This window comes from Erinaceus europaeus, chromosome X (genome assembly GCF_950295315.1).
Source record: "Erinaceus europaeus chromosome X, mEriEur2.1, whole genome shotgun sequence".
NCBI classification, from domain to species: Eukaryota; Metazoa; Chordata; class Mammalia; order Eulipotyphla; family Erinaceidae; genus Erinaceus; species Erinaceus europaeus.
Window position 1 is genome coordinate 123945441 of NC_080185.1, and position 143559 is coordinate 124088999.

A 143559-nucleotide genomic window follows, 5' to 3' on the forward strand; every position below is an offset into this window, starting at 1 on the left:
TGTATATCTCTTCTTTAGAAAACTGTCTGTTCCTGGGCTTAAGCCCCCGATCCCTACCTGCAGGGGGATGCCGTGAAGCAGGTCTGGAGGTATGTCTTTCTTTCTCTCTCTCCCTCTATTTAAAATATTGTATGTATTTATGTTGGATAGAAAAGAAAGAAATTGAGAGGGAGGGAGACAGAGAGACACCTGCAGCACTGCTTCTCCTTTTGTGAAGCTTCCCCCTGCAGGTGGGGGCTGGGGGCTTGAACCTGGGTCCTAGTGCATTGTAGCATGCTGCTCTACTGGGTGCACCACTACTTGGCCCCTACTCTCTCCCTCTCTCTCTCCCTCTTCCTTCTCAATTTCTGTCCTCTAAACTAAAATCGAAGGGGGAAAGGGGTGGTGGTGGTTGCCAGTAGCAGTGGAGTTGCAGTGCTGGCACCAACCACCAGCAATAACCTGGAGGCAATAAAAGTTAAAAACCTGTCTTTTCATATCCTTTTGGGCTCATATGCTTGTAAACTTACTGCATCAGTAAGCAAAGTCCCGTACTGGAAATGTCTTTCTGATTTTTTTAGCACATTATACTTGACAAGCTTTAATCATGCCATGGATATAAGAATACAGTACATAGTGCATGGAGCAGACAATACAGGCATTGGTGCTGCTTGCTGACTTTCTGTTGCAGATGACGCTTCCTTCCAAGTAGTACAGCTTTGGGGAGTCAGAAGTTAAAGGGGCTTTTTTACTGCAAGAGGGGGTGAACACCCAACCCCTGTGTTGTTCAGGAGTCTACTGAATATTTTTTAAATTTATTTATTAGGGGATTAATGGTTTACATTCAACAATAAAATACAACAGTTTGTACATGCATAACATTTCCACACAACAATACAGCCTCCACTACATCCTCCTCTGCCATCCTGTCCCAGGACCTGAACCCTCCCCCCAGCCACCCCAGAGTCTTTGACTTTGGTGCAATACACCAACTCCAGTCCAAGTTCTGCTTAGTGTTTTCACTTCTGATCTTGTTTTTCAACTTCTGCCTCTGAGTGAGATCATCCCATATTCATCCTTCTGTTTCGGATTTATCTCACTTCACATAATGTCTTTGAGCTCCATCCAAGATGGGGTAAAGGTGAATTCACTATAAGTCTGGGACTTTGGGGCCTCAGAAATAGGAGTATCTTTGCATAACCATTATACCATCTACCCCTGTTCACATTTCTCTGTTTTCCACACAACAAGTCAACCCCTCTGTAGGTCTTCCTCTGCCATCATATTCCAGGACCGGAACCCTCCCCTCCTACCCCAGAGTCCTTTACTTTGGTGCAATACACCAAACCCAGTCCAAGTTTTTCTTTGTGTTTATTGTTCAACTTCTTCTTTTTGTTTGTTTGTTTGTAATGGGATTCACTTCATTGAAGGTGCCTTCAAAATTTAGATGGAAAAGAGTTCTGCCAATATTTTCCTTTAAGTATTTAATAGTTTCTGGTCTAACATCCAAGGGGTACTATTGCTGTGTTGCTGTTAATATATTGCTGAAGCCTTTCAGTAGATGTTTGATGTATTTAGATGGCCTCACATTGCGTGCATAGATGTTAATAATCTTTAAGACCTCTTGATTGCTCCTCTGAGCATTAAGTAATGTCCACCCCTATTTTTTAAAAAAAATTTATTTATTTTAATGTCTATCGTGTCAGATTGAGAATAGCTGTTCCTACCGTTTTTTGTGATCTGTTGGCTTGTATGGTAGTTTTCCATCCTTGCGCTTTGAATCTGTGTTTGTCTTGTTGAGTTAGGTAGGATTCCTACAGACAACATATGGTTGGGTTGTGTTTTCTGATCCATCTTCCTACTCTGTGCCTTTTAATAGGGGAATTCAGGCCCCTGCCATTTACTGATATTATAGACTAAAGATATTTTAATGTCATTATTCTAAACTTTTAGAGTGTTCTGATATATGGCATGATTATGAGGCTGTGATTGTTTATAAGTGACCTTTCAGAACTTCTTTCAGGAATCATTGATTCCTTCAACCGTTGCTTGTCTGAGAAGGTTTTTATGCCTCCATGTAGTCTGAATGACAGTCTAGCAGGATACAGTAGTCTTGGTTGAAAGCCTTCCTCATTGGGCACTCAATAGATATCTTGCCATTCTCTTCTGGCCAGTAGTATTTGTGTGGAGAAATCTGCTACTAATCTTATGGGGTTTCCTCTGTAAGTGACTCTTTATCTCTTGCAGCATTCAAGATCCTTTCTTTATCCTTATCCCTTTTCATGCTAAATGTGATGTGTCTTGGTGTCTTTAAGTCTGGGTTAATTCTGGACCCTCTGAGCTTCTTGAACCTTTATGTCTTTTATGTCGTCTAGACTAGAGAAGTTCTCAACTATTATGTCCTGTAGAATGTTTTCTTCCCCTTCCTCTTTTTCTTCCTCTGGCAAGCCAATAATGCATATATTACATCTTTTGAAGTCATCCCATATGTCTCTGTTGTTGTTTTCAGCATCACTTAAAATCCTTTTGAGATCTCTTACTTCTTTCTTAGTTTTCACTAATTCATCCTCAATCTTGCTAATTTTGATTTCTGCAGTGCTCTCTCATTAAAATAAATGTTTAAAAAAAATAACTCGGGAATCGGGCAGTAGCACAGCAGGTTAAGTGCACTCGCACAAAGCCCAAGGACTGGTATACAGAACCCGGTTCAAGCCCCACCCGCAGGGGAGTTGCTTCAGAGGAGGTGAAGCAGGTCTGCAGGTGTCTATCTTTCTCTCCCCCTCTGTCTTCCCCTCCTCTCTCCATCTCTCTCTGTCCTATCTAACAATGACAACACCAATAACAACAACAATAATTACAACAACAATGAAAAACAAGGGCAACAAACGGAAAATAAAAATAAATAAATATTAAAAATAATAAATAAATAACTCAATGAGAGGCCGAGGTCGCGCAGTTGGCACCGTTGTCGCCCGCAGCCTCCCGGCCCGGACGGAGTGGGCCTATTGACTGAACCCTCGAGGTGCCCAGCTGCCCAGTCGCCGTCAGCCACACCGTCAGGATGGGGGTGACGGGGGGGGGGGGGCGCCTCGTCAGGCTGAGGGTCCTGAGGGTGACGGCTGTGCACGGACCCTCACGCTTCACCTGTGCTTCCGGGGCTCCGGGGAGTCGAGTGGTCCCTGGGGTTGGGGCAGACGGAGCTTTGCCAACAGAGGTGGTCAGTCTGTCTGTCTGTTGTCCTCAAGTATGCCTTGTTCCACAGGCCTGTGCCAGCTGACCTTTGTGCCTTTCAGTGTTTACAGAGGGACACAGGAACCACCTGACCAGGGCTGTGCCAGCAACTGTCTTAATTCTGCGCATAGTTCAGCACACTTGAGAGAGGAGAGAATGAGGCGTCGGGTGTCTGACAGAATCCCCCTCATACTCCTGAGCCCCCCGGCCCCCTGACGTGACCTCCTGGAGCAGAGGCCCAGCCTGCAGAAGCCTTCCTTGGAGCCCAAGGCCACTCCCTGGCTTTGCTTCCGCAGGACCTGGGGGCGGGTGAAGGCTCAGCGAGTTGAAGATGCTCCCTGTCTATTCCTTCCGTCTGTTTTCTTAATGTTTGATTTATTTAGGACAGAGACAGAAATGGAGAGGGAAGGCAACACTGTGTCACCGCCAGTGAAGTTCCCCCGTGCAGGTGGGGACTCAGGGCTTGAAGCCAGGACCTCGTGCACTGGAATGTGCTTCCTGTGTAATCTCACGTGCTTGTCAGAACAGTGTCTGCAAATGTGCATTTTCTTTTTTTTTTTAATTTTCCCTTTTGTTGCCCTTGTTTTTTTATTGTTGTAGTTATTATCGTCGTTGTTGTTGGATAGGACAGAGAGATATGGAGAGAGGAGGGGAAGACAGAGAGGGAGAGAAAGACAGACGCCTGCAGACCTGCTTCACCGCCTGTGAAGCGACTCCCCTGCAGGTGGGGAGCCGGGGGCTGGAACCGGGATCCTTACGCCGGTCCTTGCGCTTTGTGTGGCGTGTGCTTAACCGCCCAACTCCCAATGTGCATTTTCTAAGGGGGAGAGGAATCCAAAGCCCGAGTGCCCGTGGAGGAGGGGTGGTGGCACTCTGGCGGTGGGGTGCAGTGCCCACATGTGGGTGTCACTCTACCCCTGAACGGCTGGTTTGCTATTTTGGATGCTTTTTTTCGTTTCTGTTTTTCTTCTTATTTATTTACTTATTATTTTTACCAGAGCACTGGTCAGCTCTGGCTTACTGTGGCGCAGGGGACGGAATCTGTGACTTTGGAACCTCAGGCATGAGAGTCTCTTTGTACAATCATTCTGCTTTCTCCCCCTCCCTGAATCGGTTGTCTTGTAAATCTCTCTTCGGCTTATAGGAAGAAGCCCAGCCAACCTGTGTTTGGAGCCTGGGCCGGGCAGAACCTGTTGACATGTGGGTCTGTGTGCCCACAGGTCTTACCTCTCCAGCCTGAGCAGAGCCTCAGGGTCGGTAGGTGGCACAAGTGACAAGGAACAGAGGGCCGGACCTCAGGCTGCAGGGGGCACCCTTCCCCAGGCTGCAGTGAGCACAGGGGACACCCCCCCTGCAGTGAGCACAGAGGGCGCCCCCAGGCCGTGGAGCCCAAGCTCTGCCCTCCTGCAGCCCCAGCTCCGCAGGGCGGGCTTTCTGGAAGCAGAGGCTGGGAACTGAGCTCACACTGGGTGGGAGTCAGGAAGGAAGGTGGGGGTTGGGGGAGGGTCTGGAGGTGGGACCAGGGGACTGAGGGGCCACGCCCACCTGGGCTGGCTGGGGCCCAGGGCATCTGCATCTGCCTCCCCGGCTGTGCGCCGGCTGATGTTGGGGTCCTTCCCGCCTCTCTGCTCCCAGGCCCCACACAGCAGATCTGGCCCTGGGTCCCCGACCCCTGTTCCCGGCCCGGGTGGTGATCGGGCAGAAAGCCGGTGTGGGGTCTGGGCAGGGCGGCACGCCCTGAGTCCGCTGTGCGCATGTGCGGCAGGTGGCGGGAACCAGCTGGGGCGCAGGTGGGGAGCTCGCTGCCTGGGCATCAGTGGTGCACAGGCGTCCTGGACGCACTTGGCCTGGGAAAGAGGATCAGTGATGGCAGAGTGCCTGGTGTCTTGTGAGCATGCTCCATGTGGGGGGGGGGCGGGGTCTGCAGCCACTCTGTGCCTAGGCGGGAGGCTGGGCTTTTTTTTTTTTTTTTTAAGTTTTATTTATAAAATGGAAACACTGACAAAACCATAGGATAAGGGGTACAGTTCCACACAGTGCCCACGACCAGAACTCCGTGCCCCATCCCACCCCCTCCCCTGATAGCTTTCCTATTCTTCATCCCTCTGGGAGTATGGACCTCAGGTCATTGTGGGATGCAGAAGGTGGAAGGTCTGGCTTCTGTCATTGCTTTCCTGTTAAATGTGGGCGTTGGCAGGTGGATCCATACTCCCAGCCTGTCTCTCTCTTTCCCTAATGTGGCAGAGCTCTGGGGAGGCAGGGCTCCAGGACACATGGCGGGTTCGTCTGCCCAATAAGGTCCGGTTGGCATCATGGTAGTGTCTGGAACCTGGTGGCCGAGTAATGAGGCTGAAATGCTGACATTCCACACCTGCAGTCCCTGGACACAGTCCGAAGTGATTTGTGCCAAGGTGGTTCTCATTGTATTGATTAGGTTGGGATCAGCAGATGCAGTTATCAGTTGGTATGAACTGAGAGAAGCATGCGGGAAAGTGAGTCCCACCCTAGAGGTTCCAGGATTGGGAGAAATACGGGCTTTACAGAGGAAGCAGGAGGTTCCTGCTGTTTTAGGGTTAAAGAAGGCAATAGATAGTTATTGCTCTAATCACATTATTTAGCAATTGGGTTAACTTTGAAAAGTCCCATTGTTAGGATTTGCTGTATCATACACGACCTCACCCTAATTTGTGTCCTTTGATGTTATTTATATATAGCTGTATCTTATTAAAAGTAACACCACTGGTTGCTTCTGTTCTCCTTGGTCTAAGCTTTTAGGAGGGTCAACATTTCAAAGACCAAGTCATTGTCAGAAATGTATTAACAATTTGAGCCCACTGTTAAAATTCAGTCTGATTACCAATTTGAAGTCTTTAGATTGAAGGAACTTATACTTAGCCTATGGTCTGTGCATCAGAAAGTTGGAGACATTCAATCAATTTTTCCAGGAGGCTGGGCTAAGGTCACAGGGCTGCTGAAAAGGACCCCTGTGCTTGGTGTCGGGCCGCAGGCTCCAGCCATGTGACTTTCTGGGGTTCGTCTCAGCCCCCTGGAGTCCTGAGCTCACTGAATGGCTTTTCTGAATTTCCCTCCATCTGGAAATGGCATAGTTACCTGGCCAGCTGGTAGTGTGCACAGGTGCGAGTCCCGGGCACCGTGTGGGGGAGCATGGAGGAGCCGAGGAGGGATCGGTGATGCTGTCATCTCCCCCTGTACAGAAAGAAGAGGGGGAAGAGGGCCAACGGGAGTGGCAGAGTTGTACTCGCATGGAGTCCCAGGGAGAAAACAAACAAACAAAAAACAGCTCTCCAGAGACAGTCAGACTGGTCATCAACTTGTGTGTCTCCGAATTGGGTTGTTGGGAGGAGTTCTCCTTGTGCTTATCCTCCTGTCTGTCTGCTCTAATCCTTACAGTTCTTGTTGCAAAGCTAGGACAGCCACTTGGGACTTAGCTGCATATATGTTTCCGTCCAGCAGGTGGTGCTATGACATAGCGGTTATCCCTGCTCTGGCGCAGGTACCGGGGTGGGGGGCGCGGCTCCAGGGTCCTGGAGTTCTGTGTGCTGTTGCTACCCTTCAGGACACCTGCCTAGATGCCAAGGCGTGTCGTCCAGTGTGCTCTGGACCAGGAGAACCACTGCCTATGCCTCTGCTTTCTAGACATTCCAGTCTTCCTGTGAAACATTTCTTTAGGGGGCAGATGGTGGTGTACCTGGTTAAGCGCACACATCACAGTGCGCAAGGACCCAGGTTCAAGCCCCCGTACCCACCTGCAAAGGAGAAGCTTCACAAGTGGTGAAGTAGGACTGCAGGTGTCAATCTGTCTCTCTTCCTCTCTATCTCCCCGTCTCCTCTCAATTTCTTCCGTCTGTAAAAATAAATAAAATATTTTTTAAAATTTCCATAAAAACAGCTATGGGGGGGCAGAGGTAGATAGCATAATGTTTATGCAAAGAGACTCTCATCCCTGAGGCTCCAAAGTCACATCTTTAACCCCCTACACCACCATAACCAGAACTGGGGAGTGCTCTGGTAAAAAAAAGAAAAAAGAAAAGAAAGGGAATGGGGTGGTAGCGCAGCGGGTTAAGCGCAGGTGGTGCAAAGCACAAGGACCCACACAAGGATCCCGGTTCAAGCCCCCAGGACCCCACCTGCAGGGGAGTTGCTTCACAGGCAATGAAGCAGGTGTGCAGGTGTCTGTCTTTCTCTCCCCCTCTCTGTCTTCCCCTCCTCTCTCCATTTCTCTCTGTCCTATCTAACAATGATGACATCAATAACAACAACAATAAGAACTACAACAACAATTAAAAAAAAGGGGCAGGGAGTCGGGTGGTAGCACAGAGGGTTAAGCGCAGGTGGCGCAAAACACAAGGACCAGCATAAGGATCCTGGTTCGAGCCCCCGGCTCCCCACCTTCAGGGGAGTCGCTTCACAGGCGGTGAAGCAGGTCTGCAGGTGTCTATCTTCCCCTCCTCTCTCCATTTCTCTGCCCTACCCAACAACAACGACAACAATAATAACTCCAACAATAAAACAACAAGGGCAACAAAAGGGAATAAAGAAATAATTTTTTTAAAAAAAACAAGGGCAACAAAAGGGAAAATAAATAAAATATTGAAAAAAGAGAATTAAAAATTAATTAATTTAAAAAAACAGCTAACTGGGAAGTCTGGCCATGTAGCTATGATCACATACCAGGAGAGTAATCTTAATTGGATTAAAGAGAAGCCTCCCTTTCCTCAGATTTCTCTCTTACCTATCCCGTAAGACCTAAAGGTGCTCCTCCCCCCCACCCCCAGCACTGACCAGATGTGGCTTATGGTGGTGTGGGCCAGTGAACCTGGGACCTAGGAGCCTCAGGCAGGAGAGTCTCTTTGTATAACCATTATGCTATCTACTCACCCCACAACCTCCCATCCCTGCCCAAATCTTAAATCATTTTAAAAAATCACATGTGGGCAACAGATGAGTGGCTGAGCAAGCTGTGGTCTAGATACACAATGGAATACTACTCACCTGTAAAAAAAAATGGTGACTTCACCGTTTTCAGCCGATCTTGGATGGACCTTGAAAAATTCATGTTAAATGAAATAAGTCAGAAACAGAAGCATGAATATGGGATGATCTCACTCTCAGTCAGAAGTTGAAAAACAAGATCAGAAGAGAAAACACAAGCAGAACCTGAACTGGAATTGGCTATTGCACCAAAGTAAAAAGACTGTGGGGTTTGGGGGGGGGATACAGGTCCAAAAAGGATGATAAAGGACCTAGTGGGGGTTATCTTCTTACATGGAAAACTGGCAGATGGTATGCATGTAGAAACTATTATATTTACTGTCGAATGTAAAACATTAATTCCCCAATAAAGAAATTTTTTTTAAAAAATCACATGTGGGGGGGCTGGGTGGTAGCACAGCAGGTTAAGCTCAGGTGACACAAAGCGCGGGGGGCTGGCTTAAGGATCCCGGATCGAGCTCCTGGCTCCCCACCTGCAGGGGAGTCGCTTCACAGGCAGTGAAGCAGGTCTGCAGGTGTCTGTCTTTCTCACCCCTCTCTGTCTTCCCCTTCTCTCCAGTTCTCTCTGTCCGATCCAACAACAGCTATGATAACCATAACAATAATAACAACAAAACAGAAAACAAAGGCAACAAAATGGCAAAAATAGCCTCCAGGAGCAGTGGATTCATAGTGCAAGCACTGAGCACTGAGCGATAACCCTAGAAGCAAAAAATAAATAAATAGGGAGTTGGGTGGTAGCACAGCGGGTTAAGCGCACGTGGCACAAAGCGCAAGGACCGGAGTAAGAATCCGGGTTCAAGCCCCCGGCTCCCCACAGGCGGTGAAGCAGGTCTGCAGGTGTCTGTCTTTCCCTCCCCTGTCTTCCTCTCCTCTCTCCATTTCTCTCTGTCCTATCCAACAACATGAATAACAACTACAACATGAATAACAACTATAGCAATAAAACAAGGGCAACAAATGGGGAAACAATTAAATAAATAAATAAATCACATGTGATGGGGGCACACTCTGGCACGTCCAGCTAAACACAGATCTGCAAGCAGCGCTACGAGGACCCGGGTTCAAGCCCCCGGTCTCCACCTGCAGGGGGCAGGCTCACCAGTGCTGAAGCAGTGGTTCACGTAGCTTTTGCTCTCACTCTGTTTCCCCGTCCCTCTGTTTCTCTGTCTCTAGCTAATAAACAAGTGGGGAAAAAGAGGTAAGGAGGCCAGTCCAACAGGGCAGAGCGTTTACACATAGGTTTGGCCACTGCATAAGGACGCCTGGACATGGAAAGGCACCGTGGACAGGGCTGAGCAGAAAGCAGACGGCTCGTAATAGTGGGGGGCTTCAAGCCCCCTCCCACGACACATCGAGGCAAAAGTCAAACGGCAAGCACTGACCAAACTGCACACTGAGCCGTGCAATCAGAACATTCCAGAGTAGCAGAAAGCAAGTTTTAAAATGTTGTAAATAGAGAGTCGGGGACGGTAGCGCAGCGGGATGAGTGCACTTGTCGCAAAGCGCAAGGACCGGCATAAGGATCCCGGTTTGAGCCCCCGGCCCCCCACCTGCAGGGGAGTCCCTTCACAGGCGGTGAAGCAGGTCTGCAGGTGTCTTTCTCCACCCTCTGTCTTCCCTTCCTCTCTCCATTTCTCTCTGTCCTATCCAACAAAAATGACGTCAATGATGATACAACAATAAAACAAGGGCAACAAAGGGGAAATAATAATAAATATTTTTAAAATGTTGGAAATCATGTCCAATTAAAATGACTTATCAAGGCAAAAACGAAGGAGTCGAAGCAAGGCATTTATTCTTTTGCAAAAGGGTGTGCCGCCAACAGTGGCCTTCAGGCGGCAGCGCGCCCCCTCCACCCTTCTCCCATCTTTCATACCTGGCGCAGAGCTGTCTCCTTCACCCCTGGGCTGGGCTTCAGAGCTCACAGTCTCCCCACTGCCTAAATAAGGAAAGGAGGGAGAGAGTCTGAGGGTCGCTGCTGGGGGATTAGCAAGCACTGCAAGGAGCTGACCTAGAGAAGACAAAACTCCTGGCCACGGGTGGTCACAGATTAACAATTTATCAAAAGAATTTTTGTACTAAACAGTTGCAGTTTAGTACATGTTCCTTTGAAGAGAAGACCTAACCCTCTCTCACAAAAATTATTTATTTTTATAGAGACAGAGAGAACTTGAGAGGGAAATGGGAGAGAGGGAGAGAAAGAGCAGTCTAGTGGATAAAGCACTGGACTCTGAAGCATAAGGTCCTCAGTTCAGTCCTCAGGAGCACATGTAACAGAGTGATGTCCGATTCTTTCTCTCTCCTATCTTTCTCATTAATAAATAAATAAAATCTAATAAGAAAAAAAAAGAGGGAAAGACACCTATAGCACAGCTTCACTGCTCGTGAAGCCTCCCCCTGCAAGTGGGGAGCTGGGAGCCTGAACAACATGTGCGCTCTACAGGATGTGCCCACCACCCCAAACACAGTCTTAAGTGCACATGGAATATTCTTAGTTATAGGGCATGTTAGACCATGAGAAAAAGTCTCAATAAGAAAACTCAAAGCAGGGGCCAGGCAGTGGCGCACCTGGTTGAGTGCATGTTAGAATGTGCAAGGACCTGGGTTCAAGCCCCCGGTCTCCACCTGCAGGGGAAAGCTTTGCGAGTGGTGAAGCAGGGCTGCAGGTGTTTCTCTGTCTCCCTCCTCCTGCCCTCTAGATTTCTGATTCTCTCCCTCTAAAATAATTTATTTATTTACTCATGAGAAAGATAGGAGGAGAGAGAAAGAACCAGACATCACTCTGATACATGTGCTGCCAGAGATTGAACTCAGGACCTCATGGTTGAGAATCCATTGCACAACCGCCCAGACCACGATTTCTGACCATCTCTAGCCAATCAATAAATAAAGATAATAAAAATATTAAGAGATATTCTAAAAAAAAAAAAGCTAAAATCCCGTCAAGCATAAACTGAAAAATTAACACAATGAAACATAAACATTAATCCCCCAATTAAAAAAATAAAATAAAAAATACCCTCCCAAAAAAAGAAAGAAAGAAACCGTAGGAGGAACACACAGACCTGAACCCCCCCGCCCCCCAGGACTGACCAGCTCTGGCTTATGGTGGTGTGAGGCAGTGAACCTGAGAACTTGGAGCCTCAAGCAGGAGAGTCTCTTTGCATAACCATTATGCACCACCCACTCTCCCCACACCACCCCAAATCTTAAATGATGTTAAAAATCACATGTGGGTGGTCGGGCGGCAGCACAGCGGGTTAAGCGCGCACACACTTGGCCGTGAAGCGCAATGACCTGTATAAGGGTCCCGGTTCGAGCCCCGGGCTCCCCACCTGCAGGGGGGTCGCTTCACAGGTGGTGAAGCAGGTCTGCAGGTGTCTTCTCTTCTCATGTCTGTCTTCCCCTCCTCTCTCCATTTCTCTGTCCTATCCAACAACAACGACAGACATTAATAACAACAATAATCGCAACAATAAAACAAGGACAACAAAAGTGGATAAATATAAAAAAGAATTTTAAAAAATCACGTAGCGGGGGCATGCTGTGGCACATCCAGCTAAACACAGATAGACAGTACTATGTGCAAACACCCCTACAAGGACCTGGGTTCGAGACCCTGCTCCCCACCTGCAGTACGACTCTTCACAAGAACTGAAGTAGGTCTGCAGGTGTCTATCTTTCTGTCTTTATCTCCCGTTCCCTTCTCAATTTCTCTCTGTACTATTAATAATGGGGGGGGGGGGTAGGAAAAAAATGGCCAGCAGGAGCGGTGAATTCCTGGTGTTGACACCAAGCCCGGTGACTGGCGGCCAAATATATAGTCGCGCAGGTACAATGGATGGCGCAGAGAGTGGCAGTGTGACTCCTGTCCACTCCTAGAGGGAAACATCTCACATTCTGGTTATTCCCTGGGTGTCTGAGTTCCGGATGGCCCATGCTAGTCGGATTACGTTTAAAAACTGCTTGTGTCTGTTCCTTTCTTGGATAGGCCGCCTGTGGCACTGCTTGTGGAGCTTCCTTGTGCAGGTGGGGCCAGGCCCAGTACCGTGATAAGAGCAGTCCAGCCCTGGGTGAGAGCTGACAGCAGCACCTCATCCAGCTTCACACCCAGACCTGGAGGTGCAGCTCTGCGGGCTTCACCCCTCCTCCCCTTGGAGACGGTCCTGAGCCTCTTACCAGCTGGACTGGAGTCCACAGAGACAGCTAATCTCAGGGGAAACTTTCCTTTTCTCAGCCACGGAGACCTGAAATCCAGTCTCAGTCATCCTGCATCCTTGATGCGACTTCTGGTCTGGCCAGTCACCAAGTCCATAAACATCTCTGCTGAGTTAAGTAGAGAAGGAACTAAAATAACTCCCAGTCTTTTTTTTTTTTACTCAAACTAGAAAGAAGAAAAGGAATTTTGAATATACTTGTGAAGCGACTCCCCTGAAGGTGAGGAGCCAGGAGCTCAAATCAGGATCCTTATGCTGGCCCTTGCGCTTCGCTCTGCCTGCACTTAACCTGCTGTGCTACCGCCTGACTCCCTATTTGTTGTTTTAATGAGGGATACAGAAAGAAAGAACAGAACATTGCTCAGCTCTGATATATATACTTTAAAATCAGAACACTGCTCAGCTCTGGCTTCTGGTGGTGCAGGGAATTGAACCTGGGACATTAGAGCCTCAGGCATGAAAGTCTCTGCATATCCATTATGCTATATAGCCCACCTACATGTATATGTATTAAATATTTTTATCCATTTATTACTGGATAGACAGAAATTAAGGATGGGGAGATAGAGACGGAAAGAGGCCAAGATACCTGCAGCCCTGCTTCACAACTTGTGGAGCTTCCCCTTTGGGGGACTGAACCTGGGACCTTGTGCACTGTAATGTGTGCACTTACCAGGTGTGTCACTGCCTGGCCCTGGCTATCTTCCTCATCCTAATTTTTTTTTTTTTTGCCTCCAGGGTTATTCCTGGGACTGAGTGCCTGCATCATGAATCCACTGCTCCTGGAGGCCATTCCCCCCCTTTTGTTGACCTTGTTGTAGCCTTGTCAAGGTTATTGTTGTTGATGTCGTTCGTTGTTAGATAGGACAGAGAGAAATGGAGAGAGGAGGGGAAGTCAGAGAGGGGGAGAAAAAGGCAGACACCTGCAGACCTGCTTCACCACCTGTGAAGCGACTCCCCTGCAAGTGGGGAGCTGGCGGCTCGAACCGGGATCCCTACACCGGTCCTTTCGCTTAACCCGCTGCGCTACCGCCCGATCCCCCCTTTTTTTAAAAGATAGAAACAGATAAGCAGAGAAGGAGAGAGTGACATAGACCACAGCACTAAAGCTTTTTTCCATGCAGTGGGGCTGGACTTAAAGTAGCTGAACACACGGCAAAGCAGCGTGCTACTCAAGGGAACTGCGTTCCTTTCAGATAGAGTTAACTGGGCATGCCCAAAGCAGTCTCCTTACAACCTTTTCCGGGGAGCTGCAGATTTCCAATTCTTTGGGACCCCCTACTGGAAGACTGGGTGTGTTATGCCACTCAGACTATTTTTTAAATATCTTTATTATTGGATAGAGACAGAAATTGAGAGGGGCGGGGGAGATAGAGAGGGAAAGAGACAAGAAACACCTGCTTCACCACTTGTGAAGCTTTCTCCCTGCAGGTAGAGACCAGAGGCTTGAACCTGGGCCTTTGCGCACTGTAACCAGGTGCGCCGCCACCTGGCCCCGCCACTCAGACTCTTTATGTCCCTTGCCGATTGGCACTGCTGTCCTCACTCTGGGTGTAGCAGTCACCTACTTCGATCTCGATTTACTGCATTTAGGAATTTAGAAATGCCTTCTGGGCCAGAGAGAGCAGAGTGCTCAGTGGGGCAGGGGGCAGGAGGCAGAGTGCAGAGTGCTGAGTGCAGAGTGCAGGCCTTACCTTGAAAGCAGCCCAGACCCGAGCCCCAGCACCACATGGGAGGTGCTAGGCCACCGGGGGAAACTCTAGTCTCTTTACCTAAATGAAAAAGCTGCTCAGAGTGAAATCACACGTGCTAGGCCCCCAGTGCCACACACGTGAGACAGAGAGGGAGAGAGAACACAGCCCTGGTAGGCCGAGATATTTTGAGCATCAGCACATAGACCAGCTTTGAGTTTCATGGTCCCTACTTGTCTGACTGCTTTGAGCTTGGATTCCGGTGAGCCGGCAGCAGCACAGGCTGGGTGCTGCGAAGCGCCCTGTGCCGTCCGCAGTGAGTTCTTTCTCCATCTGGAGTGGCACTAAAGCTGGGGCGCCTGCTGCACCTCTGCTCTGTGCATGTGGGCCAGCTTGCTTTCTGCTCACGGGCCACCGGTCCGGTCACACACACTCTCATCATCTCTGTCGGGAAGCACGCAGTAGCCTGGGCACCAGGCAGGCTGGTGTTGGTGAGCTGTGCGGAGCATGGATGGTGCCCCCTGGCCGGCTGGAGGGATTATGAGAGTGCAGCCTTAAAGTAGCGCCTGGCTACCACAGCGGCACCTTTGTTATTGGAACGGCCTCTGTTATTGGGGGACTGATGGAGATCTTATTTAGGCCTCATGACTAATTTAGCTTCTCACTGAAACAAATCAAAGGCAAGCAGAACAAACTGATGGTGCACCATGTGTTAGGATCTGGGTTCAAGCCCCCGCTTCCGAATAGATGAAGCAGTGCAGCAGGTGTATCTCCCTCTGTCCTATCGGATTCAATCATTTTCTTTCTTCCCTTTATTAGGGATTGATAGTTTACAGTCAACAGTAAATACAATAGTTTGTACATACATAATATTTCTCAGTTTTCCACATAATACAACCCCCACTAGGTCCCCTGTCACCATGTTCCAGGACCTGTACTCCCGCCCCCACCCTGGAGTCTTTTACTTTGGTGCAATACACTAATTCCGGTCCAGGTTCTGCTTAGTGTTTTCTCTGATCTTGTTTTTCAACTTCTGCCGGTGAGATCATCCCATATTCATCCTTCTATTTCTGATTTATCTCACGTAACGTTTCTTCAAGTTCCATCTAAGATAGGCTGAAAACGGTGAAGTCACTGTTTTTAATAACTGAGTAGTATCCCATTATGTATATATACCACAACTTGCTCAGCCACTCATCTGTTGTTGGACACCTGGGTTGCTTCCAGGTTTTGGCTATTACAAATTGTGCTGCTAAGAACATATGAACAGACAGATATTTTTGGATGGGTGTGCTGGGTTCCTTAGGATCTATTCCCAGGAGAGGGATTACAGGGTCATAGGGTAGGTCCATTTCTAGTTTTCTGAGAGTTCTCCAGACTGCTCTCCACAGGGATTGGACCCATTGACATTCCCACTGGCAGTGCAGGAGGATTCCTTTTTTTTTTCTTTTTTTTTTTTTCCTCCTCCAGGGTTATTGCTGGGCTCGGTGCCTGCACCATGAATCCACCGCTCCTGGAGGCCATTTTTTCCCCCTTTTGTTGCCCTTGTTGTAGCTTCGTTGTGGTTATTATTATTGCCCTTGTTGATGCAATTCGTTGTTGGATAGGACAGAGAGAAATGGAGAGAGGAGGGGAAGACAGAGAAGGGGAGAGAAAGATAGACACCTGCAGACCTGCTTCACTACCTGTGAAGCGACTCCCCTGCAGGTGGGGAGCCGGGGGCTCGAACCGGGATCCTTACGCCGGTCCCTGCGCTTTGCGCCACATGCGCTTAACCCACTGCGCCACCGCCCGACCCCCAAGGAGGATTCCTTTGACCCCACAACCTCTCCAGCATTTGTTGCTGCTTTTTTTAAAATTTATTATCTTTATTTATTTATTGGATAGAGACAGTCAGAAGTCCAGAGGGAAGGGAAGAATAGTGAGGGAGAGAGACAGAGAGACACCTGCAGTCCTGCTTTACCACTTGTAAAGCTTTCCCCCTGAAGGTGGGGACCGGGTGCTCGAACTTGGGTCCTTGCGCATTGTAATGTGTGCGTTCAACCAGGTGCGCCACCACCTGGCCCCTTGCTGCTACTTTTTACCTCATTGTCTTTATTTGCATCTCTCTGACATTCAGTGACTTGGAGCATTTTTACATGTTCCTCAACCTTTCGGATCTCTTCTGTGGTGAATATTCTGTCCGTGTCCTCCCCCCATTTTTGGATGGGGTCATTTGTTTTCTTCTTGAGTTTGGCAAGCTCTTTATATATTTTGGTTATTAGCCTCTTGTCTGATGCATGGTATGTAAAGATCTTCTCCCATTCCACGAGGGGTCTCTCTTGGTTTGGGTGTTACAGAGCGAGAATTAACCACCATCCACTGTAAAGAGGCAAAGATGTTTATTCACGAATTGCAATCCGGGCCGAGTGGTGACTGATGTTAGTCTACCAAGCTCGACCCTGAACAAGGCTCAAACCACACAATTTATAGGAATTCAGACTACACTCAGGGAGGAGTAACACATCACCTTATCAACCTACATCCAATAACAGGCTATAGCAAACACAAAATCCAATCATTTCAAACTTAACAAAAGCATGATCCATTCAAAGCAAAGCGCGGGCTAGTTTCAAACACTGCAAAATCACACAACCAATAGAATCTAGCCAGGTTGGGTCACATCCCCCCGCCATCAGCTGCCCCTTCCTAGAAAATAATTTCCTAGTGCAAAGGCCCTGATAAGCTCTGCCTGTTTGCAGGGTCTTGGTAAACAACCAGTGGCTTACTGATTAGGTCCTGTTCTTCAAGGGGGAAAGGGCAAGGAATTTTCCATCTCACACTACAAGCAACTTATACTAAAAGGAACTTAAAAACTTCTGCATAAAAAGGGAACATCAAGGCTACTGCCTTTTACCTTGGGTAGTGGTTTCTTTTGCTGTACAGAAGCTTTTTAATTTGATGTAATCCCATAGGTTTATACTTGCCTTAGTCTTCTTTGTAATTGGATTTGTTTCATTGAAGATGGCTTTAAAATTTATGCGGAAAAGAGTTCTGCCAATATTTTCCTCTAAGTATCTGATAGTTTCTGGTCTAACATCCAAGTCCTCAATCCACTTAGATTCAAACATTTTTCTTTTTAATTGCACCATCATCAGGGATGAAAGATGAGTCAGTTTCTATGCATTGGTCAGTGTGCTTTACCACCTTCGGTTGGCAGCACCATCTACTCTCAATACATGGGAGAAAATGGCGTGTGCTCATGCAAGAGCTGCTAAAAGGCCTGTGTGGTGGCATCCCTGATTGAGCGCGCCTGTTACAGTGCTGTTACAGTGCACAACGACCTGGGTTTGAGCCCCCAGTCTCTACCTGCCAGGGGAAAACTTCGCAAGTGGTGAAGCAGTGTTGCATATCTCTCTCCCCCCTCCGTGTTGACATCTGGCTGCCTCTACCCAATAAATAAATAAATTGAAGCGCATCACACTAAACGAGCCCCGTTATACTGGTGGTCTGTTTGGTAATGTGAAGAAAAAATTCTTGGCATTCCTGTTGAAGATATATTTTGACTTCTTATTTATTTGTGATGTAATAATGACCGACAAGATTGTGAGACAAGAGTTCCACATACCCTCCCCTCCATTGGAAGCTTCCCTATTCTTTGTCCCTCTGGGAATATGGATCAAAGATTTATTTATTTATTTATTTATTTATTTATTTATTCCCTTTTGTTGACCTTGTTTTATTGCTGTAGTTATTAATGATGTCATTGTTGGATAGGACAGAGAGAAATAGAGAGGGTAAGATAGAGGGGGAGAGAAAGCTAGACACCTGCAGACCTGCTTCACCGCCTGCAGGTGGAGAACCGGGGCTCAAACCGGGATCCTTAAGCCAGTCCTTGTGCCACCTGCACTTAACCTGCTGCGCTATCGCCTGTCTCTCGGATCAGTGATTTTTATGGGGTGCAGAAGGTGGGAGTTTCGGCTTGTCTTCTGTAATTGTTTCTCCACTGGACATATTGGTGGGGTCCTCTGCCCAGTCAGATTGGCGGCATGTTCTGGTGGGGATGCCCGCGGAGTCTAGGAAACCCAATAAGCAAGCAAGCAGCTGCAAAGTTAAAAGAACTAATTTCCTGCCCTTCAGCCACCACCCCCCAAGGGAAACTGGCCCTGCTACACAATGGCCCCATTCTATGCCAATGGTAAGTGCACTTTGCAAATGTCCTAAGCCTGGAGGGTTTACTGGCCTTTGTCGGCCTGACTGATGAAATTATGACAATATTTCCCACTCAGGGATTACATTGGAAATCTCTGAATATGGCCATGGGTGCATGGACTTGCAGTGCTGACACCTGAGCAGTGGAGATGCCCTAGCCCTAGCCTATCAGATTGACGTGGGGGGGGGGGCGAGGAGGGGTGTTCCGGAAAAAAACGTCAGGTCATGATATTCCCAGGGACTTATTTGGAAGTGGAGAATGTTAACAGATGGGGTAAACATTGGGAAGGCAAAACATTGCTGGGGGCACCAGAAGCTTCTCCTCCAGGTCCCTGGGTGAGCTGAGGCCGGCAATGATGGTTCCCTGTTTTCTGAAGCAGGGAGGAGTCAGTTTACTAAAGGCACACTCACGTTCCTCCCCTTTAAGACCTTTTAAGTTTTGAAAGCTACAAAAAGATCCTACAAAGCTGGAAATCAGGAAGAATGCTGATAAGTTTCAGTCTGGATGGAGGTTGAGTGATGAATTCTACAATAGGAAATGCATTTCAAACAAACGCAACTAAAGCCATTCAATTCAGAGGGACGTTCCTAAGGATCTGGCTTCCCAGTGCCCCAGGCATATACGCCTGACCAAGCATAGTCTTACCCTGAGAAGTGACAGACTGCTGCTAATAAAAAAATTATAGTGGTGAGACAAAGAACAAACAGAAAAGAAAGAAGTTGCCCCTTGGCCTTTTCGGGGCAGGGTGGGGCAGGGGTATACCATTTTTGCAAGCCTGAAGATCACAAAGACGGTATCACTTGAGAAAACCCCAAGAGGCTTTATGTGAAAACAGGCAGCTTTCAGCCATTCTGAATATCAAGACACAGCCTCCCACCTGAAAACTAAATATTTAATGGAGCAAGATGGCAGAGGAAGACCCACAGGGGAAAACTGAGAAAGGTTACACATGTGCCAGTGACTGTATTTTACTGTCCACTGCAAACCATTAATCCCCTCAGTAAAGAAAAAAACAGTACACACCAATGGTTCAGATAAATGACAACGACTATGACATCTTGACACCTCAGGATATTGAAGAAATGGTGAGCTCAAGGTATGCAAAATTCCAAAACCTGGGCGGGCCAAGGACTGGACGATTTTCCTGTGAGCCAGCTGGGGGGGGGGGTCTTACCTCTCTGGCAGACCCACCCAAAGGACCTGGTTTTGGTGGACAAGCAGGCCTTTAATTTTTTTTAAAAAAATTATTTATTAATGAGGAAGATAGGAGAGAGAAAGAACCAGACATCACTCTGGTACATGTGCTGCCGGGGATCGAACTCAGGACATCATGCTTGAGAGTCCAAAGCTTTATCACTGCGCCACCTCCTGGACCACAGGCAGGCCTTTAATTTATATTCAACTGGAAATATGTTCTTGGAAATATGAGCTATCTCTAAAGAAAATGTCAGGGAGAAAAGTAATTTTTAAAGACACTCAGCTTCACACCTGACAATTAAATATCTAAGGTGCCAGCCCACCTTTTTTTTTTTACCTGTTTCCCCATCACATTCAAATAAATGTTTCTAGAGTAAATGTTACACGTAATTGTATTAATAAAATGTAAACTAGACAAGTTCCAAATATGCTGAGATGTTCCATATATATTATTTTAAAAAGATGAGAGCAGGGAGATAGGATAATTCACAGGGCTCTGGTAAAAAAAAAAAAAAAAGATATGAGAGAATCAAGCTGGATTCTGGCGAGTGCGATGCTGGTGACTGAACTCAGAACCTGCCTGCTGTGTGTTGTTTTCTTACTATGAGCACCCAACTCAGTGCATCGTCACCCCTCCACCCCCACTGTTTTCAACATAGAATACGGAAGATCCTGCCCCTACTGCGTAGGGGTGTGTTGCCCCTAGGCCTGGATGGGAAGCCCAACCCTCAGCCGCATGCGCGGCTATGAAGACGGGGGTCCCTCCAGTTGCCTCCACACCGCTTGCTGTGCTGTTGAGTTCCTTTGTTCGAGGCGCAGATCCCAGGAGCAAACTCGCCTCCACAACTGCACCCGGCAGGTAGGCACCCCCTCCCTCTCCGTGTCACCAGCGCACCTGTGGGACCCCTCAGCACTTGTTGAGCTTAGGATCCCTTGCGCAAGTATCTTTCTTGACCTGGCCACCCCTACTACAGGCAGGCTGCACTTCTTGGCACGCCATGGACCGCCACTCTGCCAACGAGATGGGATGCGGCAGGCTTGGGGTCCCGCAGGAGCAGGAGCCCGAGGACATGAAGATAGATACCCAGGAGGAGGAGGAGGAGGCAATGGGGCAGGAGGAGCAGCAACCAGGCGGCGCCTCCCCGGGACCCCTGGTGAGAGGGGCTGCCTACCCTCTGCCTGCAGTGGCCGACCACAGAGATCCCCCCTGGCCAGAGGGGCCAGGTGGCTCTGCCCAACTTCGCTCAGCCCGCTGTGGATGCATCTGCGGGCCCCACCAGGCCACCTCCAAACCAGAAGGCGCTCTACCGTTATTTCAAAGCCAGGGGTCGAAGGACCTGGTTACTGGGTTGGCATTTCAACAAGCGGTTCCAGGGTACTGGGCTCCGGAGTAGCAGACGCAGTACCTGGAGGACCCTGGCCCCGTCCCTGCACCCCCGCTCGGGCCCCTCTTCGGTGTAGAGCAGCAGAGCCCAGACAGCCCGACAGCGTGCCCCAAACTCCTGCCTCCAGCACGGTCGCGGGAACCCTCTGCGGGAACCCCTTGCGCTCTGCCCAGTTTTAAAGTTCCTACTTAGTCCTTTGACTTGTTAATAAACAAATCGTCTGCATGGCTCTGCTCGCTATGTTCTTGGCTCGCTCACCCTACAGGTACCGGTGCAGTCTCTGTGCAAAGTAGGGAGCGGGGAGTGTGGATCTGTCCGTCCAGCCCAGGGAGCGCCCGTTACGATCTTAGCAGGTTGACTCGGGATCAGATGGATCAGATGTCCCGTCCAGAGAGAGGGGTCCATGGTCACTTACTCCTGGAGAGGTGGCGTGGCTGCTCGTTCACCTCCATTCTGGGGGTCAGACAGATGCACTGAGGAGACTCCAACCCTATTCTTGGGGTGGGGAGCCGGGACAGGGAAAGGACAGCGCAGGGAAGAGGGATGCTGTGGTAGGGTGTTGGTGGTGGCACGGAAAGTGTGTGTGTGGGGGTTGAAGGTGCGCGGGTAGTGGGGTGAGGGGCGCGGCAGCGAGCGGAGCATCGGAAAGTGGGGGGAGTTGGCGCTGCGCGGAAAGTGTGTGGGGGGACTGAAGGTGCAGGGATAGTGGGGTGAGGGGCGCGGTGGCAGCAGGGCATCAGCGGTGGCGTGGAAAGCGGGGGAGAGTTGGCAATGCACGGAAAATGTGTGGGGGGCTTGAAGGGGTGCAGATAGTGGGGTGAGGGGCGCGGCAGCGAGCGGGGAGTCGGCCGTGGCGCGGAAAATGTGGGGGGGCTTGAAGGTGCCCCCGATAGTGGGGTGAGGGGCGCGGCAGCGAGTGGGTGGGGCGGAAAGTGGGGGGGAGTTGGCAGTTCGCGGAAAGTGTGTGTGTGGGGGGGGGCTTGAAGGTGTGCTGCATGTTAGGGAGCAAAATCAAACCACCATCCACTGGAAGGAAGCAAAAGATGTTTATTCACAAATCTGGGCCAAGAGGTGACCTGACAGCAGTCCACCAGCTCAAACCCAACAGGGCTCAAACCACACAATTTATAGGATTTCTGAATACACTCAAGGAGGGGGAACACATCACCTTATCAATCTATATCCAATAACACGCTATAGAAAACGCAGAATCCAATCATTTCAAACCTAGCAAAAAGTGGGATCCACTCAAAGCAAAGCATGGGCTGATTTCAAACACTGTAAAACTACACAACCAATAGACCCTAGCCAGAGTAGGGTCACCTCATCCTCTCGCCATCAGTTGCAACCATCCCGTAAACAATGGCTTACTGATTAAGTCCTCTTGTCTATGGAAATGCAAGGAATTTTCCACCTTACACTGCAGACCTCCCTGCAGGTGGGGAGCTGGGGGCTCGAACCCGGATTCTTATGCTTGTCCATTTGCTTTGCCGGGCCCTGTGCGCTTTGTGCCACATGCACTTAACCCACTGCTACTGGCCCGCCCCCCTGTTTTGTTGTTGTTTTTGTTTCACTTTGAATGCAGGCTGTCTGCTCTCCCTCTTCTGGGTCCTAAAAACCATCCATTATGCTCCCAGAGACTTGTCAAGCACTCACTTCTCTTCTCTTCCTAATACAAAACCCTTTTCAAGAGCTCTTTTGAGGGTTGTCTGGGTGGGTGGAAGGGGGTCGTTGCTGTCCACAATGTGGAAACCTTTCCCTCACCTCCAGCCCCTCCCTCTGAGGCCACAGTCACCTTTGGTCTCAAAATTGGGTTGGGCCTACCTTCTCCCACTCCTACAATAATTCTCCCAGTTCCTTCTCTCTGCCACAACTATTCCCAAACTGCTTAATCTTGACACTTTCTTCTCTGACTTATGTGTACCTGACCACTGAGGTCATGATAATAACATATGAACTCTTTTTTTTTTTTAATTTTATTTATCTTCCCTTTTGTTGCCCTTGTTGTCTTTTTTTTATTGTTGTTGTAGTTGATGTCGTCGTTGTTGGATAGAACAGAGAGAAATGGAGAGAGGAGGGGAAGACAGAGAGGGGGAGAGAAAGATAGACACCTGCAGACCTGCTTCACCGCCTGTGAAGCGACTCCCCTGCAGGTGGGGAGCCGGGGACTCAAACCGGGATCCTCATGCCGTTCCTTGCGCTTAGCGCCACCTGCGCTTAACCCGCTGCGCTACCGCCCGGCTCCCAATAACATATGAACTCTTACAGCTACAGGTAGTTCTCATTTTACCCCCTTCAGCTATTATAAAAACAGATGTTTAAGTTCCTTTAACTAGGGAATATAAAAAAAAACTTATTCATAATTTGCTCTTAGTTCCAGGGAAAATATATATTCAAAAAATGGGGGGCCAGGCGGTGCATAACCATTATGCTTCTCTCCCTCTCTCCCCTTTCCTTCTCAATGCTTGGCTGTCTCTATCCAGTAAATAAATAAAGATAATAAAAAAATGATCTGGGAAAAAATAGCAAATTTTATTGCAGCTTCAAAAGACTGTATGTGTCTAATTTGTCTGTATATATCTGTATTTTGTAAAAACAGGTAGACAAAAACTTAATATGAATAGAAACTAGCAATAACTATCAGTATGTCCCTATATTAAATCTGACTTACTTATCTACAAAACTGTAATTTTTTTCCACTTCCAGGGTTATTGCTAGGGCTTGGTTCCTGCACCACGAATCCACTGCTTCTGGAGGCCATTTTTCCCCCTTTTGTTGCCCTTGTTTTTTATCATTGTTGTGGTTATTATTATTGTTGTTGTTATTGCTGTCATTGTTGGATAGGACAGAGAGAAATGGAGAGAGGAGGGGAAGACAGAGAGGGGGAGAGAAAGACAGACACCTGCTGACCTGCTTCACCACCTGTGAAGTGACCCCCTGCAAGTGGGGAGCCGGGGACTTGAACCAGGATCGTTTACGTCAGTCGGTCCTTGTGCTTTGCCCCATGTGTGCTTAACCTGCTGGGCCACTGACTGACCCCCTGAGCATGACTTCTATGCCACCTCACAGAATTGCTTGTTTTTCCAGAAACTGTAGTTTTAAGAGTGAAAAGCTCTCTTGTGGGAGTTGGGCGGTAGCACAGTGGGTTACGTGCACGTGGCGCAAAGCTCAAGGACTGGGGTAAGGATGCCGGTTCGAGCCCCCGGCTCCCCACCTGCAGGGGAGTCATTTCACAGGCGGTGAAGCAGGTCTGCAGGTGTCTTATTTTTCCTCCCTCTCTCTGTCTTCCCCTCCTCTCTCCATTTCTCTCTGTCCTATCTTACAACTATGACATCAATAACAACAACAATAATAACCACAACAATAAAAAAACAAGGGCAATAAAAAGGAAATAATAAATATTTAAAAAAATTAAAAAATGGGTTGGGCGGTAGTACAGAGAGTTAAATGCACATGGCATGAAGCACAAGGACATGCGTAAGGATCCTGGTTCAAGCCCCCGGCTCCCCATCTGCAGGGGGTTTGCCTCACAAGAAGTGAAGCAGGTCTGCAGGTGTCTATCCTTCTCTCCCCCTCCTCTCTTGATTTCTCTGTCCTATCCAACAACATCAATAACAATAATAAAAACCACAACAACGATAAAACAATAAGGACAACAAAAGGGAAAATAAATAAATATTTAAAAATAAAATAAAAATAAATAGGGACCGGGTGGTGTCACACCTGGTTGAGCGCACATGTTACAGTGCACAATGACCTGGGTTCGAGCCCCTGTCCCCACCTGCAGAAGGAAAGCTTTGCAAGTGGTGAAGCAGGGCTGCAGGTGTCTCTCTTTCTCTCTCCCTCTCTATCTCCCCTACCCTCTCGATTTCTGACTGTCTCTATCCAATAAATAAAGATAAATAAATAAATAAATAAATAAATAAGGGGCTGGGTGGTAGTGCAGAGGTTAAACGCACAGCAATAACAACAACAATGACGATAAACAACAAGGGCAACAAGGGAAAAAATAGCCTCCAGGAGCAGACGCTGTTGACTGGCTACAGAAGAAGGGCAAACGCTAGAAGAAGAAAGAAGTGCAGGCACCACGCCCCAGCGATAACCCTGAAAGCAAAAAGAAAAAATAGAAAAAAAAGAAAAAACAGTAGTGGGGAGTCGGGTAGCAGTGCATCGGGTTAAGCACAGGTGGCGCAAAGCGCAAGAACGGTCGTAAGGATCCCAGTTCGAGCCCCAGTTCCCCACCTGCAGGGGAGTCGCTTCACAAGCTATGAAGCAGGTCTGCCGGTGTCTGTCTTTCTCTCCCCCTCTCTGTCTTCTTTTCCTCTCTCCATTTCTCTCTGTCCCATCCAGCAACAACGACATCAATCATAACTACAACAATAAAACAACAAGGGCAACAAAAGGGAATTAATAAATATTTTTTTAAAAGAAATAGCTCTTACCCTATAGTCTTGCCAATATTTACATTTAAAAAAAAGGAAAAATAGTGGTCTGGGAGGCGGTGCGGTGGATAAGGCGCTGGATTCTTTTTTTTTTACCTTTTGTTGCCGTGTTTGTTTTTTTTAATCGTTGTAGTTATTGTTATTGTTTTTATCTCTTGTCGTTGGATAGGACAGAGAGAAATGGAGAGAGGAGGGGAAGACCGAGAGGGGGAGAGAAAGACAGACACCTGCAGACCTGCTTCACCACCTGTGACGGGACTCCCCTGTAGGGAGCCGGGGGCTTAAACCCGGATCCTTATGCCAGTCCTTGCGCTTTGCACCAGGTGCGCTCAACCCACTGCCGGACCCCTTAAAGCGCTGGATTCTTAAGCATTAGGTCCTGAGTTCAATCCCCAGCAATACATGTACCAGAGTGATGTCTAGTTCTTTCAGTAAAATCTTTAAAAAAGAACATTTAATTGGGAGTCGGGAGGTAGCGCAGTGGGTTAAGCCCACGTGGCACAAAGCGAAAGTACCGGCCTAAGGATCTGGGTTCAATCCCCCGGATCCCCACCTGCAAGAGAGTCGCTTCACAGGCAGTGAAGCAGGTCTGCAGGTGTCTATCTTCCCCCCCCCTCTGTTTTCCCCTCCTCTCTCCATTTCTCTGTCCTATCTAACAATGACGACATTAATAACAACAACAATAATAACTACAACAACAACAATAAAAAGGGCAACCAAAAAGGGGGAAATAAAAAAAGAACATTTAATTAAAAATAGTAGAACTATATAGGATTCGTTTTATAAACCAAATAGAGGTAAAATAATAAAAGTGTGTTTTAATGTGGGGAGGTGAGCTGTTATAGGAAGTAATGCAGTGAATAGAAGTGGAATAGATACATAATATGTTTTCTGGCTAAGAAGGTTAAATGGTAAAAAAAAAAAAAAGGTTCAAAAGGAGAATGAATGAATACAGGTTACTGAATAAAGAATGTAAGTGGGTATACATGATAGACGGAGAACAGAGTAGAATTTGTCTTGGCCAAATTTGACCTTGTCATTTAATTAATAAGATTTAAAAATTAATTTGGTTAAATTCTTATGTTACAGAATCTCTGTCCATGTCTACATGTCTTCTATAAGTTGTCCTTCGTTTCTAACTCAGTATTTTTTGGTTTTCTTATATTTTTTTTAAATAATCTTTAAAAAAAATTTTAAAAGAAAGTTTTTATTTTCCCTTTTGTTAGCCTTGTTGTTTTATTGTTGTAGTTATTGTTGTTGACATCGTCATTATTGGATAGGACAGAGGGAAATGGAGAGAGGAGGCGAAGACAGGGGAAGGAAAGATAAGACACCTGCAGACCGCCGGACCCTGTTTATTCGTTTTCAATACCGGATCAGAGGTTGGTTCTTGAAAAATTGAGGCTGAATTTTTAAATTAAAATTTAGTGGTTAATCCCCACCTGCAGGGGGAAAGCTTTGTGCTAAAGCAGTTCTGCAGGTGTCTCTGTCTCCCTCCCTCTATAGCTCCACCTTTCGTCTTGATTTCTGGCTTTCTCTATCCAATAAATAAATTAATTAAATTAAAAATAGTACCTTTTAAAAAAATCAGTGGTGGGAATCAGGCAGTAGCGCAGCGGGTTAAACGCATGTGGTGCAAAGCACAAGGGCCGGCTTAAGAATCCCGGTTCGAGTCCCCGGCTCCCCACCTGCAGGGGAGTCGCTTCACAGGCGGTGAAGCAGGTCTGCAGGTGTCTGTCTTTCTCTCCCCCTCTCTGTCTTCCCCTCCTCTCTCCATTTCTCTCTGTCCTATCTAACAACGACGACATTAATAACAACAACAACAATAAAAAGGCAAGGGCAACAAAAGGGAAAATAAATAAAATTTTAAAAAATTAGTGGTTAAATAGAAGTTAAATGTATACATTTTTGTTTTGATAAAAGACATTTGTCACATCTTCATCTTGCAAAATTTTATTTAGCTTAAAATTAAGAGAAAGATATTTTACAGTGTTATAAAATTAAAGTGTCATTTTAAAAATTTAAACAATTATAGAAGATTTGTTGTCGGGGGCCAGGTGGGGGCGCACCTGGTTAAGTGCTCACATTACAGTGCGCAAGAACCCAGGTTCAAGCCCCTGGTCCCCACCTACAGGGGGAGGGGAAAGCTTCAGAGTGGTGAAGTAGGGCTGTAGGACTCTGTCTCTTTCCCTATCTCTCCTTCCCTTCTCAATTTATATTTTACTATCCAGTAGTAAATTAAATTATTCTAATCCTTTTTATGAACTTCTCTTTTTTAAAAAAAATTTTGTAGGTTATTTATTTATTCCCTTTTGTTACCCTTGTTTTATTGTTGTTGTTACTGATGACATCGTTGTTGGATAGGACAGAGAGAAATGGAGAGGGGAGGGGAGAGAGAGACACCTGCAGACCTGCTTCACCGCCTGTGAAGCGACGTCCCTGCCGGTGGGGAGCCGGGGGCTGGAACCGGGATCCTTCAGCTGTTCCTTGCGCTTTGCACAGCCTGCGCTTAATCCGCTGCGCCACTGCCCGACTCCATTATGAATTTCTCTTAAAGCGAACCAGATCCGTTTTAAAATGTACCTCATAGCTAAAGAATCTGCCCTACCATAGTCATCTTGACTTCATAGGTGTCATGAGGTTTTCTGGCTGAAGGAAATAAAAGAATAGGGAGTTGGGCGGTAGCGCAGCAGGTTAAGCGCAGGTCGTGCAAAGCACAAGGACCAGCCTAAGGGTCCCGGTTCGAGCCCCCGGCTCCCCACTTACAGGGGTGTCACTTCACAAGTGGTGAATTCACGCAGGTCTGCAGGTGTTTTTCCTTCGCCCTCTGTCTTCCACTACTCTCTCCACTTCTCGCTGTCCTATGCAACATCGACAACAATAATAACTACAACGATAAAACAAGGGCAACAAAAATATTTTTAAAATATTTTTAAAAAGAACATAAATACATGATAGAGAGAATACATATAAATAGGGGCCAGGTAGTGGCGCATCTGGTTAAGTGGACACACTACAGTGCGCGAGGACCCAGGTTCAAGCCCTGGTCCCCACCTGCAGGGGTAGAAGCAGGTGTCTGTAGGTGTCTGTTTCTCTCCCTCTCTATCTCTCCCTCCCCCCTCAATTTCTCTATCTCTATTCCCCAAAAAAGTTAAGGGGCCGGTTGGTGGTGCACCTGGTTAAGCGCTCACATTACAGTGCACAAGGACCCAGGTTCAAGGCCCTGGCCCCCAGCTACAGGGGGAAGCTTGATGAGTGGTGAAGCAGGGCTACAGGTGTCTGTCTCTCTCCCTCTCTATCCAATAATAATAATAATAGTTAATTGGAAAAAAATGGCCACCAGAATCAATGTATTTGTAGTGCCAGCAAGGAGCCCCAGCAATAACCCTGGGAAAAAAAAAACCAAAACTCTGGACTGGGGATAGATAGCATAATTCTGTGCAAAATTTTGTGCAAAGACACTCTTATGCCTAAGGCTCCAAAGTCCCAGGTTCAATTCCATGTACAATCATAAGCCAGGGCTAAGCAGTGCTCTAGTGTAAAAACATGCTCTAGTATTAAAAAAAAGAAAAAAAAGAAAACTCTATAGTCAGGTAAATTATCAAATTTATTTATTTTTTAATATTTATTTATATTTTGTTGCTCTTGTTTTTTATTATTGTAGTTATTATTGTTGTTATGTCATTGTTGTTAGGACAGAGAGAAATAGAGAGAGATGGGGAAGACAGAGAGGGGGAGAGAAAGACAGACACCTGCAGACCCAACCTGCTTCACCACTTGTGAAGGACTCCCCTGCAGGTAGGGAGCCAGGGGCTCAAGCTGGGATCCTTAGGCCGGTCCTTGCGCTTTGCACCATGTGTGCTTAACCCACTGCGCTACCGCCCAACTCCCAATTATCAAATTTCTATAAAGAAAAAAAACTTTAATATACATAATTATTCCTCTTGTAAAACCAACTATTAGTTTTTCTCTAATAAATGAATTGGCTTAATAGCAAATGTTAATTTCTAAATTGGTTACATTTTAATTTGACTGTAATATGAAATAAACAGTCCAAAGAATTCAGTTGCCCATAATATCAAACCTAATAGATTAGTCGTCTGGTTCTGTCCAGTGTCATTAATGAAAACTTTATTAATAAGTATCCTTCTGGTGGTGGGAAGTGTGGAATTATACCCAGTATCCCATAATTTTGTAAATCAAAATTTTACTTATGTCATATACTTTTAAATTCTTTAAAATTTTTATTTTATCATTATTATTTTTTTACCAGAGCACTGTTCAGCTCTGGGTTATGGTGGTGTGGGGGCTTGAACCTGGGACTTTGGAGCCTCAGGCATGAGAAGCTGTTTGGATAACCATAATGCCATCTACCCTCTGCCCCTAATATCATATACTTTATAGTTAATTCTAACTATCGGGTTATCAAGAATAAATAAGCTCTTAATTTGCTTGTTATAATTAATAATATCTATTGTCATTAATATGTAACTACTGTCATTTTAAGCTCCTTAGAGACAGTAACATTCTTACCTGCTAATGCTAGCGTCCATGTCCAGCTGAGAAGCAATTACAGAAGCCAGAACTCCCACTCAAAAGAAGGCTGGTCCACACCCCCAGAGGGGCCCAGTGTTAGGGAAGATGACCAGAGGGCTCTGAACCCTGATTCCATCAGGACCCGAAGACCTGGAGAAGAGGGAAAAAGGCAGGACATTGAGAAGTAGCAGTTAGGCATAAGGCGTAACTTGTTCCAGTGGAGTGAGTGGGGTCCTAGAGCTCTGGGGCTGGCAAGTTGTGCAATTATGCCCACGGCTCATAATTTTTTAAATCAATATTAAATCACTAAGAAACTTTTGCTTTTTAAAGTGCCTATTTTTCCTCATCCAAAAAAACTTAAAACTGTGCTTAATATTTCTTTTCGTTCTTTCTTCCTATCGTTCTTTTTATTTTTTATTCTTTTGCCTCCAGGGTTATTGCCAGGGTTCAGTGCTGAATCCACTGCTCCTGGAGGCCATTTTTTCCCTTTTGTTACCCTGGTTGTGTTACCATTGTTGTGGTTATTATTGTCGTTGTTATTATTGCTGTAGTGATTGTTGTTGTTGGATAGGAAGGACTCCCCTGCAGGTGGAGAGCCTGGGGCTCAAACCGGGATCCTTCCGCTGGTCCTTGAGCTTTGTGCCACCTGAGCTTAACCCACTGCACTACTGCCTGACCCTCTTTTTTATTTATTTTTTTAACCAGAGCACTGATCAGCTTTGTCGTATGGTGGTGCGGAGGCTTGAACCTGGGACTTTGGAGCCTCAGGCATGAGTCTCTTTGCAGAACCATTATGCTATCTACCCCCACCCTGCTTATATTTCTTGATTCCAACCTACACTGGTGAGATGTTCATTAAGATGAACAATATATTAGTGGTCCGGGAGGTGGTGCAGTGGATAAAGCGCTGTATTCTCAACCATGAGGTCCTGAGTTCGATCCCTGGCAGCACATGTACCGGAGTGATGCCTGATTCTTTCTCTCCTCTTCTTTCTCATAAATAAATAAATTCTAATATATATATTACCCACTCCAATTTTTTTTTTTTTGTCTCCAGGGTTGTTGCTGGGGCTCGGTGCCTGCACTAGGAATCTACTGCTCCTGGAGGCTATTTTTTTCCCTTTTGTTGCCCTGGTTGTTTATCATTGTTTTTGTTATTATCATTGTTATTGCTGTCATTGTTGCTGGATAGGTCAGAGAAAAATCAAGAGAGGAGGAGGAAGCTAGAGAGGGGGAGAGAAAGACAGAGACCTGTAGACCTGCTTCACAGCCCGAGAAGCGACGCCCCCTGCAGGTGGGGAGCCGGAGGCTCGAAAAGGGATCCTTACGCCTGTCCATGCACTTTGCTCCACGTGCGCTTAACCCGCTGCGCTACCCCCCAGCCCCCTACCCACTGCAATTTGTACTGTCCCATGAGTAGTTATTTATCTAAATTTTTAAAATAATAGTCTGTGATTAGACTAGGCCAAATACAATTGTCAGGTTAATAAAATCGCCTAAAGAGGACACTTCTGATTCTTTTTTTTTTTTTTGCCTCCAGGGTTATCCACTGCTCCTGGAGGCTCTGTTTCCCATTTTGTTTCCATTGTTGTGGTTGTTATAGCTGTTTTTGTTGTTGTTGGATAGGACAGAGAGGGTGAGAGAAAGACACCTGCAGACCTGCTTCACCGCCTGTGAAGCGACTTGCCTGCAGGTGGTGAGTCGGGGGCTCGAACCGGGATCCTGAGGCAGTCCTTGCACTTTGCGCCACATGCGCTTAGCCTGCTTCGCTACCGCCTGACCCCCCAAATGCTACCTTTTCTGATATATGGCATTCTCATGGGTGTGAAGTGGTATCTCATTGTTTTTATTTGCATTTCTCTGACAAGCAAAGACTTGGAGCGTTTTTTCATGTGTCTCTCGGCCTTTTGGATCTCTTCTGTGGTGATTATTTATTCTGTCCATGTCCTCTCCCCCATTTTTGGATGGGGTCATTTGTTTTGTTGTTGAGTTTGGCAAGCTCTTTATATATTTTGGTTATTAAACTCTTGTCTGATGTATGGCATGTGAAGATCTTCTCCCATTCGGTGAGGGGTCTCTTGGTTTGGCTAGTGGTTTCTTTTGCTGTAAAGAAGCTTTTTAATTTGATGTAGTCCCATAAATTCAACTTGCCTTTAGTCTTCTTTGTAATGAGATTCATTTCATTGAAGATGTCTTTAAAATTTATGCGGAAAAAGGTTATGCCAATATTTTCCTCTAAGTATTTGATAGTTTCTGGTCTAACATCCAAGTCCTTGATCCACTTAGAATTTACTTTTGTGGGGGAGTCGGGCTGTAGCGCAGCGGGTTAAGTGCAGGGGGCGCAAAGCACAAGGACCGGCATAAGGATCCTGGTTCGAACCCTGGCTCCCCACCTGCAGGGGAGTCGCTTCACAGGCGGTGAAGCAGGTCTGCAGGTGTCTATCTTTCTCTCCTCCTCTCTGTCTTCCCCTCCTCTCTGTCTTCCCCTCCTCTCTCCATTTCTCTCTGTCCTATCCAACAACGACAACAACAGTAATAACTACAACAATAAAACAACAAGGGCAACAAAAGGGAATAAATAAAATAAATATTTTTTTAAAAAAAGAATTTACTTTTGTGTTTGGTGAAATATAGTGGTTGTTTCTTTTGTTTTTAATTTTTTTTTATCTTTATTTGAGGGAAGGGGGTGATAGAGAGGGAGAAAGACAGAGAGACACCTGCAGCACTGCTTCACCACTTGTGAAGCTTTCCCCCTGCAGGTGGGGACCGGGGGCTCAAATCTGGGTCCTTGCACACTGTAACATGTGCGCTCAACCAGGTACACCACCACCTGGCCCCTCCAGTGGTTCAGTTTCATTCTTCTGCGTGCTTCAACCCATTTTTTCCGACACCAATTGTTGAAGAGACTCATCCTTACCCATTTAATAGTCTGGGCACCTTCGTCAAAGATTAGATGTCCACAGGTGTGGGAGCTTACTTCTGGGCTCTCAATTCTATTCCACTGGTCAGTGTGTCTATTCATGTTCCAGTACCAAGCAGTTTTGATGACAGTGGCCCTATAATACAATTTGAGATCCAGGAGTGTGATGCCTCCAGTTCTGTTCTTTCTTTTCCAGATTGTTTTGTCAATTCTAGGTCTTTTCTGGTTCCAGATAAACAATTGTAGCATTTGTTCTATTCTCCTAAAAAAAATGTGGTTGGAATCTTGATGGGGATAGCGTTAAATTTGTAGATGGCTCTGGGTGGTATATTCATTTTGATGATGCTAATTCTTCCAACCCGTGAACATGGACTAGTTTTCCACTTGACACTTTTAATTCTTTAACTAAAGATTTCATCTCAGACATCCTCTATTCCACAACAGGAATTAAACCCCACGGCCATACTGTAAATGGGGAATTGATGAAACCGGGATGAAACCGGGGATGCAGGAAAACAGATTTTTAAAAAATATTTATTTATTTCCTTTTTGTCGACCTTGCTTTTTATTGTTGTAGTTATTATTATTGATGTCGTTGTTGTTGGGTAAGACAGAGAGAAATGGAGAGAGATGGGCAAGACAGAGGGGGAGAGAAAGACAGACACCTGCAGACCTGCTTCACCGCTTGTGAATCGACTCGCCTGCAGGTGGGGAGCCAGGGGCTCGAACCGGGATCCTTACACCGGTCCTTGCACTTTGCGCCACCTGCGCTTAACCCGCTGGGCTACTGCCGGACTCCCAGGAAAAACAGATTTTATTGGCGCTGAGCCAGAATTAGCTCAAGTTACAAGTTCTGGGCCCCAGGGCCAGGCGGTGGCACACCTGACTAAGCGTACACACTACAAGTTCTGGGCCCCGAATCTCAGCAGAACTTTTCTTTTTATTGTTGGTCATTCTTTCTAGTAAAACAGTCCACAAAGAACAGTTGGCTGATGATTCACAGTTGGGTGTGCGAGGACCAGGAGATGGGCCGAGGTAGTGAGAGGCTTAAGGCTCTCAGGGCCATACAACCACCAGAAGATGGAGGGCGGTTAAGCTTTTTATATACTATTTAAACATGACAAATAGATGCCACTCATATTTACCCATTCAACTTTTTAAAAACAAATTTGGTACCTATTTGGCTTTATTCAGGTTATTTGTCAAACCAAGAATCCACAAGACATGTTAAAAATAAATATTCTGAGGGCCAGAAGGTAGCTCATGGTGCGAAGCTCAAGGCCTGGAGGAAGGATCCAGGTTGGAGCCCTAGACTCCCCACCTGCAGGTGTCGTACCCCCCACCCGTCTTCCCCTCCTGTCTCCATTTCTCTTTGTCTTATCCATCAACGACAGCTATAACAACAATAACAACAACAACAAGGGTGACAACAAGGGCAAGGACAACAAAAGGGAAAAAAATAGGATTCGTAGTGCAGGCACCGAGCCCCAGCGATAACCCTGGAAGCAGAATAATTATATGTGTATGTGTGTATTCTAATACGTAGCTTCTATTAGATGCCCTAAACAAATCCAGGCTAATCAATCTAGGAAGATTTCCTGGGGTACTTACTAGTGATCCAATTCAAGAAGTTATGATCTGTACTGGTTGACCATAGACCTTTGCTATGGTTAAAGGAACTACTGATGTTTCTTTTTTATTTTTTTTTATAATCTTTATTTATTTATTGGATAGGGACAGACAGAAATTAAGAGGAAGGTGAGGATAGAAAGGGAGAGAGACACCTGTAGCCCTGCTTCACCACTTGCAAAGCTTTCCCCCTGTAGGTGGGGACTGGGGGCTTGAACCTGGGTCCTTGTGCACTGTAACATGTGCCCTCAGCCAGGTGCACCATCGCCCAGCCCCCTGTATTTCTCTGTTTAATTTCTGCTCTCTTAATAAACTAATCCTACGTTCAGTGCCATGCTTCCTGTGAAGTATACTGGGCTAGTTCCTTGTGTCACATAAGATTACACATCTGCATATCTTACTTATTTGTACACAGGGCGCTGAGGCTTGGTTACCTGTCAGTTTAACCCATGGATTGTCAGGTGACAGAGGGGGAGAGAAAGACAGACACCTGGAGACCTGCTTCACCACCTGTGAAGCGACTCCCCTGCAGGTGGGGAGCCGGGGGCTCGAAGCAGGATCCTTACCCTACTCCTTGTGCTTTGGGCCACGTGGGTTTAACCCGCTGTGCTACCGCCAACCCCGTGTGTGTGTGTGTGTGTGTGTGTGTGTGTGTGTGTGTGTGTGTGTGTGTAATAAAAAGAACTCTCAGCAGGGGCTCCTGGTACTTGGGATTCCAGCACCCCCTTTTCCGTTCCTGGCCGGATCCACAGGCGGTTCAGAAACCCCTCCAGAAGCAGCGTCAGTGACTCAGTAGAGGGCTGGAGTCAGCTATGCTGTCTGGGGAGAAAGGACACAAGGGGAGGCCAGGTCATTTTCCTTTTAGGATATCAGAAAACAGCAACAAGGGACTCACTCATTCTGAATGCCGGTGGGTTAGAACCATCAGTTCTGGTTCTAATAAAGCCACAGGAAGGTTTAAGCATGGCTGGCCCAGCGCTGTGTGTGCCCTGTGCTCGCCCACCCACTGCTCTCCTCCACTCTGGCCTCAGGCCCCAGAGGCCTAGCTGGAAGTCTGCCTGTGTACAGTGGGTGCCCCCCACATGGGGTGTCCATGTGCCCCCCAGGGTGCAGGTGGTGAGGCCCATTGACCGGGATACCTGCACTTCCATGGGGGTTCACAGTGTTTGTATGGCGTGGACATAGGCCCGGGACTGGGGTCCCCCAACTCAGGAAGATGAAGCTCCTCTGGAGAACAGAGTGCCCAGCCCTGGCTCCCCCCAATTCCCTGCCCTCCAGCCTGAGGTGGGAGCTGGCGGTGGGGAGGGGAGTGCTCACAAGGCCGAGGATCACCCCAGATGCCAGCTGTTGGGGGTTCTCAGGTCATACGCTCCTACATTCATTGCTGCTGCATACGAAGCTTCCAGTTGCCACAGCTACCACCTCATACATACTCAATCATAAATGCTATTTTAAATCATCGGTTGTGTGTACTTTATGTGGCATAGAAAATAAACACGTGGTCCAGGAGGTGGCACAGTGGCTACGCATTGGATGCTCGGACACGAGGTCCCAAGCTTGATAACCCAGGTACTGCCTGTGCCAAAGCTATGCTCTGGCTCACTCCTCCCCGGTCCACTCCTCCATAAGTAAATGTCTAAACTATACAACGTACCAGTATCTACAGGTATGCTATGCTTTGTCTTCGGAAGGTGACTCAGAGGTGGAGCATGCATGTGACTCCGGGTTCAGTCTCCACCATCTCGTTAAAATCTGTATATTGGGGGTCGGGCGGTGGTGCACGTGGCACGAAGCACAAGGACCGGCGGAAGGATCCCGGTTCGAGCCCCCGGCTCCCCACCCGCAGGAGAGTCGCTTCCCAGGCGGTGAAGCAGGTCTGCAGGTGTCTGTCTTTCTCTCCCCCTCTCTGTCTTCCCCTCCTCTCTCCATTTCTCTCTGTCCTGTCCAACAAGGAACGGCATCAACAATAACAATAATGGCCACAACAAGGCTATAGCAACGAGGACAACAAAAGGGGGAAAAAATGGCCTCCAGGAGCAGTGGATTCACCGTGCGGACACTGAGCCCCAGCAATGACCCTGGAGGCAAAAAAAAAAAATCTGTATATAATCTATGAGATGGGGTGGGCAGTGGTACATCTGGTTGCCTGCACATGTTACCATGTACAAGCACCCGGGTTCGAGCCCCTGGTCCCCACCTATAGGGCAGGATCTTCATGAGCAGTGAAACAGGGCTGCAGGAGTCTTTCTCTCCCCTTCGCTCTCTATTTCTGTTTCTATCCAAAATGAATAAAATATATATTAATAATATTATAGAACATGCAGAGTTGATTGTGGCATAATTATCATCAAGTTCATCTGAAATACAGTATTACATATATGTCTGTGGTGTGTGCGTGTGTGTGTGTGTGTGTGTGTTTGTGCGCGCGCGCTTCAAATTTAAAGCCTAAAAGTGGGAACTGAGTGAAAACTAACTATTTTAGCTCCAAGTCGGCAAGGATTTCTCATCTCTATTCGTTTCCATAACCAGCCCGTCAATTTTGAAATCGGTTCTTCCCGAGGAGGAGGCCACGGGCCGTGGGGCGCGAAGTGCTTCCGGGTCGCGCCGGGGCTCCGCGTTGCCGGGCACCGGCCTGGCACTTCGGGGGCACAGCCAGGGGGAACCCCGCCACCAGGCGCCCGCGCGTGCGCAGTCGCAGCGCCGGCCCGGGCCCCTCGCACCTTCCCGGTCTGGCAAGTTCCCGGCCAGGCGCTCCTGGCACCACCGCGCGGCCCGCCCGGGGGCGCCGTTTCCGGGAGTCGAGCCGCCCCACAGGCTGCGCCCCTGCGGGCCCCCTGTGTGGCGACGCCAGGAGTGCGGGTGCCCGGCCGCCCTCGCCGCCGTCAAACTGCAGCCCGACCGCCTCGACGGGTAGGCAGGCGCCCCCGCCCTCCCGCCCTCCCTCCCCCCTCCCACCCCTCGCGGTGCCACCCCGCGGCCGCCCCCTTCCCCGGGCCGCCGCCCCTCGGGCGCGTCTCGACCGGCTCCCTCCGTCCGGGTCCCGCAGGCAGGCCGCGTTTCTGGCGCAGCTGAACCTCCGAGCCGTGCCTACGGGGTCTCCCGGCCGGCCGCCGAGCGCCATGGAGCCGCCCAACCAGAAGCTGGCGCACCGCTGCGCCAAGGAGAAGGGGCGCGAGGCCCGCGGTCTGAGGCTGGCGCCCGCCCCGCCGCCGCCGCCGGCGCCCCGGCAGGAGCTGCTGCTGAGAGCGGCCCGCCGCCCCCGCGACGGCGACGGCGACCACGACCGTGACCGCGACCGCTACCGCGGCGCGTCTCCGGGCGAGTCTCCGGGCCCGCGGCGCCGGGCGGCGGCCGACGCCTTCCCGCAGCCGCCCAACCAGAAGCTGCTGCACCGCTGCGCCAAGGCCAGGGGCCGCCGAGCCCGGGCGCTGGGCCGCCGAGGCCACAAGCCGTGCCCGGCCGACGCCGACGCCTCCGCCAGCCCCGAGCTCAAGAGGAAGAAGCGCGGCCCGGGGCCCGGCCGCCCGCCCGCCGCCCCCAGCCGCCGGGGAGTCTGCGCCCCGCCTCCGAGCCCCGGCCCCCAGCACAGCCCCGGCCCCTCCGCGCAGGGCGCCCCCGCAGCGCCGGCCGTGTAGGGCAGCCCTGGGTGGAGGGCAGCGCGGCCCGGTTCCCGAGTTCCTAGTCGGCCGAAAAGCCCTTGTTGCCGGCAGTGTCGTTGTCAATAAACCACATTCGGGATCGGACGGGTCTGCCCTCCGGCTTCTGTTTGCTTGTAGGTCGCAGTCGCAGTCGCGGGTGGCGGTGGCGGTGGCGGTGGCGGTGGCGGTGGCGGGGGGGGAGGACGGGCCCGCTGGCTCCTTGCATGAAACCGCGGGCCCAGCTCGAACACGGCAGACACCCCTCCCCGGCGCCTCCAACTATCTTCTGCGGCTCAGCTTGCTGGGGAGGAAGCACCGAGACCCTCCGAGCTTGTGTCTGTCGCAGCTCACGCGACGTACACTGGCCACCTGAAATACCGGGGCCATCTAATGACATTCGGACACACGAAGCTCATCTCTACGGCCCAGCGCCCACACAGCCCCACCATTCCTAGCAGCCTTTGGTGTGTTTCTGTGCTCCTATCTTTTTGATAGAGGGTGACACACACACACACACACACACACACACACACACACACACACACACACACACACACACACACACACACTGCCTGTAGCACTGCTGCACTTCCACCAAGCTTTCCCCCTGCAGATGTGCCCTGGAGGCTTGAACCCAGGTAACTAAGGTCCATGGGAACGTGCACTCAACTGTCAGCCGCTACGGGCCCGCTATACCTTTACTCCTTTATTACTAGGAAGGGACAGTCAAAAGGCACACTGGTGGAAAGGTACATTTGAAGAGTAGCTCTAGCCTTGCGATTAGAAACTCAGAAAAGCTGCATTCCATGAAAGGGAAATAAATACATAAATAAATAAATAAATAAATAATAAATAAATAACGAACGGTAGCACCTAGGAAAGTCTGAAAACTGGCCTTTGCCTCATCACTTCAGCATTTTGTCCAATCCTCAGTGTTACTAGTCTGAGAATGAAGTGTCCTTCTGTGTTTGGGCCCAGCATCCAAAGGGTGTGGGGGGCCTAGCGGTCAGCAGGAGGACCAGCTTGAGAACTGAGGAATGCCCATGTGAGCCCACAAAAAGCGGGTGGGAGCTGGGTCTTTGGCAAAGGAAAAACTGAAGGCTTTGGGTTGGGGGACTCTCAACATGAGGCTCACGGTAGCTATAAATAGAAACGACAGTTTCCTGGGAAGTGTGCACTTGGTGTGCGTGTGCGTGTGCGTGTGCTCGAGCACGCAGCAGTCAAACAGCAGCAGCACGACACCGGCAACCTGGGGACTAGCTCGGAGGCTTGGTGTAACTGGTGAGAAGACTGGTACAAATGCAGGAGACTCCAATCTTACGCCGCTCATGAAAATTAACTTGAAGTGGACGGGGACGTCAGTGTAAGACCCAAAGCTGTAAAACGTGAGATGAGAGCGTGTATGACTGGACCGGTGGCCCGTGAGCACAAAGCAAGCTGGCCCACATGCACAGAGCAGAGGCGCAGCAGGCGCCCCAGCTTTAGCGCCACTCCAGATGGAGAAAGAACTCACTGCGGACGGCACAGGACGCTTCGCAGCACCCAGCCTGTGCTGCTGCCGGCTCACCGGAATCCAAGCTCAAAGCAGTCAGACAAGTAGGGACCATGAAACTCAAAGCTGGTCTATGCGCTGATGCTCAAAATATCTTGGCCTACCAGGGCTGTGTTCTCTCTCCCTCTCCGTCTCACGTGTGTTGCACTGGGGGCCTAGCACGTGTGATTTCACTCTGAGCAGCTTTTTCATTTAGGTAAAGAGACTAGAGTTTCCCCCGGTGGCCTAGCACCTCCCATGTGGTGCTGGGGCTCGGGTCTGGGCTGCTTTCAAGGTAAGGCCTGCACTCTGCACTCGGCACTCTGCACTCTGCCTCCTGCCCCCTGCCCCACTGAGCGCTCTGCTCTCTCTGGCCCAGAAGGCATTTCTAAATTCCTAAATGCAGTAAATCGAGATCGAAGTAGGTGACTGCTACACCCATAGTGAGGACAGCAGTGCCAATTGGCAAGGGACATAAAGAGTCTGAGTGGCAGGGCCAGGCGGCGGCGCACCTGGTTACAGTGCGCAAAGGCCCAGGTTCAAGCCCCTGGTCTCCCCTGCAGGGAGAGAGCTTCACAAGTGGTGAAGCAGGTGTCTCTCTTGTCTCTTTCCCTCTCTATCTCCCCCGCCCCTCTCAATTTCTGTCTCTATCCAATAATAAATAAACAAATAGGGTCTGAAAAACTAGACAATCAGCATAGTGGTTACTCAAAGATTATGCCTGAGGTTCCTAAGTCCCAAGTTCAATCCCCTGGGACCACCATAAAGCTGAGCAGTACTCTGTTTTGTGTGTGTGTGTGTGTGTGTGTGTGTGTGTGTGTGTGTGTGTGTGTGTGAGAGAGAGAGAGAGAGAGAGAGAGAGAGAGAGATAGATATCCTGGAACATGATGGCATAGGAGGACCTAGTGGGGGTTGTCCTGTTATGTGGAAAAATGGGAAATGTTATGCATGTACAAACTATTGTATTTACTGTTAACCATAAAACATTAAACCCCCCCAATAAAAAATTTTAAAAGGAGAGGAGAAAAGAAGACAATCACATAGAGAAGGAAATTGGAACCCATCTTCCAGCCCCCACCAAAATTAATTCAGAATGGACAAATGGAGTAAACCTGACACCTGAAATTATAAAGTAAGAAAATAGCTTCTTGAGGTTGGTACAGGTAATGATTTTTAAATCATTCTGGGGGGCACGGGGGCTAATGGTTACAGTAAAGCTGTGGACCCAAGGGCGGCTTCTCATCTCCCTGTGACAGGTCCCTGCAAACCCCCTTTTCCACCATCATGCACCAGGACCCCCAAGCCCACGCAGCCCCCTCCGCAGAGTCCTGTAACGCCACACGCATGTAATACAACTAAACGGGTATACAAACCAACACTCTACACCGTGAAAGAAACAGGCAAACTGAAAAGGTGTTTTGTGTAAAGGAAAATAGACTCATTTAAAATGTGATGGTACCCAAACAGCTCAAAACCAAACAGTTTGGTAAAAGATAGGTATTGGAACTGAACAGACAAGTCTTACTGAGCGCGCGCGTGCGCACACACACACACACACACACACACACACAGGACCATGAGGAAGGATCCCCGTTCAAGCCCTTAGCCCCCACCTGCAGGGTGGGAGAGTCACAAGCAATGAACCAGCACTGCAGGTGTCTTGCTCCCACTCCTCTCTCCATGAATCTAGGCAGGCAGGCAGGCAGGCAGGCAAGAGTGGATTCTTCTGAGGACAGTGGATTCATCATGCAAGCACCAAGCCCCTGGGATAACCCTGGTGGCAGTGATGGTGATGTGTAAGGCGGGCCAGAAAATAACCCACCTGGATAGCATGCCTACTTTGTCACGCGCACAGCCTCGCCTCAAGCCTGGCCCCCCACTGCACTGCGGCAAGCTTCAGTGCTCTCCTGTCTTTCCCTTTCTCTGGTTTTCTGTCTGCATCTGGAAAACGTTGGCTTGGAGTCATAAAGCCCCAGCGGTGACAAGGACTGCAAGTTGCCAAGTGGCCCAAGTAAAGATACTCGTTCAACAGATGAAATGAGGCTCCAGACAGAAGCCACCAGGAAAATGCCAATCAAAGCTACAATAAGGCAGTTCGCACAAGTCAGTATGATTAGCTTCCAACCAGACAAGCAAGGCTTGAGGACGTCAGAGCGTGGAGAAAAGGGACGCCGGTAGCCACAATGGAAAACAAGATGACGGATTCGGTCATTCTGCCTTTTACTTTGGAGGAAAGAAGGAATCCTGACACCCAAAACCACAAGGGCAGCATGAAAGGCAGTCTGTTAAAAACCTCTAGAAACAACTGACCAGAGTGTGTGCCGGGGCTGGGGGCGAGTGGGGAGATCTTGGTCGGCCTTCCAGGTACACAAGTATTTTGGGCCCGAGAGACAGCGCGTTGGGAAGTGTGCACTCCAGGTTGGAGCCCTGGCAGGATAGGGGAGGCAGTATGGCCCTCTCTCTCTTTCTCTCTCTCTCTCTCTCTCTCTCTCTGTGTGTGTGTGTGTGTGTGTGTGTGTGTGTGTGTGTGTGTGTGTGTGTGTCTATTTCCTTATCTGAATAAAAAAAGCAGTCTTGGGAGAGGTGAAATCACACATTCATGAGGCTGTAGCTCTACAAACGAAAGATGGATGCGGGGAGTCCAGCGGTAGCGCAAGGACCGAGTAAGGATCCAGGTTTGAACCCCTGCTTCCCACCTGCAGGGGAGTTGCTTCACAGGCGGTGAAGCAGGTCTGCAAGTATCTATCTATCTCTCCCCCTCTCTGTCTTACCCCCTCTATCCATTTCTTTTTTTTTAATTTTTAAAAAAAATTTTATTTATTTTATTTATTTTTAAAGAGATGCAGAGAGAGAGACACACACACAGAGAAACACCAGAGCACTGCTCAGCTCTGCCTTATGGTGATGCTGGGGGTTGAACCTGGGACTTAGGAGCCTCAGGCATGAGAGTCTGTTTGCATAACCATTATGCTGTTTCCCCCATCCTCCATTTCTCTCTGTCCTATCTAACAACGACATCAATAACAACAATAATAACTACAACAATAAAGCAACAAGGGCAGCAAGAGGGAATAAATAAATATTAACAAAAAAAAAATGGATGCGGTGGCTTGGCGGGCAGCCCACGGGGCTTGCAAACTTGAGGCCTCCGGTTAGATTCCTGCCACTGCGAGCACTGCAGTGCAATGCCTGTCTCACTTGTAATGTAAACAATCAAAATTTTAAATGAAGACCACGTGTTCTGGGATCGCTTCAGTGTCAGAGGACCACAACTACGTCCGCAGCGTCAGGGCTCAAGTCTGGGGCGTCACACACAGCAGTCCTGCACTCTACCTGCTTACCTCCCTACCTCCCAGGCTGCAAGACCTACTGCAACTTTAAGAACACACACAGAGCAAACACATAAATCGAAATCAAAAGCAAGTGCTGCAGTGAACATACCAGATAGAACAGATTTCATGTGAGGACCATAAAAGGAGACTCAGCGGGTTATTAGAAAGTAAACCGGCCGGGAGTCAGGCGGTAGCGCAGTGGGTTAAGCGCAGGTGGCGTAAAGTGCAAGGACCGGTGTAAGGTTCCCGGTTCAAGCCTCCGGCTCCCCACCTGCAGGGGCGTCGCTTCACAAGCGGTGAAGCAGGTCTGCAGGTGTCTATCTTTCTCTCCCCCTCTCTGTCTTCCCCTCCTCTCTCCATTTCTCTCTGTCCTAGCCAACAACGACGATATCAATAACAATAGCAACTACAATTTAACAAGGGCAACAAAAGGGAATAAATAAATATTAAAGAGGAAGAAAGAAAGAAAGAAAGAAAGAAAGAAAGAAAGAAAGAAAGAAGAAGAAAGAGGAAGGAAGGAAGGAAGGAAGGAAGGAAGGAAGGAAGGAAGGAAGGAAGAAAGAAAACAGGTCAGGGGCTAGGCAGTAGAGCGCACATGTTAAAATGCCCAAGAACCCGGGTTCAAGCCCCCAGTCTCCACCTGCAGGGGGCAGGCTCACCAGTGCTGAAGCAGTGGTTCACGTAGCTTTTGCTCTCACTCTGTTTCCCCGTCCCTCTGTTTCTCTGTCTCTAGCTAATAAACAAGTGGGGAAAAAGAGGTAAGGAGGCCAGTCCAACAGGGCAGAGCGTTTACACATAGGTTTGGCCACTGCATAAGGACGCCTGGACATGGAAAGGCACCGTGGACAGGGCTGAGCAGAAAGCAGACGGCTCGTAATAGTGGGGGGCTTCAAGCCCCCTCCCACGACACATCGAGGCAAAAGTCAAACGGCAAGCACTGACCAAACTGCACACTGAGCCGTGCAATCAGAACATTCCAGAAAGCACGTTTTTTAAAATGATTTATTTTTATAGACAGAGACATTGAGAGGGAAATGGGAGGTCTCTCTCTCTCTGTGTCTCTCTCTCTGTGTCTCTCTCTCTGTGTCTCTCTCTGTGTCTCTGTCTCTCTGTGTCTCTCTCTCTGTCTCTCTGTGTCTCTCTCTGTCTCTCTCTGTGTCTCTATTTCTGTGTCTCTCTCTCTGTCTCTCCAACAACAACAACAATAATAACTACAACAATAAAACAAGGGCAACAAAAGGGAAAATAAATAAATATATTAAAAAAACATCTAACTATAGAAATGAGACCCGGGGGTCAGGCTGTAGTGCAGCAGATTAAGTGCACATGGTGTGAAACTTGAGCACAGGCTTAAGGATCCGGGTTTAAGCCCCCGGCTCCCCCCCCACCTGCAGGGAGTCACTTCACAAGCAGTGAAGCAGATCTAGATCTGCAGGTGTCTCTCTTTCTCTCCCCATCTCTGTCTTCCTCTTCTTTCTCCATTTCTCTCTGTCCTATTGAGCAACAACAATAATAATAACCACAACAATGATGAAAACAACAAGGGCAACAGAAAAAGGGTAAATAAATAAATAAAATATTAAGAAAGAAAGAAAGAAAGAAAGAAAGAAAGAAAGAAAGAAAGAAAGAAAGGAGACCCAACGGGGCCAGATGGTGGCGCACCTGGTTAAGCGCACACATTACAGTGCGCAAGGATCCAGGTTCTAGTCCCTGGTCCCCACCTGCAGGGGGGAAGCGTCACAAACAATGAAGCAGGTCCACACGTGTTTCTTTATCTACTCCCCCTCAATTTCTCTCTGTTTCTAGCCAATAATAGTATAGATAAAGAAAGGAGACCTAGTAATTGATCCAGAAAGCGGCGCAATGGATGAGGCCTTGGACTCTCAAGCATGAGGTCGAGTTCAGGTCCTGGCAGTGCATGTACCAGAGTGATGTCTGGTTCTTTCCCTTTCTCCTATCATTTCTCATGAATAAATAAATAAAATCTTTAAAAGAAAGAAAGAAATGAGACCTAACTATTTGATGCTTATAAAACAGTCAAATAGGTTTGAAGGGCAGAAAGCAGGGTGGCTGTAGTTGGTCAGGGAAGACTCGTTCCCATGCTATAAAAAAAGGACGAAGAAGGGCTTTAGAATGGCAGCGCGGTGCAGTGGGATGTGGGAGAGACCGGTGTGTGTGGGGGAGGGCTGCCTGTGCTGGGGGCACCTCTGGGGTTCCTAGAGCAAGTGCTGTCAGGGCCTCAGTACCCCACTCTCAACCATGAAGCACCAGAAAGCAGTCTGTGAACAGGGACTTTACCTGGCCTAAAGTGTTTACTGGTGATTTGCTGAGCCATGACAAATACAATGATTGAAAGAAGAGTCATCATGAAGGCAAGCTGGGATACTCACAACAGGTGAGAATTCAACCCACAGGCCAGAGAAGTGGCACAGCAGTTCCCACAACAGACTTTTGTGCCCTGTGTTAATCCCTGTGCTCTCAAAAAACAAATAAAGTGCTTGGCAGTCGATTACCACCGAGTTATGTGCGCACAAAGCCTGCAGGCTCTGACCTGGGTGACGCTTCAGTAAAATCTTCCAGCCTTCTGGCATTTCCAAGGCAAAACAGCCAGTTGATGGTCGTGCTGAATATCAAAGAGAGTTAGCTTTCTACCTGAATAGGCCGAAGACTTGGTTACTACAGGGTGCCACATTCCTTGCCCTGGACTCCCCGCCTCCCCAATAGCACAGTTTAAGAGGAAGCTGTTGTCTCTGCTTTTGTTCCTTATTTGTAAAGTTCTGCTGTTGCCTCTTTGTGTATTGCAGTGTTTGTGTGAGACTTGTGGCATGCCTGCTGTCACAGTGAAATAAATCATGTTTATAGAATATATATCATAGGCGATCGTTTGATTATAAATCACATGTGTTTCTTTGCAGAGCAGGCCGGCTAGGCCAGTTCCAAATATGCTGAGATGTTCCTTATCTTTCTTTCTTTCTTTCTTTTTTAAGACAGAGAGTAGGGGGATTGCATGATGGTTCTACAAACACACCTTCGTGCCGTGCCATCAGCTCAGCATCTTCTCGTGCTTTTTATATCCATCATCTCTCAAGTCTGCTCTGTGCCCTTTGGATCCTGTACCCCCATCTCGGACCCTTGACCCTTTCTTTGGGGCACGCTGTGGTAGGTAGGAGTGAGTGGTCTGAATATTCTGGATAGAAGCCAGCAGGAGGGTTGGCCTCCCCCAGTCCTACCTCAGTATTGCAGCCTCTCCTTGGGGGCTCCCCACCCCATCCCCAATGTTTGTCTGAGACACTAACGGCCTCTTTAGAATTGTATGACTTACAAGATCGTTGTTTTCAATCCTTAGCAAGTGGGAGATTATCTCCAGGAATAATACTCACTCTCCTCTGGCTGCGGCCTCTGGCACCTTCACCCCTGTGGCCAGGGTTCGATGTTGTTATACCCGCAACACCACACTCTAACTAGGTCAGGCTATTTCTTCACAAGGTTTTGAAGGCTTGCTTTTGAGTCAGGTTAGTAGTGTAGAGATGTTACCAAGACTCAGGGAACAGCCATCCTCTCCCCGAGCAATCCAAATGTCATAAACAGCCCATAACCACCGCCCCTGGCACCGCATGGGAGCACCATCATGATACCAAGTGATGTGGTTCCCCCTCCCTGGTCTCCACCCTACCATCTACCCTAAGACAGGCAGGGGGGAAAATCCACCTGGAACAGTGGGGTCGTGCAGGTGCAAAGCTGTGGCAGGAACAATAATCACCGAAGGAGGGTTTGGTGCTGTGGTCTCTTTCACTGTCCTTCTGTCTCTATCTAAAAGTAAATACAAAATTTAAAAAGTCGTAAGTCTTGGGGGCTTTGCGGTGGCGCACCGGGTTAAGTGCCCGTAGTAGGAAGCTTAAGGATCTGGGTTCCAGCCTTCACTCCCCACCTTCAGCGGGACGCTTCACCAGTGGTGAAGCAGGTCTGCAGGCGTCTGTCTATCTCCTTCTCTTCTCTCAATTTCTCACTGTCTTATCCAATAAATATAGCCAAAAATAGCCACCAGGAGCAGTGAATTCGTAGAGCTGGCACTGAGCCCCAGCAATAACCCTGGGAGCAGTAAATACATAAATAAACAATCACGAGTCTTTAAAAATCAGCTTGCATTAGTACTTGGACTCAGTGCCAAGGGATCCTGCCAGAGGACCAGGCCTCGGTCAGGCGCACATCAGTGCTGGAACCGAAGCAGTGCAGAGCCAGGGACCAGGGGCGGACGGCCCTTCACGGCAAAGGCTGGACTTCCCCCTCCACACACACACACCCATGCTCAGGTCCAGCAGAACCGAGGCTATTCGGTCCCAGCACACACACAAGTACCTCGCCACTGGTGCGCTGAGCTTATTTCCACCTCTTGGCTGTTGGGAATAAAGCAGCTTATGGTTTCAGTTCCGCTTATTTGTATGTTTTCTTTTTATTATTATTCTTTATTTTCCCTTGTCTTTTTGTTGTTGTTGTGTGGTTATTATTGTTGTAGTTATTATTATTGCTGTCAGTGTTGTTGGATAGGACAGAGAGAAATGGAGAGAGGAGGGGAAGACAGAGAGGGGGAGAGAAAGACACCTGCAGACCTGCTTCACCGCCTGTGAAGGGACTCCCCTGCAGGTGGGGGGCCGGGGGCTCAAACCGGGATCCTTATGCCGGTCCTTGCGCTTTGCGACAAGTGCACTTATCCCGCTGCGCTACCGTCCCCGACTCTCTATTTACAACATTTTAAAACTTGCTTTCTGCTACTCTGGAATGTTCTGATTGCACGGCTCAGTGTGCAGTTTGGTCAGTGCTTGCCGTTTGACTTTTGCCTCGATGTGTCGTGGGAGGGGGCTTGAAGCCCCCCCACTATTACGAGCCGTCTGCTTTCTGCTCAGCCCTGTCCACGGTGCCTTTCCATGTCCAGGCGTCCTTATGCAGTGGCCAAACCTATGTGTAAACGCTCTGCCCTGTTGGACTGGCCTCCTTACCTCTTTTTCCCCACTTGTTTATTAGCTAGAGACAGAGAAACAGAGGGACGGGGAAACAGAGTGAGAGCAAAAGCTACGTGAACCACTGCTTCAGCACTGGTGAGCCTGCCCCCTGCAGGTGGAGACTGGGGGCTTGAACCCGGGTCCTCGTAGCGCTGCTTGCAGATCTGTGTTTAGCTGGACGTGCCAGAGTGTGCCCCCATCACATGTGATTTTTAAAATGATTTAATATTTGGGTGGGGGCGGGGGGTTGTGGAGTGAGTACATAGCATAATGGTTATGCAAAGAGACTCTACTGCCTGAGGCTCCTAGGTCCCAGGTTCACTGGCCCACACCATCATAAGCCACATCTGGTCAGTGCTGGGGGGGGAGGAGCACCTTTAGGTCCTACGGGATAGGTAAGAGAGAAATCTGAGGAAACGGAGGCTTCTCTTTAATCCAATTAAGATTACTCTCCTGGTATGTGATCATAGCTACATGGCTGGACTTCTCAGTTAGCTGGTTAATATATATATATATATATTTTTTTTTTCCCCCCCAGAACACTGCTCAGCTCTGGTTATGGTTGTGCAGGGGATTGAACCTGTGACTCTGCAGCCTCAGGGATGAGAATCTCTTTGCATAATCATTATGCTATCTATCCCTACCCCCAATCAGATATTTTTGTTTTTTAAATTTCTGGTTCTTTTTAATTTTTAAATATTTATATTTATTTTCACATTTGTCGCCTTTGTTTTTTATTATTGTTGTAGTTATTATTGCTTTTTTAATTTATTATTTTTTTGTTATTGGATAGAGACAGAGAAATTGAGAGAGAAGCGGAAGATAGAAAGGAAGAGAGACAGAGAGACACCTGCAGACCTGCTTCACCGCCTGTGAAGCGACTCCCCTGCAGGTGGGGAGCCGGGGTTGGAACCGGGATCCTTATGCCGGTCCTTGTGCTTTGCGCCACATGTGCTTAACTCGCTTCACTACCGCCCGACTCCCGGTGTAGTTATTATTGTTGTTGTAATTGACATCATTGTTGTTGGATAGGACTGAGAGAAATGGAGAGAGGAGGGGAAGACAGAGAGGGGGAGAGAAAGACACCTGCAGACCTGCTTCACCACCTGTGAAGCGACTCCCCTGAAGGTGGGGAACTGGGGGCTCGAACCAGGATCCTTATGCCGGTCCTTGTGCTTTGTACCATCTGCGCTTAACCCGCTGCGCTACCGCCCGACTCCCTTTTAATTTCTTTACTGGGGGATTAATGTTTTCCACTCAATAATAAATACACTAGTTTGTACATGCATAACATTTCTTAATTTTCCACAATACAACCCCAACTAGGTCTTCTGTCATCTTTTTCAAGGACCTGTACTCTCTCTCCCACCCCAGTTAGCTGCTTTTAAGGAAAAAATTTTAAATATTTTATTTATTATTACAGACAGAAAGAAATTGAGAGGACCTGGTTGAGTGACATGTTACAGTGTGAAAGGACCCAGGTTCGAGACCCTGGTCCCCACCTGCCGGGGGAAAGCTTTGTGAGTGGTGAAGCAGGGCTGCAGGTGTCTCTCTATCTCCTCCTTCCCTCTCGATTTCTGGCTGTTTCTAGCCAATAAATAAAAATAATTTTTAAAATGCTTAAAAAATTAAAAGAAAAAGAAATTGAGAGGAGAGGGGGAGACAGACACCTGCAGTCCTACTTCTCCACTTGTGAAGCTTCTCCTTTGCAGGTGGGTACGGGGGCTTGAACCTGGGTCCTTGCGCACTGTGATGTGTGCACTTAACCAGGTACACCACCATCTGCCCCCTAAAGAAATGTTTCACAGGAAGACTGGAATGTCTAGAAAGCAGAGGCATAGGCAGTGGTTCTCCTGGTCCAGAGCACACTGGACGACACGCCTTGGCATCTAGGCAGGTGTCCTGAAGGGTAGCAACAGCACACAGAACCCCAGGACCCTGGAGCCGCGCCCCCCACCCCGGTACCTGCGCCAGAGCAGGGATAACCGCTATGTCATAGCACCACCTGCTGGACGGAAACATATATGCAGCTAAGTCCCAAGTGGCTGTCCTAGCTTTGCAACAAGAACTGTAAGGATTAGAGCAGACAGACAGATCTTCGCCAACACCTATCATTTCCTATTTTGTTGATGTAGGCCATTCTCACAGGTGGGAGGTAGAATCTCAGTGTAGTTTTTTTTTTCCCCTCCAGGGTTATTGCCGGACGAATCCACTGCTCCTGGAGGCCATTTTTCCCCTCTTTTGTTACCCTGGTTTTTACCACTGTTGTGGTTATTATTATTGTTCTTGTTGATGTCGTTGTTGTTGGATAGGACAGACAGAAATGGAGAGAGGAGGGGAAGAAGACGACGGGGGGGGGAGAGAGACAGACACCTGCAGACCTGCTTCAACGCTTGTGAAGCAACTTCCCTGCAGGTGGGGAGCTGGGGGCTCAAACCGGGATCCTTATGCCAGTCCCTGGGCTTTGTGCCACGTGCGCTTAACCCACTGCACTACCGCCTGACTCCCGACCAAGTGATTTTTATCTTTCTTTCTGTCAATATGATGAATACATTGAATGACTTGCAGACGTTGAAGCATCCCTGTTTCCAGGGGTGAATGCCACTGGTTTGGAGAATTAGTCTCAATATGTTCCTGGATTTGATCAGCCCAGCTTTGTTCAGGGTCTTTGCATCAATGATCACCAGAGATCTAGATCTAGAGTTTTCCTTTCAGGCTGAGTCCCTTCCTGCTTTGGGTGTCAAAGTGATGTTCATCTCATAGAATGTGTTTGGTAGTGTATGCCCTCTTCAATTGTCTGGGATAGTTTGAGAAGAATAGCTGTTAGTTCTTTCAAAGTCTTCATCTTTTCTTTCTTTCTTTAACTAGAGCACTGCTCAGCTCTGTCTTATGGTGGTGCAGGGGATTGAACCCGGGACTTTGGAGCCTCAGGTATGAGAGTCTCCTGCATGCCCATTATGCTATGTACCCCTACCCTGAAAGTCTTATAGAGTTTGTTAGTAAACCCATCTGGGTCTGAGCTTTTATTTGGGGGAAGATTTTTGATGACTGGTTTTTTGGTGTGTTTTTTTTTTTTTTTTGCCTCCAGGGTTATTGCTGGGGCTCGAAATCCGCTGCTCCTGGAGGCCACTTTTCTCATTCTGTTTTCCTTGTTGTTCTATCTTACTGTGGTTATTATTGTTGTTGTTATTGATGTCATCGTCGTTGTTGTTGGACAGGACAGAGAGAAATGGAGAGAGGAGGGGAAGACAGGGAGGGGGAGACAAAGACAGACACCTGCAGACCTGCTTCACCGCCGTGATGTGACACCCCCCCCCCCCCCGGCAGGTGAGGAGCCGGGGTCCTTAAGCCGGTTCATGGTCTTTGAGCCACGTGCGCTTAACCCACCGCGCTACCGCCCTGCTCCCTGACTGATTCATTCCCGACTCTAGTGACTGGCTTGTTTAAGCTAACTACAGCCTCTCGGGTTAGGTTTGGCAGGTGGTGTGGTTCTAGAAATGCATCCGTCTGTTCTAAGGTGTCCAGTTTCTTTGCATAGACATGTTCATATTAGTCACGTATGGGTCTTTGAACCTCCCCACCCCCAGATGTAATTTCATCCCTCTCACTTCTGATTGCTTTTAATCATAGCTTTCTCTCTTTCTCAGTCTAGCCATTGTTTTATCTGTTTCATTTATCTTCTAAAGAACCAGCTCTTGGATTCATTAATCATTTGGATTATCTGTTCCATTAATTCAAAAAAGTGCTTACATACAAGCACACAGTCCCGGAAGGAGGAGGGGCATCGCACGAATGAGGTGAGAGACACGTCAGCTGCTTCAAGAGCAGGAGAGAGGCAACTCTGCTTTCTCTCTGCTGAGCTTTTGTTTTTCCTATGTTTTTCACTCGGATACAATATGCGTCAGTTCATTATTTTTGGAGAGTTTTTTGCACACCTGCTTACCATAAAATTCATTTCTTTATTTTAGCAGTTAATAATATAAACTCTTACTGTTACCTACTATCTGTAAATTATAACCTATTTTCTTGAGCAAGCTTCTTGGAATACCATGAGTTTTCTATAAAGCATCTATTGTTTCTAAAAGGTCAGTTTCTACAAAGCAAATGACCTTGTTTATAGCATTTCCATTAATATCTCTATTTATGAACTCTTCTGTCTCAGGCAAGTGGTAGATGCCACATCCCTGCCTTTGATAGTATTTATTAACCTGCCTGATGGATGGTAGCAATTTTCTGTTGCAGGAAAGCAAACACCAAGGGGGATGGGACCTTGCTAGTCTATTCATAAATGGCAGCTTATTAACCTCAACCCCTTTGCCCTTAATGTCTAACCACATGACCACAGCCTTCATCAGAGATGCCTGTGAATGGAAGAGGAGGTCGGTAGGTGGGGGTGATAGGTATGGGCCCTTATACTTTCGGGGAGACCACGATCTACCACGGCTTCTACAAGCCACCCAAGGCGGCCCTTGTGCCGTGGGAAGAACCCCTGACCTTCTGTGCCGGGGCTGTGGGTACCAGGGTGCCAATGAGGGCAAGCAACTCCCTCACAGTCAGCTTATCTGATAATCGGCCAACTGTCGTGTTTCGAACCTCTTCAGTAAAATTACATATCTTGGTACAATAATTCTCCATATCCGTACTTGGTGAGTCCCCGGGTTTTCGGTGACATCAGTCCTTCCCCAGGGAATTTTTCTCAGGGCCCCAGGTGAAATTTGGTAAGATCCAATAAATCCAGCGATTTGCAGAAGTACAAGCAAAAGGCCAAGTGGCTTCGGTTCAGTCCAGGAACACTCGCTTTGTGGAGTTCCTCACCATGCTCGGACTTTGTCAGACAGCAGGTGTGACATCACCTTCACCAGTGTCAGACTCAAAGACAAAAGTCCGGTGGAGGGTAGATAGCATAATGGTTATGCAAAGAGACTCTCATACCTGAGGCTCCAAAGTCTCAGGTTCAATCCCCCTGCACCATCAAAAGCCAGAGCTGAGCAGTGCTCTGGTTTAAAAAAAAAAAAAAAGACAAAAGTCTTCAAAACAGTTAGAGATAAGAAGCTTAAAACTTACAACACCCACAAGGTGGTCAGCAGATTCCTCAGCAGAAACATTACAGGCTTGGGGAGTGGATGATACACTGAAGCCGGTGCACACATTACAGTGCGCAAGGATCCGGGTTCGAGCCCGCGGTTCCCACCTGCAGGGGAAACTTCGCAAGCGGTGAAGCAGGGCTGCAGGTCTCTCTCTGTCTCTTTCCCTAGTTCCCTCTCCCCTCAATTTCTGGCTGATAATAACAGAAAAATTCAAAAAGGCAAAAGAAAAATCTTGGCCCATCAAGAATCCTGTGGCCAGCTAACTATCCCTGTGGACATGAAGTTCTTCGGATCAAAGCCGAGGAGGGAATTCAGCACCACCTCCTTGGCCTGTGAGAAAGGAGTTCCTTAAGTGGGTGCGAATGGTCCTTACCCGGCAAAGAAGACACGGAAATAGACAACAGGCTAGTGCAGAGTTAAAATTAAGATGACCCAGAAACGTAATGTGGTGTCACTGTACCCAGTGAACTCTACCGTAAAGGTCATTAAAACTTAACTGTCCCCGCCTACTTCATCCATACACAGCAAAGAAAGGGGTCGCTGTGACGGCATATACAAAATGCGGGTAAGGTAAAAGGGTCGATTCTAAGTCACCAACGCAAAAGTTTCATGCAAGCAACACTGGAACGCAGATCAATGGGATAGAGAGAGTTAAGAATCCAGAAATCAAACTTCATAAAGATGGACAGTTTGGGAGTCGGGTGGTAGCTCAGTGGGTTAAGTGCAGGTGGTGCAAAGCACAAGGACTGACTTAAGATCCCGGTTCGAGCCCCCCGGCTCTCCACCTGCAGGGGAGTCGCTTCACAGGTGGTGAAGCAGGTCTGCCTGCAGGTGTCTGTCTTTCTCTCCCCCTCTCTGTCTTCCCTCCTTTCTCTCTGTTCTATCCAACAGCAACGACATCAATAACAACAACAATAATAACTACAACAATAAAACAACAAGGGCAACAAAAGGGAATAAATAAATAAATGAATATTAAAAAAAAAGAGATGGACAGTTAACCTTCAATGAAGGAGTTCAGAGACTAAATTGGAGACAGTGTCTTCAGCAAATGGTGCTGAACAAACCGGACAGCTTCGTGTGAAAGAATGAGACTGGGTCGCCACCTCACACCACCAACCCCAGCTAACTTCAGATACACCAAAGACTCGGGTATAAAACCCCAAGCCACAAAATACATGGGCAAGAACAGGCAGGACACTACAGGACACTGACTTCAGGAAGAGGGATCTGGAGACTCCCTCCGCTCCAACAGCAAGGTGCAGACAGGAATGCAAAGATAAATGCATAGGTCTACATTAGATTAAAAAGCTGCTCCTCAGCAAAGGAAACCCTCTCACCAAAGCAAAAAGCACCTCCCTGAGGAGAAAACGTTCCCACAACACACACAGGGTAAAAGGCCAATGTCCAAGATACACGAAGACCTTGCCCAATCCAGTAAGAAAGCAGTGACCCTACCGGAAAACCGGGAGCGCGCTGCATGGGGGCTTCACCAAAGAGGGTACATACTAAGACCCTCAAGGCAGTATCAGAGACCGCAGTGAGAGAGCAGCTTAGGGGCCTGGCTGGCACACCAGCTTGAGGGCCTGTATTTCCAAGTGCCCGGAGCCAGGTTCCAGCCCCCTCCCCTTGCTCCCCACCTGGAAGGGGGACTTGAGGAGAGGTGAAGCCGGTCTGCAGGTGTCCCTCTTTCTCTCTCCCCCTCCCTCTCTCAATGTCTGTCTTAGCAAATAAAATAAAATACAAAGAAGGGGGAAATGGCCGCTGGGAGCAATGCCGCCGTCATAGTCTTGGTGGCAATTAAAAGAAAGAGGGAAAAGAAAGAAACCACCTCACACCTGTGAGAATGGCATGGAGAAGGCGCCGCACAGCAAATGCTGGGGAGGCTGTGGAGAAGAGGGGAGCATTATCCACAGCTGGTGGGAAAGAAAACCATTGGGGAGGCCTCAGAAAATAACAACAGGGTGTGAGGTGGGCCAGTGGGTAAAGCAGTGGGCTGGCAGGCACGGGGTCCCGAGCTCCATCCCCAGCATCCATGTGCCGGAAGGATGCCCTGCCTCTCTCCCTCTCTCTCATTAACGAATAAATCAATCTTTAAAACAAATGAGGCCATCAGGACCTTAACATCAAAGATGTATTTGGAGCAAGTAAAACTTAAAAACTGAATGAATGGGAGTACTTCAAATTGAAAAGTTTTTACACCTTGGAAGGAAATTCCACAAGGGTCAGGGCCAGGCAGTGGCGCTCTGGGTTAAGTGCACATAGTAGGGTGCGAAGGACCCACACAAGGATCTTTGACAAAGGTGCCCAGACTATTAAATGGGGAAAGGGGCGTCTCTTTAACCAGTGGTGCACTCCGGATCCACTGCTCCTGGAGCTTATTTTTTTCCCTTTTGTTGCCCTTGTTGTCGTTGTTATTGCCGTCATTGTTGTTGGATAGGACAGAGAGCAATCGAGAGAGGAGGGGAAGACAGAGGGGGAGAGAAAGACAGACACCTGCAGACCTGCTTCAGGGCTTGTGAAGCGACCTCCCGCAGGTGGGGAGCGGGGGCTCGAACTGGGATCCTTATGCAGGTCCGTACGCATCGCGCCATGTGCGCTGCTGCCTGGCCCCCTGGCCCCCTTTCTCTCTCCCTATCTTCCCCGCTCCTCTCAATCTCTCTCCGTCCTATCCAAAAGACCAAAAAAAAAAGCCACAGGAGCAGTGGATCCATAGTACAGGCACCAAGCCCCAGCGATAACCATGGAGGGGGGGAAAATGCCACAGGGCCAAAGGGCAACCCAGTAATTGGGAGAAGAAACGCGCACACCACATGACTGCCAAAGGACAACAAACATATAAAAATCATACAGCTAAAAAACTAAACTAAAATAAAATAAAGACCCATGTGACCCAATACAAGGAAAAGAAATGACTAGACAGTTTTCTGAAGAAGACACACAATTGAGTCGGCCGGTATCACAGCGGGTTATGCTCTCATGGCGCAAAGTGCTAAAGACAGGCGCAAGGATCCCGTTTGAGCACCTGCAGGGGCGTCGCTTCACAGGCGGTGAAGCAGGTCTGCAGGTGTCTGTCTTTCTCTCCCCCTCTCTGTCTTCCCCTCCTCTCTCCATTTCTCTCTGTCCTATCCAACAACGATGATATCAATAACAATAATAACTACAATAATAAAACAACAAGGGCAACAAAAGGGAATAAATATAAATAAATAAATAAATAAATATTAAAAAATTAAAAAAGAAGACACACACAATTGGCCCACAGACACGGAAACCCTCTACTTCTTATTAGAGAAATGCAGATTAAAAGGACAGTGAGACCAGGCGCACCCGGCCATGCACTCACATTACAGTGCTCAAGGACCCAAGGTCGAGCCCCCGGTCCCCAACTGCAAGGGAAACCTTCATGAGTGGTGAAGCAGGGCTCAGGTGTCTCACTGTCTCTCTCCCTCCCCCTTCTCAATTTCTCTGTCTCTATCCAATAATGAATAAACATTTTTTTTTAAAGAAAAAACAATGAGACTACCTCACGCCTGAGAGAACGGCCTATGTCAACAAAACTGGACACGTCAAGTACTGTGAGGATACGGACAAAAGGGACTCTGTCTCTGTGGATGGGAATGCAAACTGTGCCACCCTGCGGAAAGCAGGGTGCAGTCTTTCACCCCCCCAAAAAAGGACCCCCAAGCATCAAATGGAGAAAGTAGTCTCTGCAGCAAATGGTGCTGAGAAAGCTGGGTTGACAGCGCCACCTACAAATTTAACGCTATCCCCACCAAGATCCCAACCACATTGTTTAGGAGAACAGAATAAATGCCACAAATGTTTATCTGGAGCCAGAAAAGACCTAGAATTGCCAAAACAATCTTGAGAAGAAAGAACAGAACTGGAGCCATCACACTCCCAGATCTCAAATTGTACTATAGGGCCACTGTCATCAAAACTGCTTGGTACTGGAAAAAAAGAAAATAGAATAGAATAGAAAAATACAAAATATAAGATCAGAAGAGAAAACACTAAGTAGAACTTGGAATGGAGTTGGTGTGCCGCACCAAAGTAAAAGACTCTGGGGACGGGGTGAGGGTTTTTGTCCTGGAACATCATGGCAGAGGAGGACCTAGTGGGGGTTGAATTGAAACACACAGAAGAATGAAACTGAACCACTTTATTTTACCAAACACAAAAGTGAATTCCAAGTGGATCAAGGACTTGGAGGTTAGACCAGAAACTATCAGATACTTAGAGGAAAATATTGGCAGATCTCTTTTTTGCATAAATTTTAAAGACATCTTCAATGAAATGAATCCAATTACAAAGAAGACTAAGGCAAGTATAAACCTATGGGACTAGAGAGGGTGTGGGGTCAAAGGAACCCTCCTACACTGCTGGTGGGAATGTCAGTTGGTCCAACCTCTGTGGAGAGCAGTCTGGAGAATTCTCAGAAGGCTAGAAATGGACCTACCCTATGCTCCTGCAATTCCTCTCCTGGGGATAGATCCTAAGGAACCGAACACACCCATCCAAAAAGATCTGTATACACATATGTTCACAGCAGCACAATTTGTAATAACCAAAACCTGGAAGCAACCCAGGTGGCCAACAACATATGAGTGGCTGAGCAAGTTGTGGTCTAGATACACAATGGAATACTACTCAGCTATTAAAACTGGTGAATTCATCATTTTCAGCCCATCTTGAATGGAGTTTGAAGAAATCATGTTAAGTGAAATAAGTCAGAAACAGAAGGATGAATATGGGATGATCTCACTCTCAGGCAGAAGTTGAAATACAAGATCAGAAGAGAAAACACAAGTAGAACCTGAACTGGAGTTGGTGTATTGCACCAAAGTAAAGGACTCTGGGGTGGGTGGTGGGGAGAGCACAGGTCCAAAAAGATGACAGAGGACCTAGTGGGGGTTGTATTGTTATGTGGAAAACATGCATAACATTGTACATGTTATGCATGTACAATCTATTGTTATTTACTGTTCAATGTAAAACATTAATCTCCTAATAAAGAAATTTAAAAAAAAAAGCTGGGTTGAAACGTGCAGAAGAATGAAACTGGACCAGCGCAATACAGCACACAGCAAAGTAAGCTCTCCATGGATCCAAGATTTGGAGATTAGGCCAGGAACTTAAATACTTAGAGGAAACCATTGGCACAACTCTCTTCAAAGTGAGCTTTAAAAATACCTTCGACAACTCATGTTCAATTGCAAGCAAAAACAGAAACAAAAAAAGAAATTAAAAAAAGGGGGGGTCTGGGTGGTAGCACAGCCGGTTAATTGCACATGGCTTGAAGAACCAGGACCAGCTCTTAAGGATCATGGTTAAAACCCCATCTCCCCACCTACAGGGGTTGCTTCACAGGCAGTGAAGCAGGTCTGCAGGTGTCTACCTTTCTCCCTCATTGTCTTCCCCTCCTCTCTCCATCTCTCTCTATCCTATCAAAAAACATATGGAAAAAATGGTCACAGGACCAGTGGATTCATAGCACTGGCACTGAGTTCCAGTGATAACCCTGGAGGCAAACAAAAAAAGAAGAGCCAGAAACACCACGAGGTGGAGAGGCTGTGGGGAAAGGGCCCTCCCACGTCGCTGGTGGGAATAGAAACTGGCCGAGCCCTGCAGAAAACTGTCTGGGACTCATCAGAACTCTAGAAATGCACCTACCCACCCCTAGGACCTGGCAGTTTCTCTCCTGGGGACCTATTTCTCTACAGGAAAGCACCGCAGCTAGGCAGAGACAGCTCTGCACACCTGTTGGGAACGTCTAGTACCACCTGCACATGTTGATATTCGTTTTTAAAAATATTTATTTATTTATTGTCCCTTTTGTTGCCCTTATTGTGTTTTTTTTTTAATTGTTGTAGTTATTGATGTCATCGTTGATAGGACAGAGAGAAATGGAGAGAGGAGGGGAAGACAGAGAGGGGGAGAGAAAGACAGACACCCGCAGACCTGCTTCACCGCCTGTGAAGCGACGCCCCTGCAGGTGGGGAGCCGGGGGCTCGAACCCGGGTCCTTCCGCTGGTCCTTGCGCTTTGCGCCACGTGCGCTCAACCCGCTGCGCCACCGCCCGACTCCCGCATGTTGATATTCTGTGTTGACCCGAGCACAAACTAATCTGGCCTTGGGCCTTTGCTACTCTTGTACTGTCTCTTTCAGGAAACGCTGCCAGACAGACAGACAGGCAGGCAGGCAGGACACAGCAGGCAGGAGCAGCCCGGTCCACTCCCTCGCCGCGGGGCCTCTGCAACTCCGCGGGTGCGGGGTCACTGGCAGACTCCGCTCACTCACAGGGGCTCAGCACCCTGTCTCTGGTTGCCAGCAAGGGACCCGGGGGCCGTGGGCCCAGCGCTCCCTCTAGCGGTCGGGACCGGAAAGGCAGCTCACTGCACCCAGGGAAAAGCTCGGGGGCGGTTTGGGCTCCAGCCAGCCTGCTCCAGAGACAAGATCAGGCCAGCCGGGCAGCCAGGCTCAGAGGGCCCGGCCCGCCCCCGCCCTCCCTCGGTGCCCAGGCTCCAGGTGGGCACCTGCCCCCTCCCCTCGGGCCTGCCCCTGTGCAGAGCCAGGCTCGACCTGCTCGGCTGACCCACGGGCCGCGTCTTGGCCTCTCGCTCGCTTGCTCGCCCTGCAAGGCCACGAGGGCCTGCGGATACTGACCCTCAGTCTGATCCAGGGGTTGAGTCCAGGACTGAGAAACCTTTCAGAGAACGGGACAGTCTGAAGGCGGCATGTCAACAGGAAAATCTCAAGTCTTCTTTTTTTAAGGAACTCTTAGAATGTGAGATAATAATGGTTCATAAGTAGTAGAAAAAGCCTTAAATTTGTCATTTTTTAAAATATTTATTCCCTTTATTTATTTATTTATTTATTCCCTTTTGTTGCCCTAGTTGTTTTATTGTTGTAGTCATTATTGTTGTTGATGTCGTCGATGTTGGATAGGACAGAGAGAGGAGGGGAAGACAGAGAGGGAGAGAGAAAAGACAGACACCTGCAGACCTGCTTCACCGCCAGTGAAGCGACTCCCCTACTGGTGGGGAGCCGGGGGCTCGAACTGGTATCCTTCTGCCGGTCCTTGCGCTTTGCGCCACCTGCGCTTAACCCGCTGCGCTACCGCCCGACTCCCAAAAGCCTTAAATTTGAAAGAAGCTTATTGGGCGTAGTAATTGGGTGAAAAAGCTGAATTAGATAAAACTGAAGATGTATCATAATTATGAAGATTGAAAGAATATTTTTTCTTCCTTTTTATATTATCTTATTTTTGCCTCGGGGGTTATCGCTGGGGTTCGTGCCTGCATTACAAACCCACTGCTCCCGGAGGCCATTGTTCCCACTTTGTTGCCCTTGTTGGATAGGACAGAGAGAAACCAAGGGAGGAGGGGGAAAGACAGACAGCTGCAGAGCTGCTTCACTGCCTGTGAAGCGACTGTCCTGCAGGTGGGGAGCCTGGGGCTCGAACAGGGATCCTTAGGCTGGTCCTTGAGCTTTGCACCATGTATGCTTATCCCGCTGCGCTACTGCCAACCCCCTATTTATTTATTTATTTTTAAGCAGAGCACTGCTCAGCTCTGGTTTATGGTGGTGCAGGGGATTGAACCTGGGACTTTGAAGTCTCTTTGCATAACCATTATGCTATCTACCCCCTGCCGGAATATTTATTTATTTATTTAAAATTTATTAATGAGAAAGAGAGAAAGAACCAGACATCACTCTGGTACATGTGCTGCCGGGGATTGAACTTGGGACCTCATGCTTCAGAGTCCAATACTTTATCCACTGCGCCACCTCCCAAACCACTGGAATATTTATTTCTTCAAAGAAAGGCTTACGACAGGAGTCCGCAGTGCTCAAAGGACATCATTTTGTTGTAATATTAGAGAGAAAAGGAGTCCCCTCATTTAAAGTAGTAGAAATGGAACTTTTGACTATTACATATGGTTTTTTGAATGAATGGTCCACTCTATTCACTGCCACTGCTTGATAGCTTCTTAATGTTGCCTTCATAATGGATTTTAAAATTCAGAAATATTTAACAGCTCTCATTTAAAAACGAAACCAGATTTTTTGAAATTAGATGGTGACATAAATTCGATGCATTTTTATTAAAAAGAAGAAGAAAAATGCTAGTGATTTTCCGAGACCTGTAAGGGCTCAGAATCTCAGCATGGCTGCAACGATCAAGGCCTGCCAGAAGCGGGCACCACGCCGACAGTCTCAGAGCAAAGCTGCTTTTCAGTTAGGAAGCAGGTCCCGACAGAAATCAATGTCTACAATCTGGTCAAGTAGTTCGCGTTCGAAGCCAGCAGGAAGATGCTCGGCATGTCACATAGGCTTCCAGTGGCCCGCTCCATGCAGGTGTCAAGCCGCCCCGCAGAGAGAGCCAGTCCTGGGAAAGGGGCTGCGGCCACAGCTCCCCAGCCGGAGCGGACGTGGACCAGAGCCAGAACCAGAGCCAGAACCGTCACGTCGCGGGGGCCCCCTGGCGCCCCCAGGCCTCTCACTCCGTAGAAGACCTCCGGACAGCGGATTGGACTGCAGCCGCAGAGCCGGTTTCAGAGAACAAGCCGGGTGGGTAAGAAGAGAGGCCGCAACAGCTGGGCCACAGGCAGCAGGCCCTGCGGGCCTCTCTGTAGCTCCCTCCCTCCAGCTCCTGTAGGAAAGGCACCAGGTTCTTCCTGTGTGGGGAGGCCTGCGCCCAGCTACCACCCACCTCCCAGAACACTCAGCGTCAGTCTCCTGTGTCCCCAGAGACCCTCTGGACACACAGATTTCAGATTCCTTCAAGACAGACAGATGAGGGCTGTGGGTGCTGGGAACCGGGATTTCTACTAGTCCTGGGCGCGAGGCCCACACGGCTCCCTGTTGTGTCCCCTTCCCCCATGCGGCTGGTTCACAGCTCGCTCACTCCCCACCTGTTGCCCCCCCCACCTGCACTGTGCCCTCTCCCCACTCATCTGACACACCCGGACAGAAGTGTGGCAAAGGGCGGCCACCACCCTTCTTCCTGTTCACTAGTCTGATTCCCAGTGGGAACCGCCTCCTCGCGCACCTAGTGCTCTGCCGGTTGACGTCTGCCTGCCCTCCACGAGGTTCAGAAAGCCGAGGGTCACTGACTCAGGGCCCCGGCTCCGGCCCTGCACACGTGGGCTGGTTTGCACCAGACCTCTGCAGATGGCAGATGGTCCCGAGGTAGTTAGCTGCTTACAGAAATGGCATCCCGGGCGGAGGGGTAGATAGCATAATGGTTATACAAACAGACTCTCTTGCCTGAGGCTCCACAAAGTCCCAGGTTCAATCCTCCGCACCACTGTAAGCCAGAGCTGAACACTGCTCTGGTAAAAGAAAAAAGAAAGAAAGAAAGAGCATCCCCTCTTCATTTCTCTTGCTCTGCTGTTAGACTTTGCTGGCTGGACACTGACTTCTACTTGACCACACTAAGTGGGGGTTTGGATCTTTCCTAGGTGCTGTGTAGCGGGCTACATTATCTAGCTTGAGAGAACAGGAAGCAACCACAGAGTCAGGAAAACAGCGCCCACAAGTCTAGAGGGTGTGCTGCCGTCGCCCTCACTGTGCCTGCCTGCCTGCCTGTCTCGAGAAAAATGGAGACCCAACAGCATGCTTCTAAACAATTCTTGGGTCAAGGAGGAAACTCACGCGTCTGGAAACAAACGAAAGTCTAGGACGTGAGCTGCCAGAATATATATAGCATGGAGAAAAAGCAGTGCCAAGAGGGAACGTCACATCAAGACACAGAGAAAAAGGAGAAGACGTAGTATAACCTCACATCTAAAGGATCTGGAGAAAGAACAAAAGTCGGGACCAGGTGGTGGCCACCTGGCTAAGCACACACTTTACAGTGCCCGAAGACCCAGGTTCAAGTCCCCAGTCCTCCACCACACCAAGGGGTAAGCTTTGCGAGTGGTGAAGCAGTGCTGCAGGTGTCTGTCTCTCTCCTTCTCTATCATTGCCTCCCACCCTGATTTCTGGCTGTCTCTTTGGAATAAATAAAGATAATTAAAAAAAAAACCTTAAAAATATTCCAACCCCTGTGGAGAGCAATCTGGAGACCTCTCAGAAGGCTAGAAGTGGACCTACCGTATGACCCTTCAATTCCTCTCCTGGGGATAGATCCTAAGGCACCAAAGATACCCAGCCACAAAGATCTGTGTATAACTGTGTTCACAGCAGCACAATGTGTAATAGCCAAAACCTGGAGGCAACCCAGGTGTCCAACAACAGATGAGCAGCTGAGCAAGTTGTGGTCTATACACAATGGAATACGGATCACCATAAACCAGAGCTGAGCAGTGTACAGGTCCTGGAAAAGGATGACAGAGGACCTAGTGGGGATTGTATTGTTATGTGGAAAACTGAGAAATGTTATTCATGTACAAACTATTGTATTTACTGTAGACTGTAAAACATTAATCCCCCAATAAAAATAAACCTGGGGGGTCAGGCGGTAGGTAGCGCAGCAGGTTAAGCGCACGTGGCGCAAAGCGCAAGAACCAGCATAAGGGTCCGGGTTCGAGCCCCCAGCTCCCCACCTACAGGGGAGTCCCATTACAGGTGGTGAATCAGGTCTGCAGGTGTCTCTCTTTCTCTCCCCCTCTCTGTCTTCCCCTCTCTCCATTTCTCTCTGTCCTATCCAACAACGCCATCAACAACAACAATAATAATAATCACAACAACGGTAAAACAACAAGGGCAACAAAAGGGGAAAAAAAAAACCTCCAGGAGCAGTGGATTCATGGTGCAGGCACCGAGCCCCAGCAACAACCCTGGAGGCAAATAAATAAATAAACAAACAAACAAACAAACAAACCCGGGAGTCGGGGAGTAATGCAGCAGGTTAAGCGCAGGTGGCGCAAAACGCAAGGACCGGCATAAGGATCCCAGTTCGAGCCCCTGCTTCACCGCCTGCAGGGGAGTCACTTCACAGGCAGCGAAGCAGGGCTGCAGGTGTCTGTCTTTCTCTCCCCGTCTGTCTTCCCCTCCTCTCTCCATTTCTCTCTGTCCTATCCAACAACGCCATCAACAACAACAATAATAATAATCACAACAACGGTAAAACAACAAGGGCAACAAAAGGGGAAAAAAAAAACCTCCAGGAGCAGTGGATTCATGGTGCAGGCACCGAGCCCCAGCAACAACCCTGGAGGCAAATAAATAAATAAACAAACAAACAAACAAACAAACCCGGGAGTCGGGGAGTAATGCAGCAGGTTAAGCGCAGGTGGCGCAAAACGCAAGGACCGGCATAAGGATCCCAGTTCGAGCCCCTGCTTCACCGCCTGCAGGGGAGTCACTTCACAGGCAGCGAAGCAGGGCTGCAGGTGTCTGTCTTTCTCTCCCCGTCTGTCTTCCCCTCCTCTCTCCATTTCTCTCTGTCCTATCCAACAATGATGACATCAACAACAACAATGATAACTACTACAATAAAAACAAGGGCAAAAAAAGGAAATAAAAAAAATAAATAAATGAGTAAACCTAAGTCCCTGCCCTCAAAAAAAAAAAAAAAAAAAAGAAAAGAAAGAAATACTACTCAGCTATTGAAAGTGGTGAGTTCACCTTCCTCACCTCATCTTGGATGGAGCTAATAGAATCTTGTTAAATGAGCTAAGCCAGAAGAGAAGGAAGAAGATGGGATGATCTCACTCATAGACAGATGTTGAAAAACAAGATCATGTTCACAGCAGCACAATGTGTAATAGCCAAAACCTGGAAGCAACCCAGGTGTCCAACAACTGATGAGTGGCCGAGCAAGTTGTGGTCTAGATACACAATGGAATACTACTCAGCTATTAAAAATGGTGAATACACCATGTTCAGCCCATCTTGAATGGAGCTTGAAAAAAATCATGTTAAGTGAAATAAGTCAGAAACAGAAGGATGAATATGGGATGATCTCACTCGCAGGCAGAAGTTGAAAAACAAGATCAGAAGAGAAAACACAATTAAGCGCTGGACTGGAATTGGCGTATTGCATCAAAGTAAAAGACTCTGGGATGGGTGGGTGGGGGGAGAGTACGGGTCCTGGAAAAGGATGACAGAGGACCTAGTGGGGGTTGTATTGTTATGTGGAAAACTGAGAAATGTTATGCATCTACAAACTATTTTACTGGGAGTTGGGCGATAGCGCAGGGTTAAGCGCACGTGGCGCAAAGCGCAAGGACCGGTCACGATCCCAGTTCGAGCCCCTGGCTCCCCACCTGCAGGGGAGTCGCTAAACAAGCGGTGAAGCAGGTCTACAGGTGTCTCTCTGCCTCTCTTCCTCTCTATCTCCCCCTTACAGGTATCTCTCTGTCTCCCTTCCTCTCTATCTTCCCCTTCTCTCTCAAATTCTCTGTCTCTATCCAATAACAAATAAACAAAATTAAAAAAAAAAACTACTTTATTTACTGTCAACTGGAAAACATTAACCCCCCAATAAAGAAATTTTTAAAAAAAGAAAGAAAATAAATGTTGGTTCTTCGAAAGAGTGAACAAAATCGACAAACCTTTAGCCAGACTCAGAAAACAAAAAAGGGAGAAGACCCAAAAAAAAAAAAAAAATCGGATTGTAAATGAAAGAGGAGCTGTCACAACAGACACCACAGAAATTCAACATATCATGCGAGGCTTCTATGAATAACTATGCCACCAAGCTAGAGAACCTGCAAGAAATGGATGGCTTCCTAGATACCCACGAACTTCCAAAATTAAATAAACAGGAACTAGATAACATGAACAGGTCCATCACAACTAATGAAATTGAAACAGTTATCAAAAACCTCCCCAAGAATAAAAGTCCTGGACCAGATGGTTTTACAAATGAATTCTACAAAACTTTCAAGGAACAGTTAATACCTCTACTTTTATTTTATTATTCATTTATTCCCTTTTGTTGCCCTTGTTGTTTTACTGTTGTAATTATTATTGTTGTTATTGATGTTGTCGTCGTTGTTAGATAGGACAGAGAGAAATGGAGAGAGATGGGGAAGACAGAGAGGGAGAGAGACAGACAGACACCTGCAGACCTGCTTCACTGCCTGTGAAGCGACTCCCCTGTAGGTGGAGAGCCGGGAGCTCCAATCGGGATCCTTACTCAAGTCTTTGCACTTGGCGCCGCCTGCGCTTAACACTTAACAGGCTACGCTATTGCCTGACTCCCAATACTTCCACTTTTAAAACTCTTCCAGAATGGGAGACTGGTGGTAGCTGAGCAGGTTAAGCGCACATGGCGCAAAGCACAAGAACCAGCGTAAGGAACCCATTTCGAGCCCCTGCCTCCCCACCTGCAGGGAAGTCGCTTCACAGGCGGTGAAGCAGGTCTGCAGGTGTCTTTCTCTCCCCCTCTCTGTCTTCCCCTCCTCTTTCATTTCTCTCTGTCCAATCTACCAACAACAACTGCAACAAAATGGAAAATAAATAAATACTAAACAAATTAAAAAAAAACTCTTCCAAAAGATTGAAGACACAGGAATACTCCCTTCCAGTTCCTATGCAGCAAACCAGACAGAGACACAACCAAAAAAGAAGACTACAGATCAATATCTCTGATGAACACAGATGCTAAAATACTGAACAAAATTCTAGCCAACCGGATACAGCAGTATGGTAAAAAGATTGTTCATCATGACCAAGTGGGGTTTATCCCAGGCATGTAAGGTCAGTTTAATGTACGTAAATCAATCAGTGTGATACACCACATCAATAAAAGCAGGACCAAAAACCACATAATCATATCAAGAGCTGCAGAGAAAGTCCTTGACAAAAATCCAACATTCCTTTATGATCAAAACACTACAAAAAATGGGAATAGATGGAAAATTCCTGAAGATAGTGGAGTCTATAGATAGCAAGCCTACAGCCAACATCATACTCAATGGTGAGAAACTGGAAGCATTTCCCCTCAGATCAGGTACTAGACAGGGATACCCACTATCACCATTACTATTCAACATAGTGTTGGAAGTTCTTGCCATAGCAATCAGGCAGGAGCAAGGAATTAAAGGCATACAGATTGGAAGAGAAGAAGTCAAACTCTCCCTATTTGCAGACGACATGATAGTATACATAGAAAAACCTAAAGAATCCAGCAAGAAGCTTTTGGAAATCATCAGGCAATATAGTAAGGTGTCAGGCTACAAAATGAACATTCAAAAGTCAGTGGCATTCCTCTATGCAAACACTAAGAAGAAGTTGAAATTCAGAAATCAATTCCTTTTACTATAGCAACAAAAACATTAAAATACCTAGGAATATACCTAAGCAAAGAAGTGAAAGACTTGTATACTGGAAATGATGAGTCACTACTCAAGGAAATTGAAAAAGACACAAAGAAGTGGAAAGATATTCCATGTTCATGGGTTGGAAGAATTAACATCACCAAAATGAATATACTACCCAGAGCCATCTACAGAGTTAACGCTATCTCCATCATGATCCCAACCACATTTTTAGGAGAATAGAACCAATGCTACAAATGTTTATCTGGAACCAGAAAAGACCTAGAATTGACAAAACAATCTTGAGAAGAAAGAACAGAACCGGAGGCATCACACTCCCAGACCTCAAATTGTATTATAGGGCCGTTGTCATCAAAACTGCTTGGTATGGACAATGAATAGACACACTGACCAGTGAGATAGAATTGAGAGCCCAGAAGTGAGCCCCCACACCTAAGGACATCTAATCTTTGACGAAGGTGCCCAGACTATTAAATGGGGGAAGATGAGTCCCTTCAACAAATGGTGCTGGAAAAAATGGGTTGAAACACTCAGAAGAATGAAACCAAACCACTGTATTTCACCAAACATAAAAGTAAATTCTAAGTGGATCAAGGAGTTGGATGTTAGACCAGAAACTATGAGATACTTAGAGGGAAATATTGGCAGAACTCTTTCTGCATAAATTTTAAAGACATCTTCAATGAAACAAATCTAATTAAAGAAGACTAAGGCAAGTATAAACCTATGGGACTACATTAAAGTAAAAAGCTTCTGCACAGCAAAAGAAACCACTACCCAAACCAAGAGACCCCTCACAGAATGGGAGAAGATCTTCACATGCCATACATCAGACAAAAGGCTAATAACCAACAGATATAAAGAGATTGCCAAACTCAACAACAAGAAAACAAATGACCCCATCCAAAAATGGGGGGAGGACTTGGACAGAACTACAGAAGAGATCCAAAAGGCCGAGAAACACACGAAAAAATGCTCCAAGTCTCTGATAGTCAGAGAAATGCAAATAAAACAACCACGAGCTACCACTTCACTCCTGTGAAGAATGTCATATGTCAGAAAAGGTAACAGCAACAAGTGATGGAGAAGTTGTGGGGTCAAAGGAACCCACTTGCACTGCTGGTGGGAATGTCAACTGGTCCAGCCTCTGTGGAGAGCAGTCTGGAGAACTCTCAAAAGGCTAGAAATGGACCTACCCCATGATCCTGCAATTCCTCTCCTGGGGATATAGCCTAAGGAACCCAACACACCCATCCAAAAAGATCTGTGTACACATATGTTCTTGGCAGCACAATTTGTAATAGCCAAAACCTGGAAGCAACCCAGGTGTCCAACAACTGATGAGTGACTGAGCAAGTTGTGGTCTAGATACACAATGGAATACTACTCAGCTATTAAAAATGGTGACTTCACCGTTTTCAGCCCATCTTGGATGGAGCTTGAAGAAATCATGTTAAGTGAAATAAGTCAGGAACAGAAAGATGAATATGGATGATCTCACTTTCAGGAAGAATTTGAAAAACAAGATCAGAAGAGAAAACACAAGTAGAACCTGAACTGGAGTTGGTGTATTGGTGTAAAAGACTCTGGGGTGGGTGGAGGGGAGAGTACAGGTCCAAAAAGGATGACAGCGGACCTAGTGGGGGTTGTATTGTTGTGTTGAAAACTGAGAAATGGGGGCGGGTGGTGGCACACCTGGTTGAGCGCACATGTTACAATTCGCAAGGACCAAGGTTCAAGCCCCCAGTCCCCACTTGCAGGGGGAAAGCTTTGCAAGTGGTGAAGCAGGGCTGCAGGTGTCTCTCTGTCTGTCTCACTCACTATTTACCCCTACCTCCCAATTTCTGGCTGTCTCTAGCCAGTAAATTCATAAAGATAATTAAAAATTAATCATTTTAAATAGATTAAAAAGATAATAAAGATAATTTAAAAAAGAAAACTGAGAAATGTTATCCATATACAAACTATTGTATTTAAAACATGAATCCCCCCAATAAAGAAATATAAAATAAAATAAAATAAAATAAAATAAAATCTGCTTGGTACCAGAAAAAAGAAAATAGAAAGTGGAAAGACTCGGGATAGGGTGAGGGCTTATGTCCTGGAACACGGCAGAGGACGACCTAGTGGGGGTTGAACTGTTATGTGGAAAAATGGAAAATGTTGCACATGTCCAAACTACTGTATTTTACTGTCGACCATAAACCATTAATCCCGCAATAAAGAAATAAAAAAAAAAAAAACTTAGGGGGCCGGGCAGTAGCACAGCAGGCTAAGCACACATGGCGCAGAGTGCAAGGACCCGCGTAAGGATCCCGGTTCGAGCCCCCAGGCTCCCCACTTGCAGGGGGGGAGTCGCTCCACAAGCGGTGAAGCAGGTCTGCAGGTGTCTGTCTTTCTCTCTCATGCTCTGTCATTCCCTCCTCTCTCCATTTTTCTCTCTCTATTTCTCTCTGTCCTATCCAACAATGACGACATCAATGACAACAATAACGACAACAATAAAACAAGGGCAACAAAAGGGAATAAATAAATAAATAAATAAAAATACTCCCTAACACTGGTTATGATATGATGCCAACATCACTCTGATACCAAAAGCTGGCAGAGACGCTACGAGAAAGAGAGACAGAAGCACAGACTAACATTCCTGATGGACAGAAACGCTAAGATCCTCAACAAAATCTTCGCAATGAGACTCAACCCAGTACCGAAATCACTGCGCATCATGGCGCCAGGGCTTTGCTCCAGGCATACAAGGTTGATGGTGCAACACACACTGCTACCTCAGTTCATGGAACCCACCATATCAACAAGAAAACAATCAATGATTATCCCAATCGACAGGCATACAAGGTTGATGGTGCAACACACACTGCTACCTCAGTTCATGGAACCCACCATATCAACAAGAAAACAATCAATGATTATCCCAATCGACGTCAAGAAAACTTGCTGTTTTTTCCCCTTTTTTAGCAGGCCACTGATCAGCTCTGGCTTATGGTGGTGTGGGGGACAGAACCTGGGACTTCGGAGCCACAGGCATGAACCATTCTGCTATCTGTCTCTGGCCCCTCAAGAAGACATTCAACAAGTTTCAACACCTTTTATGATCAAAACATAAAAAGGAAGGGGGTTGGGGGTGGGGTGGTAGCGCAGCGGGTTAAGCGCATGTGGCAGGAAGCGCAAGGACTGGCGTGAGGATCCGGGTTCGAGCCCCGGCTCCTCACCCGCAGGGGAGTCGCTTCACAGGCGGTGAAGCAGGTCTGCAGGTGTCTGTCTTTCTCTCCCCCTCTCTGTCTTCCCCTCCTCTCTCCATTTCTCTCTATCCTATCCAGCAACGATGACATCAATAACTACAACAACAATAAAACAACAAGGGCAACAAAAGGGAAAATAAATAATTTTAAAAAAAAAGGAAGGGGGTTGAGGGCACATTCCTCAATTTAGGAAAGGCTAGATATGACAAACCCACAAGCTGCATCAGATTCAATGGTGACAACTGAAAGCTTTGCTGCGTAGATCAGAGTAAGGCTACTTTGTCCACTATCAACATTACTTTTCAACATAGTCTTGGAACTTGTGGCCAGAAGCATTCAAAAATACATTTAATGAAGCAGCGCAAAGACTGCTACACTGAAGACTATGAGTCACTACGAAAGGAAATTTTTCAAAAGGGGGTGCATAGGACCAGCATAAGGATCCCGGTTCGAGCCCCCGGCTCCCCACCTGCAGGGAATTGAGTCGCTTCACAAGCAGGTCTGCAGGTGTCTTATCTTTCTCTCCCTCTCTCTGTCTTCTCCTCCTCTCTCCATTTCTCTCTGTCCTATGCAACAAAGACATCAATAACAACAATAATAACTACGACAATAAAACAACAAGGGCAACCAAAGGGAATAAATAAATATTTTTAAAAGTATTTAAAAAAAAGAGGACACAACAGAATGAGAAGACATCCCGTACTTGTGGGTGGGAAGGATTGCTAGAATTAAGATGACCACCCCACCCAAAGCAATATACTGGGTCACTGCGACGCCTAGCAAGACTCCAACCAGCTTCTTGACAGGAAAAGAACAGACACTACAGGACTATATGGAAGCACACAGTACCCAAAACCACCACACCGATTGGAAGCAAAAGGGAGCAGGAGTGGGGTCTTCACACTCTCTCACCTCCAACCACCCTGTAGGGTGAGGGTCATCAAAACTGTTTGGTACTAGACCCCAAACTAGCAAGCCAGTAAGCAGTTAACTCATGCCAAGGGAGCCCCGATATGAAATGGAGAAAGGCGTGGCTTTTTTATTTCTTTATTGGGGGATTCATAGTTTTCAGTGGACAGTAAAATAAAATGCACTGGTTTGTACATGCATAACATTTCCACATAGCAATACACTCCCCCCACTAGGTGCTCCTCTGCCATCATGTTGCAGGACCTGAACCCTCCCCCACCCCAGAGTCTTTCACTTTGATGCAGTGCACCAAGAGAAAGTCTTTTCTTTTTTAAATATGTATTCCCTTTTTGCTGCCCTTGTTGTTTTATTGTAGTAGTTATTATTGTTGTCGTCGTTGTTGGATAGGACAGAGAGAAATGGAGAGAGGAGGGGAAGACAGAGAGAGGGGGAGAGAAAGACAGACACCCGCAGACCTGCTTCACCGCCTGGGAAGCGACTCCTCTGCAGGTGGGGAGCCGGGGCTGGAACCCGGATCCTTACGCCGATCTTTGCGCTTAGAGCCACCTGTGCTGAACAGGCTGCGCTGCCGCCCGACTCCCAAGAAAGCCTTTTCAATAGGTGCTGGGAAAACTGGCCAGCTACTCGCAGAGGAATGACACAGGACCGACCACCAATCACTGTGCACAAAGGCAAGCAGAAATGGATCCAAGATTTCGTCGATGTTGGACCAGAACCCATAAATACGTAATTTTGGAGAAAACAGCAGGGGCCGGTGGCGGTGCGCCCGGTTAGGTGCACAGAGCGTGAAGAGCAAGGACCCCAAGGACGAGCACAAGAACCTGGGCATCGGTTCCCCCTAGGACCGGGGTTCTGGCCGCAGGCTCCCCATGCAGGGGGACTCTTCGCAAGCTGGGAAGCAGGTCTCAAGTCTGTCTCTGTCCTTCTCTGTCCCCCCTCCGTCCTGTCCAACAAAACGAAAACTATGGCCTCTGGGCGCAGTGGATTCCTAGTGCTGGCACTGAGCCCCTGGAGGCCAAAACAAACAAACAAACAACCACCCGCAGAACAATACATGATGTCTGCTTCAGAAATTTCTTCAGAGACTCAAGTCTAACAGAACGGAAAGCAAAAGCAAAGGTAAACCAGTGGAACTACATCGACTTGAAAAGCTTCCATACTCCGAGTCAGGCGGTAGTGCGGCGGGCAAAACGCAAGGACCGGCGTGAGGATCCCGGTTCGAGCCCCCTGCTCCCCACCTGCAGGCGAGTCACTTCAGAAGCAGTGAAGCAGGTCTGCAGGTGTCTGTCTTTCTCTCCCCCTCTGTCTTCCCCTGCTCTCTCCATTTCTCTCTGTCCTATTTAACAAAGAAGACATCAATAACAACAATAACTACAATAACAACAATAATAACTACAACAACAATAAAAAACAAGGGCAACAAAAGGAAAAATAAATAAGTAAATATATACATACATATAAAAAAATAACACAAAATCTTCACCAAACAAGCTACTCAGAGGCAAACAGGCACATGAAAAAAATAAATGCTGAAAGCCAGTGATTACCAGAGTAAAGCAAATCAGATAAGAAAGATAGAAACAGGGAGTCTGCGGTAGCACAGTGGGTTAAGCGCACATGGCGCAAAGTGCAAGGACCAGAGTAAAGATCCCGGTTCGAGCCCCCCGCTCCCCACCTGTAGGGGAGTCGCTTCACAGTGAAGCAGGTCTGCAGGAGTCTGTCTTTCTCTCCCCCTCTCTGTCTTCCCCTCCTCTCTCCATTTCTCTCTGCCCTATCCAATAACAAAGACATCAATGACAACAACGACAACCAAAAAAAAAAAAAAAAAAAAAAAAGGAAGAGAAAGAAAAAAAGGGCAAATATATGTAAATATACATAGATGGTGACAGAAATAATAGTTGGCGGTGGGTGTGCGATAGCGCACAGGTCAAGTGCACATGGTGTGGGAGCACAAGAATCTGGGTTCACTGTCTATCTCCCCCTGTCAATTTCTCTCTGTCCTAGCCATCAACAATAACAGCAACAACAATGCAAAAAAGATGGCCTCTCTTAAATTAAAAAAAAAAAAAAATTTAAAAAAAGATGGCCTCTAGGAGCAGGGGATGTCTGGTGCAGGCACTGAGCCCCAGGGATAACCCTGGAGGCAAAAAGTGAAGGAAGGAAGGAAGGAAGGAAGGAAGGAAGGAAGGAAGGAAGGACGGGAGAGTGAACTCATCTGTAATCTTGGGAGAACTACTACAGTTTCTAATGGACAGAATGGGGACACAACTCTGGTGGTGGGAAAGGTGTGGAGTTAGACCCCTGCTATCTTATAATTTTATAAATCAATATTACTAATAAATTTTTTTTAAAAAGCTGATATCAGGATCACCAACAGAAACCACCACATCTCTATGGGAATGATCTACACCCAAAAGAACAGAGACAAGTGCCAGCAAGAATGCAGAGAGAAAAGAACACTTTTCCATAGCTGGTGGGATTCCACCACTGGTCCACCCCCGGTAGGAAACTGTAGCGTCCTCAGGCACTGGACATGAGCCCACCGTACACCTAAGCAGGTCCTCTCCTCAGCACGACCCGAGAGCACCAAGAGACCCTGCGCACACCCAGGTCGGGGCAGTGCGATGGCCGGGTGACGGCCGCAATTTTTCTCTGAATGCAATCACCGTGCCCTGGACGATGTAGGAAGCCCAAGGAAAACTCTGGCCGAGGCAGCCTGATGTCAGTGGGGAGCAAAGCCCCGTCAAGTGCACTGTAGCTGGAAACTTCATTTCACAGTCCCGGGGGCAGGCCGAGAAAGGCCCCTTCTGGCACGTGCTGAGTCTCCCCGAACGAAGGCTGGCTTTTGTAAGCTGTGGTCCTGAACCTCCATCATGTGGTCGATCTCGGCTAAACCACTAAACCACGCTTACCCGGGACACAGCACTATCCGGCACTGTGCGTTTCAACGGCTCAAGTGTTGTTTGGAAGCCGCTCGCTTGCACTGAGTGTGTCTGGTGTGATGGAGGTGTGTGCTGGCCTCACACAAGGGACTGGGCACAGCACCCACTGGAAGAGTTTGTGGAGAATGAATGGTGCGATGTGTGTGACTATGGGTCTGCGTGTGTGTGTGTGTATGTGTGACTGTGTGTCTGCAGGTGGGTGTGTTGGAAGCGTGGGTTTGAGTCCCACACCAGCCAGGGCACCGCAGGCCGCTCTCCCGACTCCACAGCAGAGCCGGGCGAAAGCATGGACCCGGCATCACGTTCAGTGAAACCGGGAAGGATGAGAAAGACAAAGACCGGGAGGCTTGGAGCACGTGAACAAAATGCCCGTCGCAAGCGGAGGGGTCACCAAGCACCAAGGCCACGTGATAAGCCAGGAGGGAAAACAACAACAACAACAACAAACAAACAAACCCAGACAGATAGGAGCTTAAGGAGTTGGTAGAACTGGTTATAGAAGAAGGGAAAAAAAAGTAGGAGGTGGGCGGTAGCGCAGCGGGATAAGCGCACGTGGGGCGAAGCACAAGGCCCAGGGCAAGGATCTGGGTTCCAGCCCCCAGCTTCCCGCCTGCAGGGGGGTCGCTTCACAATCGGTGAGGCAGGTGTGCAGGTGTGCAGGTGTCTTTCCTCCTCTGTCTTCCCCTCCTCTCTCCATTTCTCTCTGTTCTATCCAAGGACAACAGCAGTAACAACAATAACAAGGGCAACAAAAATGGGATAAAATGGCCTCCAGGAACAGTGGATTCGTAGTGCAGGCACCGAGGCACAGTGATAACCCTGGAGCAAAAAAAAAAAAAAAAAAAAGAGAAGAGAAAAAAAAAAAAGTTTGGCGCTCCGCCACCCCCACACACACACACACACACTTTTGCGATGGGTGCAGGGAGGAGCTGCTGTCCTCATCCTGTGAACCACGAGTCCCCCAGCTCCCAGGCTGAGACCCTGCACTCGCTCCTTAAAGTGCCCGAGCCACTCAGGTCACAGAAGGTGCTTCCCGCACAGGGGAGGAAGGGTGCGGGGCCACCCTTGCGGGAACCACTCACCTGGTCCGATCCAACTCCACGCGGGCACAGGAAACGCGCTCTGCCCGCAACCGGTGTGGGGGTCCCAGCAGGATCTGCAGCAGGTCTGCCCCGTCTTCAAGGGTGTTCGGTGCTAAGTGCCCCGCCAATGGGCAAAGGCCCTCTCCACACTTTGACTGCGTCCAGGGGGAGTCTCTCAGAAAAGAGGCCACTGCGCCGAATGCCTCAGTAGCCCAAGTGAGCCACCCCGACTCAGTCCGGGGTCTGAGAAAGGAACCTTCAGGCTTCCCATCGGCAAGGGCACCCTGGCATCCTGAAGGGGAGCACTGGCAGCCCTTTGCCCGGGAGAGGCAGCTCTGGCCTGAGACGACCCCAGAAAGCCACGTGGCTGGAGCCTGCGACCTTAGCCCAGCCTCCCGCCTGGGCACAGAGTGGCTGCAGACCCCGAGCCCGCCCCGCCCGCCCCGCCCCCGGCTGGAGCATGCTCACAAGACACCAGCCGCCCACCCCGACCCTCTTTCCCAGGCCGACTGCTCCCCCCACGCCTGTGCACTGCGGTACCTGCGCCCCGGCTGGTTCCCGCCACCTGCCGCACATGCGCACAGCGGACTCAGGGCGCGCCGCCCTGCCCAGACCCCACACCGGCTTTCTGCCCGATCACCACCCAGGCCGGGAGCAGGGGTCGGGGACCCAGGGCCAGATCTGCTGTGTGGGGCCTGGGAGCAGAGAGGCGGGAAGGAACCCAACATCAGCCGGCGCACAGCCGGGGAGGCAGATGCAGATGCCCTGGGCCCCAGCCAGCCCAGGTGGGCGTGGCCCCTCAGTCCCCTGGTCCCACCTCCAGACCCTCCCCCAACCCCCACCTTCCTTCCTGACTCCCACCCAGTGTGAGCTCAGTTCCTAGCCTCTGCTTCCAGAAAGCCCGCCCTGCGGAGCTGGGGCTGCAGGAGGGCAGAGCTTGGGCTCCACAGCCTGAGGGCGCCCTCTGTGCTCACTGCAGCGCGCGGTGGGGGGCGGGGGGTGTCCCCTGTGCTCACTGCAGCCTGGGGGAGCGTGCCCCCTGCAGCCTGAGGCCTGGCCCTCTGTTCCTTGTCACTTGTGCCACCTACCTACCCTGAGGCTCTGCTCAGGCTGGAGAGGTAAGACCTGTGGGCACACAGAGACCCACATGTCAACAGGTTCTGCCCAGCCCAGGCTCCAAACACAGGTTGGCTGGGCTTCTTCCTATAAGCCGAAGAGAGATTTACAAGACAACCGATTCAGGGAGGGGGAGAAAGCAGAATGATTGTACAAAGAGACTCTCATGCCTGAGGTTCCAAAGTCACAGATTCCGTCCCCTGCGCCACAGTAAGCCAGAGCTGACCAGTGCTCTGGTAAAAATAATAAGTAAATAAATAAGAAGAAAAACAGAAACGAAAAAAAGCATCCAAAATAGCAAACCAGCCGTTCAGGGGTAGAGTGACACCCACATGTGGGCACTGCACCACACTGCCAGAGTGCCACCGCCCCTCCTCCACGGGCACTCGGGCTCTGGATTCCTCTCCCCCTTAGAAAATGCACATTGGGAGTTGGGCGGTTAAGCACACGCCACACAAAGCGCAAGGACCGGCGTAAGGATCCCGGTTCGAGCCCCCGGCTCTCCACCTGCACGGGAGTCGCTTCACAGGCGGTGAAGCAGGTCTGCAGGCGTCTGTCTTTCTCTCCCTCTCTCTGTCTTCCCCTCCTCTCTCCATATCTCTCTGTCCTACCCAACAACAACGACATCAACAATAACAACGATAATAACTACAACAATAAAAAAACAAGGGCAACAAAAGGGAAAATTTTTAAAAAAAGAAAATGCACATTTGCAGACACTGTTCTGACAAGCACGTGAGATTACACAGGAAGCACATTCCAGTGCACGAGGTCCTGGCTTCAAGCCCTGAGTCCCCACCTGCACCGGGGAACTTCACTGGCGGTGACACAGTGTTGCCGTGTCTCTACCTTCCCTCTCCATTTCTGTCTCTGTCCTAAATAAATCAAACATTAAGAAAACAGACGGAAGGAATAGACAGGGAGCATCTTCAACTCGCTGAGCCTTCACCCGCCCCCAGGTCCTGCGGAAGCAAAGCCAGGGAGTGGCCTTGGGCTCCAAGGGAGGCTTCTGCAGGCTGGGCCTCTGCTCCAGGAGGTCACGTCAGGGGGCCGGGGGGCTCAGGAGTATGAGGGGGATTCTGTCAGACACCCGACGCCTCGTTCTCTCCTCTCTCAAGTGTGCTGAGCTATGCGCAGAATTAAGACAGTCGCTGGCACAGCCCTGGTCAGGTGGTTCCTGTGTCCCTCTCCGTAAACACTGAAAGGCACAAAGGGCAGCTGGCACAGGCCTGTGGAACAAGGCATACTTGAGGACAACAGACAGACAGACTGACCACCTCTGCTGGCAAAGCTCCGTCTGCCCCAACCCCAGGGACCACTCGACTTCCCGGAGCCCCGGAAGCACAGGTGAAGCGCGTGAGGGTCCGTGCACAGCCGTTACCCTCAGGACCCTCAGCCTGATGAGGCGCCCCCCCCCGTCACCCCCATCCTGACGGGGTGTGGCTGACTGCGACTGGGCAGCTGGGCACCCCGAGGGTTCAGTCAATAGGTCTGCTCCGTCCGGGCCGGGAGGCTGCGGGCGACAACGGTGCCAACTGCGTGGCAGCCTGAGCCCTTCTGGCATAGCTCCAGACACCGCCCCTGCTCTGCACCCAGCCACCCAGCCACCCAGCCTGCCCGCCTGCCCGTCTGCCTGCCTGCCCATCTGTCTGGCCCACGCCCCCACGGAGGGAGGGCCAGCCTGCCTTGCTCACCTGCCGCCGAGGTGGCCTCCCTGGCCTCTCCCGGGCCGCACCCCCACTGCTCCTCCTCTCCGGCTGAGGGGTTGCGGGCGCAGGGGGCACCTCTGGGTCCTTGTGGCAGGAGGGGGGAGCCCAGCTGAGCCCTCCTGCGCCACCCCCCACACCCCGGCTGCTGCTCTCGGCCTCCAGCACCGGGAGGGCGTGGGAAGGGGGCGGCGCAGGTGCGGCCCCTTCTGCAGGGGCTGCGGGGTGGGCGGGGAGGTGCCCTCCTCAGCCGCCTACAGTCGGGCCAGCTGTGCACACAGGGTCTGGGAGCCGAGACTGCCTTGTGTACCAGCCCCTTCCGACCCGGGCTGGGCCAGCACTCCAGCCCCAGGCAGCCTCCCCCACAGCACCCAGGACATTCCCTGGGTGCCTTCCCTCGGGAAGGGCTGTGGGTGGGAGCAAGTGTCCATCTGCAAAGGCCCAGGTCCCCATGTGCTCGCAGCCTCGAGATGGTTCTGTCAGTGGTCAGAACTGCTCACTGAGGGGCGCCCACCTCCTAAGGGGTGTGTCCTCTCCTACTTTTCTAAGCTCTTACCTTGCTGTATCGTTGACTTAAAATCTTTTTAAATCTTTATTTATTGGATAGAGACAGCCAGAAATTGAGAGAAAGGGGGATACAGAGAGACAGAGACATCTGCAGCCCTGCTTCACCACTCCTGAAGCTTTCCTCCTGCAACTGGGTGGCAGGAGATTGAACCCAGGTCCTTGTGTACTGGAACATGTGCGCCCAGCCAGGTGCGCCACCGCCAGGCCTCTGCTGAGTTGTTGTTTTTTTTAAAAATATTTATTTATTTATTTATTTTTGCCCTTGTTGCTTTATTGTTGTAGTCATTATTGTTGTTATTGATGCCTTCGTTGTTGGATAGGACAGAGAGAAATGGAGAGAGGAGGGGGAGACAGGGAGAGAGAAAGACAGACACCTGCAGACCTGCTTCACTGCTTGTGAAGCGACTCCCCTGCAGGTGGGGAGCCGGGGGCTTGAACCGAGACCCTTATGCCGGTCCTTGTGCTTTGCGCCACCTGCACTTAACCCGCTGTGCTACCGCCCGACTCCCGAGTTGTTTTTTTAAATATATTTATTTTAATGAGAGAGCGCAGCTTGGCTCTGCCTTATGGTGGTACAAGGGATTGAACCTGGGACCTTGGAACTTCAGGCATGAGAGTCTTTTGCAGAACCATGGTGCTCTCTCTCCAGCCCTGTCACTGACTTTGTAAAATACCTTGTACAGCAGGAGTTTAATGGCGATGGATGGATGGGGACAAATTGGTCAGAGCTTTGGGACGAAAGCCAAGAGAAGGAATATTAGATGAAACTGCCCTCTCCCCTAGCCCCCCATGTGCTATCACACGCCAGCAAATGACACAGACTGTACTTCTTGCTTTGTCTGGTGTGTCCGATGATTCTGAATCGAGCCAACCAAACATGGAAGTGCCTGCAGGCACAGTGGGTCAGAGCTGGGTAACGCAGCAGCAATGCCCAGGCCGGCCGTGCACCCGTGCACTCTCCCCCTGCAGAGCAGGGCACACAGTTCAGACCCGGTGAGGCTGGGGATTCCAGTCAGGGTGGAACAGAGCCCAGCCAGCAGCACCATGTCAGCACTCACACCACACAAGCTACCAAGCGAGCACCGGGGAAGCCTTGCAGGTACTCTCCCGGGGGCTGAGCACGGAAGCCCGAGTCTGCACTCGGCTGTGGGTGCAGAGCATGCCAGGGGGACACTTCACGTGGCCGGGCTTGTGCTCCAGGTCGGGGTAACAGCCCTTCCTGCCAGGAAGGCTCACAGTGGCACGAAGGAAGAACAAGGCAGGACAGGCACCTTGCAACCTCACCCATCACTGGATCAGGAGCCGAATGCCCATCACCAGGTGGCAGCTCAAACTGTGCCGAGCTACTTCACTGGAAGGTCAGACCAGTGTGAAGGAGCCGGGGCCAGCTGGATGGACCGACGAGCTCTAGAGAGCGAGTCACAGGTGGACGGAGGGCTGCCGTGGGTGCCAACTCATTTCCAATGTGCAGTCCAAGCCTCGCCCGTTTGGTAAACACTGGTATGTGTAGAGCCGTGAGTTCAAACGCACAGTGGGAGTGACCTGGGAGGGGCACAGCGCAAGGTGTGCAAAGGACCACAAGCCGCTGATGCACACAAGTGTTTTCTCAGTGCCTTTTTTGTATAAAGGAAGTACTTTTATTTTAATTTAATTTTTTATATTTATTTCCCCTTTTGTTGCCCTTGTTTCATTGTTGTAGCTATTGATGTCATCATTGTTGGATAGGACAGAGAGAAATGGAGAGAGAGGAAGACAGAGAGGGAGAGAAAGACAGACACCTGCAGACCTGCTTCACTGCCTGTGAAGCGACTCCCCTGCAGGTGGGGAGCCAGGGGCTTGAACCGGGGTCCTTACACAGGTCCTTGTGCTTTGCGCCACATGTGCTTAACCTGCAGTGCTACCGCCCCAACTCCCATAAACAAAGTACTTTAAGAAATGTTTATTTTTGTAGGATAGATAGACACCCGCAGCATTGTTTCAGGGCTCATGAAGCTTCCCTCTGCAGGTGGGGACTGGGGGCTTGGACTCAGGTCTCTGTGCACTGTAATGTGTGCGCTCTACCAGGTGCGGCACTGTCTGGCCCCAGGAAATCTTTCTTCTGGTTGACAAATCACCAAAAAGCATGCTGGGAAACAGCGGGAATGTGGTTGGGATACTGAAGACCAAGCTATGCCAAAAGCTCCCAGACTTACTGACCTGCCTGCAGTCACCTTCGCAGGACAGACACTTCCCGCTGGCTATGAGTGGCGGGTAGTAGCGATGGAAAGGACACTTGATCCAGGAGTGCGATTCTTCTAGACTGTTAAGAGACTATTCACCCTGTTTCGATGCACTTACGCAAGCTACTCAGAAAACCTTTCCTGGGGGTTCATTCTGTGGAAGTATCACCCGGAGAGTGCTCAGGAACTCTCACAGCTGGAGCTAAGGACACCCCCCCCCCACCAGGCCAGGCCTGCCCCTGACGTGGAGGAGCTGCCAGCTGGGGTGGGAACGTGGACCAAGTGTTTTTGGCCTCACCTTCCTTTTCTTCTTCCTTCCTAGCACACTCACTCTATCCTGTTATCTCAAGCTGTGCTCTCCCAGCTCGCCCTGATTTGCACTGAGACTTCAGCTGTTCAAGGAAGCAAGAAACCCTTCTCCTTGCTTGTAAAACCAAAACGCATGGAACCCTTCTTCGTGGCCTACCTTTTGTTTCTGTCCACCCCAGTCTATGGCCACTGGCAGTTCTCACTATGATGTGTACACACGGCGCCCAGTGTTCACCGTCTCTAGAGGAGACGTGTAGCTTCAGCATCGGAGACCTTCTGTGGCACAGCCGTTACGCTCTGGGCGCTGGCTGCTGGTGTGCCTGTCTTTCAAAACCCCTTCAGGGGGCCAGGTGGTGGCGCACCTGGTTGAGTGCACATGTTACAATGCACAAGGACCCAGGTTTTAGCCTCCGGTCCCCACCTGCAGGGGGAAAGCTTTGCAAGCGGTGTAGCAGGTCTGCAGGTGTCTCTGTCTCTCCTCCTATCACCTCCCTCCCTCTCAATTTCTGGCTGTCTCTCGCCAATAAATAAAGATCATCATCATCATCATCATCATCATCAAACCTTCGAATGGGGGCAGTGCTGACTTGACCTTCTGTACTCTTCTGCACTTTCCGTGTGGGCTGTAACTGTGAAGCAGAGAACATTTCCAAACCCCCCCCACCAAGACACAGCATAGCCTCAGAACAAATCACCCCATCGTCGTGAAATAAACCAGAGAGAGACAGAGAGACAGAGAGGAGCACAACTTTATTGGCATGTTTAACTACAGTGGCGGAGGATCTTAAAATCTCTGCTAAAGGAATGCAGGCCCTGCAGCGGATCTCTCCCGGAACCTAGCTGGCACCGCATCTGACAAAGCTAAATGTTAACAGGAGTAGCTGCGAGCTGACTAAGACAGTTTTTAAGTAGGAGACTGAACTTTGGTAGATTCAGTTTTATCTCATATCTCAGTATCTTAGATCGGTATTTTATTTTTTAAAAGATTTTTCTTTTTTAAAATTTTTTTTAAATCATCTTTATTTATTGGCTAGAGACAGCCAGAAATCAAGTGGGAAGAAAGAGATAGGAAGAGAGATACCTGTTGCCCTGCTTCACCACTCACAAAGCTTTCCCCCTGCAGGTGGGGACCTGGGGCTTGAACCAGGCCTGTGTGTGCTGTAACAAGTGTGCTCAACCAGGTGCGCCGCCACCCGGCCCCAGATCAGTATTTTAAAACTGAACTATATATAGTTTTAGTTTAATATTCAGTGAGCAATTGCCTTTAAATCAACTGGCCTTCGTTGTGTCGACATATCTGCACCTCAGGCCAACATGCCCACATGCCCGCACATGTATTTCTCTAAGCATCCGAATTCCAAGAATACAGCCATCCCACTTACCAGACATCAAAGTCACGTGGCACCCAAACAGGGCCTTTACACCCCAAGGCATTTTGTGCCACATAGCTGCTCTACTGGACTGCACTTAGCTTTTTTCTTCCAGGCTATTCTAAGGTACAGGAATGCGCTGGTTCCTGCAACAACTGGTACCTCCCAACGTCAGCTTCTGCAGCAGTGAAGACTACATCATCCTTAAAAAGACTGGTGTCCAAGTCATTGCTAATGTCTTAAACAGATCTGATTTCCCAGATGAAGAATTTCGGTCAGAGAATCTATTCTCTGCAAGTTTGAATATGCAGCAGAGGGGTGTAATTAGTTACTCCTACACTCTGAGTTTGAAGTCAAGTTCCGAGGGCTAAATAATTCAATTGGTTACCCACCAGTATGTAAATAAATCCACTAAGAATCAATGTTTGCCTAGAAAGATGTTGTAAAGGGTCCCCTAGTGGACGCTCTGAGGTCACAATTCAACCATCATCTTCAGGGAGCAAACGTTTGGTCATTTGCACTCCCTCTTCATGGCTCTTTACCACCTGGTTGTTCATGTAACAGTTTGTGTTAAGATAATTAGCTGTCGGGATGGCTTGCTACTTCTGATTACAAAAGACAAAGGAGTATCCCATGAAATGAACAAAACCACTTTCAAAGATACAGTGGGTGGAATGCAACTAAAACTCACCCCTTTATAGAAAAAGTGAAATCTCAGTGAGACTTTAGGGGAGCCTTTACTTTGATGCACATCTACAGCATGGAATCATCGGAAATACAGTGAAAGCTAGAGCAGAAAACAGATACAGAAGATGACAGCACAAGTGTTCAGATAGCCTTCTGGGATGGACAGAGACCATCAAGAAGAAAGTGAGCTTGGAGACCCTCTTGGGAAATGATTTCTTTCTTTCTTTCGTTACTTTTTATTTTTATTTAACCAGAGCACTGCTCAGCTCTGGCTTATGGTAGTGCGGGGGATTGAACCTGGGACTTCGGAGCCTCAGGCATGAGAGTTTCTTTGCGTAACTATTATGCTATCTACCCAGGCAGGAAAATGATTTCTAGGCCAGCTTTATCACTGAACTTAATTATGGTCTTTTTAAAACACAGCAGTCCAGTTGAAATGCTAAGTATATATTTTCAAAAGTGATAATTAAAAAAAATGAATTCTATTACCTCTGATAAGTCTAATGTTTACCAAAAGATGTTGTCACTTGCCATCTTAAGCTATCTAACATTTGGTCCAAGTTAAGCACAATAACCAAAATGGTTTATTTGAAGCCTGATTATTAGACTAATTCAAAGCTCATAGTTATATACTTGATGAAGTTCACTAGGAAATAATGAGCTCTTTCTATACAACGTTTAACCCAAATATCCATAGGCATTTTCATTATATATTTGCACAGGTGTGCATCTAAAGTCACCTTCAACCTCGATTTATATAAACTATGAACTTCCACTACATTGGAACTATGCACTTCAAAGTCGTGGCCTCAAAAGATTGAGAGAACAAAGGGACAGGAAACCTATTCAAACAAGTCAAGATGAGAAAAAACACTTCTCATTTAAGACAGCCCCCTCAGGAGATCACATCACCACAGCCCTCCCCCCCAAACAGGAAGGAGTAGTCTGGAGCTTTAGAAAGGGAAAACCATGGAGAGTACAAAGACCGAATGCACTCGCATTATCCTACCAGGGCGAGCCTTACAGCTAGCAAATCAGACAAGAAGTGAGAGACCAGAGCAGGCGGGCTCTGCTCAACCCCGACTTATAGTGGGACGTGGCTGAACAGGTAAGACACCGATTCACCGTTGTGAGTTCTTCGGATCGCCTCGGCCAAAATCATGGAAATGTCGATGACCTAGACGTTGACCAGAAAACGGGGGGGGGGGGGGGTGGGGGGGTGGGGAGGGGAGAGGAAAGTGGGCAAGCTCAGACATGTTTACGTCAACACCTGCAAGTCAGAAAACCTGGAAATGATTTCCCAGCATGCCAGCCATGCTACCGCCGTCAACCCCCTCTGTCCACCCTTTCCTTCTGAGGACAAACTAGCTATCCCTTTCTCTCGGTGCTGTTTTATTATTATTATTATCATTATTCATTGGATAGAGACAACCAGAAATCAAGAGGGAAGGGGGAGACAGAGAGGGAGAGACAGAGAGACACCTGCAGTCCTGCTTCACTACTCGCAAAGCTTTCCCCCTGCAGGTGGTGGCCAGGGGCTTGAACCTGGGTCCCTTGCATGACTGTGTGTGTGCCAATAAAAAACATATTTTATTTATTTATTTATGAGGAAGACAGGAGGAGAGAGAGAGAGAGAGACAGAGAGAGAGAACCAGACATCACTCTGGTACATGTGCTGCCGGGGATTGAACTCGGGATCTCATGCTTGAGAGTCCAATGCCTTATCCACTGCGCCACCTCCTGGACCACCCAATAAAAAACTTTATTGGTGGCACAGCAGGTCGGCTCTTATCTGTCAGCCTGAGGTCCTGGAGTTCGATCCCCAGTATGGCATGTGTCAGAATGATACTCTAGTTCTTTCTCTTACTAGTAAAGAAATAAAACTAAAAAACAATCATTGACAAATAAAGATGGTGCTAATTGAACATGAAAGTCTGAGTTAGCACAGCCATTCAGACCATTTGCAAATGTATTCGCTTATGCCAAATAAACGCAATGCTTTCATGGATTAGCAACCACAGGGTGGTGGTCCGGGAGGTGGCAGAGTGGAGAAAGCACTGGATTCCGAACCATGAGGTCCAGAGTACAATTCCCGGCAGCACATTTACAGAGTGATGTCTGGTTCTTTCTCTCTCTCTCTCCTACCTTTCTCAGAAATAAATTATTGGGAGTTAGGCGGTAGCGCAGCAGGTTAAGCACAGGTGGCACTAAGCACAAGTACCGACTAAGGATCCCAGTTCGAGACTCTGGCTCCCCACCTGCAGGGGAGTCGCGTCACAGGTGGTGAAGCAGGTCTGCAGGTGTGTATCTTTCTCTCCTCCTCTCTCCATTTCTCTCTGTCCTATCCAAAAATGACGACATCAATAATAACAACAACAACACAACAAGGGCAGCAAAAGGAAATAAAGACACCTGCAACACTGCTTCACCACTCACAAAGCTTTCCCCTTGCAGGTAGGGACTGGGGGCTCGAACCCAGGTCCTTGAGCATTGTAACATGTGCGCTCAACCAGGTGCGCCACCACACGGCCCCTCTTTCTCCCTCTCGTTATATACTTTTCTTTTTTAAAAAATGTATTATCTTTATTTACTTATTGGATAGAAACTGTCAGAAATTGAGAGGAAGGGGAGGTAGAGAGGGAGACAGACAGACAGACACCCGCAGCCCTGCTTTACCACTTGTAAAGCTTTTCCCCTGCGGGTGGAGACCAGGGGGCTTGAACCTGGGTCCTTGCGCACTGTACTGTGTGTGCTCAGCAAGGTGTGTCACCAGCCAGTCCCTCTCTCTCTCCCTATTTCTCTCTGTTCTAGCTAATTTAAAAAGGGGGGTGGGTCAGGTGGTGGCACACCTGGTTAAGTGCACACATTACAACGCCCAAGGACCCAGGTTCAAGCCCCAGGACCCCACCTGTAGAGGGAAAGCTTTACAAGTGGCGAACCAGGGCTTTAGGTCTCTCTCTCTCTCTCTCAAAGATTTTATTTACTTAGTCATGAGTAAGGAGGAGAGAAAGTGGGGGAAGAAGCAGACGTCACTGGTACATGTGCCAATGGGGACTGAATGCTGGCCCTCATGCTTGAGAGTCCACTGCTTGATCCACTGCTCCTGGAGGCTATTTTTCCCATTTTTGTTGCCCTTGTTGTGGTTGTTATTGTTGTTATAGCTACTGTTGTTGGATAGGACAGAGAGAAATGGAGAGAGGAGGGGAAGACAGAGACGAGGAGAGAAAGATAGACACCTGCAGACCTGCTTCACCACTTGTGAAGCGACCCCCCTGCAGGTGGGAAGCTGGGGGCTCAAGCCGGGATCCTTCTGCCGGTCCTTGCATTTTGCACCACGTGCCCTTAACCTGCTGCACTACCGCCCAGCCCCCGGCTTTATTCTATTGTGTATCTAACTTTTGATCTCTGCTGGCCTTGGCCTTTTTTCAGAGATCTGAAACGAGTTACCCTCACGTGAGGAGAAGCTGCAACATCTGCTCTAGCCTGGGGCCATGTACAGAAGGCTCCAAGCTGTTCCCTGGGATCTAAGGCAGCTTCATTGTGGCTTGGTCTTGCCTGCAGCTTGGAGAGTACCTGAATCTTGGAGCACTGCTTCATTTTGTCCTCTTGCGGAATTGTGTTAGTGACAACCACCGCCTCGAAGGCAGCGTTGTTTATTCTGGAGATCGCAGGCCCAGAGAAGATGCCGTGGGTAAGGATGGCGTACACTTTGGTGGCTCCGGCTGAGAGGAGCCTGGAAAACAGGAGAGAGAGAAACAGTGCGTGTATGAGTATCCTGAGAACGGTCTTCCTGGTGTGGTTTTGCAAGTATGCTCTATAACGGCAAACATGAAAGCGATTCCACTCACAAGCTAGCAACTCAGAACAGGGTCTCTGAAGAGCACCGGGCATTCCATTAAGTCAGAAACTACCTCAGTATGGGGCCTGGATGATTCTTCGCTAATTCTGGATTCTGCCAACTAGTGATAGTTCCACTTCCCTCAGCTGTGACCAGAATCGTCTCCAGACATGGTCAGATGTCCCCAGAGGACAGGAGGAGTGAATAGAGTTGTCTTTTTGAGAGTGAGAGGACAGGACGCTAGTATATTGGTGGTAGGTGCAGCAAAGCGTATCCACAGAGGGGTTGGACTGCCCTCCTGACGTTTATAATAATGGAAGCTAATGGTCAGTCAATGAAATCAGGTTTTTTAAAGTCTCTTCAGAACTCAATGTGCCCCTGACCGAGACCCACTGGTTTAAACCAGTCTGACTGGCATATTATCACTGTGATACATAACTAGTACGAAAAGCTTATTAGTGCTATCTTTTACATTCTTGATTTTGTCCTAAGGCTTTCTTTTACATTTTATTGATTGATTTATTTCATAAGACAGAGAGAAATTGAGAGGGGAAGGGGAGACAGAGAAGGAGAAACACTGGCAACACTGCTTCACCACCCAGTAGGTGGGGAGCAGGGGCTTGAACCCAGGTCCTTGTGCACTACGCTGTGTGAGCTCCACCAGGTGCGGCAGCACCTGGCCCATTCTAAGGCTTTCAGGCATGGTGTGCATCAGACCAGGTTCCTAGTGCTCCAGTGACACTGGGTTGGGCTGTGGCATCTTCTCTGGACAGCCTACGTCTAAAACCTCCAGAAGTCACTGGTTATGAAGACCAAAGAGTGGAGCTACACAGAAGGGAGTGAGGGACCCAAGAAGCCCCCAAGACAGCATCTTCCCCTTTGTGCCCAGTTTCAGGGGACCCTTTTGAAGACCCTATGAAAGCTCAATATGGAAATGAAAACTAGGGGCTGGACAGTGGCTCATCCTAGAGTTCACATCGCAGCGCACAAGGACCTGGATTCAGGTCCCTGGTCCCCACCTGCAGGGGGAAGCTTCACGAGCAGTGGGGGCAGTGCTGCAGGTCTCTCTCTCTTTCTCTCTCTCCCCCCTCTGTCTCTCCCTCCCTCTCAATTTCTCTATCCTATCAAAAAGAAAAAAGATGGGAGTCGGGCGGTAGCGCAGCGGGTTAAGCACACGTGGCGCAAAACCCAAGGACCGGAGCAAGGATCCCAGTTTGAGCCCCCGGCTCCCCACCTGCAGGTGAGTCACTTCACAGGCGGTGAAGCAGGTCTGCAGGTGTCTCTCTTTCTCTCCCACTTTCTGTCTTCCCCTCCTCTCTCTATTTCTCTCTGTCCTATGCAACAACTACAACAACAATAATAACTACAACAATAAGACAACAAAGGCAACAAAAGGGAATAAATAAATAAATTTTTTAAAAAGTCTTTTATAAAAAAAAAAAGAATGGCTGTCCAGAAGCATGGGTTAGGCATGCAGGCCCATGGTGGTTTCCTACCAAGATTAAATAAGCCTAGAATTCCCTTGGGTCTGAACACCATTGCCAATCAAGCAGCAATAATCTGGAGAAACAGGCCCCATGTTTCAAAGCTGGTGTCTTTTACTTTCCTACTGTAGTATACTAATCACTCCCTGAGCTGTCCCAAACCACCCCCCCCCGTACTTGTCCGCAGCGTGGCAGATGGTGCCACAGGTGTCGGCCATGTCGTCCACAAGGATGGCCACTCGGTCCTTCACATCCCCCACCAGAACCATCCGGTCCACTTCATTCGCCTTCTTCCTCTCCTTGTGAATCAGGGCAAATTCCACATTCAGTCTGTCGGCGATGGATGTCACCCTGAGGAAGGACATGATGGACACGCAAAAATCCAGTCAATATAGTATCGACCGATTTCTGAAGTGCAAAACAATTTATTTTTTCTTTAAAGTAGCCACTCCAGGTGAGCAAAAACTCGGCTCTCACAGATAAAAATCCCCCCTGGTTATGGTGAGACATGGACTGGGAGTGACATACCGCAGCGAAGCCAAGGACTCCGGAGAAGGAGGGAGATGGACAAGATGGAGAGACACTGGGGTCCTGGTGTCCCCTTGACACCAATCGAGTGTAGATGAGAGGCCATGTCTATGTGTTCAAGACTAGACTGTAAACTGTTAACCTCCCCCCCAATAAAATAAAATTAAAAGATAAACAAAAATCATGCCTGGTTTGGGAGCTGCTGAAGCAAGTCATGGGAACGAGGAAGCTGGGGTGCTAAGCCATGGGAGCCCACTTCCTGCAGCCTGCGCATGGACAGACAGGCAGCGGACAGAGCCGCCTGCGTGCCAGTGGATCTGAGTCTGAGGTATGAACTTTGTGGGGACAGAGGAGAGAATGGGATACGAGTGGGAAGTCTCAGCCACTTTAAGTGCCACATGGCAGTGTCACAAGAAATAAAAGAAAGGGGGCTGGGCGGTAGCACAGTGGGTTAAGCGTACGTGGCGTGAAGTGCAAGGACCGGCATGAGGATCCCGGTTCGAGCCCCCGGCTCCCCACCTGCAGGGGAGTCGCTCCAGAAGCAGTGAAGCAGGTCTGCAGGTGTCTGTCTTTCTCTCCCCCTCTCTGTCTTCCCCTCTTCTCTCCATCTCTCTGTCCTACCCAACAACAATGACAGCAATAATAATAACTACAACAATGATTTAAAAAACAAGGGCAACACAAGGGACAAACTAACTGCAGGAGCAGTGGATTCATGGTGCAGGTGCAGGCACCGAGCCTGAGCCCCAGCAATAGCCCTGGAGGCAAAAAAAAAAAAAAAAAAAAGAAAGAAAGAAAGAAAAGAAAAAGTACCCCTATAAAGAGTTCCTTGGCTACATCACATCAAATCGATGGGGTTTACAGTCAACAATATTGATACCCCTTTCCCATATTAGGGAGCTACTCTCTACCCTGACCCAGCTTTCTGGTCCTTTTCCCAGCCATGACATCATGTCCCCAGACAATAACTTGGATCCACCCGCATATCAGATTTCAGGCTGGGGGAAAAAAAGAAACAAAACAAAACAAAACAAAAAACTAGTAGAGCCACAGGCCCTTTGGAATATCACTAAAATATGCCTACTAGCTGTCTACAAAATGGAGGACCCCCCCAGCTCTTCATCTGCACTATTCCAGCCTTTAGGTCCATGATTGCTCAACAATTTGTTTGGCTTTGTGTGTTAACTCTCTTTTCAGCCACCAGGTTCCAGATGCTAGCAGGATGCCGGCCAGGCTTCCCTGGACTGAAGACCCCACCAATGTGTCCTGGAGCTCCGCTTCCCCAGAGACCCATCCTACTAGGGAAAGAGAGAGGCAGACTGCGAGTATGGACCAACCAGTCAACGCCCATGTTCAGCGGGGAAGCAATTACAGAAGCCAGACCTTCTACCTTCTGCAACCCACAACGACCCTGGGTCCATGCTCCCAGAGGGATAGAGAATGGGAAAGCTATCAGGGGAGGGGGTGGGATACGGATTTCTGGTGGTGGGAATTGTGTGGAGCTGTAGCCCTCTTATCCTACGGTTTAGTCAGTGTTTCCTTTTTATAAATAAAAATTTAAAAAAAAAAAGAGTTCCTTGGGTTGCTAGAACATTCCTGTTTCCTGAAAGCAACTCTTCTAAGTATATGTCAATAACAAAACTTGACACATGCTCCTCACAGTGGTGCTGAGACAGTGTTTCACACAGAAACCTTTGGGAGAAAAAATGCAGAACAAAGATGCAGCTTGATTTCTGCCTCTTTTGGACATGCTTAGCCCCTTTTCTCAGTGCAGGGAACCCCGCCCCCCAGGAGAAACAGAAGACCTGGGAGTGTCCCGAATGAAAGAAAGCACTAGTTAGAGATGCACCTATCTAACCTGTCTTCACTAGTGAGTCAACCCCATCAAGCTTAAAACACTATGCAAGAGTGACCTCTTACGGCGATACTAAGCTTTACCTGGTCCTGGTTGAAGTGTGAAGGTTTTTCTCTAAGGCAACACCTTCCAATTTGTCTGACAAGTAGCCCGTATAAAAAATGCAGTAAGGACAGAAACGGGCCAGACAAGTGTGTGGAACCTCTTATTCTCCTGGCTTAGTAACTGCTAGAATCATTTTTTTTTTTTCTGGTTACAAGAAAGAAATGGCCTAGACCCATTTTTTGTACTGTGGCGAATGCCCAGACTCAGCTCTATAAAGACAGACAGTGGGCTAGGAGACTGCCAGCGGCCGAGGGGAAGAGGGCTGGGTTTCCTTTTGGGCTAATTGAAAACATTCCGGAATTAGTGGTGACAGATGCAGAAGTCGAACAGCCACTGAGCTGTCCCCCCTTTAAATGGGTGACTCCTATGCCTATGTAGTCAATCTGCTAGGACACACAGCTCGCAAGTAAGCTATAAACATTCCCAACACAGAGCATTCACAGGATGGTTCCCAGTCCTCTAAGAAGACGCACTGGGCGTGCCACACCTGGGGTGCGGGAGGGTCAGGCCTAGTGAGACATGCTGGGTGACCAAGCACAGGGCTGTCACAGCTGAGCGGGGCCTTTGGAACTGAACTTCCCACTTCTCTGTGCTATATAGCGGGGCCACTTCCTGCCACCCGCCCGTCTCCAGCCAGTGTCTCTTCCTCTTCTGAGCTGGGAACCTCACCGGGGGCAGCAGTAGCCCGAGGCTGTTCTAAGGACCAGCACTTCTTGTCTCTGGGCTGCTCCCAAGTTCTCAGTGTTCCTACCTGGCAGCGGGGATAGGACCTCACACGCGTGAGGTGTGTGCTGCGCTGCTGGGCCACCTCCCACGCTCCTGAGCAAGTTCTACTCTAGCACCACAGCTGGGACGCAGCTGGATGCGGGAGACAGAGGGACAGGCACGTGCATTTGTCACCCCAGAGCTTGACCAATGTCATTTGAAGCTGAAACCCAGGGCCTCGCACATGCAGGCATGTGTCCTCTCGGCAAACACCATCCCTGACCTCTGGTATCAGGTGACTGACCACAGACCCCCATCCGTATCTAATGCAGGGGAAAGAGCAAGGCATGAGCGAGCAGAGAGCAGAGAGCTGCGCAGCCGGGCAAGTCGTGAGCCTGCTTATACCTTTTGGCTCCCCCCGCGTCAGGGGAGACAATGATGCAGTTCCTCCACTCGCTGATGTTCTCACGAATCCACTGCAGGACCGCGGGCTCCGCATACAGGTTATCCACAGGAATGTCGAAGAAGCCCTGAGGGAAGACATACATCACTGTCACACGGTAGGGGCTGTCTCCTTCCTTCCCTTCCCTTCCCTTCCCTTCCCTTCCCTTCCCTTCCCTTCCCTTCCCTTCCCTTCCCTTCCCTTCCCTTCCCTTCCCTTCCCTTCCCTTCCCTTCCCTTCCCTCTCCTTTCTTTTCTTTTGTTTCATCTTTATTGGATAGAGATAGCCAGAAATTGAGGGGGAAGGGGGAGATAGAGAGGAAGAGAGACAGAAAGATACGTGCAGCACTGTTTCACCACTTGTAAAGCTTTCCCTCTGCAGGTTGGGACTGGGGGCTCGAACCCGGGTCCTTGTGCACTGTAACATGTACGTGCAACCAGGTGTGCTACCACTGGGCCTGTTTTATTTCTCAAGATAGTCCCTTTTGTGGCCCACTGGAGGGAGCTTTGGGCTTAAAAGCACGAGGCCCAGAGTTTGATGTCTGGCTCTCTTCCTGGCGTTGTTTTATTTTTAAAAAGATTTTATTTATTTATTAATAAGAAAGATGGGGTGGGGAGAGAGAAAGAACCATCACTCTGGTACATGTGCTTCCGGGGATTGAACTTGGGACCTCATGCTTGACAGTCCAATGCTTTATCATGGTGCCACCTCCCAAACCACAATATATATTTTTTAAAGATTATCTCTTTCATTCAATAAGATCAAAACTTTTCTGTCGTTGTTGCCAGGGAACAAGCCCAGAACTCTATATAACATCTAGCTGCACCCCTGCCCAAGAAAGGGATGTCTTGCTCAAAAGAAGCCTTTCAGAGACCAGATGTTTAACAGAACTTGAAATCAAAAGATGACAATTTCTCAGGAGCGTGTTTCCGTTACTGCTGGGGCCACGCTCTATTTTGTGATGATTACCTGGGTTCTGAGACACCAAAACGACTTGGCAAGCAGCGGAGGAAAGAGGTTTGTTGCTTTTATGCCCCTTGTTATAAGCCCAGTACTGCACACTGGCTTCATATCCTGAGGTGGGCAGTGTGACCTGACCTGCTCTTCACAAGAAGGGTCTAGCTAGGCTGCCACTCTACCGATCTAACCCTCGTCCAGAAGTGGAGTCGGAATTCAGCTCTAGAGTTTACCACGGGAAGCATTCCCATTCCTCCAAGACTGGGCAGGGACAGGGTGACAGGGAAGGGCTCAACATCAACTCTGATTTTCTAGTTCAATGAAGAAGAAAATCCAAGAGAGAAGAAAGACAATTACACACTCAAACACAAGTAAGGCTACCTGCTTTGGGGATTACTTAACCTAGCAAAAGCGCCATCTCCTGCTTTGAAAGCCATTTTAACCTAAGAGGGCAAGAATTCAACCACTCTCAGGAAAGCCCCAATGTCAAGCAAGGGTGAGGGAGCGAGCGGGAGCACCTGGATCTGAGACGCATGCAGGTCCATGGTGATGATGTGATCCGCCCCAGCCACCGAGAGCATGTTGGCCACGAGTTTCGCAGAAATGGGAGCACGGCTCTGAAACAAACAAAAACACAAACATGGATTTTGTAAGAGGAAAAGAGCTGAGATATTTCGATTCCTCTTGCATGAGACTTACGTGAGGAAGATGGTTTTATAAAATGTTAGTTTAAGAATACTGAATCCTTCCAAGAAGACCGACTCAACTAGAAGCAGCAATTTTAAACGACCATAATTTACCACAGCACTGAAGCTTTCCCCCAGTGTGGTGGAAAACTGACCCCAAGCAAGAACATTTACTCTCAGTGATTCTTTTTCAGAAGCAAAGCTTTGAACGAATGTACATGGACATATTTATCTCTTTAGGCCGACTTTTGAAATGTATTTTTATGTTATTTATTTATTTTTCCTTTTGTTGCCTTTTTTATTGTTGTTGTAGTTATTTTTGCTGTTGTTGTTGATGTTGTCGTTGTTGGATAGGACAGAGAGAAATGGAGAGAGGAGGGGAAGACGGGGAGGGGAGAGAAAGACAGACACCTGCAGACCTGCTTCACCGCCTGGGAAGCGACTCCCCTGCAGGTGAGGAGCCGGGGGCTCGAACCGGGATCCTTACGTAGGTCCTTGCACTTCATGCCAGGTGCACTTAACCCGCTGCGCTACCACCCGCCTCCCTTTAGGTTGAATTCTTTTTTTTTTTTAAATATATATATTTATTTATTTTTGTTGCCCTTGTTTTATTGTTGTTTTATTATTGATGTCGTCGTTGTTGGATAGTACAGAGAAATGGAGAGAGGAGGGGAAGACGGGGAGGGGAGAGAAAGATAGACACCTGCAGACCTGCTTCACCACTTGTGAAACGAACCCCCTGCAGGTGGGGAGCTGGGGGCTCAAACAAGGATCCTTACGCCGGTCCTTTCACTTTGCGACACCTGCGCTTAACCCCCAGCGCTACCGCCTGACTCCCCAGGTCGAATTCTATAGTGCTTTATAATTAAAGTTCACAAAATCAAAAAATTCATTGATATCTCAGAACAGACCAAAAAAAAAAAAAAGATCTTAATTCCGTTTTCTTCACCATTTCCTATTTACAAAAATACTATAGTGAGTCAATGTGCTTCACACTAGCTATGGAGAACTCTGATAAAAGAAGCCAAGAGTTAACAAAACATCTATGCACGCACCATCACACTGTGCCATTCCAATTGTCGCAAGTGTGTAGAGCAGCAGGTGCAGAGAGACATGACAGTATAAAGAGCATCGGGTTTCAAGAGATGGTTGCAGGGCCAGGGAGGCGGTTCAGCAGGTAGGGACCTGACTTCCATCTAGGAGGTCCCAGGTACAAGCCCTGGCACCACAGAGAAAGCAAATGCAAACCAAGTAGACTGCATGTGATTTACTACATGACATTAAAAGGCATCAATCACAGTAAGGAAGTTAACTGTAGGGCTGGGCGGTGGTGCACCTGGTTAAGCCCCTGCTTCCCATCTTCAGGGAAAAGCTTCACAAGCAGTGAAACAGATGCCTCTCTGCTTCTCTCCCCCCCCTTTTTTTGGCTCCAGAGTTATTGCTGGGGCTCAGTGCCTGCACCACGAATCCACTGCTCCTGGAGACCATTTTTCCCCTTTTGCTGCCCTTGTTGGTTTATCATTGTTGTGGTTATTATTATTGTTGTTGTTATTGCCGTCTTGGCTAGGACAGAGAGAAATGGAGAGAGGAGGAGAAGACAGAGGGGGGAGAGAAAGATAGACACCTGCAGACCTGCTTCACTGCCTGTGAAGCGACGCCCCTGCAGGTGGGGAGCCGGGGCTTGAACTGGGATCCTTATGCCGGTCCTTGTGCTTTGCGCCACCTGCGCTTAGCCCGCTGCGCTACCACCCAACCCCCCCTTTTTAATTTCTTATTTATTTATTTAGTTCCTTTTTTGTTGTTCTTGTTGTTTTATTGTTGTAGTTATTATTGATGTTGTTGTTGTTGTTGGATAGGACAGAGAGAAATGGAGAGAGGAGGGGAAGACAGAGGGGGAGAGAAAGACACCTGCAGACCTGCTTCACCGCCTGTGAAGCGACTCCCCTGCAGGTGGGGATCCGGGGGCTCGAACCGGGATCCTTAACGCCCTTTTAATTTCTATCTCTCCTATCAAATAGAAAAAAAAAGATAAAATGGCTGCTTGGGGGCTGGGCGGTGGCGCACCTGGTTGAGCACACACGTTACAATGCGCAAGGACCCAGGATCAAGCTCCCAGTCCCCACTTGCATGGGGAAAGCTTCACAAGTGGTGAAGCAGGGCTGCAGGTGTCTCTCTGTCTCTCTCCCTCTCTATCTCCCCATGCCCTATTGATTTCTGGCTGTCTCTATCCAATAAATAAATAAAGATAATAATTTTAAAATATTTTTTTAAAAAATGGCTGCTGGGAGTGATGAATTCATCATGTAGACTGGAGAGAGCCCCAGAAGTAACCCTCGTGTCAACAGTAGAAGAAGGAAGAGGAGGAAGAGGAGGAAGAGGAGGAAGAAGAGATGGAGGAGAAGGAGAAGGAGGAGGAGGAGGAGAAAAAGAAGGAGCAGAAGAAGGAGGAGGAGGAGGAGGAAGAAATGGAGGAGAAGGAGAAGGAGGAGGAGGACGAGAAAGAGAAGGAGCAGAAGAAGGAGGAGGAGGAGGAAGAGGAGGAAGAAGAGATGGAGGAGAAAGAGAAGAAGGAGGAGGAGGAGGAGGAGGAGGGAGAGGAGGAGAAAGAGAAGGAGAAGAAGGAGGAGGAGGAGAAGCAGCAGCAGGTAATTATTATGTAATCTAGGAGGGAGTGGAAGGGAGTCTGGGGAGAGAGGGGCACAGCACAGTCTGAAGAACCCTGAAGATCAAGACTGAAAGATGAATCAAATTCTTATAAACTCAACAGAAACCCGAAGGAAGAAAGAAGGCCTTAGGGCGCCTGGAGAATTTGGGATCTAGAGAAATGGAGGCCAGGGGATTTACTGACACGGTAACCTCCTTCCAATTGCCCAGCTTTTCTCTGTAGCCAAGTTTCCGCACCATTAGCTGTGGACAATAACTGTCCACACCCCCAAAGCCAAGCAACTAAGCAGACATGAGTAAGCCAAGCAAAGATCCAGCATTTGAACCCAGTCACAAAAAGGAAAACACAAATTAAAAAAAAAATTCTTCACTCAAAATAGTAGCAAACACACACACACACACACACACACACACACACAATTTATTTGCATGAAAACAAACACAAGGAATTAATTACAATGTTAAAGATGATTTGTTTTCTCTAATACACCATTCTTTCAAACAAATATTTTTATTTTACCAGAGCACTGCTCAGCTCTGACTTATGGTGGTACAGGGGATTGAACCTGGGACTTCAGGCAGACAGATCTTTGTGTAACCACTATGCAATCTCCCAGCCCACATATTATTTCATAATACACACACATGCATATTTTCAGCACACAAAGAATGAGAGGAAATACCCAAAATATTAACAGTCAATGTTCCTAGAAGGTGAGGTTATGGGGAAATATTTCTCTAACTTCTAAAAACCTTTGCAGTCTTCACAACGAGTTCATACTGGAATGCCCGTTTCAGCACCGAACTCACCTGTTCTGTGTCGCCCCTGGAATAGAGTCTGTCTGGCTCCAGTCCCTGAGAGCTGTCAGCGCCCTTGCCTGCCCACATGGCTCTTCCAAGCAGTCAAGACTGAGCCTGCGCTTCCCGCTCCTAGAAACTCTAGTCGCGCCTTCTTCCTCTGCATTACCCCGTCTCTGTGGAGTCCGTGCAGCCAACCGCCAGGTCTGACTCAGATCTCCCTCAGCCCTCAAGCACTCTGAGGGTTTCAGAGAGAAATGACCTGTCCCTTCTAAAGGGAACCGCCTTTTTGGTTCCCCCATTTGGAAACACCCACTGCGCAGAGCCTACTGAGAGATCACCCTCAAGGACCCGACGTGGACAGATGTCAATGACTCCAGCTAGATCACAGGGCAAAGAACTGGTTCGGGAAATGTTCTCTTCACACACACACACACACACACACGCACACACGCACGCGCACGCACGCACACACACGCGCACACACACACAGCTCCGTGTGTGACTTCTGCGGGAAATATCCAGACTAGAACACAAACTTTCTACAGCCCAGTCATTATCCTCACTGACTGAGAGGATGATTTAGTTCAACAAAACTCAGGATAATTAAAAGAACAAACTGGTCTTTGTGACTTCTTTGTAATAAACTAATAAACTGACCTGCAGCGCTAACCAACTCCAGGCTCTAGCTGTAATGTAACAGCCGGTAGGAGGCTTCCTCTGCTCTCAATTCTCAGTGGCATCAAGCAGCTCTTGCTTCTGGGCTTTAAACCACACGGGTGACTTCTAGATTCAGGCTTTCTCATTCCTTTCTTCAAACATTGCTTACAAATTTGGTTTCTATGCTGTGTTTCATAATTCGACTCAAAACCTAACTGACTCTTGCAGGGATAATGATTTATAAGTTAACTGGCTTTCTAACCTATAAAGAGAAAAGGGAAGGGGGAGTCGGGCGGTAGCGCAGCAGGTTAAGCGCAGGTGGCGCAAAGCACAAGGACCAGCGTTAAGGATCCTGGTTGGAGCTTCCGGCTCCCCACCTGCAGGGGAGTCGCTTCACAGGCGGCGAAGCAGGTCTGCGGGTGTCTGTCTTTCTCTCCCCCTCTCTGTCTTCCCCTCCTCTCTCCATGTCTCTCTGTCCTATCCAACAACGATGACATCAATAATAACTACAACAAAACAAGGGCAACAAAAGGGAATAAAATAAATTTTTAGAAGATTTTTTAAAAAAAGAATGAGAAAAGGGAAGGGGCCTGGCAGTGGCACAGCTGGTAGAGTGTACAAGTCACCATGAACGAGGACCGAGGTTCAAGTCCCTGGTCCCCACCTGCAGGGGGGAAAGCTTCACAAGTGGTGAAGCAATGCTGCAGGTCTCTCTCTTTTTTCTCCCTCCCCATGTTTCTCTCTCTCCATCATCATTAAGAATAATTAAAAAAAAGAGAAAACCCCATGATGACATCGGTGCTGATATCTTAGTGCAGATGTCACCTCACTCACGAGGCAAATTTGACAGGCTCACAAGACAGACAGACAACCTTGTATCTCAGCTCAATCGCTCAAAATATTTCTGGCTAAGAAATATAGTACCAGGGGCTGGGTGGTTGCACACCTGGTTGAGCGCACATGTTACAATACACACAGACCCAGGTTCGAGTCCCTGGTCCCCACCTGTAGGAGGAAAGCTTTGTGAGTCGTGAAGCAGGCCTGCAGATGTTTTACTAGTGCCCGGGGAAGTAGCTTAGCTGTAGAGCACAGGGCTTGCACAAGAAAGGCACCAAGTTCAGCTCCCAGCAACACATATGCCAGTGATACTCTTGCTCTCTCATATCAAATCACTTTTTTTGTTTAAAGCATTGCTGAAAAGAGAACATAACCTTGACAAACACTTTTACCCCCTGCTCAGCTCTGGCTTATGGTCGTGTGGGGGGACTGAACCTAGGGCTTTGGAGCCTCAGGCATGAGAGTTTCTTTGCATAACCATTATGCCGTCTACCCCTGCCCTTGAAAAACGTTCTTTAAAAAAAAATCCAAGATTAAAGACAGAAATGAGCTAGAAAAATCATTCCCAACCTTTTACAAGCACAATGTGTACCTCAGACAGACAAAATGAAGACTATTCAACTAGCCTAGTGAAGGAATGAAACTGTCCGTCTTCTTACCATAATAAGTGTTAACTACAGATGTGTCACAAATGACAGCACCAGGACTGCAGACCCACAGATAAGGGATGAGCACGTCCCATACAGGGGGCTTTTGTCACCCAGAGCCCCCTTGCAAGCTCTCAGATTACAGCAGGATCTGTGACTTCCTTCAGGATCTCAGGTGCTGATCCCTGGAAATTGTGTGAGGGTCGTCTCTACTTGGAAGGGCCATCAAGAACAGATGTGACTGCATCAGGGATCCTGTGATAAGGAGATTCTCTGAGATTTCTGAGCCCCTGTATCCTGAAGGGGGGAGATCTGAGGAGGCCAAGTGAAGATAACAGCAGACCTGCAGCAAGGGTCTCACAGCAGTGTCCTCAGAGGCTGCAAGGTCAGACAGGGCCCTCCCAAGAGCCCCTGAGGAAGCATGCCCAGCCACACCTGTCTGTAGTGTAGTATCAATGTAGCAAGAGCCAAGGAAGCCAGCTTCCCATGAGCCTTTGCTGTCCAGCAGTGGTCTTCAAGCTGCAGGGTTTCCTAACTCAGGATCCCCTTAGCATGTGGGCACTCCTGATCTCTGTCGGGTTCTGCTCTGGTGGGGTTGACATTCAGTCTTATCTCTGTCTCTGGTTCAGCTGACAAGTGAATTTATCTGACCAGCTCATAAACAAAAAGGCGTTATGATGCTGCTCCCAAGGGATGCAAAGCCAAGTGATAAGTCCTGCACTAACTACTGAGTTCAATCCTTGGCACCACGTGTGCCAGAGAAATGCTCTGGCTTCTCTCTCTCCTTTTCTTTTTCCCATTTTGTTGCCTTTGTTGCTGCCCTTGTTGTAGTTGTTGTTGTTATAGCTGTCGTCATTGTTGGATAGGACAGAGGGAAATGGAGAGAGGAGGGGAAGACAGAGAAGGGGAGAGAAAGACAGACACCTGCAGACCTGCTTCACCACCTGTGAAGTGACCCCCCCCCTGCAGGTGGGGAGCTGGGGGCTCAAACTGGGATGCTTGTGCCGGTCCTTGCGCTTTGTGCCATGTGTGCTTAATCCACTGCGCTACCACCTAGCCATCCCGGCTTCTCTTTTTCGTTCATAAATAAACATTTTAAAGAAATACAGTCTTGGAGAGCAGAGGTAATGGCAAACAAAAGGTACAGGTAAGAGCAAAGCAGACCACTGACAAAGAGAAGGTGCAGAAACCTCAACATTCCCATCAGCCAGAAGAAGTGACGGTCACAACTCACCCTCCATGGGGAGGCGGGGAGGCGGGGAGATGGGGAGGGGCATGATAAAAGGGTTCATTCTCTACTTGGGACAGCACAGGCAGCTGAGCTGAGCAATGCTCTGGTCTCACACACACAGGATGAGAGGATGCAGCACACCTTCCAATGTTATTCAAGGTCATTCTGTTATAACACCCATGAGAAAAATGCCAATTCCCGCTCTTGTTAAACGAGGACTCGATTTGCTGATAGGTCATTTTTGCTCACAGTGGGAGTTTCCAAGAACTGAAGACTTCACTGGACACACTCTCCTGGATCTCTTGCTGCATGGGTGAATATCCGTTCCTTTCTGACATGGAGAGAGACAAAGATGCTAACCAACTCGGGGGAAGTCTGAGAGGAGAAACTAAGATAACAGAGCAGACCTCTGGCAAAAACTAACTGGTATGCTGCTTCTGAAAATGCACCGAGCTTCCAACCAAGTTTAGAATCAAAGAAGCTCCGTAAATAGCAAGTGGCGGGTCATGGACTACACAGCAGCACACATGACTCAAGGTTTGGGCCGCCCACAAGTTAAGGCGAAGTCACAAAAGTCAGATGTGCTTCCTCATAGCCAATTACATGGCGACGCTGTGGACCAAAAGCAGCCAGTTTTTCTTACCCCACCCCAAAACAGAGACTCATCTCTGGCTTTTGGTGGCACCTGGGATTGAACCTGAGACTCCAAAGTCTCAAGCTAAAAAACAACAACAACAAACAATCAGAAGTAAACCAACCGTCTCTAAGACTTTGTGAGAACTCTGGTGGTTATCACTGGGGGGCTGGGGATACAGAATCTTGGTGGCCAGTATGGTATGGAACCATCTTACAGTCTTGTAACCTACTATTAATCACAAATTAAAAAAAATGTCCTGACAAAAGGAGGAGGAGGAGGAAGAAGAGGAGGAAGAGGAGGAGAGACTATCATCACACCATTGTGCTATCGCCCTGGACAGACATAACTGTTTGGTTGGGAAAAAAAAAAACAAAGAACATTCCCTGGCTTGTGATAACTGTCTACGAAATCAGCATTGTAGTGACCACAAGTTACACTGTAGACAGCCCTGCCCATTCTCTTAGTGCCTGTCTGTTTTAAGGCATAACCAGAGTTGAACAGTTATCACAGAGACCACATAGTCCTTTACAGGAAGTTTGATAACCCCTTCCAATCTTGATAGATTAGAATGTTTATTTATTTGACAGAGACATCCAGAAATCAAGAGGAAGGGGGGATGTAGAGAGGGAGAGACAGAGAGACACCTGCAGCCCTGCTTCACCACTTGTAAAGCTTTCCCCCTGCAGGTGGGGACTGGGGGCTTGAACTCAGGTCCTTGCGCACTGTAACATATGTGCTCAACCAGGTGCGCCACCACCCGGCCCCTCTGAGGATTTGTCTGTAAGTGAGAGATTAAATTAAATCCAATTAAAAAGCCATACTCAACATGGGAGGTGATATACTGCACCTCAAGAGCTCGACATTAAAACTGAGGGAACCTTGGTATACAGACACATCTGTATATAAGAGAATCTTGGGAGCGGTTGGGACTCTGTGCTGCTATAGGTGGGCCCAGAAGTGGCCCGGCAAGCAGAGTGCGCGCCTCGCTAAGCATGGCACCCCGGGTTCAAGTCCTTGTATCACACAGGAGGCACCATGACTAGCAAACGCCAAGGGAACACCACGGGTGGCAGAACAGACAGCACTTTGGTGTCTCTCCCCTCTGTCCCTTTCTCTAAAAGTAGAGAACAGAAAGGAAGCTGGGGGCCAGCAATACAGTTCACCTGGGAGGGCCCACACCTCAGCCCCACAGACAGCAAGCACAAGCAGGGGCACTGAGGCTCTGAGGAAGGCTTTGGCATTATGGCAACTTCCCCTCTCTCCTGATGGGAAAAAGTCAACACAGGGGCCAGGTGGTGGCTCACCTGGTTGAGCACACATGTCACAATGCGCAAGGACCCAGGTTCAAGGGCCCCATCCCCACCTGCAAGGGAGGAAGCTTCATGAGTGGTGAGGCCCTAGTGCTGCAGATGTCGTCTCTCTGTCTCTCCCTTTCCTCCCAGTTTCTCTCTGTCTTTATCCAATAAATAAAACTGGATCAAGGGGTGGCAATAACAAAAAGTCTGGCTCAAGGACAGCAGCAGCTCAGCGGTATTGCACACGGATCTGGCCCTGGTCCGTTCCCCAGCAGTATGTGCGTATATACACACACTCTCTCTCCCTCTCTCTCTCTCTCTCCTCTCTCTCTCTCTCTCTCTCTCTCTCCTCTCTCTCTCTCTCTCTCTCTCTCCTCTCTCTCTCTCTCTCTCTCTCTCACTCACTCGAAAGAAAACATTACTTCAGAAAAGGAATTATAGGTAAGTAGGGGTGAATTGGAGGGGAGCCTTTGCCCTGTAAGGAGAGCAGTGGGCCTTGTGAACTGAAGGACCCATGTGGAACCTGACTCGACACCTGTTTGTCAGATGAAGAGCAACTGACAGCTTCGAAGTTGGTCTCTGCAGTGGGCTGAAGGCTGCTCCCCAGAAGTCATGTCCACCTGGAATGCAACTTCATTTGGAAGGAGGGTCTCTGGAGCTCTAACTCAGGCAGAGGTCCAGAAGGCCCCAAAGTTGATGAGTGTCCTTTCATGAGAGATGAGGACAGGACAAACAGAAACGCAGGAGGGAGGACTGAAGACAGAGGCCAGGCTGATGACAACTGTACTACCAGGAACCGCTGGAAACTGGGAGAGGCAAAAAAAAAAAAAGGCTTCCTTCCAGAACCTTCAGAGTACAGCCCCACCCACATATACCGTGTTCCCCAGCGGCCGGGTGAGCTGGTGTGGCAGCCCTAGCAAACTCGTGTCCTGACACCCAGACTGAGAACTGTCGCCCTCACATGTCAACCTCTGCGCTTTGAGAGCTGCACGGAGCCCCTATGAAGCTGGGGGTGCAAACAGGTCAGCACTGGCAAAGGCGAACAGGAGAGGGACAGCCCGCCTCTGGCTGCCTGCTCTCTGGAACGACTCACCGGCTGCCTATGCGGCCATGTGTTTACTTCCAGCTGCCAGCACAAAGGTAAGCGGTGATTTTATCACACGGAGGAGCACATTTCAATACCTCAGACCTGTTACTGCTAATGTGATGGCGAAAGACACGCCCTTGGGACCTACCGGCGCAGTGAGAAAGCAGACACACTAGAAAGCCAGAGTTCTGCAACTCTTCAGAGGAAGCACGACCCGAGAGGTAGTAAGAGACACGAATGCCAAGTCCCGCCACTAGGACACACGCGCCTCACAAACCTTGTCCTTCTTATCTTGCCGGGCGTAGGGGAAGCAGGGGATGACGGCGGTCACCCTGGAGGAGGACGCGATCTTGCAGGCGTTGATCATGATGAGCAGCTCCATGAGGTTGTCGTTGATCTCGCCACAGCCACTCTGGATGATGTAGACATCTTCCCCACGCACGCTCTCGCCGATCTCCACGCTGGGAAAGGGAAATGCTGTCGTCAGTGTGAGATCTGTATCCCAGGGCTGCCAGCACAGGGCCTGCAGCTGTGCTCTGGGGGACAATTCATGACAGGGAAAGGACACAGGGCACAGGCAGAGTCTGGGAGGAGAAAAGGCGACGGGGGGCACAGTGCAGGGGACACCGAGTACCAGCTACCAATGGTGACCCCCACCCGCTCCCTAGAGCGTGAGTTTAACTTCCCCGCAGAGCTGGGACTGCGTGATGTGCTCTCCAGCCGGGAGAGATGATGAGGGTGTGGGGGGGGGAGACACCCTCTGCCCAGCACACGCGAAAGTCCAGACCCCCAGGAGTGCGGCATTAAGCACACTGAGCCAGTCGGTCCTAGCAGGAAGTAGGGGAAGCCCTGCAGAAAACCCAAGTTCCCAACAGTCCAGGCCCACTCCTATAAGCAAGTCTGTCTCATATTTTTCCCCTCAGAAATTAATCTCGGGGGGGGGGCAGAGACAGCTCACGTCACCCACATTTAAAAAAAATTATTTATAAAATGGAAATATTGACAAGACTTTAGGCTAGGAGGGGTACAATTCCACACAATTCCCACCCCCAGAACTATGTATCCCATCCCCTCCTCTGAAAGCTTTGCTATTCTACAGTCCTCCGCTCTACCAGCTGAGCTATCGAAGGGGGCAGAAAGCTTTGCTATTCTTTATCCCTCTGGGAGCATGGACCCAGGATTGTTGCGGGGTGCAGAAGGTGAGAGGTCTGGCTTCTGTAATTGCTTCCCCGCTGAACATGGACGTTGGCAGGTCAATCCATACTCCCAGCCTGTCTCTCTCTTTCCCTAGTGGGGCAGGGCTCTGGGGAGGCGGGCTCCAGGACACATGGTGGGGCCGTCTGCCCAGGGTCACCCACGTTTAAGCCCTGGCTCCACACAGATGATGTTATGGCAATGGAGGAAGTTTCAGTGCTGTGAAACAGCTCACATTAGACAGCCCAGCACCAAAAAAGTCAAGTTAGATTAATGTTGGGCCTGTGAACTCTTCTGCAAGATGTATTCTTTTAGTCTGCATATCCAGTTTCTACTAGTGTTAAAGCTCAAAAAGATTCACATCACTCTGCAAAGCTCAATAAACAGTCCCGGAGACAACAAATGCTTAGCTCTTGGCACAGATTCTAGAGATTTAACTTCAAGTCACTAGCTGGCGTGTTCGTATTGCTCCATTTGGGGTTTCGTGTCGGGCAGCATGCGCCGACTTCTCTCTGCAGACAGAAGCTCTCACACCTCCTCCCCACACCCACCTGATCAGCAGCTTTCTCCCTCACCGTCATCCCGACACAGATCAACAGTCTGACCAAGTGTGGTACCACCGAGTCAAAGCGTCATAGTAACTCAGCTCCTTTCTCTTTCACGCACTTCCTGGTATGTTTTTCTCCGGAGGAAAATCCAGCCTCAACCCTCAGCTAATGAATACCCACAGCCCACAATGTCGGAGGTCCTGAGTCTGACCTGGGTTCTCTGTGCACAGCTGCCACTGGAAGTTCCCTTCACCTTCTCATGTGATTTCCCACTTTCTGTACCCCTCTTTCTTGGTCTGCTTCTTTATTTTCCTGCTTGGTGTCCTCCAGTTACTTCTTGAGAAAGAGCCCATGGGAACTAAAGTCTTTGCAAAAGACATATTGAAAAATGTCTAGACAGCCAGGAAGATAGCATAATGGTTTTGCCAAAAAGCCTTCTGGGCCTGAGGCATCAAAAGTCCCAAATTCAATCCCCAGCATGACCGTAAGTCAGAGCTGAGTAGCTCTGGTTAAAGAGAAACAGCACTGAGAAAAGCCGAGACATTCCTGGTGCAGACACCCTAGTGTGGAGCTAGGGGAGAATCCCGAGAGTCGACGCGAAGGTGGCCTGCACATTGCTGGTCTGCGCCTGCCAGGGAAGAAGAGAGACACTGGTGACCAGGGCTCGGGCAGGTCCTTCACAAGTGCGCACGGCTTGAGAAGCGAGAACAGCATGCTCCGCTGGTCTCAAGAAAGCGGCCTGATTCAACAAGTCATCCCCTAGGGAAAATCTACACGCTCACTTTGCTTCGGCTCAACATAACCTCTCATCTGAGGGGAGAACACAGAGGGACGCCCTGAAGAAGTCAGCTGTGCAGTCACTCTAAACACACACACCTGCACACACGGCGTCACAAGGACAACAGCCACACCCTTTCACATCTGTATCACAACTTCCTGCTAAATTTCAGGTCATGCTCTTTCAGTCTCCTGACAAGAGCTCCAAGACCCACTGCAACAAGCAACCTACAGAGCATCTTCAGTGGGCTGTACCATACTTGCAGGACTCAAGGACTGTTTCATCGTTGCTGTGGTTATTATTCCTGTTGTTGTTACTGTTGGATAGGACAGAGAGAAATGGAGAGAGGAGGGGAAGACAGAGAGGGGGAGAGAAAGACAGACACCTGCAGACCTGCTTCACCGCTTGTGAAGCGACTCCCCTGCAGGTGGGGAGCCAGGGGCTCGAACTGGGATCCTTACGCCAGCCTTTGTGCTTAGTGCCATGTGTGCCTTAATCCACTGTGCTACAACCCAGCCCCATCACTGAGCAAACTTTCTGTATTGTACCCCAAGCCCTATGAGAAGCTTCATGAGCATTATACTCTCTCCCTGATGGAGTATTTTAATTTTTTTAAAATTATTTATTTTCCCTTTTTGTTGCCCTTGTTGTTTTTCATTGTTGTTGTAGTTATCGATGTCGTCGTTGTTGGATAGGACAGAGAAAAATGGAGAGAAGAGGGGAAGACAGGGAGGGGGAGAGAAAGACAGACACCTGCAGATCTGCTTCATCGCCTGTGAAGTGACTCCCCTGCAGGTGGGGAGCCGGGGGCTCGAGCCGGGATCCTCAAGTCAGTCCTTGCACTTCACACCACATCTTGATGGAGTGTTTTAAAAGTATGGAAGTGCAGTGGGTTAAGCGCAGGTGGCACAAAGCATAAGGACCGGCTTAAGGATCCCGGTTCGAGCCCCCGGCTCCCCACCTGCAGGGGAGTCGCTTCCCAGGCGGTGAAGCAGGTCTGCAGGTGTCTCTCTTTCTCTCCCCCTCTCTATCTTCCCCTCTTTTCTCCATTTCTCTCTGTTCTACCCAACAACGACAACAACAATAATAACTACAACATAAAACAACAAGGGCAACAAAAGGGAATAAATAAATCAAAAATTTTTTAAAAATATGGAAGGAACCACCAGGCTGTGTAAAAAAAAAAAAAAAAAAAGAAAGAAAGCAAAGGAATGATTACTAGGTGACAGCAAACCAGATTTTTTTGGTCTTGGGTCAGCTGGAGATTCAGGGAGGAACCCTCATGTGATCTGAATCAACTTTCTTGTCCTTTGGTCCTTCAGTAAAAACCAGATCACTAACACCGTATCTGGGATAGGGAGGAGTGTTGGTAAAACAGAATCAAGCTCTGGCCCTAGACAGTTCATGGCAAAGAGAAAAGTCGGGGCTGGTGGGGTGAGGCAGTGGTGCACCGGATTAAGGACACAAAGTACTAAGCACAAGGACCAGCATAAGGATCCCGGTTCGAGCCCCCGGCTCCCCACCTGCGGGGGGGGGGGGGTGCTTCACAAGTGGTGAAGCAGGTCTGCAGGTGTCTTTCTTTCTCTCCCCTCTGTCTTCCCTATCTCTCTCCATCTCTCTCTGTCCTAGCCAACAGCAATGACAGCAATAACAACAATAATAACAACAACGATAAAAAAGGCAACAAAGGGAAAAAATGGCCTCCAGGAGCAGTGGATTCTTTTTTTTTTTAAATTTTTTATTTTATTTTATTTATTTATTCCCTTTTGTTGCCCTTGTTGTTTTATTGTTGTAGTTATTGGATAGGACAGAGAGAAATGGAGAGAGGAGGGGAAGACAGAGAGGGGGAGAGAAAGACAGACACCTGCAGACCTGCTTCACCACCTGTGAAGCGACTCCCCTGCAGGTGGGGAGCCGGGGTTTGAACTGGGATCCTTATGCCGGTCCTTGTGCTTTGCGCCACCTGCGCTTAACTCGCTGTGCTACAGCCCGACTCCCAAGCAGTGGATTCTTAGTGTAGGCACCAAACCCCAGCGACTAGAGGCAAAAAAAAAAAAAAAAAAGAGAGAGAGAGAGAAATCAGGAAGTTAACTTTTTTAAAAGATTTAAAAAAGTATTTATTTATTTCCTTTTTGTTGCCCTTGTTATTTTTACTGTTGTTGTAGTTATTATTGTAGTCGATGCCATTGTGGCTGGACAGGACAGAGAGAAATGGAGAGAGGAGGGGAAGATAGAGAGGAGGAAAGACACCTGCAGACCTGCTTCACTGCCTGTGAAGTGACTCCCCTGCAGGTGGGGAGCCGGGGGTTCAAACCTGGATCTTCACGCCAGTCCTTGTGCTTTGCGCCATGTGCGCTTAACCCGCTGCGCTACCGCCCGACTCCCAAGGAAGTTAATTTTCTGTGTTTAAATATGAACAATGTATAATGTCACTATATGAGTAATCCCCTGACTTTGTGTTGATAGGGCTGAGAACTCAGGATTTCTAGTTACCAAGTGTTGGTTACCAAATACTCAAAACCAAATAAAATCAAATCAGCTTTGTTATAAAGAATCATGCCAGGGTTGCCGGGCGGTAGCACAGTGGGTTAAGCGCACACCGCACTCAAGGACCGGCGCAAGGACGCTGCTTGAGCCCCCGGCTCCCCACCTGCAGGGGAGTCGCTTCCCAGGCGGTGAAGCAGGTCTGCAGGTGTCTGTCTTTCTCTCCCCCTCTCTGTCTTCCCCTCCTCTCTCCATTTCTCTCTGTCCTATCAAAAAAAAAAAAATATATATATATATATGGAAAATGGCCGCAGGAGCAGCGTAATCGTAGTGCAGGAAGTCCCAGCGATAACCCTGGAGGCAAAAAACAAAACAAACAGAATTATGCCAGGGCCAGATGGTGGTGCACCTGGTTAAGTGCACACAGTACAGTGTGCAAGGACTGGGTTCAAGCCCCTGGTCCCCATCTGGGGGCTGTCGCTTCACAAGCAGTGAAGCAGGGCTACAGGTGTCTCTCTCCCTCTTTATCTCCCCCTCCTATCTCAGTTTCTCCATCTCTATTCAAAAATAAATTAATTAATTAAAAAATTTTTTAAAGAATCATGCCTCACTGTTTTGAGTACCCGCCGCTCCCCCCATGGCACACACAGTGGTTTAAGGAGAAAGCCAATCTGGCCCGAGCTGAGATGGGGAAGGACAATCCATTTGCTTTCAAAATCTAGTCCCTCTATAAACTTCCTGACTTGTACCACACCACCTCCTAAGCAGAAACCATGACCCCATTCTCTTTCTCCTTCGTGCCACTGAAACTGGGAACAGGGCTGGAAGAAGACTTTGCCACGCTCTGGTGGCTCTGGCACTGAGTCTACCTGACTGGTACTCACAAGTGTCTCTTCACTTCCATCCTCAGGGCCATGCATACACATTATGCCACTTTCCCACCTAGAGAAAGGGATTCGCAGAGCCTAAGAAGCTGACTCAGCAACAAACAACATCTTCCTCACGAGAATCCGAGTCACATCCTAACATCCGAGCGACAATTCAGGTGCCTTTGACACTTTAGCCTCCCCCAAGGGGCATCAAGATTTTCTCCCACGTTTCTCTTGGAGGCTTTTATTAGTGTCAGGCTTCACTCACAGCGCGGCCTATAGTCCATTTCAAGTTACTTTTTGAAATGGTGGCAAGTCGGGGTGGGGGTGGGGTGCTTTCTCCTGCAGCCTGCATTAACGTCCCTGTCCCCGCACGACTCGCTGAAAATGTTGACTGAAATGGATCTCTGCCAGAGATATGAACGTGGCTGGCTAACTGCGCACCGTGCTAGACACCTAAGAGAGAAGGGAGCCGGGTTTGCAATGAGTCACAGCGCTCGCTGTCTCGTTTCTGGTCTCCTGCAGGTGGCACCGGGAGCCCTGAGCCAGCCTCCGAGGGCCTCCGAGCAGGGCGGGCAAAACCGGCCTGGAGAGACGTCTCTGCGGCAGAGAACTCAGAGGCAGCACCCGGGACCCAGCACGCGCACCGGAGCGCGGCCCGGGGGGGGGGGGGTCTACACCCGGCCGTGCGGAGGGCAACGCGGGGTTTGCGGTGCCCTGAGCGCCCAGCCCGCGGGAGCAGTCGGGGAGCCCGCGCCCAGGGGGCAGCCCAGCCCGGCGGCCACTCCCGGGACGTCCCTCCCACGTGCCCCGCGCCCGGGGGCGCCCGATGCCCGGCGCGCTGTCGCCCTTCCGCTGCCGGGCCCTTCCCGGAAGGAGCGGCGAGCCGCCGCCAAGGAGGTGCGGGCCCCGCGCTCAGCGCTCCGGGCCCGCAGCGGCGCCCACCTGGTCTCCTGGTTGCTGAATTTCTTGGTGACCACCTTGCCCAGCTCCAGGCCCAGGCGGTCGGCCACGCGCTGGGACAGGTCCTGGTGCGAGCTGCCGCTGAAGAGCACGATGTTGGGCATGGCGGAGCGCGGGGTGCCGGGGCGCGGGGTGCCGGGGCGCAAGGTGCTCGGGGCGCGGCGGCGGCGGCGGCGGCTCGAGCGGGAAAGTGCGGCTGAGGGCCGGAGGGAGGAGCCGGGCCCTAAAGAGCCGAGGGGCGGAAACGGGCGGCCCGGGGCGGGGCCTGAGGCAGACGGGGCGGGGCTGGCAGGATGAGACCCCGCAGCAAGGGGGCGGCGGTGAGGGGGGCGGCGGTGGGGGGTTTCCAGGGGCGGGGCCTGAGGGAGAGGCGGGGCCGGCAGGGGAAGCCCTTGCCCCAAAGGCGGGCGGAGAGAGCCGCGCGGCGCGGCGGGGGCGGGGCCGGGGGCGGGGCCGGGGGCGGGGGCGGGGACGGGGACGGGGACGGGGGCGGGGACGGGGCCTGGAGCGGGGCTGGCGGGGTGAGAGCCGGGCGGGGTGAGAGCGGGGCGGGCGGGCCGGCGGGCGGCGGGGGCTTAGCGTGGGAGCCGTGAGGAGCGCGGAGGGAGGGCAGCGGGCGGAGCCGGAGCGGAGCAAGGGAGGAGGAACCACAGGGCGACCGGAGCTGGAGGGTGCTGGGCGGGCTGGGGGAGAGGAAGGCCTGGCTGGTCCTCAAGAATTGGAACGTCTTGCCCTCTGCGATTGGGCCAGGTTCCAGTTTTGGCCTTTTTATCCCATCTCTCAGGGTGCGGGCCAATGAGCCACGTCAAAATGGGGACACAGTGGTGTGAGGAGGGACAGTGGAGGCACCATGAGTTAGGAACGACGCCCCAGGCCAGAACACCCCGAACCAAACAGGTTGGTTGGACCGCAGAGCCTCCTGGCAGAGAGCTGAGCGTGGCGTTCACAGCAACACCTGCGTCCATGTGACAGCAGCAGCGTGACCTTTCAACCCCACTTAAGAGGCCCCTTCAAAAAAATAATTCCTTTACTATGTACTGCAAAGCAAATAAAAGTAAATGAAACAAAAACTGCGCTCTATGACTGTGGTCTCTTTTGGTTTCATCAATAAAAACAGTGAAATGAGCCCTTGGGCTCCAGCCCCAGTGCCCACCCAAATATTACGAGAATTTCTTTTCTCTCTGGTAATTTAAGTACCTACATAATATCCTCTCCATTTCGCCTCTTGGCTGACGACGCCTAAATCATTTACCATCCCACCCTTAGTCAAAATGTGCTGAGCCCTGCCTGCGTCACAGAATGGCCCCGTGTCCATGAGAAAGCCACAATGCCAGCTTCCTCCCGAGCCCGGGTGGGGAAGGGGGAGCGAACCCACGCTCCTCGTGGGTCTGCGTTTTTATTATGGGCACAAGCCATGGTCAGCCTTGCAACCTGGCGCCACTGACTTGCTCCACCGAGGGACCCCAGGACTAACAGCAGCCCACGCACCCCCCGCTACCACTCCACACCCCTGGAGTCTGCTGCCTGCCTGCTCCTAACAGCCTGGGGCTGCAGGGAAGAAAGAGGACGTGTGACTTGGGAATGAGGAGCCCACAGGCTGCAAACACTGGTCAAAGTCGAAGGCCCCTTAGTGAAACCAGATGAAACAGACTGACACAGGGCTCGTGAAAGGACAACAGAAAAGATTCGGCCAACAGGGGAGGTCACCTGCAGGCGGCCTCAGTCAGCTGTTCCCTGGCTTCATGTTTATTGAGATTTGGAGGATTATGCGGATTATGCATTTCACTGGGCTCTGCCCTCTGCATCCTGCTGCTTGGCATAGCTGACCACCCAGCACACCCAGTGTGGTGGCCCTGCCTGCCTACCAACAAGCTCCCCAAAGTGCAAATTCTGGCAGCTTTTCTTCCCCCTTCAGTTTGCTCTGTTGGTTTTTTTTTTTTTTAAACCCGACTTGCAATGCTTTATAGCTCATTGCTATAGCAATGAGATTTAAACTCACACTCAACCATAGGTCTAGAGTTTTTACTGCACGAGTCTCTGCTGTGATTATTTTTAAGCTCTTCTAATAAAATTTACTACCCACAATCTTGCCATGGTTTTGAAGTCCTTAAAATTCTTTCATAGACAAAACATGTACATGGCCTTGTCAGGAGGAAAGCAGACCCTTGCTTGTATGGCGAGACCATGGTCCTTTAATGCTGATTAAGTCAGGGTCTTAACTCTGGTCCCTTGGTCTCCAAGTTTGGGAATGGCCAGGGACTGGGGAGGCGGAACTGAATCTTGACAAACTGTGCCTTTGCCAGAGAAGCGCCATTGGGGTTGGCTCAACACTTGCTTCAGCTTAAATGCTGAGAGTAAACAAGGGAAATGTACCATGGGGGAGGGTGCTCATCTAAAAAGCATCTTGCATAGGGCACATACCTGGCCATGCACACAACCCAGGTTTCTTATTGTCTGTAACAAGAACTCTAAAGATTGCCTGGGGGAATTTATTCATTTTAAAAGAGATTTTATTTATTTATTTGTGTGAGAAATAGGAGGAGTGAGAGAAAGAGAACCAGAGCATCACTCCAGTACATTCACTGCTGGGTATTAAACTCAAGACCTCATGCTGAGAGTCCAACACTTAATCCACCGTGCCACCTCCCAGACTGCGAATGAATTTATTCCTAACTAGCCCAGGGCCAAGAAAATGAAGGAAATGGCCCCAAACACATAGATAATGGGAGATAGCAAGGAAATTAGAATCTGGGCCGTCAAACGTAGTCCCTTTCTCTCTAGAATGGTTCTGTTTAAAAGGAACATTAAGTGGGGGCTTGGTGGTGGCACACCTGGTTGAGTGCATGTGTTACAATGCTCAAGGACCTAGCTTCAAAACCTCACTCCCTGCCTGCAGGGGGGAAGCTTTGAGAGTGGTGAGGCAGGGCTGCAGGTGTCTCTCTGTAACTCTTCCTCTCTATCTCTCCCGCCCTCTGGATTTCAGACTGTCTATCCAATAAATAAGGATTAAAAAATTTTAAAAAGAAACATTAAGTGGAGATAGAACATCTGACGACAGAAGAAATATAAAGTAAATCATATAAGTATTTTACAGTTTTTAGTAACCATATTTACACAGGGTAAAAATAAACTGGCTGCAGCTATTAGGAACAATGAACTCACCTTCTCTGGCCCATCTTGGACGGAGCTAGAAGGAATTATGTTACGTGAGCTAAGTCAGAAAGACAAAGGTGAGTATGGGATGATCCCACTCATCAACAGAAGTTGAGCAGGAAGAGCAGAAAGGGAAACTCAAACCAGGATCTGACTGAGTTTGGAGTAGGGCACCAAAGTCAAAATCTCTGTCTGGGTGGAGGTTGAGAGTAGATGTTCAGCTTCATTTGGGGGCAGGGATGCAAATAGTCCTTTGGTGGTGTTGATGTGCACTCCTGTTAACTTGTAGCCTCATAAATCACTATTTAATTAATATGAGAGGGGAAAAACTGAATGTCTCAAACCTTTCAATCCACAGACCATAAGCTGAGTATATGTTTCTTCAGTCTAAACCCTTAAAACGTCAAACATGGGGCCAGGTGGTGGTGCACCTGGTTGAGAGCACATGTTGCAATACTCAAGGACCTGGGTTCCAGCCTCCAGTCCCCACCTGCAGGGGAAAAGCTTTGCAAGTGGTGAAGCAGGGCTGCAGGTGTCTTCTTTGCCTCTTTCCCTCTCTGATGCTGTGGCCTATCTACATCATCATTGTTTTGCCTGAGATCTGCCCTGCCTGCAGGCTATTGGTTAATCCCACTGGTTAGAACCTTCTCAACAGCTGCTATGGAAACTTTCTACCTTCTCCTTCTTTTCTCCACCCCCTCTCCTAGCCATTTCCTTTTCCCACTTGCCACTTCCGGTTAAAGACATATGTTGGTATGCATGAGACCCCTTCTGTTTCATTTGGTTTAAATCTCCCCTGCTTAACACTATTCTATTTACATAACCACTTCATTCTATTTATATAACCGCTGTTAACAAGCACCTCCCTCCAGGGCATTGGTTCAATCCCCACTGTTTCATGATATGTTTTTGCTCCACCCCCCTTCCTTGTCACACCCTGATCCTCTCCTTGTCACACTCTGATTGTCACCAGTCACTTTTCTCTCCACCCTCTCTATGTCACACCCTGTTTCCACCCTACTTGGCAAGTATATATAAAGACAGCATTGTGAGTTTTAGAGTACTTTACCTTGAGTTTAGCTTAGCTCGGCTTAGATTGTGCTGAGTCCTGCATGAATAAAGAGATACTGCCTACAGCTCAACTATGAGTCCCTGGTCGTCTGTTACCCGCCCGTGCCCGTGAAGCCAGCCTGGCGAAAACAACCTAACCCTTCGAAAACGACATATGGCGCCCAACGTGGGGCCAGACCTGCGCAACTCCCAGATAAGTGAAGACTTTGCCTACCTATGCACTATGGTCTTCTCTTCTACTTACGAAGAGGTTTGCCAAAGCCTCTACTGTTTCATTATGAGACAGTTTCTCTGTCTCTGGAACATTTTACTCTGGGCCACACTTCGGTTCCCTCACCGGGAACTTTGGTTTCTTATGACCGGGATCATAGAGCTTGGGAGATGCACGGAAATTTCTCCTTGGACTTTCTGGATTCCCTCTCCCATGTTTCCTGAGGAAAAGGACTACATTTTGCTCCGGGCCACAGTTTGGTTCTTTATGACCGTGATCATAGACCTTGGGATATGCATGGGGATTTCCCCTGGAACTTTCTGGACTTCTTCTCGAATGTTTCCCATGGAGAAGGACTACTCTAATTTGAAGAACATTCTCGAGTACCCTGGCAGTTCCCAAGTATGGAGACATGTGGTTAGTTCTACTCTCCTGATTGGATTCTTTCTTCAATGGGAAGACGCTTTTAAAAATGGGTGCCTGAAGCAATCCAGCAGGAACAGTCAGAAACACCCTAAATGGAATTTCGAGGACCTTTTTGGACTAGGTCGCCCTCCGGGGATTCTTAATCCTACATGGTGAGATCTTGATAATCTGGTTCAAGTTGCGTTTCATAAGAGAATGATTTGAATGACTGAATTTTTGTTTGACATTGACTTAAAAAAAAAAATGCTGGACGCAGCCATGATTTCTAGAGACATCCAGAAACAATCCAAAAAATTGTTTTTTCCTCCTTTGATTTCTCTTTTACGTCTTGACATGAATCTGAAACGTTTAATCCTGAAAACTGTATGAGTTATGGGTGGGGCAGATAGTGCAATGATTATGTTAATTATTCTCATGCCTGAGGCTTTTAACCGTGGTTCTTCTGTTTACCTTTCCACAATTTATTGAGTTTAAACTGTTTAAACAACCTTAAAATCATACTAGAAAGGACTTCCAATTATAATAGAGTTATCAATTATAGTAAACTTCTAATCTGCTACAAGTTTTGTTTGACAAGTAAGTGAATTTCAGCTGTCAAAGTCTTCACATGAAAAAGCATCTACTCAAATAGAATTCCTGGAAATCCATTTGGATCCTGTTCTCTGACATCGCCCCTGGAAACCAATGATGAGACCTGGCACGACCTGAAGAAACAGATTCACAGACTCCAAAGATCACTCTCTACAGAAAAGCAGAATTCAGGTGGCCGACATTCCCCATCGAGACAGACGTACAGCATTTCATCCTCTGACATTTTCTTCTGTGGTCAGCTACTTTGGACTGACACCTCCATCGGACTTACTGGTACACGCTGCTGTGTTTCTCAAAGACTAACTTCAGCCAATTGCCTTGAGACTTTATAGACCATGTTCCCTCGCCTGCAGGCTCTGTCCCAGAGGCAGAAAACTCCCCCTCCTTATTAGGTTATGCCCACAGAGGCATGGAAGCGCCCCAAGAGGCAAGAGATGCCCACAGAGGCAGGAAACGCCCTTTGAGGCAAGAGATGCCCCCAGAGGCATGAAGCGTTCCCAGAGGCAAGAAATGCCCTTTTGCCTGCTAGGCCTTGCCCTTTGAGGCAAGAAAAGCTCCCCTTGGCATCACACTGGTTATTGCTGTTCGCCTATTTTGTTTTCCATGTCTTATGCCAGTTCTTTTGAAAATGCCTGTACGATATACGTTTCTGTTCACCCCACAATGGCCATTAGTTAAAAAGAAAGGGGGAATTGTTGGTATGCATGAGACCCCTTCTGTTTCATTTGGTTTAAATCTCCCCTGCTTAACACTATTCTATTTACATAACCACTTCATTCTATTTATATAACCGCTGTTAACAAGCACCTCCCTCCAGGGCATTGGTTCAATCCCCACTGTTTCATGATATGTTTTTGCTCCACCCCCCTTCCTTGTCACACCCTGATCCTCTCCTTGTCACACTCTGATTGTCACCAGTCACTTTTCTCTCCACCCTCTCTATGTCACACCCTGTTTCCACCCTACTTGGCAAGTATATATAAAGACAGCATTGTGAGTTTTAGAGTACTTTACCTTGAGTTTAGCTTAGCTCGGCTTAGATTGTGCTGAGTCCTGCATGAATAAAGAGATACTGCCTACAGCTCAACTATGAGTCCCTGGTCGTCTGTTACCCGCCCGTGCCCGTGAAGCCAGCCTGGCGAAAACAACCTAACCCTTCGAAAACGACAGACATATATGAAGGCCTTGTCTCTGATCAATAAAGGCATTGCATTCCCACTCCACCACAGTTCCTGGTCTCTCTCCCGCATTGCTGAGTAAGCAGCAGCCCAGGCTGGCTCCAGTCGAGTTCTCTCCAACCCAGAGAGCACGTGCCCGGGAAGAAACACTCTCACGCTAGTCTGGCATAAAACGACACCATAAAGTGCCCAATGAAATAGTGTCTACTTAGACTTAGACACCCTCCTCACCTACTTCCTATTATACTTCCCTCAGTCAACCCAAAGCTAACCTTAGCAAAGCAAGGACTGCAAAAGCTGAATAAGGGCAAGAGACTGGCATACTTTAAGGATGACTCTTTAGTCACTATCAGTCCACCCCATCAGCTGAGGCCCTAGTCGGGGAGTCCTGGGATTCCCAAACAGACATAACGGGCCTAGACCTCGAATAGATCCCTCTCTCCATTGTTATTGGTCGTCTCCATCAGGAACAACACAATAAACTTCTTTGTGGGCCCCTATAGGACCTTGCCTTCAATGTGGATCCACAGTGGTAGAGAATGTTCCATCCTCCAAAGGGAGGCTGGACAACATACTCTGTGCTACACCTGAGGGAGACGGGTCCTGAAATTGGGGCAGCTTGGAACGTTCCTACTCATGACCACAGAATGTGAGCTCAGAGCTACAGGGATGCAGAGGTCATACAGGCTCCTCTACCCAGACAATAACTTGGAGCCACCTGCATATCAGATGCCAGGCTCAGAAAAAAACAACAAACTAGTATAGTCACGGGCCCTTTGGAATACAACCAAAATAGGTCTACTAGCTGTTTCTAAAATGGAGACCCCAAATCTTCATCTGCAATATTCCAACCTTTGGGTTCATGATTAGTCAACTATTTGTTTGGCTTTGTATGTTAACTCTTTCTTCAGCATCAGGTTCCAGATACTACCATGATACCAGCCAGACTTCCCAGGGCAGATGACCTCACCAATGTGTCCTGGAGCTCTGCTTCCCGAGAGCCCCGCCCCACGAGGGAAAGAGAGAGACAGGCTGGGGGTATAGATCGACCAGTCAACACTCATGTTCAGTGGGGAAGCAATTACAGAAGCCGGACTCCACTTTCTGCAACCCATAATGACCTTGGGTCCATACTCCCAGAGGGATAAAGAATAGGAAAGCTATCAGGGGAGGGGATGGGATACAGAGTTCTGGTAGGAGTTGTACCCCTCTTATCCTATGGTTTTTGTCAGTGTTTCCTTTCTATAAATAAATTTAAAAAAAACTGGTGAAGCTTTTTGTTACTGATAATCCAGCATATCTCCAAATATTGCCACTTCCACAAGGAAGAAGTCAATGTAAAAAATACTAATGAGATATTTTGCAATCTTTTTTTTTTTCCTTGCTGAGTCTTTGAAATCTGCTCTTTCTTTTACACCTCTAGCACTTCTCAGTTTGAACTTGTTCCTAATATTTCAGATGCTCAGCAGCCGCCTGTCGTCACTAGTTGCAGTATTAGAGAGACAAGTTCAAGAACTCTGGTTCTTACTGGCAGGGCTACGACACCCCACCATGCCCATTCTTCATTTTTTTTTCCTTCTGCACAGCCGGGGCCTCGCACATGCGTGTTGCTGCTAGTCCTGGCATGGAGCTTACCCTGCTGTTCCCACGTGGTGCCAGGCCTCAGACCTGGGTTTTCATGCATGGCCAAGCGTGGCTCTTACCAGGTGAGCCATCGCCTATTCCTAACACTTCCATCACATTGTGTGTTTTTATCAAGAGTGTGGCAAATAATTTACAATTGATCGTAACGCACTAAAGCCTTGTGACGACAACAGTCTTATAAACCAACATTTCCACAAAAAGTGATTTGGGAAAAATTGCTAAAGTTTATAAATAATTCACTTTCAAAAAGAAGCTAAAGTCGGCCTGGTGTGCTGGAGTGACAGCATAATGGTTCTACAAAAGACTTTCCTATCCAAGGCTCTGAGCTCCTAGGCACAATCCCTAGCATCACCTAAACCAGAACTGAGCAGTGCTCTGGTCTCTTTCCCTCTGTGTCATTAAAAATAAATAAATGGGGGGCCGGGTGGCAGCGGGTTAAGTGCACATGGCACAAAGCACGAGGACGGGCGTAAGGATCCCAGTTCGAGCCCCCGGCTCCCCACCTACAGGGGAGTCGCTTCACAGGCGGTGAAGCAGGTGTGCAGGTGTCTCTCTTTCTGCCCCCTCTCTGTCTTCCCCTCCTCTCTCCATTTCTCTCTGTCCTATCCAACAATGACGACATCAATAACAACAGTAACAGTAACAACAATGATAAACAGCAAGGGCATCAAAAGGGGAAAAAAAGCCTCCAGGAGCAGTGGATTCGTAGTGCAGGCACCAAGCCCCAGCAATAACCCTGGAGGCAAAATAAATAAATAAATGAAATATTCTTAAAATAAAATAAAATAAAATAAAGTTGGCCTGGTGGTGGCACATCTCACAGACCACACATGTTCCCATGCACAGGGACCCGGGTTCAAGCCCCTGGTCCCCTCCCACCCCTGCTGCAGTGGGGAAGCTTCACAAGTGGTGAAGCAGTGCTGTGGCTGTCTCCTTCTCTCTCTCTCTCTTTTTTTTAAAAAAAATTATCATTATTTATTTATTGGACAGACGTAGCCAGAAATTGAGGGGGAATGGGGTGGCAGGGAGAGAGACAGAGAGACACCTACAGACCTACTTCACTGATTGTGAAGCTTTCCCTCTGCAGGTGACTCACAAATGCGAGCTGGAATTCTCCAGTAAAGAAGAGCTTCCCTTCATTTCCTGGGGCTATGTGGCCTTCCTGAAATGGAATTTGTACTACAGAAACGAAGTATCAGTTTCTTCCCTTTTGGAGATTCTCAGGGTAAGGAGTATGGTGTCTCTCCCACTAACAGCTCTTGGCAATTTCGAATCACAAGGTCAGAAGCAGGACAGTGTGAATCAGAACATCTTGCTTCAGCTCCATCCGAGATGGGGAGGAGTATGTGAGGAAGATAAGGGAGTCTGCTTCAAGTAGCCAGTACTGATCAGAGCTAGGACACGGTGAACATCAGAAACTCACGGAAGGATAATAGCCTGTATTATACCAGATACACAAAAACTGGTCAGCTCATAATGACACTTAAAATGAAAATCAGTACAAAGCAACAGGCAAAAGCAAACACCTCCCAAGCCCAGTGAGAGATGAAGGAGATTTTAACTCCTAGCCAGGACAACTGAGTCTCACAGAAGAAGCTTTTTTTGAGAGGCTAGGTGAGTGGGCCAGGAGGTGGTGCAGTAGATAAAGCATTGGATTCTCAAGCATGAGGTCTTGAGTTCAGTCCCTGGCAGCACATGTACCAGAGTGATGTCTGGTTCTTTCTCTCCTCTGATCTTTCTCATTAGTGAATAAATGAAATCTTTAAGAGAGAGAGAGAGAGAGAGAGAGAGAGAGAGAGAGAGAGAGGCTAGGTGAGAGTGAATTCCTCGGGCCATTAACATAATCTGATGCTGCCCTGAAAACAAATGTCCTTTCTGGAATGTCTTATCAGTCACTTCTTGAAAGAAGATCAAAGATAAACCTGGAGTCCTCACTGAGCTGAGGAGAGTCAGAGAGGCATGCAGAATTCACACGGGGCGGCCGGGCACTCGCCGCCTGGCTCTGGATGGGGGTTCGAAAACAAGTTTTTTTTCCACCAGAGCACTGCTCAGCTCTGACTTATGGTGGTGGTGGGGACTGAATCTGGGACTTTGGATCCTCAGGCATGAGAGTGTCTGCAGAACCATGATGCTATCTACCTCGGCCCCAGCTAGAAAACTTTCAGGGAGAAAACTTGGGAGAAGGTGGCATCATGCCACCTTCCTTGAGAGGAGCATCTTCTATTGAGAGGAGCAATATAAAGTCATGGAAGTCGAAGTGACCCTCACTGAAGGTCTAAAATTAAGTTAGGGCTAATAAAGGCATGTTGCCTCGAATACGTTCTAGAAAAAGGTAGCAACTGAGAAAAGAAATAATAATATCGCAAGGAGATAGAGCCCTTCCTATAGGGGGGCCTTCACAACGGCCCTGGGGGAGGGAGGTGGAGTCAGTCTTATTACTGCGTCCAGGCTCACAGGAGGAGAAACTGAAGGACAGAGGTGAAGAGACTGGCCCAAGGTCACACAGCTCCGCAGCCAGGCTGCCCTCACCAGCGCACCTACGTCCATGCTTCATTCCGCCACTGAGGGCTAGATGTGAACATTCATTCGAGGCTGGTAAACTGAGGCCAGACTCGGATGTCTGTCTGTTTCACACACCCATTCACACACATTTTGCCAGGGCCATGAGGACAGACTGTAAGCTTTTTTTAAAAATTTATTTTATTTATTTATTACCTTTTGTTGCTCTTGTTTTTTTTTATTGTTGTAGTTATTATTGTTGTTGTCGTTGTTGGATAGGACAGAGAGAAATGGAGAGAGGGAGGGGAAGACAGAGAAGAGGAGAGAAAGATAGACACCTGCAGACCTGCTTCACCGCCTGTGAAGTGACTCCCCTGCAGGTGGGGAGCCGGGGTTCGAACCGGGATCCTTATGCCGGTCCTTGTGCTTTGAGCCACCTGCGCTTAACCCGCTGCGCTACAGCCCGACTCCCAGACTGTAAGCTTTTAAGAGAAGCCCTCCAGGGCCTGGGAGGGCAGCACCTGGCTGAGAGCACACATTACTATGTGCAAAGACCTGGGTTCAAGCCCCCAGTCCCCACCTACAGAGGTGGGTGTGGGGCTAAGTTTCACAATCGGTGAAGCAGGTCTGTAGGTATCTCTCTCCTTCTCTATCTTCCCCACCCCTCTCAATTTCTCCCTGTCCTACCAAATAAAAGAAACTTAAACATTTTTTTTTTAAAGAAAGAAATCCTCCCAAGTCTAAATGTTTCCTATTTGGTCCTCTAGAGAAAAAGCTGCCCCTCTAATGAGAAGTCCCCTTCACCCCTTCACTGAGACATAACTGTCATATCATTTTCTGTAAATTCCAAGAGTACAATGTATTGATTGCAAAAACGATCACTACTACAACAAAATGTCTGCTACTCTACCTCCTGATGCATTCATCCCATCACACAACTACCACTCTTTCTTGTGCTGAGGCCATGGAAGAGCTGGTTTCCAGGTGTATCAGGCAGAATGGTCCGCCACGAGCACCATGATGTGCACTAGCTGTCCAGCCCGTCCTTGACCATCTGCTAACTTTCCCTTTTTGCATTTCCTTCCCATCCCTTCACCATCACCCACCCCTTCCCTGTGGTCATTCTCTGAGTCTGACCCTTTCTTTCTCTCTCTCTCTTTCTTTCTTTTCCTTTCTTCCTTCTTTCCTTCCCCCCTCTTTTTAAAATTATTTTTATTATCTTTATTTATTTACTAGACAGAGACAGCCAGAAATTGAGAGGAAGGGGGAGATACAGAGAGAAAGAGACAGAGAGACACCTGCAGCCCTGCTTCACCACCTGCAAAGCTTTCCCCCTGCAGGTGGGGACCAGAGGCTTGAACCCAGGCCCTTGCACATTGTAACACGTGCGCTCCACTAGGTGCGCCACCACCCAGGCCCCACCTTTTCTTTTTTTACACATGAGAGAGAGTTTCACATTAGATGGCTTCTCTCTATGCACATGTGGTGCCAGGGATCAAACTGGGAACCTCAAGCCGGCAAGTCCTGCTCTCTCCCACGTGAACCATTTGCCTAGTTGTCAATCTGACACTTTCTATATTCCACATCTATGCGCACACAGTATTTGCCTTTCTCCATCTGACTTACCTCCCTTAGCCTAGTGCCCTCACACTTTATCCACATTGTCCCAGGCAGCAGGATTTCCTCCCTTTTTCACGGCAGAGCAATGTTCCATTGTGTGTGTAGAGACTGTGTCTTTTTTTTCTTTTTCTTTCTTTTTACTAGAGCACTGCTCAGCTTTGGCTGATGGTGGTGGAGGGGATTGAACCTGGGACTTTGGAGTCTCGGGCATGACAGTCTTTTTGCAGAACCAGGCCATTTACCCCTACCCCAAGACTGCGTCTTTTTCCATCCATCCGTTGAGGAACGTCTCAGTGCTCCTCCCAACAACCCTCAGTCCACAGCGCTGCTAAGTATCTATTCACTCACATCAAAACTGTGTGGAATGTCCTTGATCACGGCCTTCCCATCGTTCTCACGTACCCATGCTGTTGCCACTGTTAGCTGGCATGATCTCAGATCTGTTCACTTCTGTCTGCCCCCGGGTCACCAGCCAGCCAGTTCTAGCACTGTCCCCTCCTAAGATCTCCGCCTCTCCTAGTCCCATTCCGTGTACTTATTTCTGTTTGCTGGACCCTGGGCTTCATTTCACCACTCTGGCTCACTTTTTACTTAGGGGGCACAGGCGCACAAGGAGGGACACCACAGCACTGAAGTTTTTCCCCTTAATCTAGCATCTCTCATGTAGTGCTGGGACTCGAACCTGGCTCAGATACATGGCAATGCAAATTCCCTACCTAGTAAGCTGCCTCTCCAGCCCTCTAATGATTGGCCTCTCTCTCTCTCTCTCTCTCTCTCTCTCTCTCTCTCTCTCTCTCTCTTTCTCTGCCTCCAGGGTTATCACTGGGGCTTGGTGCCTGCAGTATGATTCCATTGTTCCTGGCGGCCATTTTTTCCATTGTTGTTGTTGCTGTTGTGTTGTTGTTGCTGTTGGATAGGACAGAGAGAAATTGAAAGAGGAGGGGGAGACAGAGAGGGAGAGATAAAGACAGATACCAACAGACCTACTTCACCATCCCTGCTGGTGTGAGGGCTGGGGGCTCGAACTGGGATCCTTGAGCTGGTCCTTACACTTCATACTATGTGTACTTAACCCAGTACGCTACTGCCCCTCCATTTTTTTTTTTTTAACCAGAGCACTGCTCAGCTCTGGCTTATGGTAGTGCAGGGGATTGAACCTGGGATTTCAGAATCTATGGTCTCTTAAGAAGATGTATTCATTTATATGGGGTGTCAGGGATGGAGCTTAGCACCTCATGCCAGCAACTAAGGCACTGGATCTGCTGTGCCACCTTCCTGCCTCATTGTTCTAAAGATTTCTTGAGGGGGTCGGGCGGTAGCACAGCGGGTTAAGCGCACTGTTCTAAAGATTTCTTTTTTTTTTTTTTATTTAAGAAAGGATTAATTAACAAAACCATAGGGTAGGAGGAGTACAACTCCACACAATTCCCACCACCCAATCTCCATATCCCACCCCCTCCCCTGATAGCTTTCCCATTCTCCATCCCTCTGGGAGCATGGACCCAGGGTCATTGTGGGTTGCAGAAGGTAGAAGGTCTGGCTTCTGTAATTGCTTCCCCGCTGAACGTGGGCGTTGACTGGTCGGTCCATACTCCCAGTCTGCCTCTCTTTTTCCTTAGTAGGGTGTGTCTCTGGGGAAGCTGAGCTCCAGGACACATTGGAGGGGTCTTTAATCCAGGGAAACCTGGCCAGCATCCTGATGGCATCTGGAACCTGGTGACTGAAAAGAGAGTTAATATACGAAGCCAAACAAATTGTTGAGCAATCATGGACCCAAAGCTCGGAATAGTAGAGAGGAAGTGTTAGGGAGGTACTCACTGCAAACTCTAGTGTACTTCTGCTTTCAGGTATATATTTTGCAGTAGTTTATAGATATGTGTGAAGATATGCTCTCTCTCACAGAAACTGGTGTATATCTAGGTTTTGGGACTTTGTTAGAAAGTGAACCACCTGAGATGAAATTTCTAAAGATTTCTTGAGGGGGTCGGGTGGTAGCACAGTGGGTTAAGCGCACTGTTCTAAAGATTTCTTGAGGGGGTCGGGTGGTAGCGCAGCGGATTAAGCGCAGGTGGCACAAAGCGCAAGGACCGGCATAAGGATCCTGGTTCGAGCCCCCCACTCCCCACCTGCAGGGGAGTCGCTTCACAGGTGAAGCAGGTCTGCAGGTGTCTGTCTTTCTCTCCCCCTCTCTGTCTTCCCCTCCTCTCTCCATTTCTCTCTGTCTTATCCAACAACATCAGTAATACAACCAGAGCAACAAAGGAAAAATAAATAATTTTAAAAAAAGATTTCTTGAGTAACAAGAGAGAGATCTAGATGATTAAAAAAAAATCAAAGCTAATTACATGGTGTCACTCTCTTGCTTGAAACCTGCAGGATAGCTTCCTCTGGTACTTGGGATTCAGTCCTGCTTACCTCTGCAACTTCACATGCCCTTCCCATCACTGACTTCCTTTCTTTTTTATTAGATAGATAGATAGATAGACAGACAGAGAGAGAGAGAGAGAGAGAGAGGAGAGGAGAGAAGAGGAGGAGAGGAGAGGGAAAGGGAGGGGAGGTGAGAGAAAAGGAGAGGAAAGAGAGACACATGCACTACTAAGCCACTGCTCCTGAAACCTCCCCCCACAAGTGGGAACCTGGGGCTTGAACCGGGGCCCTTGTGCATGGTGACATGTCCACTCAACTGAGTGAGCCACTGACAGGCCCCTGGCTCCTTTCCAACACACACATCCTTCTGGCCACAGGACTTTGCCTGTCTGCTTCTGCTCTCTGGAAGCTCTCTCTGTCCTCTGCTGTATCAAGCCTGTGTGATCTTTTGTGTCACTTTATAGATGTCCTTCCTCTCATCTCCTGGAAACCCACAGTTCTCCTCCAGTTCCTGTCACATTGCCCTCTTTCATGGCTGCCTCAATCAGAATCTGTCAAGGGCAGTGGGTTATTTTCTTTGCATAATATCTTTCCCACTAGAGACTAGAATGTCACACATGACCAGGGACCAGGACAGTTACAGCTTTATCCTCAACATCTAGCACCAGGGGTACTTAGGGGCGAAGGGTCTCTCTTACTCAGATCTACAGTTAGAACACAGTTTAACTTGCCTCTCATTCCCATATGCCATGAAATGTTATTTTTTTGGGGGGGTGTTCTTTTTTTCTTTTCAACTCTTTATTAAAGAGTACAAAACCCATTCTGAGAATCAAGGCTGTCCAGAAACGGGGGTGGGGTGGGGGTGGGCAAGATGTGGCCTGTCAGGACCACAAAGGACTGTCAACCCCACACCTAACACGCTTCATGGAAGATTCCTAGGGATGTTTCTTTTCTTTCCTTCTTTCTCTCTCTCTTTCTTTCTCTCTCTCTATCTTTCTTTCTTTTTACTTTTTTAATAAAGGAGATAAGCAGGGAACACTGATTAGAATTGTTTCTAAATCAATACTCCTTAAATTTGCAGAAAGGATACAAGACAAGGTGAAATGAAAAGGTGATAATTTTGCAACTGACGTTATCATTGTCAAGAGCAGTCCAAACTCCCTTCAGCATCTGGGATCTTCCTCAAGGTTCGCTTCTCTTTAGGCCACGGCCCTCTTGTTGACCACTTAGTGACAAGTGAACCCTGGAAGAATCTCCCAGTGTAGATCAGTGAGCCCATGAAACATGTCTTTGTCTTGGGGGCACACTCGTGCACAGAAACACTCAGTCTTTATTGTTCTACTGTTGGCTTTTTTTCCCTCTGCATTCCGAATTGCCTCATCTTTCGTCTCCTAGAATATCATGGTGTTCCTCCTGGACCCGAGGAGAGCACACTTTAGCAGTGCACTGCTCTTTTTTTACTTTTACTTTCCATTTATTTTTTTAATGGGTAGAGACAGAGAGAAATTGAGGGGGGTATAGAGAAGAAAAGAGACAGACACTTACAGCACTGCTTCACCACTCTGCAGGTGGGGACCAGGGGCTTGAACCCGGGTCCTTGCACACTGTAGTGTGTGCGCTTAACTAGGTGAGTGCGGTGCTCTTGGTTGAGATCACTTCATTTGTGACTTGCTCCCTAGACTGCCATCACACTCAGCAATGGGGGGCAATGGCGGTGAGTTGGTCTCTCTTTGTTCAGTATCTTTTGTTCCTGGGCTCAGGTGTATGTTAGTCAAAAAGATACCAAAAAGCTTCTGTTTACCCAGATCTGGGTGGTGGCGCACCTGGTTGAGCACACATGTTACAATATACAAGGACCCAGGTTCAAGCCCCTGGTCCCCACGTGCAGGGGGAAAGCTTTGTGAGTGATGAAGCAGGGCTGCAGGTGTCTCTCTGTCTCTCTCCCTCTCTACCACCCCCTTCCCTCTCGATTTCTGGCTGTGTCTAGCCAATAAATAAATAAATAAAGAGAATACAATTTTTTTTTAAAAAAAGATTGTTTACCCCATTTCATTAGTTTAGCAAAGGCAGTGGGGAAATGTTGGGATCAGTGGATTCTTGGTGGACTATTATCATCATCATCATTGTTATTGATAGAGCGTCCCTCAGCTCTAGCTATTGGTGATCTTAGTAACCAAACTGATACAGGTCCTGTGTGATACCACTTTGCTATTTTCCCCAGTCCTATTTTTATCTATTTCTTTCTTTCTTTCTTTCTTTCTTTCTTTCTTTCTTTCTTTCTTTCTCTCTCTCTTTCTCTCTTTCTCTCTTTCTTTCTTCCTTCCTTTTTTTTTTTGCCTCCAGAGTTATTGCTGGGGCTCAGTGACTGCACTATGAGTCCACTGCTCCTGGAGGCCCTTTTTTTTTTTATTGGATAAGACAGAGAGGAATAGAGGGAGGAGAGGAGACAGAGGAAGATAAAAAGACAGATACCTGCAGGCATGCTTTGCTACTTGTGAAGTGTCCCCCACACACCGGAAGTGGGAAGCCGTGAAGCACCTGGTTGAGGGCACATGCTAGCATGTGCGAGGACCCCCCAATTGAAGCCCCTGGTCTCCACCTGCAGGGCAGGGAAAGCTTCACAAACAGTGAAGCAGTGTGACAGATCTCTCTCTTCAGTAAATAAATAAAGTCATTTAAAATGAATATTTTTTTGAAAATCTCTGAAGGAGACCAAGAGAGTCCCCCATGTGCTTTTTGAAGGCTTATCATATATTAAGATCTGCTCTACAAACACAGTGTTTTGCCAACTTCGGACAACAGTTATTGACATACCTGTTCTCAAAAGCGTGATGTGACTTTCTTGATGTCTTAGGAGAAGAATAATGTGGCCTTATTCAGGCCTTGAAAAGCTCTGGCCCCAGTGTTGCAGGTGCAGATGTCAGGCTAAGTCAATCATTAACTTGCCCAGCACTCCTTCAAGGTCACAGTAACACAGGGGAGGGAAGGCCTGCTGCAAGCCTTGGTGAGGAATTTTCCTTCGAATGCACTCTGTGGGGCTCTGCAGATGCAAAGCAGACGCGGATCAGACCGAGACAACGCAGTGCATTTAATAAGCACCCCTCTCGTATGGTATGGAATACCAAGCCTGAGGTGTTAGCTCTCCCAGTCGAATGCAGGAAAAGTTTGGTCACCACAGATAGTTCATTCACTGATGGGAACCTCAGGAGGGAATTCAGAACCCTAAGATGCCCCTCCCTCCCCAGCTTCCCCATGCAATCCTCACAGCACCCTGCTGGCTGCGGATGCCCTGGTGCAGAGAAGTTAGCTGTGGCTCAGGGGCAGGTGGGCGGCCAAGGTCACCTGGTGGGTAAGCGGTGGGCATGGATCTCAACTCTGTTTGCTATGTATTTGATTTGTTTTCACCTTCAGATATCCTTGCCCACTCTTCAGTCCTGGGTAAAGTCAGCTCTCCTTAAGAAACTCAGTGGGATTCTAGCTATTGGATGAAAAGTCACCCAAGACATAAATGTATTTTACACCTGCAATGGGGAAAAACTGATGCGAAAGTCCATACAAAAGTAAAATTACAGCTGGGGAGGCAGCACAATGGTTCTGCAAATAGCTCTCCTGTCTGAGGCTGAGGTCTCAGGTTCAATACCTAGCACCACCATCAGCCAGAGCTGAGCAGGGCACTGGTAAATAAATAAAAACAAGCAAAACAAACAAACAAAAACTAAATGAGAGATGTACTCACTGTTATTCTCTAAATAAAGCGAGCTGTTTATTTTATTATTATTATTTATATTTGTTTATTTATTTTCCCTTTTGTTGCCCTTGTTATTTTTCATTGTTGTTGTAGTTATTATTGTTGTTGATGTCGTTGTTGCTGGATAGGACAGAGAGAAATGGAGAGAGGAGGGGAAGACAAGAGATGGGGAGAGAAAGATAAGACACCTGCAGACATGCTTCACCGCCTGTGAAGCGACTCCCCTGCAGGTGGGGAGCCGGGGGCTTGAACTGAGATCCTTACGCAGGTCCTTGCATTTTGTGCCATGTGCGCTTAACCCACTGCGCTACCGCCTGACTCCCAAGTGAGCTATTTCTATCGAAAGCTTGGCTTTCTCCCTCTCTCCTCTAAGTAACTCTTTAAACAGAAAAGAAAAGGTGAGAGCTTGCTACCTTGATCTCTGTGGGAACGCAGCTATGCTCAGCTAAGTGGCGCCCTTATAGGAGCCACAGTAGCCCAAGGAACTGCGCTCCACTCACCCAATGATGATCCCTTCCAAGGATGCCACCAGGCCCATCTCGAGCTCTCGGATTTCTTGTGGTCCATGACCCACCAGACTGGGTGCTCCAAGTGCCACCTGGTGTGGGCCACAAGAACTGTGGCTCAGAAGCTGTGGACCACAGATGCCTTCGGGGACCCCTCCCCAGCGTTGAGATTTAGGGACTGACTCCCAGCCAGATGTGTCTGAGCACAATAGGCCTAACTTGAAAGGCAGTCCGGGGCATGCCTGTTGAATATACTCCCTGGTTTGCAAAAATACACTTTTCTCTTGACCAGTGTTTCTTTATCAGGGTGCTTTTCACCCCCCCCCCCCCAAGGGACATGCTGCAAAATCGGGAGACATTTCAGTGTGTCACAAATGGGAATGATAGTGGTAGAGTCCGCTAGACAGCCTTTACTGCCCAAGGCAGCTATCTTTTCAAATGTACAACACTGAAGGGAGGCCAGGGAGGGGCTCTGCCGTAGGAGGATTACCTTGCATGATCTCTGCAACTGCCAAGGATAAAGCAGTGGGACCTCTCTCTCTTTTTAATTTTTTATTATCTATATTTATTGGACAAAGACAGCCACAGATTGAGTGGAGTGGGGAGACAGGGAGAGGGACAGAGAGACACCTGCAGCCCTGCTTCACCATTCATGAAACTTTCCCCCTGCAGGTGGAGACCAGGGGCTTGAACCTGGGCCCTTGCACACTGTAGTGTATGCACTCAACCAGGTGCGCCACCGCCTGGCCCCGAAATGCTGTGCTTTATACTTAGAGCTGATGGCCCTCTGAAATTGTGAAAACTGTTATCTTTATTTATTGGATAGAAACAGCCAGAAATTGAGAGGGGAGGGGGTGATAGAGAGGGAGAGAAACAGAGAGACACCTACAGCCCTGCTTCACCACTCATAAAGCTTTCTCTCTATAGGTAGAGATCGGGGCTTGAACCCGGGTCCTTGAGCATTATAACATGTGCACTCAACCAGGTGTGCCACCACCTGAGTCTCTCTTTTAGGTAAAAGCCAGATATCTGACCCCTCTAAAAATAACAGAAAATTGGACACTCCTGGTCCAGCTCTGCACGGAGCCACAACTGTTGGGATGAAAGCTGGGCAGAGCAGTCTCCCCTTGCCATCAGCAGCTCCCAGCCTGGTCTCTCTGGTAGTCTCCCCGGGGCCAAATGTCAACAGCAATTGTTTGTCAGGCCCTGCCCACTGTCCCCACCGCCGGACCCTACCTGCACACTCCGTGTCTTGCTTGGCTCTTGCAGGGCAGGCGGCTGCTTCTACCTTTGTCCCTTGAAGCCTCAGGACCCATTTCAATTAGAGTGCAAATGGCAGCCTGGCTCCAATTATCCTGGGCCTGCCGCTCAGGATGGGCATGCGGCTAGAGAAATCTAATCATCCTTCTTGATAGGGAGGAAAGACAAAACAAAGCGTGCTGAACAGGCCTGTGTAAATGTCACCTCACCGGGGGCTGCTTTGAAGCAGGTACTCTGGGGCGGCCCTCAGCATCCTGTGAAGCCCAGCTCTGCACTGAGAGCAGGAAAGAAAAGCAGCCGGAATGAATGTCACAGCTCATGTCACAGTTACTTACACTGTCTAAATCCAGACAGTTCTAGAGACAGTGGACTTGTCCAAGGTGACGCCATTAGTTTGGCCGGACGCTGTGGCGAGCACACCCCCCCCCCCCATTTGAATTATGAGATACTGGAGTTCTAATGCTGCGGGGTTAGTTTAACTCCCTGAATAAGACTGAAAATAAGCATGAAGCTGATGTTAGAAAATGTTTCTATTGTAATCTTCTTCTAGAGGTGACTTTATTATCTTACAATTGTATTCGTAATGTTTTATTTACATTTTTCAAAAATATATTTTAAAGATTCATTTGTCTTTATGAGAGAGACCAGAGCACTGCTCAGCTGTGCCATATGCAGTGTCAGGGATGAAGAGAAACAAATGGAAGGGGAGGGCTTAGAACTTACTACTTTAGCTTTCTCTTTTTAAAATTGCTCTTTTACTTAATTTTAATGAGAGAGGAGAGAGAGAGAGAGAGATACACTGACAGAAAGACCAGAACACTGCTCAGCTCTCGTTTATGGTGGTGCTGGGGACTGAACCTGAGACCTCAGAGCCTCAGGCATGAAAGACTTTTGCAGAACCAGTATGCTATCTCTCCAGCCCCTACTTTAGTTTTCTGAAATACAGCAATATTCCAGTGAACTCGTCTTTCTGAAAGTAAACAGAATTGAAAACTATATTGCTGTGGTCCAGGAGGTGGCACAGTGGTTAGAGTAGTGGACTCTCAAGCATGAGGTCCTAAGTTCGATCCCTGGCAGCACATATACTAGTGTGATGTCTGGTTCTTTATTTCTCTCTCCTCCTATCCCTCTCATTAATGAGGAAATAAAAATTTTTAAAAGATTTTAAAAATCTTTTTTAAAATAAAAATTTTTTAAAGATTATATTGCCACACAATTATTTTATTGTTATGTGTGCTGAAAGTAGATATCGTTACTGTTTTTTGATTTTGAAAAAAAAAAAAAACTCCAAAGGAACAATATTTCCATTTTATCTTCTTGAATTCAAGGTTATTGTACAAAAATCTAAGTTTTAATAGTTTCAACAAGGCCTGAGTGTTTGACAACAGCACAGTACAAAGATTTAAAGAAAAAAATCAGGATCTGGGGAGAGAGCTCAGTGATACGGCACAGAGCCTGCAAGTCTGAGCCCCTAGGTTTACCCTAGACAGCAAGTACCCTGTCTCAAATAAATACATTCTTTTGGGGGCACAGGCGGTGGTGCACCCAGTTAAGTGCATGTGTTACAGTGCGCAAGGACCCAAGTTCAAGCCCCTGGTCCCCACCTGCAGGGGGAAAGTTTCACAAGTGGTGAAGCAGGGCTGCGGGTGTCTCTCTGTCTCTCCCTCCTTCTCAGTTTCTCTCTGTCTCCATCTAATGAATAAATAAAAAATTAATAAAAATAATTATTTTTAAAAAGCAAAGATACAATAACTTTAAAAATGGAGAAAATACTGGAGAGAAATAGGTTTTTTTCCCCTCATTATTATTAGTTACAGTTTCTCTTTCAATAGCCTCTATGCCTTTTTACAATGGACACCAACTTGAAGTGTGTGTTAGTTGCAGTGATAATAAAATAGCAAGTCGTGGTCCAGGAGGTGGCGCAGTGATAAGGCACTGGACTCTCAAGCATGAGGTCCTGAGTTCGATCCCCGGCAGCACATGTGTCAGAGTGATGTCTCATTCTTTCTCTCTCCTCCTATCTTTCTCATTAATAAATAAAATCTGCAAAAAAAAATAGCGAATCATATATTGTTATCTAGTTTTCTTCTGGAAAAAACCACGAAGATATATGTCTATCTCTCTCTCTTTCTCTGTCTCTCTACCTATATATGATAATATATATTAAGTCCATATTTTGTGTTCTCTGAGCACTGTGCTGTGTTTTGCAGTTATTATTATTCACTAAGGCTTTGCACCTCCAAAACTCCACTGCTCCCCACAAACTTTTCCTTTCCAACTTGAGGATGAGAGTCAGAGAGGAAGAGAGACAGAGAGAAGGGAAGTCACCACAGCGCCACTGCACCACCTGTGAAGCTTCTCTTTGGTGCTCCCATGCTGTTTCTAGGGTCCTTGTAGGTTGAAAAATGTGCGTTTAGCTGCGTGAGTCATCTCTCGACACTTGCATTGATCATTTTAACATATGTATTTCATGAGAGAGAGGCCAGAGCACAACTCTAGCATATATGGTGCTAGGGATTGAAGCCAGGGCCTCGGGCACACAAATCCTGTGCTCTGCCACTCAACTGCTGAGCTCTCCCAACTTCTTACTTCAGCGGACAGAGACAAGGATGACTCCCCCATCTCCCAGCTGAGTAAACTAGGGGGCAGAGTAAAGGAGGAAGTTGGCGGACAGCCGGCAAGTGGCAGAGCTGAGATGCACGCCCAGCTGTGCGCCCCCCCCCCCAGGTCTGCCAATCAACCCCTGCACACATCCTTCCTGTTTATTGCTGAGGCTCACTGTCCTTCCCAGAGCAGGAAGCAGGGCTCAGGGGTCTCCCAGACTCTGGCTTCCTTAGCACCTGCCTTCCATCAGATCTCAAAGGCTTTATTCAGAAAGCGGGTTTCCAACTCGAGGGTCTGTTTACTCCGATCCCTTCCTTGAAGGAGCTACTGCAGCTTAACAAGAAATAGCAGAGAAAGTATATATATATATATTAAAGCCAAATGGATCTGGAAGAATTCCACTGAAAGCTGGGTTGCAAGAGAACAAGTGAATCTCTTAACAGCTCTGAGTGAGCAGGCAGCCCAGGGAGGCAAAGCGAAATTGGGTTCGATCCCAGGCGGTATTGCAGTGCGGCTGAGGAGACACCCCCCCCCCCCCCCAGACTCAGGATTCGAAAGACAGCTTTTGATATTTACTGAGATTCTGGTTGGGAAAGAAAAAGCCAGAGGCGGGAAGAGCCAGAACAAATGGTGTTCTCACCATCAGTGTTAGGTGTTGGCCATTAGACAGGTAGTCGGCAGCTCCAACCATGGCTTTGCAATTCCCAGATGATGGGGGCTTACAAGTCCACACACACCAAAGGCCATGTGAAACATAGAACGGACCCTATATTTGAGAAAAGGTCAAGTGCGTATTTGAATACAAGAGGAATCAGTATTTGCTCAGAAGGATAAAGGCAAGAAAGGCACCGCAGGTCGACAGGGGAGCTTGGCGTACATGCCACACACAGGAGACCCGTTAGTCCAAGTCCTTGTCTACAGCGCCAGGCGTGAAGTGCTTCTGGATGTAGGTGAGCTGCAAGAAGGCCTTGAAAGGGATGGTCTCAGAGAAAGAAAGGGCTCTGAAAAAGAGAGAGAGAGAAGTTCTCCACACGCCTGGAGAAATGAGCGGGAAGTCATGCAGTCACTCCTGGAGAAATGGAGGTCTCTCCCCGGAAGTCACAGCCATTAGGTTTGGCTGTGGGCTTGTCTTACCATTCTGGGGACATTCTGGGTGTCATTCTGGGGACACAGGTCAAGGCAGGTGTGTCACTTTCACTTGAACACTGTTCACCAGACCAGCACAAACAAAGGACGTGGTTGTGCAGGGCACAACCCATGAACCCGCCTGTGGCAGCTGGGGAAGAAGGGAATCTCTGGGTTTGGGAAAGTCTCTGTTTTTGTTCGATACAAATAGTCAACACGAGGTGGGCTGTGCACAGGGGCCAAGTGTTAGTGTGCATTCACGGCAGTTCAGTCGACAGGCTTCTTGGGGTCACCCCGCTTCCCAGACAGGTAGAGGTGCACCTGGCTACAGGCAGGGTCCTCTGTGGGAACACACCACACTGCCAAGATCTGGGCCACTCCCAGAGATGTTCTCCTGAAGCCAGATCTCACGAGAACCTCTTACTTAGCCTTGCCATCTGGGCCCTGTGGGAGTTCAGTGATGGCATACACGGGGACAGGCGACATTTGGGCTTAGGTTCAATCTCAGGGGTGGTACGCACTGCACTGCACCGCACCGCACCGCACCGGACATTTCAGTGTGCTTAGCTAGACATGTAAAATGACTACCATAAAAGGTGAACACAGAATTGGGGTTTAGCAGGGCTGGATGGTAGCATGCCTGGTTGAGTGCACATGTTACTATGCACAAGGATCTGGGTTCGAGCCCCCGCTCCCCTCCTACAGGGGAACACTCACAAGCAATGGAGCAGGGCTACAGGTACCTATCTCGCCTTCCCCTCTCTATTCCTTTTTGTCTTATCAAATAGAAAATGATTACAATTTTAAATTAGGATTTATAATCATTTGACATAGAGAAAATGAGCCTGTCCTTTAAGAAATTCATATTTTTCACAAAAGAGAAGAAGACTTGCATTGGGGTCCATGTGGTAGCACACTTGTTTGAGTGCACATGTTACAATGTGCAAGGACCCTGGGTTCGAGCCCCCATCCCCACCTCCAGGAGGAAAGCTTTGCAAGTGGTGAAGCAGGGCTGCAGGTGTCTCTCTGTCTCTCTCCCTCTCTACCACCCTCTTCCCCCTCGATTTCTGGCTGTATCTATCCAATAAATAAAGATAATTTAAAAAAGAAGACTTGCACAAAGCCAACAAACATCTCGTATAATGAGAAAAAAGAAAACATTCACTAGGTTTTGTGCACTCAGTCTGCTGAGGACAAAGGGCGGTGAAATGTACAGCTGGGGGGTTGGGCTCTTCCAGTTTGCATGACCCCCCCCAGAGGCTTAGGCTATTTATTTATTTATTTATTTATTTATTTTGCCTCCAGGGTTATCACTGGGGCTCAGTGCTGGCACTATGAATCCACGGCTCCTGGAAGATATTTTCCCCTTCTACTTTATATTTATTTGACAGGATAGAGAGAAATTGAGAGGAAAGGGGAGACAGAGAAGGACAGAGAAAATTGCAGACCTGCTTCACGACTCATGAAGTTGGGGAGCGGGGGCTCGAGCCTGGATCCTTGCTTATGGTGCAGTTGCTTAACTGAGCGCACCACCGCGCAGCCCCCAAGGCTCAGGCTCTTTACGGAAGGGAGAGTCTCAGCCCCGCATGCCCTGGCAGCCACTCCCCAGAGCCCGGATAGAGTCAAGGTCGCTTCAGGGACTCTGTTGTGCCCACAGCATAGAGTGGATGCTACCTCTCTGGGCAGGCCTGCTCTAACCCCTGCACATCCCTCCAGTCCTCAGTGCTCCACTGGCTGTGTGCTCCCATGTCACTTAGCAATAGCCATCTGCGGACCTCTGTCATGTATGAGGACAGCACAAACTCAGCGGCCAGGCAATGCACTGGTCTGGAAGGTCTCAACACTCCCCAGGCAATGCAGGTACACAGATAAGGCTGGACACCTCAGCAGGAGACCCCCCCCCACACACACACTTTGACCAGGCCAGCATGCCCACCACCTTTCTTAAAAAGATTTTATTTATTGATTGATGAGAAAGATAGGAGGACAGAGAGAGAAAGAACCAGACATCACTCTGGTACATGTGCTGCTGGGGCTTGAACTCAGGACCTCATGCTTAAGAGGTCAAGCACTTTATCCATGGCGCCACCTCCCGGACCACACCACACCCACCTTTCATCTGGATGATGGTGGCCATGACGAAGGGCCACTGCAGAATGCATGAGGGTAGCAAGACTTGTGCTCATCACGACACACTGGCCAGATAGCTCTCCTCCTAGCTACACCCGGGCCTGTGTTCTTCTCTCTTTTCTTTTAATTAATTAATTAACTAATTAATTAATTAAACCAGAGCACCTATCAGCTCTGGCATATGGTGGTGCAGGGGACTGAAGCTGGGACTTCGGAGCCTCAGACATGAGAATCTCTGCATAACCATTATGCTATCTAGCCCCGCCTCTGTGTTCTTTTATTTTCTGTGCGAGCAAGGCTTATACTGGATCTTGAAACCGCCAGTTGAACAACATTTCACTTCCACGTGATATAATTTTTGAACAGCTGCTCTGCACTGGACACTTAAGAAAACCCTCACATTGCAAGGCTCAAGATCGCGGAGTCCTGGGCAAATACAGGCAGGTCCAAGAAGTGATGTGACATGAATGCAGCCACTAGATGGCAGGGATTCGTAAATCAAAATGAACAGAAACACAAAGCCCACCACAGACGAGCACTTGTGGCTGAGTTGGAAGCCACAGAATTTGAGCAGAAGTGACAGAAAGTCTCACCTGTCCATCCCTGGCTCTTCTTGTTGCTGCAGCTGGAATAGTGATGATAGCATCCGTGGAAGCTACACTGGACTCTGCATCGCAGTAGCATGTAGGACTCGCAAGCCTGAGGTCCTGAGTTCAATCCTCAGCACTGCATATGGTGGAATGACACTCTGGTTAGCTCATTCTTTCTACTCTCTTTAATAAACAGATCTTTGAAGAAAAAAAAAAGGCAAACATTGAAGACAAGAGCTGCCGTCAGCCCTGCAGGACTGTTTAAGGCCAAGCCTCTCTCCCCTCAAGCCTTGTACCCTCCTCCTCACTTGCACCTGCCCCCCCATCCCTTTAAAGGTTTATGTCAATCAGAAACAATGTGTGGGCCATTACATTGTGGGGTCTTGCTGTTACAGTTTAGCTTATGACAAAGCACGGAGACAGAGAGACACCTGCAGACCTGCTTCGCCGCTTGTGAAGCAGCTGGGGAGCTGGGGGGGGGGCTCGAACCCAGGTCCTTGCACTTCACACTAGGACCATAGAAAAAGTGTGCAAAAATATAGATAGATGGATAGACAGCTTGCTATAGAAACAATAGTTGACCCATGTCTGTGACCTCGGGAGAGCTACAGCAACTTGCAGTGGAAATAATGAGGACCTAGGACTCTGGCGGTGGGAACAGTGGGGAATTGTTCCCATTATCTTGTCATTTTGCAAACCAACATCGAATCACTAATAAAACAAAACAAAAAGCCGACCCAGGACTTTAAAACCAAGTTGACTTTAATAAAGATATTTATTATTAAAAAAAAAACTGTGGGGGCCAGGCAGTGGTGTACCCGGTAAAGCATACAAGGACCTGGGTTCGAGCCCCCAGTCCCCCACCTGCAGGGCTGCAGGTGTCTCTCTGTCCCTCTCCCTCTCTATCTCCCCTCCCTTCTCAATTTCTCTCTCTGTCCTATCCAATAAAAAAGGGGGAAAATGGCCGCCAGGAGCAGCGGATTCGTAATGCTGGCACCGAGCATAACCCTAGAGGCAAAAAACAAACAAACCACACAAAACACTTCAAAGATCTGTTTATTAAAGAGAGTAGAAAGAATGAGCTAACCAGAGTGTCATTCCACCATATGCAGTGCTGAGGATTGAACTCAGGACCTCAGGCTTGCGAGTCCTACATGCTACTGCGATGCAGAGTCCAGTGTAGCTTCCACGGATGCTATCATCACTATTCCAGCTGCAGCAACAAGAAGAGCCAGGGACGGACAGGTGAGACTTTCTGTCACTTCTGCTCAAATTCTGTGGCTTCCAACTCAGCCACAAGCCCCTTTTTAACTGGGAATTTTATAGGCACACACACACACACACACACACACACACACACACACACACACACACACACACGTTTCCTCCTAAGTCTTGTCCTGCTACCAGCCTCACTTTTATCACCAGTTCTGAAGTTTTCCTAGAAATCTACCTTTTTCTTTCTTTTGGACTCAGTCCCTTATTGCGGGGAGCCTGTCTTCCTATAACTTCCTGAGACAGCTTAGGAAATCAATTTTTACAGTTCTGAAAGTCTGAGAATATTTTTGGCATACATTCATGCTTAGCTTTGACTTGGCTGGTTTCAGAATACTTAATTGGAAATTGTTTCCTCCCAACATTTTCAAGACTTTGCTCCATAGACTTTTTTAGCTTCCATTGTTTCTGTGGAGAAGTTCAAAGCATTTCAGCTCCTGAGGCTAATTTTTTAAAAAAAATTTTGGCAAGTTTCTTTTCTTTTTAAATTGATTTAATAATGATTGATAAGACCATAGGATAAGAGGGGTACAATTCCACACAATCCTCACCACCACAGTTCCGTATTTCATCCTCTCCATTGGAAGCTTTCCTATTCTATATCCCTCTGGGAGTATGGACCCAGGATCATTATGGGATGCAGAAGGTGGAAGGTCTGGCTTCTGTCATTGCTTCTCTGCTAGACATGGGCGTTGGCAGATCGATCCATACTCCCAGCCTGTTTGTTTTTCCCTAGTGTGGAGGCGGGGTTCCAGGACACATTGGTGAGGTCATCTGTCCAGGAAAGTCAGGTTGGCATCCTAGTAGCATCTGCAACTTGGTGGCCTAATCACAGGCAGAGCTAAGAATCTTCAATAAGATTCCCTCCAGTATCGAAGACCCCACCAATATGTCCTGGAGCTCAGCTTCCCCAGAGACCCACCCTACTAGGGAAAGAGAGAGGCAGACTGGGAGTATGGACCGACCAGTCAACGCCCATGTTCAGCGGGGAAGCAATTACAGAAGCCAGACCTTCTACCTTCTGCAACCCACAATGACCCTGGGTCCATGCTCCCCGAGGGATAGAGAATGGGAAAGCTATCGGGGGAGGGGTGGGATATGGAGATTGGGCGGTGGGAATTGTGTGGAGTTGTACCCCTCCTACCCTATGGTTTTGTTAATTAATCCTTTCTTAAATAAATAAAAAAAAGAGAAAAAAAAAAAAAGATTCCCTCCAGTGACATGTAGGCATCTATAGTTCGGAATACCTTCGAGACTTTGAAGCCTCATCTTTGTTAACTGGAAAATGATCCCAACTTAATTTCTATTTGTAGAGAAATTCTGTTTCTATTTCGTAAGACTTGCAGACCCTGCCCATTACAATGCCTTTCAGGGCCTGTGCGGCCTCATGCTTGCACACACCTGTGCCCCATGGCATAACTGACCTAAGGTTGATTTTTTATTGCCACCTGGGTTATTGCTGAGGCTCGGTAGCCTACTGATACCAATGGCCCACTCCCTTCCTCTCTTCCTCCCTCCCTCCCTCCCTCCCCTCCTTCCTTCCATCCTCCTTCTTTCTTTCTCTTTTTCTTTTTGATAGGGCAGAGAGAAATTAAGAGGGGGAATGGGAAATATAGAGGGAGAGAGAACGAGTGACACCCGCAGCCCGGCTTCGCCACTCCCTGCAGGTAGGAGCCAGGGGCTTGAACCCAGGTCCTTACACATGGCCCAGTTGCTCTGAGCTTTTCTATTTCTTTCTTCTTTGCTTCTCTCTCTGGAACCTTCTATGAGCTACTCATTGATCCTATCATTGGTCTTACTGTGGTACTTGTTACCATCATTTTATCAGTTCCTAAGTGGACCCTCTCATTATGTTTTTCTTTTAATTAATTATTAATTTATTGGATAGAGACAACCAGAAATCAAGAGGGGAGGGGAAACAGGGAGTGAGAGAGGCAGAAAGACACCTGCAACCCTACTTCACCACTCATGAAGCTACTCTCCTCCAAGTGGGGACCAGGGGCTTGAACCCAGGACCTTGTGCACTGTAATGTGTGCACTTAACTAGGTGCACTACCGCCTGGCCCCCATTTATGTTTTTCTTTTTTCTTTCTTTTTTTTTTTTTTTTTTTTTTACCAGAGCACTGTTCAGCTCTGGCTTGTGGTGGTGCAGGGGATTGAACCTGGGACTCTGAAGCCTCAGGCATGAAAGTCTCTTTGCTATCTACTGTCTACCCCTACTTATGTTTTCTATTCTTTCTTGAACTTACTTACCTCCTGGATCTCCTGGAGAGGTATTTTTCATATCTTGCATCTTTTTTTTTTTTTTGTCTCTGCTTTCTGACGGATTTCCTCAGTGATTTCTTCAACTGGATTTTCCATTTCTGTGTTCATATGAGATTGAATCACAGGACATTGCCCATATTCCATGGCTTTCAATCTTACAAATGGCAATTTCACATGCTGCAGAACAAAATTCTTCATCTCCAACAACCGTTCCCTTAGTTCGTGATTGCTGCCTCTCGGTTTGATAGTGTCCAGTTTTCATTCCTTGGGCGGCAACATTTTCTCTCTCTGAGGACATGTCAGCGCTAGACTCAGGGTATGCTTCCATCTGCCTGTGAAGTCTTTCTCTCAGTTGTTTTTTTTTCCCTGCCTAATTGGTTTGTTTTCTGATTTTCATATTCAAAGTTTTCCTTACATGATGGTAATATGAAGTCGTAACAGCAAACATTTTTATAGAACTTCCTGTCTGACAGGAACTTATTACAAGACTTTACACATATCAAGGGCCTTTATCCTAACAATCCTGAGAGAGAGAGGGGTGCTGTGAGTGGGGAAACTGAGACGCAGGTACCAAAGCTGTCTGCCAATATATATATATATTTAATTATTTTTTAATTTTTTATTATCTTTATTTATTTATTGGATAGAGACGTCAGAAATTGAGAGGGAAGGGAGGGATAGAGTGAGAGACAGAGAGACACCTGCAGCACTGCTTCACCACTTGTGAAGCTTTCCCCCTGCAAGTGGGGACTGGGGGCTCGAACTTGGGTCCTTGTGTATTGTAACATGTACGCTCAACCAGGTGCGCCACCACCCGGCCCCTGTCTGCCAGTACTTAAGACAAGGCACCACAGACAGAAGCAGAAGCTCACTGCCTGGTGAGTGGGGTGTACCGACGAGTTTCGCTGAGAGTGAAGGAGCCATTTGTGACTGGCAGGATGACGGGCCCAAGTCTTAATCTCTGGAACCTGAGAGCACATTGCGAGACAAAAGGAGACTCTGCACAGGAAGTTAAGTTGAGGACCCTGAGATGAGGAGATGATCCTGGATTTTCCACATGGGCCTGCTGCGCTCCCAGAGGTCCGAGGTGCAGCTTCTAGCACCAGGGAAGGCAAGAGGACGGTTCTCCCCGAGAGATGAGATTCAGAAGGAAGGCAGCCCTCGGACGTCTTGGTTTCAGCCCAGTAAGGTCCATTTTGATCTGCTGACCTCCTAAACCGTAAGACAATAAACTTCGCTTGCTATAAATCACCGGTTTGGCCATGATTTATGGCAGCAGCAGCGGGAAGTGAGTATAGTTATTGCAGAAGTGCAAGTGTCACTACACACGGCTGGACTGGCCTACGCTCCTGCTGGAGGGTAGTGTTCACGCATCTGCAGGTCTGATTTTATCCTGCCGGTGTCATCACAGTGCTCCGGCCCTTCACCCGTGACTGCTTTCCCTCGGGGCAAGGCCCTCTCTGTATCTCTGTGAGAGAACAGATTTGGTCCTCCTCCAGGGCGAGGGCAAGAAAGTTTCTTGCTCCAGTGACTGAGAGAAGGCCTCCGGAGGTGCACTGCCTGAGGCAGTGCTTCTATTTTTAGTTCTACCATGACTTGTTTGCCAGAGCGGCTCTTACTATGTACTACAACCTGGGTGGCTCACACACCAGAAATTTCTCGTCTCACAGTTCTGGGGGCCTGAGAGAAGCTAGGTTGGCTCCTGCTGCAGGCTGTGAGGGAAGGAGCTGTTCCAGCACTTTCTTGGCTTCCCCAGGCTGTCCTCTTCGCCTCCTCTCCCTTCATCTCTCTATTGCCTCGCTCCGTCCAAGTCTGTGCTTGGACTTCTTATAAGGACACTAGCAGTTAGGCTGGGGTAGGGTGTACCCTAGTGAGCACGTTTGAGTTGAATTACCTCTTTAGAGAGTTTGTCTCCAAATTTGGTCACAGTCTAAAGTGGGAGTGCAACTCAGGCCATAACATACCTTGATCAGCACTTTCTGAGGTACCCGGTGTCACCCGCTCTAGAGGCTTCTAGGCAATGTGCAGGAAATTCCTGTTAACTTCTTGGCTTCTGCCTCCACGAAGTCAGGAATGGTTGTCTCAGCTGCCAAGTCAGTAACCACCTGTCTTCCTGCTTTCTCGATCCGCAAACAGAGTCAGTCTATTTTCTTCTGTCGATAAGCTTGTGCCTTAAAAATAATCCCCCCACTCCCAATTATAACATACATAAGCCTTGAAGGTATAATGTACAACCCAGCAGCTGTCCTTGAACGTACCGTATTGGGTATTTAAAAGTTGCTCAGAGGACAGAACCTTAAAGTCACTCTAAGAAAAAAAATAAAGGGGCCAGGAGATGGTTCATCTGGCAGAGTGCACACTTAACCATACATGAAGACCAGGGTTCGAGCCCCCGGTTACCATGCAAAGGGAAAGCTTCATGAGTAGTGCTGTGGTGTCTCTCTTTTTGTCTCTCAAAGAGACAGAGAGACCCAAAAGAGTCTGTCAGAAGTGGTGGAATCATGCAGACATGAAGCCCATGGAAAACCGTAGTGGTTTAGAAGGAAAAGAAAAAGG

The 143559-nt window shown here is 48.5% G+C and overlaps 1 protein-coding gene and 1 long non-coding RNA gene across 3 annotated transcripts; both read right to left on the reverse strand.

The window, feature by feature from the left end:
- Positions 1 to 4688: 4688 nt before the first annotated feature.
- LOC132535803 (uncharacterized) lies at positions 4689 to 75791 on the reverse strand. Of its 2 annotated transcripts, none has more exons than XR_009547526.1 (4): positions 75475 to 75791; positions 29884 to 30036; positions 6978 to 7075; positions 4689 to 6417 (listed from the first exon to the last, which is right to left on the reverse strand). It is a non-coding gene; the product is annotated as an uncharacterized LOC132535803 (long non-coding RNA). The 2 variants fall into 2 exon arrangements; XR_009547527.1 differs by lacking the exon at positions 75475 to 75791 and adding an exon at positions 35002 to 35044.
- Positions 75792 to 82122: 6331 nt separating this feature from the next.
- Positions 82123 to 110955, reverse strand: PRPS2 (phosphoribosyl pyrophosphate synthetase 2). Its single transcript, XM_007517471.3, has 7 exons — positions 110723 to 110955; positions 104182 to 104365; positions 93881 to 93979; positions 92369 to 92493; positions 88948 to 89121; positions 87022 to 87181; positions 82123 to 84625 (listed from the first exon to the last, which is right to left on the reverse strand). Exons 1-7 carry the CDS (start codon positions 110842 to 110844, stop codon positions 84533 to 84535), a joined length of 957 nt encoding a protein of 318 aa, XP_007517533.1. The 5' UTR covers positions 110845 to 110955; the 3' UTR covers positions 82123 to 84532.
- Positions 110956 to 143559: the final 32604 nt, after the last annotated feature.

Bases quoted from the DNA above. Each gene is read 5' to 3' on its own strand.
- PRPS2 (XM_007517471.3), bottom strand. From the start codon at position 110,844: ATGCCCAACATCGTGCTCTTCAGCGGCAGCTCGCACCAGGACCTGTCC. The intron at 89,122-92,368 runs GTATAAGCAGGC...GTCCTTCCTCAG, and splicing joins GACGCGGGGGGAGCCAAAAG to GGTGACATCCATCGCCGACA. The intron at 87,182-88,947 runs GTACGGGGGGGG...CCTGTTTTCCAG, and splicing joins ATCTGCCACGCTGCGGACAA to GCTCCTCTCAGCCGGAGCCA.